This window comes from Adiantum capillus-veneris, chromosome 29 (assembly GCF_014529385.1).
Source record: "Adiantum capillus-veneris isolate H3 chromosome 29, ASM1452938v2, whole genome shotgun sequence".
Taxonomy (NCBI): Eukaryota; Viridiplantae; Streptophyta; class Polypodiopsida; order Polypodiales; family Pteridaceae; genus Adiantum; species Adiantum capillus-veneris.
This window is the reverse complement of record NC_140959.1, coordinates 14,292,282-14,436,460: the sequence shown is the minus strand read 5'-3', so window position 1 is coordinate 14,436,460 and position 144,179 is coordinate 14,292,282. Positions and strand designations below refer to the sequence as shown.

The following is a 144,179-nucleotide window of genomic DNA, read 5'->3' as shown; positions in this document are numbered from 1 at the left end:
CTTGGTGTCAGCTTGTAGCTCTTGCCATTGCTAACATGATGGTGAAGACACCTTTGCAATGTAGCATTTATAGCATGCACAAAGAGTAGAAGAAGATCAGTCACTCTCTCACACCAAACTCACAACACACTTAGTTGAGCTCAAAAGTTGATTAATTCAAAAGTTATCATTAGGGTTACAAAAATCAGCTTTTATACCTCAGCCTTGGAGGTTCTATCTTCGCAGAATCATCTCCTAATTTCTCCCATGGGTTCATCTAATTCTCATATTCAGTATATTACAATATGGAAACTCAATCTAGTCCCAAAAAATAAGTTTATTGAGTTTGACGGAGTAAATAATACAAAGTTGGGCTTTTTAGTGGTTAACAATGTCTTTGGAGCTTCACCGTTGCCACGAAGACTAGCCCACCATTATCAAGAAAATTTTTGAAAGTGCATAGCTACATGATGTAGCTTTGGAGGAATCTGTGAAGCCCTATTCTCCAAAGGTCACATCAAATTGCTGGATAGAGGCCAAAACTTGACAAAATGTCGAGTTAGGCAATAATCGAGGTGACAGGATTCGAACCTATGGCCCTCTATACCCAAAACAGATGCGCTACCAGACTGCACTACACCTCGTGGGCCATCCCCAGTAATGGTTTGTTGGTAGCACCAAAGGTGCCATCATAGGTGAGAAAAGAGATACTCTTTCCTCCCTCTTTGAAATTATTAACTTCCAAGCAGCATAGGATTTGCGATGTCCTCTCCTCTTATATTCTCTAGGAGAATAGCCACTGCTTTTTTCGGAAGAGGAGGAAGGTGATAAATAAGGAGAAGAGGGTGACCTCTTTCTCACCTTTGTCTTCCTTTGTTTCCTCTCTTCCTTTTTAGAGTATGAGGAGAAAGACTATAGGATGATATTTTTCTCTTGGGAGGAATCGAGGATTGTCAAGACCACCATCTTCATGGAGCCACATCTTCAAAGGAATTCAGAGATTCACTTATTTCTCGTTCATTGGATTCTTCCTCGTCTCTTATTGGAGAGAGTCTTCTTTTGGAAGTCTCAACAAGAGGCTTCCTAAGATCTCTCTCTCTCTCTCTCTCTCTCTCTCTCTCTCTCTCTCTCTACTTGGAGAGTAGGGAAATCCCATAAGCGCACAAAGTTGTTGGGTAACTTTGGCTTGTAAGGCATGGCTGCCCATAGCTTGTTACAACCTAGTAAGAAGATATTTCACAAACATTGGGGCATCATCAATAGCACCTTCATGTGAAAAATTGAAGTTGTCAATATATATTCTACTCTCTTTATTATTGTCAGCCATGCTAACTAAACTTTTTTATATGCTACCTTGTGCTTTGGTACCCTCAAAAATCTTAGTTGCTACTCTTCTTTACCTTTGAAAATTAGCTCTCAAGTAGCCACACCCGTGGTTTAGAGACTATTCATTTTTCAAAGAGTAGTGGAGAGGGTCTAGCAATGCTCGGTTAATTATGAATCCTATTGAGCTTGCTAGTAGCTCAGTAATTCTTAAGCCAAATGCAAGCTTGGAAAGACTCCATTATTAAGTCTATAGTTCCCAACGATGTACCCTCAAACTAAGTCCTTTTCAACCAAGATAATAGATCCCTTTCCCACTTACCCTCTTGCAATGAGTATGTCCAACCTTTCATGGACAACTTAAGGACCTCTCTTCTTAAGCAAGAAAAGAGAAACCAATATCTCTGATACTAATGTCATGTAAAATGGCTATAACATTGACTGTAGTGAAAATTGGAATTATAATAGTGAGCATTTCCTTTAAGAGAATTCTTAAATAGCATAAGAAGAGTAATTGATAAAAGGTAGCAAAATGAACATTATACCTAATTAGCTTGGCATGAACAATACTTGTAAAAGAGAGAGAGGAAGGGTTAGAGAAATTGACTTTAGTTGAGGATTGGATTTATGTGGAGCCTGTCCCCCCTCCAAAAGGCTTTTGTATTATAGTTTCCCCCATAAAGAGAGACTTGGTACAATACAAGATTGTGTTCCTTGAAAACTCGTTATTGCAATGAGGATGGTAGACTTCACACACCAAAAGTATGGACTTAATTAACTTTCAAAAGCATTAACATATCCCCGACCTCAATCCCAAGACCTTAAACACCTTCAGAAGTGGAGAGAGCTAGCAGGGTGTGAGGGAAGGGAAGAGGAAGAAGAAGTATCATACGAGAAAGAAATAGACTCCTCACTTGTATTACTCTTGTAGCTTAGCATAGCATAGTAGCATAGCAATGGAGATGAAGAAGATGAAGCATGGCTCTTGGTTGGATTTGCATTCCATAGCCAAGAGTGTTGGTGTAGGCTCTCAATTTCTCAAGCTTGAAGAAGGAGATGAACTCTTGCACTTTCACAAAGTGAGAATGAGAGAAAGTGAGTGTGTGTAAGAGGGAGTATACCAAGCAACATGGGTAGTCTTTGGACAGGTGTCCTCCTTACCCCTTTGAGAGAGAGGGATAGATAATACCTAGATAAATGTTAAATTAAACTAAATGCTCATTGGACCCCTTTTAAGACTAGCCAATAGGATTCAAACACTACATGGGGAGGAACTTGACATGTGTCCTTGTTTCCTCTTGTGGCTTGGGCTTGCCTTGAGTGAGTGTGTGTGTGCTCTCTCATGCCCTAGCTTGTAGGCTCACCCCTCTATTTGTAGGACCATGTTGACTTCAAAATCCTTAAGCCCCTATTCCCATATGCATGGCAAGTACCTCAAGCACCTTAGTCATCAAACACGACAAACACTTCAAGCACCTTAGTCAGCAAGCACGATAAGCATCTCAAGCTTGGGCCGGGTTCCCACCTCAAGCTAAGACCTAGCTTACCTAAGGTCTTAGGTCTAAGGACTTTTAACATACCTTTGGAGGTATTTAATGAAGCTAACCCTAAGGTTTTTTAAGCTCCATTACTTGGCATTTCTCTTTGCTAGACCATCTCCCATTTAGACCCATTGCCTTTGGTCCCGTGTTGAGATAAATCTAAAAGCACATGTCTATATTCTAACTCTTGTTCTTGTTTATTCTCCCACATTAAATGATCAGCTCAATATGAGAAAATACTTTGGGTTGGTTAGATATTAGATTTTATGATACTTTTTGAAGGTGTTGGAACATGTAAAGAACACGTCCTCTCAACTTTCCATGAAAGGAATTGGCTGACAAATCTCATTAGCACAGATTAAGTCCTTGACTTATGTCATTTCTCATCAGTAAGCAACCCCACCATAACTGGTGATCAAGGTTGAAAACCTGGCATAAACATGAAGGGACTAAACATAGTTGCAACACGCTTTGCATCATGGTAAGGAACTCCAAATTAAAGAGATCATCTTTCCAAATGGATTTCTTCTCACTAACGAACGCTCGTAGCATATCCTCTAGCACTAGATTAATACTTGAAAACTACCTATCTTTTGTGGTATTGATATTAAGTTGTTTCTCCCAAAATATTTACAAAAAAAACCTCCCAAAATGACTGGTAATCATGGGTGAGAATGACTCCTGGTGACTAAACTTTATCAAGTTTAGTCAACTTATCTATAAGCACCCATACCAAGCTATGACCTCTTATCGTGATTGGTAGACCCACAATAAATCTCATAGAGACATTGCACCTATAGTGTGAAATGCTTCATAAGCTATCAATTTCATGAATTTGAATGTTGCTTGAAATTTTTCTTTGCTAAACACTAGGGAACATAACATCTAGTTTGTATGCATTTCAAAAAAAATGATATGGACTTGCATTTCTATGACTATAGTTTCCAATTCTTAAGGCAGATGTTATGCTCATAGCACACATGAAATATGAAGGTAAAGAGATCTATGAAAGAAACTAAATACTTTCCATCACAATCAATGCAAAACCATGCTAAAACATTTGACCCATAATAGAATGTGAAACATAAATCACATATAGGTACACACAATATAACATTTTCATTAACAATACATAGCCTTGCTATATGTGTAAACAACCATCCGTCAATGTTGTTCAATAGTACTTGTAACCTTCACAAGTTTTACTAGGTATCCAAAAATATATGGCCACTGAAATTGTTCCCAATATGACGTGCTCAAAATGGTCTAATGCACAAATTTGAACCACACTTAAGGACTTTATCGTGACACACAATCATTAAACATGTGCCAGTGTCAGTCCTAAAGACTCATATTCTCCACATGTGGAATATGTCTCATATAATGATGTTAAGAAAAATGACATCCATCAAATACAAGATGTATGTGTGTGTGGAGGTATTGTAAACACTCAACAACATGAGTGAGAGGGACCCTCATCAACCTTACTACACACTAGCTAAACCAAACTCCATAAGTTCCTAGACCATGTTGCACACCTTGAGACTAACAACACTGATATCAGTGTAAGAACTAGGGAACTAGGCCTTGAGATCCTCCTCCCAACCTCCCTTTATATAGGCGGGCTCCTAGCCCCTTGACCTAGACGGATCCCCTGTCCACACTGCCTAGCCCGACCCTTGGCCGTAGTCCGTGACTAACCTAGTTCTTAGGGTATATGACCCTTGTCCTAACACCTCTATGGAAAGATAGGTGCCAAGAAGCTATATAATATGGATGCAAGGAAACTATTGGAGGCACTTTATGAAGATGAGGACGAGTCTAGTTATGAAGACTATTCCACAGTGTTTGACGAGGACAGTGATAGTACTACCAGCAGTGATAAGGATGTTGATGTTGCATTTCTTTTGTTGGACAAAGAAATCCATGAGTCTGGTTTAGTTGTATTTTCAAATGAAATTGAAGATGAAAGTGAAGGGCCTTATGAAGTGATTGAAGGGCTGATGCGAACCAAGGTTGAATTGTCAAAGAAGTAGAAATTGATGACACAAATGATCAGTGGAGACCTCTCAGCTATGGAGAAGGAGATATATTTGCACATGCTAGCTAGTGTTCCTGATTTATTCATTACTTCATATGAAGAGATTAGAGGGCTCAAAGGAGAAGAGATGCATATAGAGATGAAAGAAGGTGCTAAGCCAGTGCGACAAAGGCTAAGAAGGATGGGTCAAGAGCAAATGGAAGCCTTGTGGGAAGAGGTGGATAAGTGGAAACCAGAGAATGGGTGATTCCAGTAGTAGTCAACCCAAAGAAGGATGGAAAGTGGAGGATTTTGTGTAGATTTTAAACCCTTAAATGCAACCACTAAGAAGAACCCATATCCTCTTCCATCCATTGATCAGACCTTGGATTCAGTGGCAGGTTATGAGAGGTACAGTGTATGTGATGGTTTTTCAAGCTATTTTCAATTGAAGATTGCTCTTAAAGACCGAATAAAGACAACTTTCATTACGCCATGGGGTTGTTATTGCTACACGGTATTTCCATTTGGGTTGTCAAATGGACCATCTTTCTATCAAGAGAGAGCGAATTCGGTATTGGCACCATTCATTGGTAGTTGTGTTAAAGATTTTATGGACGACTTTTGTGTCTATAGCAATAGGGTTGAACACCATGAGAAGTTGAAGATGGTATTGGCTCGATATGATGAATATGGAGGACAAATAAATCCAAACAACTGTCATTTAGCATAGCCAAGGGTGAAGTTATTGCGCCATATGGTGTCAGAAAATGGCATTGAGGCTTCCAGACAAGGTTAAGTCTGTTATTCTTCTTCCATCACCTAAGAGTACAAAGCAATTGGCAACCTTTATACACAAAGTGAAGTACATGGCGTGATTTATCCCATTGTCTTCACAGCTCCTTTATCCATTACAATAAGTGGCAAAGCATGATCCATTTCAATGGGATAACAAGTGTGAAGAAGTGTTTCAAGAGGTGAAAGAGGTGTTAGGGGGGCTATCAGCCATGCAGGCTCTTGATTTTGGGAGCAAGTGTTTTATGTAAATCCATCAGTAGGGGATGATGCCATTGGAGCCATGCTATTGCAAAAGGGAAAGAGCAACCATTATATGAGGCCAGTGTATTTTTCAAGCCAAGTGAAGTTGGGAGCAGAAAGAAAATTGTTGGAAGTAGAGCTAGTGATGGCAAGTGTAAAATTTGCTTGTCGATTTTTTCGTCTTTACTTGCTACCACGACTTTTTGTTTTCTTAACGAGTTACGCCTTTTTCCATAGTTAATTAATGGCACTAACATGTCAAATGTGGTCAAGAGATGGGTAATTGAGATGCTTTTTGTGGAAGAAAGCACAAGAGCTACCCTAGCTGATTTGTTGACTTACAAGGAGAATCCCCTTATTGTTAAGGAAGAGGTGGTGAAAAGGGTAGTTCAAGAAGTGCCATAGATCAGCAATGCACATGTTTTGTTCTTTGATGGCTTATACAGAAAGAGCCATGATGCGGCTTCACGGGGTATAGCACTTTATGATCCAGAGTGGAAGCTAGTATGCAAGAGAGGGTTCAAATTGGATGCGTATAGTAACAATGAGGATGAATATGCTATGTTGGAAGCCGGGTTACACATTTGTTTGAAGCATGGGATTAGAATGTTGAGCATAAAAGGTGATTCCTTGTTAGTTGTGAAGCAAGTGTTGGGTGTGTGGAAGAGCAAGAACACCTCATTGAAGAAAATGTGTTTTAGAATTAAAGTCCTGTTAAAAAAATTTGAAGCATGGAGCTTCAGACACATTGAACGTGCTCTAAATGGAGAGGCACATGAAGCAGCTCAAAGCATGATTGGGGAGCTATTTTTGTTGAGGACCAATTTACCTCTTTATCATGGCTGGGAAAGTTTGGCTCAAGAAGAGGAGTTTTTGCTAACAAGAATCATTCCGAAGAACATTCAAAAGTCTAAGAAGTATGGTTTTGTGCATAGAGCATCCAAGTACAAATTGATTGGTGATGTCTTATACATGAAAGGGGTTGATCTCGTGTTGAGACGTTGTCAGGATTTTTTTGGAGCAAGGGATTGTGCATATGTACATACACATGCATGGTGCATCGAATAAAGGATTGCCCATTTTCTAGAGCCAGGTGGTTATGTGGGGCCCACATGTGTACAGGTAGGACAGCATGTACATAGTGCATCGATTTTCACTATCACCAGTACCAGTATGTTTTTTCTACAATAATGAGGAGTTTATAGCGCGTAAAACTTCTCGAGGAAGCTATCCGCGGGCCGACGACATGAGGTAAGCACGTGCGTCAGATGGCATCGAGTGGCGTCAGGAGGCCGAACGGGGTCAATATTTGCACGTGGATGAATACGGACACAAAGTGGTGTTTTCTTGTGAGAGTTATGCAGAAAGGTCATCATTAGGACCACTTTTTGGGGCCACTTCACGTGGTTGCGAGACGCATTATTGAAAAGAAATGAGTGCCAGGTGTGCGGATGATGCAAAAAAGGTGACAACTATGCACTGCGAGGTCAGTTTTTGGCCTGTTCAGGGTCCGTTTGAGGTCATCTAAAAGGCCAAGGGTGCCCAACTAATAAATCTAAGTGTGGGAACTGAAAAAACTGAGAGAAGACCAGAAAAAACATGGAGAAGAGAGGAGGAACAGCCGCAGATGTGTTTTTTGGGTTTTTGGAGCCTGTTTTGGCCGTAAACTGCTCATCCGAGGTCGGATTTGAGCACTTTGACATTGTAGACTGGGGTTTTGGGCCGTTCCGGACGCGATGGTGCTGTTCATTTTGCCAAATTCTTCACTCTTTTTCTATTGTTTTTCTGTGTAATCTTCTCCGGTGAGTGAAGCTTCTTCTCCAATTTGTGATTGTATCTGGTATCTTTTACCCATATTGTGTGAGTTGTTTGCCCCATTGGTGTTGGCCCAAGCTCAATTGTATCTAAACATCAGAAATTATCCTCTTTTGAGCTGATTTTTTGGGTGTGTGTGTGTGTGTGTGGAGTGGGCAAGTGGATAGTCTCTCTCCTCTCACTCCAGAGGTGTGTTCCCTGTCTCGGCCAGGTGTGTTGTGTAAGCCGAGTGGTGCCCCATAGTGTGTGTGTGTGTGTATCTTCCCAAGAGTGTGTGTCGGGTCGTTATAGAGGCGCTGTGTGTGTTTTCATCCCGCCCACATTCTTTTGGCGCCCCCACGGAGGATCTTCTTCGAGTACCTTCTGCTTCGAGCTTCGAGCTTCGAGCTTCGGGATTGCAGATTACATGTTACAGGTTACAGGTTACAGGGACAGGTACAGGTACAGGTGATTCACACAGGTACAGGTAGCTGGAGTACAGTGATATACTAGCAGTGATGTCACTTGCAGTTGTTGTGGGAATGCATCACTTGGCGCCTATTTGAGCGCATTGTCTGCTGGATTGTACGTTACTTGTGGAAACTGCCATTGTACGCATTTGTGGAGCCATACTTGGTTGTATTTGGCAGTCCCAGCCATTTCTGAGACTTGGTGTGGAAGATAGTCATTTCTGAGACTTGACTATACGTGATTTGCATTAGCCTTCGTGTGAGGGTCGATAGCGTGAGGTTTTTATTGAGCTGGGGGATTCTCAAATGTAGAGATCCTTTCGGTGATACAGGTAGCTGGAGCACCCTTTTTGTGACCTCGCCATAAGCTATGTACTAGTGATTCCTATTTGATGCTCGGGTTCTATTGTTGGCAGTTTATGCATACAGATACAGTCTATATTTTGGGTTCCTACTGCTCTACTTCTGGGGAAACTCTGTCGAAATTTTCCCAAGTTATGATGGCTGGTTTTTTGGTATTTTGAGCCATTTATGCTGTTATGCTGCTGAAATTTTGGCAAAATCAGAGGTTGAGTCAGGTGTGCCTTCTTGGGAGCTTCATGGTTGGCTTTAATGGATGATCAAAATGGCCCTCAGTGCACTCCTTTTCATTTAACTCAAAGAATTCAGATTCATGTTCATGTGTCCAGGAAGATCTTTTTCCAGCAGTGCATAGTCTTTATGTTTGGGCCAAGAAGATTGAGAGAGATCCCGGAATGTCCTTTGCCTGTTGTAATTCCGATGACCAACTATGAAAACTCATTTGATGTGCATGTGTTTGTCCTTATCTAAAGTTGAGCTCCATTGAAGTTTCTGGGGATTGGGTAGTGAAAAGTTTTGGGTTCTTGCACGTGTGTTCGAAGGGGTTCTCAAAGCATCATAATTTGGGTAGCCATGGCTTTCTCTTATCCGGAGTTTCATGGAAGAAGTGATGAAGATGTGGAAGAATTTTTGGCAAAGATGGAGGTTGCCTGCATTAGCAACCAGATTCATGACCCTACGCAAATGTTACGCCTTCTCCAAATTTGTTTGAAGAGTGATGCACGAGTTTGGTCTAAAGCATTTGAAGAGGAGTTGCGTGTGGCTGATCCACCTGTAAGGTTGAGTTGGGACAATCTACGAGCAGGGTTGGAAGTGGAGTTTGTGAAGATAGAAGATCCTGACAAGGTGTGGCAAGAAGTACAGGCTTTGGTGCAGAAGGAAGGTGAGCCAGTAGATGCGTACATACGTAAGTTTTCATTGGCATGGGAGCGAATGTGAAAGGCCTTAGCACCACAGGTACCCCCGCGTGACATGATGAAGAAGGACAGGTTCTTGGCTGGTTTTTGGGAGAATATACGTTGGAGAGTGGAGCTAAAGAAGCCTAGGAGATATGAGGATGCACTAGAGGTAGCAAGGAACAAAGAGTGGAAGCTGAGGAAAATGAGCCAGTTAGGGGTGGAGTCTTTGCCAATGAGGTCTGAATTTCAGCCTATAGAGTCTTTACAAGGGCGCATGTCAGGGGTTCATCATGAACCAGTAGTTCCTGTTACTACTCAGGTTATGCCAGCAATGGTCACTACAGCAGTGCAAGATGATGGGCTAAGGCAAGATATGAGGCAAATGGTAGATTTGATGAAGAATCTCAGCCTAAACATGCTAGGTGAAGTGGGAAATAATCGAGGTCGAGGGAGGTTTGCAAATCAGCAAGGAGGTGAAGAAAGGCCTAGGAATGGTGTTGGACAAAGCAATGGTAGGTTTTGGAGGCAGACGCCCACATGTTATAATTGTGGAGAGTTGGGTCACATCAGCCCGCAATGTGATAAGCCACCAAGGATGGGGGGAGACATGTATCCATTGCCAAGACAGGTGCTAACTAGGTCAAATGATTATGGCATCGAAATTAAGGGAGACGAAGGAACCAGTGGACTGACCCAGGAGGAAAAAGGGAAGACAAAAGTGCTAAGTGTAGTCACCTTGGAGAAGGCATCAAAGCTAGAGGATACATTAGTGATGCCTATTGGGAAGAGGACCACAGAGGAAAAGGAAGGAAGAAGTGCCCCAGGTCCTAGTAAGAAGAAAGGAAAGAGCCATGAAGGTGAGGATGTCAAGGACAAGAGAAAAAGGAGAGCTCGTCGAAAGTTTCATGTTTCAGATTTTCCACTAGGGGATGGGCAATTAAGCTATGACTTGAAGGAGGATCTGACGAGCAGGAAGGCAGATGTTACTTTTGGGCAGCTTATAGAGATGGTGCCTAAGCTAAAGCGACAGTGGAAGAGGATGGTTAACCCAATGGAGAAAGAGCCAGAGAGAGGTTCAGTGAAGGTGTTGGCAATGGATGAGCTACCAGACATTTGTCCAATAATAGATGTGTGGCATAAAAGGAAAAATTTGGGACAAGGTTATGTGGATGGCGGAGCCCAAATATGCGTCATAACACACTCATGCGTTGAGAAGATGGGTCTCATAGTGGCTGGGGTGTCAGGTTTTCGGATCAGATTGGCAAACCATCAAAAAGTAAAATGCTTAGGTGTTGTAAAGAGCTTAGAAGTGGAGGCATATGATGCAAAGGCAGTGGTTGATTTTCATGTGATGCCAGCAGGGTTGGGAGCATATCCTATTATACTGGGCAGACCATGGTTACGTGCAGTGGGAGCTGTTCAAGATTGGCGACATGGTACGATTAGCCTCTATGGAAAGACAGGTACCAAGAAGCTTTATAATATGGACACAAGGAAACGATTAGAGGAGCTTTATGAAGATGAGGATGAGTCTAGTGATGAAGACTCTTCCACGGTGACAGATGAGGACAGTGATAGCACTACCAGCAGTGATAAGGATGCTGATGTTGCATTTCTTTTGATGGACAAAGAAATCCAGGAGTGTGGTTTAGTCGCATTTGCGAAGGAAGTTGAAGATGAAAGTGAAGGGCCTTATGAAGTGATTGAAGGGCTGATGCAAACCAAAGTTGAGTTGTCAAAGAAGCAGGAATTAATGACGCAAATGATTAGTGGAGACCTCTCAGCTATGGAGAAGGATATATTTTTGCATATGCTGGCTAGTTTTCCTGATTTGTTCATTACTTCATATGAAGAGATCAGAGGGTTCAAGGGTGAAGAGATGCATATAGAGCTGAAAGAAGGTGCTAAGCCAGCGCGGCAAAGGCTAAGAAGGATCAAATGGAATCCTTGCGGGTAGAGGTGGACAAGTTATTGAAGGCAGCGATCATAGTTCCAGTGGAGACCACAGAATGGGTGAGTCCAGTTGTAGTCAGTCCAAAGAAGGATGGGAAGTGGAGAATTTGTGTGGATTTTAAACCCTTAAACGTAGCCACTAAGAAGAACCCATATCCTCTTCCATTCATCGATCAGATCTTGGATTCAGTGGCAGGTTATGAGAGGTACAGTGTGTGTGATGGTTTTTCAGGCTATTTTCAATTGAAGATTGCTCTTAAAGACCGCACAAAGACAACTTTTATTACGCCATGGGGCTGCTATTGCTACACAGTATTGCCATTTGGGTTGTCAAATGGACCTTCCTTCTATCAAGAGAGAGCAAATTGGGTGTTGGAACCATTCATTGGTAGTTGTGTTAAAGCTTTTATGGATGACTTCTGTGTTTATAGCAGTAGGGCTGAACACCATAAGAAGCTGCAGATGGTATTGGCTCGATATGATGAATGTGGAGGACAACTAAATCCAAAGAAATGTCATCTAGCACAGCCAAGGGTGAAGTTATTGGGCCACATGGTGTCAGAAAATGGCATTGAGGCTGATCCAGACAAGGTTAAGTCTATTATTCTTCTTCCATCACCTACGAGTACGAAGCAATTGGCAACCTTTATACACAAAGTGAAGTACATGGCAAGGTTTATTCCATTGTCTTCTCAGATTCTTTATCCATTACAACAAGTGGCAAAGCATGATCCATTGCAATGGGATGACAAGTGTGAAGAAGTGTTTCAAGAGGTGAAAGAGGTGTTAGGGGGTTTGTCAGCCATGCAGGCTCCTGATTGGGAGAAAGTTGTTTATGTAAATCCCTCAGTAGGGGATGATGCCATTGGAGCCATGCTATTGCAAAAGGGGAAGGGCAGCCATTATATGAGGCCAGTGTATTGTGCAAGCCGAGTGAAGTTGGTAGCGGAGAGAAAGTTCTCGGAAGTAGAGCTAGTGATGGCCAGTGTAATATTTGCTTGTCGACGATTTCGTCATTACTTGCTACCACGGCCTTTTGTTTTCTTGACGAGTTATGCCTTTCTGCCACAGTTAATTAATGGTATTAACATGTCAAATGTGGTGAAGAAATGGGTAATTGAGCTGCAAGAGTTTGAGTTCTCTTTTCTAGTGGAAGATAGTACAAGGGCTACCCTAGCTGATTTGTTGACCTACAAGGAGAATCCCCTTATTGTTAAGGAAGAGGTGGTGAGAAAGGTAGTTGAAGAAGTTCCACAGATCAGCAATGCACATGTGTTGTTCTTTGATGGTTCATACAGAAAGAGCCACGATGCAGCTTCAGGGGGTATAGCACTTTATGATCCAGAGGGGAAGCTAGTATGCAAGAGAGGGTTCAAATTAGATGCGCATAGTAACAATGAGGCTGAATATGCTACATTGGAAGCCGGATTACACATTTGTTTGAAGCATGGGGTTCCAAGGTTGAGCATAAAAGGTGATGCCTTGTTAGTGGTGAAGCAAGTGCTGGGTGTGTGGAAGAGCAAGAACACCTCATTGAAGGAAATGTGCTTCAGAATTAAAGGCCTGTTAAAAAAGTTCGAAGCATGGAGCATCAGACATATTGAACGTGCTCTAAATGGAGAGGCACATGAAGCAGCTCAAGGCATGATTGGGGAGCTATTTGTGTTGAGGACCACTTTACCTCTTTATCATGGCCGGGAAAGTTTGGCTCAAGAAGAGGAGTTTTTGTTAACAGGAATCATTCCAAAGGAGATTCAGAAGTCTAAAAAGTATGGCTTTGTGCGTAGAGCATACAGGTACAAATTAATTGGTGATTTCTTATACATGAAAGGCGCTGATCTCGTGTTGAGACGCGTAGCTTGGCGGGAGGAGCTTTACAGAGTGTTGGAAGAGAATCATGAAGGCGCATGTGGTGGCCATTTTGCTCTAAAGATCACCTTGCATAAGATTTTGCAAGAGGGGTATGTATGGCTTAGTTTGCACAAGGATATTCACCATTGGTGTAGGTCTTGCAATAGGTGTCAAGCATTTGGGAAGAGAGTGTTGAAGCCAGAGCTACGAAAAACCATTATGGCGTTTGATGTGTTTGAAAAGTGGGGGATTGATGCAATAGGCCCGTTACCTATCACAAGCAGGGGCAAAAGCTATATTTTGACGGCAGTGGACTATCTCTCTAGATGGGCAGAGGCTATAGCAGTAAAACAGATCACTGCAAAGGATGTGGCAAAATTTGTGTATGATGAAATATGTTGCAAGTTTGGGTGCCATTGGAGCTACTTTCAGATAAGGGGCCTGGCTTTCGAGCTAAACTGCTAGATTTTTTATGTGCAAAGATGAAGATTAGGCACCAGCATACCACTCCTTATTACCCACAGTGTAATGGCTTAAATGAAAGATTCAATGGTGAGTTGGTACAAATTCTTTCTAAAGTGACAGAGCACCAAGGAAAGAATTGGGATTTGGAATTGCCTAGTGCATTATGGGCTTACCGTACTTCGGTGAAGACAGGTACAGGGTTTACTCCATTTCATTTGGTGTATGGAAAGGAAGCACTATTGCCTGTGGAGGTAGAGTTGCCTGCGGTCAAGATGTTAGAGAAGTTGCTTGGGTCGCCTAGTGATGCATTCAAAGAGAGGCTCTTGCAGTTACAAGAGGTCTAGTTGGATAGGATGAGCGCATTGGAGCATTATGGGCAGATGCAGGATAAGGCTTTGGCAAAGATAAATGAAAAGGCTAAAAGTAAGGGTATCAAGAAACATGACTTGGTTTTGCGCTACAACAGTAAGCTGGACAACACCTTCCAAAAGAAGTTTCAAATTAAGTGGGAAGGCCCTTTCAAGGTAGTGGAGTGTTTTCCAAATGGCACATATCAGCTGGCTAACCTAGATGGTGTTCTACATAAGTAAAGGGTAAATGGGTTGCGTCTTAAATTGTATCATGCTAGATTGATGATGGTGGAGCAAGATGAGCTGATTGTGGATCAAGCAGTGTTGGTGAGGGATGAGGAGACCTGTGATGCGGCGAGTCTCATATCTCTCTTTGCTGCTGCTGATCATGAATGATCTAGCAGGCTAGGGGATGGGCAAATTATGTCAGGATTTTTTTGGAGCAAGGGATTGCGCATATGTACATACACATGCATGGTGCATCGAATAAAGGATTGCCCATTTTCTAGAGCCAGGTGGTTATGTGGGGCCCACATGTGTACAGGTAGGACAGCATGTACATAGTGCATCGATTTTCACTATCACCAGTACCAGTATGTTCTTTCTACAATAATGAGGAGTTTATAGCGCGTAAAACTTCTCGAGGAAGCTATCCGCGGGCCGACGACATGAGGTAAGCACGTGCGTCAGATGGCATCGAGTGGCGTCAGGAGGCCGAACGGGGTCAATATTTGCACGTGGATGAATACGGACACAAAGTGGTGTTTTCTTGTGAGAGTTATGCAGAAAGTTCATCATTAGGACCACTTTTTGGGACCACTTCACGTGGTTGTGAGACGCATTATTGAAAAGAAATGAGTGCCAGGTGTGCGGATGATGCAAAAAAGGTGACAACTATGTACTGCGAGGTCAGTTTTTGGCCTATTCGGGGTCCGTTTGAGGTCATCTAAAAGGCCAAGGGTGCCCAACTAATAAATCTATGTGTGGGAACTGAAAAAACTGAGAGAAGACCAGAAAAAACGTGGAGAAGAGAGGAGGAACAGCCGCAGGTGTGTTTTTTGGGTTTTTGGAGCCTGTTTTGGCCGTAAACTGCTCATCCGAGGTCGGATTTGAGCACTTTGACATTGTAGATTGGGGTTTTGGGCCGTTCCGGACGCAATGGCGCTGTCCATTTTGCCAAATTCTTCACTCTTTTTCTGTTGTTTTTCTGTGTAATCTTCTCCGGTGAGTGAAGCTTCTTCTCCAATTTGTGATTGTATCTGGTATCTTTTACCCATATTGTGTGAATTGTTTGCCCCATTGGTGTTGGCCCAAGCTCAATTGTATCTAAACATCAGAAATTCTCCTCTTTTGAGCTGAGTTTTTGGGTGTGTGTGGAGTGGGCAAGTGGATAGTCTCTCTCCTCTCACTCCAGAGGTGTGTTCCCTGTCTCGGCCAAGTGTGTTGTGTAAGCCGAGTGGTGCCCCATAGTGTGTGTGTGTGTGTATCTTCCCAAGAGTGTGTGTCGGGTCATTATAGAGGCGCTGTGTGTGTTTTCATCCCGTCCACAACGTGTACCTTGGTGGGAGGAGCTTTATAGAGTGTTGGAAGAGAATCATGAAGGCGCATGTGGCGGACATTTTCCTCTAAAGATCACCTTGCATAAGATCTTGCAAGAGGGGTATGTATGGCCTAGCACAAGGATGTTTACCATTGGTGTAGGTCTTGCAATAGGTGTCAAGCATTTGGGAAGAGAGTGTTGAAGCCAGAGCTACGAAAAACCATTATGGCGTTTGATGTGTTTGAAAAGTGGGGGATTGATGCAATAGGTCCATTACCTATCATAAGCAGGGGCAAAAGCTATATTTTGACTGCACTGGACTATCTCTCTAGATGGGCAGAGGCTATAGCAGTAAAACAAATCACTGCAAAGGATGTGGCAAAATTTTTGTACGATGAAATATGTTGCAAGTTTGGGGTGCCACTAGAGCTACTTTCGGACAAGGGGTCAGGATTTAGAGCTAGACTATTAGACTTTTTATGCGCAAAAATGAAGATTAGGCACCAACATACCACTCCTTATTATCCACAATGTAATGGCCTAAATGAAAGATTCAGTGGTGAGTTGGTAAAAATTCTTTCGAAAGTGATAGAGCACCAAGGAAAGAATTGGGATTTGGAATTGCCTAGTGCATTATGGGCTTACCGTACTTCGGTAAGGACATGTACATGGTTTACTCCATTTCATTTGGTATATGGAAAGGAAGCACTATTGCCTGTGGAGGTAGAGTTGCCTGTAGTCAAGATGTTAGAAAAGTTGCTTGGGTAGTGTAGTGATGCATTCAAAGAGAGGCTCTTATAATTACAACAGGTTCAATTGGATAGGATGAGTGCATTGGAACATTATGGGCAGATGCAAGATAAAGCTTTAGCAAAGATAAATGAAAATGTCAAAAGTAAGGGTATGAAGAAACATGACTTGGTTTTGCGCTACAACAGTAAGATGGACAAGACATTTCAAAAGAAAAGTGGGAAGGCCTTTCAAGGTAGTTGAGTGTTTTGCGAATGGTACATATCAGCATGCTAACTTGGATGGGATTCTACATAAGTCAAGTGTAAATGGATTGAGTCTTAAACTATATCATGCTAGATTAATGATGGCGGAGCAAGATGAGTTGCCTGCAGAACAAGTAATGAATGTGAGGGATGAGGAGACCTGTGACGCGGTGAGTCTCATATCTCTTTTTGATGCTACTGATCATGAATGATCTAGCAGGCTAGGGGATGGGAAAAATATGTTAGGAGTTTTCTGGGAGAAGTGATTGTGCATATGTACATACACATGCATGGTGCATCAAATAAAGAATTACCCATTTTCCAGAGCCAGATGTTTACGTGGGGCCCACATGTGTACATGTAGAACATCGTGTACGTAGTAGTACATCGATTTTCAATGAGGAGCTGGTAGAGTGTAAAACTTCTCAAGGAAGCTATCAGCGCGCCGACGCCATGAGGTAAGCAAGTGCATCAGATGACATCCAGTGGTGTCAGGAGGTCAAATGGGGTCAAGACTTGCACGTGGGTAAGTGAGGACACAACGGGAATGTTTTCTTGTGATGATTATGCAGAAAGTTCATCATGAGAACTGTATTTGGGGGCCAGTTCACGTGATTGCGGGATGCATTATTGAAAAAAGTTGAGTGCCGAATGTAAAAGGGTAACAAAAATGCACTACGTGGCCATTTTTCGGCATGTTCGGGGTGCGTTTGAGGTCAATCAAAAGGCCAAAGGTTTCCGAAGGATAAAGTGAAGTGTGGACACTAAAAAACCTGAGAAAAACCATAAAAGAACATGGACAGAAGAGGAGGAACAGCCGCAACTTAGTTTTTGTTGTTTTTGGAGCCTGTTTTGGCCATAAACTGCTCATCCGAGCTCGGATTTGAGCACTTTGATATTGTAGAGTGGGGTTTTTGGCTGTACCAGAGGCAATGGCACTGACCATTTTGCCAAAATACTCACTTTTTCCTACTTTTTTTGATTGTGTAAGTTTCTCCTGCCCCATTGGTGTTGGCCCAAGCTCAATCGTATCTAAACATAAAAAATTATTCTCCTTTGAGCTGATCTTTTGTGTGTGTGTGTGTGTGTGTGTGTGTTTGATTGAAAAATCCCATCACTTAGAATCATATACTGAGAGAACTTAAAAACTGTTTGCACTTATCATATGGTTACAACAAAAGAAAAGTAGAACTTTCTGATATAAAACTTGTTACAAGATACTTCGATACATAAAAAAAGTAGGAGCCTTAACTGGAACTCCTATCAAATGAAAGCAGGGATGTTTCCCTGCCAACCAACCACAAGTACAATCAATTAGAATTAATTTGCACTAAATGGGTGACAAGTATATCAAGCAATCCCCACTGCTTGTTATCTCTTTCACACCTTGAAGCCCAGCCCTACTCCTAGTTATATGTTATGTTTTCTTTTGCTCGTCTATGTAAGTATGGTCGATTACAGTCTGTGAAAGTTCTTATAGTTTTACAAGGCTTGGAGATGGGGTCTCTAATTGCTAATGGCTTGGTTTTCTTTTTCCCTTTATGTGCTTCCATGAGCTTGTCCTGAATCCTTTGTAGCTTGAATATATCTCGAGTGATGCTCATCCTAGCTATCTGCATGTACCCCTGTTTTTCATCAATGATTATACATATGAGTTTAGCATTCTTAGATACTATACTATGTGTTGCCATAGGGACAGCCCTATCTTTATGGTTTATAAGTAAGCATTCTAATTTATAAGTATATCTGATTTTGTGAACATTTTGGTAGCATTTTATTTGTAAAACCGTTTATTTTTCAAAAAATACCATATTCCAAAAGTGACATCTGTCCTCACAAGAGGTGTCTTATACCCTCAATCAAATTATTGATCCATTTTTTTGCTAGGTATTAATCATAAAGAAAAGTAGATAAGTGAAAACCTTTCATTTTAACATCCTTGCTTACAAAAATTATATCCAAGGCTTTATGTCCCAATTCCTAGAGTTTAGCATTCTTATATACTAGATGTTGCCTTAGGGGCATCTTTCTCTCTATGGCTTAAAAGTAAGCATATACTACTATCTATTTCGTGAAAATTTTGGCAGAATTTTGTTTGTTCCACCCTTCTTTTTTCCAAAAAAAACTGTCTTTACACAATGACACTTGTCTTCATATGAGGTTGTCCTAAACCCTCATTCAAATTATTGATACCTCTTTATGCCAAATAGTACTTAAAAGGAAAACAGACAAGGAAAAAACAAACTTTTGCTTTTAAAAAAAGCATTCAAAAGACAACTGTACTCAAGGCTTTCTGTATCAATTCACCTGGTTGTTACTTGCAGTAGACATCTGTAGCGCTCCTTTTTCCTTTTAATGCTCAAGGTAGTGCACTCCTTGAAACCGTTACCTTCAATTGTCACATAATTTTGTGTACAAATATTAGTCCGACGATACATCCTTTAACTTAGGTATATTATATACTCGGTTTACATGCCAATATGTTGCTTAACTATGCTTATGAATGCCAAACCATATGCACAAGTATGCCAATACAAGAGCATGTACTATCAATGCATTTATTTTGTGCCTATTGCGTACCATTTATATGAATATGGGTCGTCTACATTTGTTCAAAAACTGTAAGTGAGACCTTCTATTGCTATACTATGCATGTATATGTAAGCATAACTTGCCTATGCCCACCCGGATTTCATGAACATAGGTATGTCTCAGTTCTACAGCTTGAAACTTAATATTTAGCTTATGATAACGTACTATCTTACTTTTTTATGTGTGTACCTATATCTGAGTACACCCTTTGTGAGAAATTGTTAATAGATGGTGTTTCAAGATAGAGTAATGCTATGCACTTTAAGAGACAAAAAAATGTTTTTACCCTCTCTGTATTGTATTCAACTGCAGCCTGCGAGTTGCGCTTGTGTGTGGGAGAAGATGATGCCTTGTGCGGCTTGATGGCGTAGCGATTCCGCAAACCCAAGCCTTTCACCTTGTATGCAACACTGTGTGCCGTGACTTGCCGGACAATTGCCTATGGCAATTTTGCTACAATGTGTGTGGTGCTCTGTGTGTAGTATATGTGTATACATGCCAAATGTGCTTTAGTAAGCCTTGCGATGCCCTTGCTTTATAGGGAGCTCCATGCGGTGCCTTAAAGGAATATTTTTTCAACGCCATCTGCAGCGTAGTTTTGCCAGCGCTAGCATTCGGCGCCTCAATTATGCCTATCCCTATTTTTAGCAAGTATGCCTTATGCAAGTTTTTAAGCCTTTATTTTCAAAAAAAACTTATTTTTTTATGTATAATGGCCAATTACCACTTTGATAGTACAGTAGGTAAGAAGCTTTCGCATAAATGAACTGTTACATAGTACTGTTAAATTTGTAGGTGTTTTGGTTGTAAGAAAACCAAGTACTTGAGATTTGGAAGCCACAATGCCAGTGATACCTTGATATACGCATGCGTTACTTACCATAGAGTGCACATTTACAAAATTTTGATAAATTCAAGGATGCTAACATGCATCTGGAGAACAGGTACAAAGTAATTGGCTTGTCTATGCCAGAATAAAACAAAAAAAAAGGGAGGGGCGGGGGGGGGGGGTTGGCTTGAAAATTCCATCATCTCGTCCGTTTTGTATGCATCCGTCTTTCTATCACTCCTCCGCCAATGATGTTGTTGCCTGTGTCATTTTTATTAAAAACCTGTTAGTAAAACTTACGTCTTGTTAATATGTTAGCCCGTGTGTGTTGTGTGGTTGTATGTCCTTAATATCATCAAAAGTTTGTCGCCGTGCATCCTGTGTTTCATGTATTGTGTGCTTTTCTGTGTGTGTGCGCGTGTCGAACGATGTGTTTATACCTTAAATATGCAATCATTGAGTCAAGTATGGCAAACAAGGAGTTGATCTAAAAATTGGGGCATAAACTGCGAACATATACCAAGGGGTTGACCATGTAGGTCTGGGTGTGTGATATCCCAGAATGTTTGTCAGTATGTGTTCCATATGTGTGTGTGTGTGTGTGTGTGTGTGTGTGTGTGTGGCCCTCCCCCAACCCTGAGGAAAAGGTACGCTTGGTGGAGGATAGGACACCAAGTGGACCTAGCCTCTACCAATTCTCTGTTTTAATGTATTGATGGTAAACCTAATGCTTGGAAACTGAGTTCTCTCAATGAAACTGGTAATACATGTAATTATTGTCTCTTTTTTGAAACCATTCTCTACAAACATAGAGACTACTTTATTTAAATCCGTTACCGCATATGATTCTTGGGATGCATTATATAATATGGGAAGAACTTGTGATATGCATACATTATATGCCATCTTTTTTGGTTGATTACTGGTTGCATGAATAAACAAAACATTAGGGCATGGTAATTTGTCTTTTTTCCATGCCGTGCACGTTAAATACTCCCCTTCCATTGATTTGCACAATTGAATGTGTGTGTTTAAATATGTGGTTTGATTTGTCTTGTGTGTGGCTTTAATCCCAATAATGTCCAAAGGGTAAATTGTAAAGGGGTCCTCTTGGGACAGGGGTTTTTTGTGACTTAGACATTGTGAAATAAATGGATTATTAGCAAATAGCAAATCATCCATAACACCACCATGAATATAAAAATGCTTTCATCATATTAAATCTTGTAAGCCGGGATAGCTTCTTTATGTATTCAATTTCATACCAGGCCAAATACAAATTACACCATAATGGTGAACAATTATATCCCATTGGAATACCCTTTTCTTGGTGATAAATATGTTTGCCTAATTTTGTAAAGCAGTTATCAAGAACAAACTCATTGATGTTATGTAAATACTCAAATGTCCATACTACTTCCCTTTTCTTTTTTGGGAGCATAATCCGCTTGCGGTACTTCTTAAACCCAAGATATTTCATACTTTTCATGAGTATAATAATGTTATCTAGTACCCATGCGCGCCTTTGTGAGGGATAGCCTCATAACAAGATGTTATATCAAAGGAATGAATGCTTGTAATATGTTTTGGTAGATTAATCAAAAAATCGTATTGATTATTAATCATCCAATACCCGTTGGTTTGTGTTCTAGAGATCAAATGTAGCTTTTTATGTGTGATTTCGGTGTATTATGCAAATCCTTGTATTAAGCCTTTAAGTATTTTGGTGATTATAGCCGTGGCAGGAGTAAATACACAACTATGCGCATTAGTGACCCATCTGAAATCCATTTTATGGATTTTAAAATTTCCCATAAGATATGGGAGAGAGAACACAAATGGTGTCTCTAACCCAATCTCCTGGGTATACGATCCTATGGCCTGGCAAATTTCCTCCTCTTTTGAAGAAAGAAGACGGAATTCGGGGCTCTCTAGTCTTCTCCTTGCTGCTAATTGAATAATTTATCAAAGTCCGCATATTAATAGATATTGTAAAATATAATTTATTTCATCCATCAGGTCCATGTTTTTGTACTGGGGAGTTTGGTTTTGCCTATAAAAGGGAAATCTTTGGGAAAACATTTCATTAACTGATCCCTGGATATAATTGTAATGCGATTTACTATCCTCACACCCTAGAAGGATACATAAGGTTTTCCATACATTGTTAAGTTCTTTTATTATTGACTTAGGGTTTACTGGTACTAATGGTATGTGATTTAACCCTTTCTTGATAAATTCTTGGAAGGTTTTATGTCTAGCTATGCTAGGTTTAGTGGTGATCACATGTCTTCCAAATGGTTCAAAGTCAACTAAAAAGTTGGAAAACTTTTTATGCGTTAAACAACCACATGGTTGTGATCCATCAATTTCCTGGGCAAACACAGAAGATGGTCTATATAGAGTATGGTTCAAGTTTTGGGTATATCTCCAACCAAAGCAAATCCTCATTTTAGATAGTTCTTTGCTGATGTGAAAATCATTTATCAGTGTTTGAAAAAACTTATGAGGATTAATAAAGTCCATAAATTTGTTACAAAAAAATATATGAACAAATCCTCCATGCATCTTAGCATTGCATTCAAAGTGTAATAATCCATTATTTCTTGTACTAAGTAAATGTACCTAATCTTTAGAATTTGGGTATTCAAGTGCTTTGGGAGTATCTCCATAGTCCTCAGATCCTCTAAATTGCCTTGGCCTCTTGCTTGTTGATGCCATGCTCCTTGGTGTGTGTGTAATCTTCTTTAGCTGCTCCTTGCCTTTGGGTGGTTTGATTAGGGTTTCGATTGTGTTGGAAGCGGGTGTGTTGTGTAGATTTTGAATAAGTGGAGTCCCAGGTGTGTATAGGACCAATCCCTTAGCTGCTTCTAGCATGTGCTCGTGAAACTGATAGTACATGATTACCGCATGCCTTAATTCAGTTGGAAATGAGGCCACCCATGCAATAAAGGAATAGACCTGGGCAGGTCCAGATGAAAATTGAAAAAACTTTGGTAGATTTTGGAATACGTACCTCGAAAGGGCAGTTTCTAAACTCTTTTCAGAGGTAATCCCTTCTCTTCTTCCTCCAGAAGGTCTAGATCAAGAAGGGGATTGATAACCTTTTCTGAGTGTTTGATTTCTATAGGTACGGCAGGAAGGTTATTGATAAAATATAACTTGTTCACAACAGTGGGCAGAGAAGTAAAATAAAAATCAAGATCTGAACTATCTTGTGCATCAATAATGGGAAGCTTAGCTAAGAAGGTATTAAAGGCCTCTAGAAGCTTATCTTTATATTTTCTAGAAAGAATCAATAAGGAGAGCCAGTCATTAATAGAAGATGTGTTTAATATTGATATAGAGTGGGTGTTTATGGATTGTTTCTCAAAATCTAGCAATTTTTTGTGAAATTCTACACCTTTGAAACAAGACAGTATACACTGGGTCCCCACAGAAGCAATAGGAATTCCTTCTTCTATTTCATATCCCAGACGGGTGAGAGATGGAATCCAAAAATCCTGAATAAATCAAGATAAAAATGTTAAACTATCATTTATTTTATATCAATATTAAGTTTTCTCAATATATGATAGTGTTGGACGGGAAGCTACTCACACACCCATGAAGTGCATGCAAACACTACCTAGATCAGCATAATGTCAATCGAGGACACAGATGACACGATAGGCACACGGAGGAAATCTCCTTAGCTTGTCAGGTTGAGACCATCTCCAATGTGTTGAGCGAGCCGGGCGTAGCGAGAGGATGAAGCTCACGCTCACTCTCTTTCTCTCTCACACACAGTAGACGGCAGCGCTCAAACTTGATTATGATAAAGAGTCCTCTTTACAAAATGACCTAGGTACCTTATATACTAAGGCTACCTTAGGTTTAACCAAAAATGGGGTTGAAAAGGCCAAATGGCTTTGTATTTACAATCTGGAAGTGCCATTGCACCCCGGCTTCTGAAACTAGAATAACTACTCATTACAAATGACGTTTATAGCCATAATCCGCAGCATTTCATAACTCGTAAAAGATAAGACTTTGGTACGAAACTTGAGTTATGTTTTGTTGTTGACCCAATGGTCAACATTCCCCCCTTCCACGTTCATGTCGTCCCCGACATGACCTGATTGTCGATGGCAATGTGGTCTTTGCTGTCGTTTTGTTGTTGGAAAGAAAGTCTAGACTATAGCCTTTGCAGTATCTTGTCTTGTTCGTCCAATCCGATGTACATAGTCTTCACATGATTCAGGAAAATCATAATTGATGACGAACTTTATGTCTTTCACATCCACGCTCCGAGCTGCAGCATCTGTTTCTATCATTATAGGTCTACTGCCAGATCTAAATTCAAAAGAACCCAATGTCGTTTAACTTGACTCTTATCATCATGGATAGAGAAAGCTCCATCCATGCTCCAACAAATCTATCAATTCAGAGTATTTGTGATTCTCAGAAACAACTTCTACAATCTGTAGAATTGAGTGATTGGCTTTCTGATCTTGTGAGCCAATGACAACTTTGTAAGGATTTTGTAGAAATTGTATGGCTAAACCCTTAACTTATTTAGGCCAAGTTGCACTCCAATGCAAAGTCTGTCTGTCAGGCCGAATCCAGGACTTAATTATTCTAATTTGAGGTTCAAAACCCTGCCGAGCATTCGATGCGCATTATCAAGGACAAGCTTTTGTGATCCTCTGATTACCCTTATGTCTGCTCTTTGTCATTGGGGACTTCTTTGTTCCTGTGCAATCATGTTGTTAGTGTTGTCTGCAGCTTTGTCATTGTAGGCCACTCTTCGACTCTCCATTGAGGAGAAGTATGCTATGATCTGAAATTGGTGCTCCAATTCATTTGTCAATTGATTTGAGTAGCATTTCCTTATTGTTGATGTAGAAGGAATATGTACAAGAGGATGGTGATAGGTGTTCTAAGATTAGGGTCTAAAACCTGGATGACCAAAGGGAAAAAACCCGGTGGCAAAAAATGACTTTGGTATACGCTCTTATTAGAGTTGAGCAGCTGAACGTGAAGTACATGTTCATGAAAGGTGAGTGCTTGGGTGAAACACGGAAAGAGTGCCTGATGCAAGTGCCAATTATAGGACACTCTATATGCATATGAGAAATTTGTCAATAAAAGCATGCAATGTGAAAGAAGGAGATGATGGGTGTTTCGAGGAATAAATGTAGCACATGTGACATCAAAAGATGTCTCAATAGCTTCCACCCTTCCAAGAAGGGTTTTCAATGTAGAAGTTTCTCCACTCGTATCTCACTGGGCTCAGTACGTGAGTGTCTTTTGGACCTTCTCCTTCACTTCACCAGACTTAAGTATAGTATACTTCGACTCTTTTGCTCACCTATACCAGCATGAGCGACACAACGTAAATATGCTCAACTCTTCCAGCTTGAGCAGTACCTAGAATAGCTAAGACGCTTAGACCACAGAGAATATTACTTGAAGTTTTGGGACTAACACCTCACTCATTTTGTGGCATAGCTGCTCGACTCTGACTTGTATGACTTGTCGGTTGCCTGTTGACACTGCTTTGTGACAAGTTCTTCGGCTGTTGTAGTGGCTGCTGAGACATACTTCGTGAAGTTTCATTGTTTTCCTGTACCTTCTTCTCTTTGTAGTGCTCAGGCCTCTCGTCAGTCTTTTCTTCATGTGGATTATGGATTTTTTTAAAATTTTTTTTTAATAATAAACAAAGAAAATCCTAAAACAACTCAACAAAAGAAAAATCATTCAAATAGAAATCTAAATGCTATGTACACTATACACATGTCCCTAGGGGCTCATATATGGATTTTGTCCCCATACTCCTCTGTAACACTACTATGAGGGCATATACTCTAAATTTTGTCAAAAAATTATCACAATAAAACGCAAAAATTCAATGCATCTCACAAAACATTGCCCTTTAATAGTCATAATGTTAAGTCCGCATTCAGAATGCCTCCCCCTTCCTATTTGGAGTCATCCTTTACGACAGGGTATCGCAAAGGGTATGTGTTGTGCTTGGGCAATTAAAAGTTGTGCCTATGCAGGCCTTGTAATGTAGCCCTATTATGCATACACAGTCAATGCATGGAAAAGATTTATGTTGTGCAAGATGTGGGTATAAGCAATTTGCTTATTGGCATTTGTTGGCGAGGCTTCCTATTCTAAGCAATGTAATGGTCTTTGAAGCTCCTATATCGTTGCTTGATTGAAGCAACTTGCTCTCTTCTAACTGTACTGTAATCGTACGAAGAATTGTAAGAATTCAAGCGGCGATGCGCTGACAGCAATTTTGTTGTTCTTCTTTGGGACCCATTTCTTTGCGATTATTGGTTGTTTTGTTGCTGACTCTCGTTTGGGAACCCATACTTGCCCGTGCTTCGTTTTTGTTTGAAGAGACTTCTTTGGGATCTACCTTTTTGTTGTGTGAGTCAACAATGTTCTTTCCTTCAGCCCTTGTACGCTTGGTTGGTGACGGGATTCAGGCTTTGAAAGTTGATACCGTGGTTGTTTTGGAATCCAAATGAATTCCTGACTTTTTTGTGCTTGAATCAACTTCTTTGGAGCCCAAACCTGAGTTGTGAAAGCTTGCAACTTTGTGATATTCTTACCCGTTCGTGATTTGTCATTAGAGATCTTTGTCTTCTTGATCCATATCTGTTTTTGGCCGATCTGGCTTTTTGGTATCCAGATTTGTCGAGCTTTTTGGCTTTGACTTGTTGTCCTGTTCTGTTGACCTGTCATGGTTGTTGCTGAAGGTGTTGGTGATAGTGATGGCCTGAGTTGATGATAGGGGATGTCGTAAGATTCATCACTATTGCTACTATCCTCAGCAAGGTTGACTTCTTGTACTTTCCCTTGATTTTTTGGCTGGTAGTGGAAAGCTACTGTCTGTTTGCTCGTGGGTGGTAGTTTCTGGGAGGACTTTTCTAGCCAATTGATTAGAGCATTGTTAGCTCGTTGCTCTGGTCGTATTCCTCCTAGCTGAGTCTTTGCATCCTTATTAAGAGCCATGTATGAGGATGCTTGTGGTGGCTGTGTCTTCACCGAGGACTTTGGAATCCACTTTTGATGCACTTTATTTGTGTAGCGATGACATTGATTCCCAGGTCGTTGATCTTCTTGAAGCTCGAAGTGTTCTACAGAGTCATAGAACTCATCGTCTTCTTCATCTTTTGATTCTCCATATTTCTTTGTTTTCTCCTTATGTTGCGAGCGTGTTGATGTTTGGTTCTCTTTGTTTTCCTGGATTACACTCACTTGAAAATAAGGAACGACATCATAGCCATTTTCATCACAAAACTTTGTTGTGGGAGCATCCTCCACGGCGCACACGTCCAGAGTAGCCAAGATGTGTTCCCATCCAAAAGGCTCTAACTCTTCTTCAGGAAATGGTTCTGGGATATAGTCCATATCCTCTATAACCCGCTCTAGGATACATTCCTCGCATTTCAAGCTACCACATTGTGAAGCTCCACACATCCACAGTTCTTTAGGCTTACCTAACCAAGCTGGAGGTTCTGATCCTTCTACTGTGGCGGAACAAACTCCTCAACCGGTGTTCTCGTCACATCCCTATAGCTATGGTCCCTCAAGTTTATCTTTGTTATGGTTTCCATATGTCTCAGGTATATATATGGTCATAACCCCAATCTTGGCCCATTTTCAACTGTCGCATGAATGGTCTTCCCAGGATGATTTCATAGTTGTTCTTCTTGCCAAAGTCGACAACAGCAAAAGTGTGTTCATATTCAATGCCACAAGAATTAACAATCACTTTTTCTAGCAGTCCTAGGGGCTTTTCCTTGTGTCCATCTGCAAGATGCAGGGTCATTCGTGTGGATATCAAGGCCAGTTTTCCCCATTTTTTCCAAACCTCTTTGGTTGCAATGGCCACACCAGCTCCACTGTCAAGGATTGCCATGGTTTTTACACCATTGAATTCCACAGGAAGGGTGGTGTTTCCATCTTCTCCCTCGTAATACTTGCCTACCTTGTTTAATGGCACTGGCCTAGTATTTAGTTGAGGCATTTCAAGCTCTTTGATGCCTTCCTCGATTTGAGTCATTGGGGTTTTTACACCAAATTTCTCTAGACATTTACCCACATTAGCCCACATGTTTGGTCTTATTCTGAGCAACTCGGCTAACATTATTGTACACGTGACTGGGGTAGATAGAATATCTACTAGCCCCTTTGAATCGATGGCCTTGTTGGGAGACAGTCTCTCTGATGGGACTGCAACCACATCTGACTGGTCTCGTACTCTCCCATGTAGGACGGTAGTGTTCTTAGCGAATGGGGTAGACTATCCATAGATTGTATAGATCCTTTGTCGCCCCAATAAGATCTCATGTCTAGATTCATTTGAGATCTAGTCTCAAATTCCTCTATTGGTGGTAGAAACACTCCTCGTTCATCACCAGTCTTGTCTACTCGTCTTCTTAGGTCATCAGCTTCATTGTCCTCTCTAACTTGTTTCCACAATTCGTCAAGACCATCTATCTCTTTACAATCCTCATGTATAGCTTGGTGAAATCCCTCGGAAGAGTTATCCGTGGTATTCAGTACTATCCTTGGTTCTAATGCTGGGTCTTTGAGGTTTGGTCTGTGCTCATGACTAGAATCTGGCTCTTTTAGTTCCTGGTTTGGTGGGATTACTTGTGTAGGCATGACACAGATCACATCCTCAGGTTTTGCAACTGGTGTTTCTAGTAAAGCTTGGGCTGTTTGAATCATTTTCTTGCACATTTCAAACCTTTGCTTTTCTAGTTCCATATAGGGATATGTCATCCACCTGTGTTCTTGGGTTTGGTTGTTTTTGAGCCTCGCATCATAGGCTTTCAAGAGGGCATCTAATGTCTCATTAACCTTCTCTACCAACACAAATCCTCCTGAACTAGCACTTCTCGGTTTCTCATCCGTGGATGGTTCTTCTAGAGGTTTAACCATCTGTGTAAGAGAAGGTGCCTTGTTTTCCTCATGTTGTTTTATCTTCTCCTGAGCTTCGGTAAGCTTCTCAGCTAGGGATTTTTGCTCTCGTTCCCTGTGTGCTTTCATCCTAGTTTTTCTAGCTTTCCAACTATTTCGTTTGCTCTTGGTTTTCTGACTATGTGCGTCTGTCTTTGGTCCTTCATTTGTCTTTGGACTCATGTCACTTTCCGTGTTCTTTGTCTCTGGATTCTCACCAGCTTTCTTTTGAGCTTGTGCTCTCGTAACCACTTGAACTGGTATGACATTTTCATTTTCTGAGCTACTAGGGAGCTGAACAATCCCTGATACATTTGTCGTGATTTTCCTGATTTGGTTTGGTTTTTTCGGGCAATCGAGGATCAAGTGAGTGATGCCACACTCAAGACAATAGGCATTTACTTCAGTGATCTCCGTATGAGGACATTGTTTGACCAAGTGGTTGTCACGACTTTTGTGACAATCTGTCTCTGGTTGAGGAGATTCTTTTAGCATTTCCTCTTGGCTATAAGCAAACTTTGGCCTATATAAGCCGCTATTTGCAATGAATCACAATGTCCTTTCGTCCATTTCATACCTTCTGTCTTTCGACTGAAACCCAGGAGGTGGAGGTTGTACCGGCCTCACCACTCCATGTGTTTCTCTCACATTTTGTTGCTCCGAAGGGTAGTACTCACTTTGGTTGCTATACCACATTGTAGCTGGTACTGGTGTTGGTTTATTTGATGCTTCCATCATTAGCATGTATCTCATGTCCGGCATTCTAGCACCTGGCAGCGGAGGTTGTTGTCCTAAGACAAGTTGTGGCCTTAAAACTCCTACTGGTCCTGGCGCATTCCCCGTAATGTATTTAGGTGGAGTAGGTGCCTCTGGAACAAGTTGTACATACCTCTCCATAGCATTTTCCATGCTATAATAGCACTCTTCCTCCGTATGGTTTGTCCATTTTCTCTCAATTTCACACCACTTCGGCTCTCCCGAATCAGACCTTACAAGAGGAATCAACCTCTTGACCAAGTCGTCGATAAGCTTTTCTTGATCAATAGGTGCCGTTGGCTTGGCAATGGGCTCTTTTATCTGTGAAACACTGTGCTGAGAGGATGTGTCATCTCCTTGACTCTTTAAGTCCTTTTCTTTGTATGCCTCACAGTTATCCACCAGATAAAGAGCTTCTTTGATCAACTCGTTTAGCGTCATCCTCCTTATCATTGCAGATCCCTCTGAAGGCCCTCATCTCTCATTCCCTGGATAAAGATCAGCATCAATCGTGCTTGCGTAGGTAATTCCGCTCTCGGACAGAGCTTAACATATCTCTTGAGCCGTGATGATGCTTTGCGTACTGATTCATTCTCTTTCTGTTTGAATCTATGGATTTGTGAGACCGTGTTGTGAGCAATGCCTTTTGGCGAGAATTCTTCAATAAACTCCTCGAACAGCTCATCTAGGGTCTCAAAATCCCATTTTTCCACAGTGTCGAGCCATGTAGCTGCATCATCTTCTAGAGTCAATCCAAATCCCACAAACTGCGTCGCAAAATCTGAAACTTCCTCTGCTCTAATCACTCTTCTAAAAGCCGTTACGTGATCTCTCGGATCTTTATCTCCAAAGTATTTTCTGTTTACCCATTTCTGGACTTGGGATGGTCTAACTCGTCGATTGTCTACAAGTCTAACCAAAGACTCTCCCAATCTTTCTCTCGTTATCTCTCTTGAAGGGAATCCTGGTGGCTCTCTTCTTGGAATTCCTATAGGAATTCTCGTGTTTGGTGGAGGCATTTATGGTCCTTCATTGACCAAATATCCACCTCTTTCCAGTACAGTCTGTGGATTTGTGCTTTCTACAACTCTGTATTCTCGTCCATACTTGTCGACAACTATAGATCTCCATTGACAGTCGACTCCGTATGTGTAGACATATAAGAGCTTGTAATCCGTTATCTCTTCTAGGTATGGATCTGAGCACCTATAAAGATTGACCTCATTGTCGTCAATGTATCTATATAGTCCTTCACTCTCATGACCAATCATCCAAACTCTCTCAACAAGATGGGTCTTTATCAATTGCAAGTTTGGAAGATCCATTGTGGGAGGATATTCCTCTATCGTCGGGATCTCCAAGCTTGTATAAGCTGCGTTTGAATCTAGGGTAGACATGATTTCTGGGCTTAAGAGCTTTTGCTTGGTTCAAGTAGATTTAGTCTACTGTGTTCAAGTGCTTTGGTAGGGGAAAAGTCGAAACTATGTCCAAAACCGCAACCGTTTCGTCACAATTCTCGCAAATTGTCGCTTTCAGACACCCCTGACTTCCGGATGAATTTTGAGGCCTTAAACGATGTTTTTTTCAAAGTAGAACTATGTTTTTTAAATGATGCTCTAAGATCTATAGAGTCGCTCTTAGGCTACGTTTTGATATAAAAACTTTTCCGATCCGATACCGTTTGTGAAAGTTATGTCCAAAATAGTGAAATGCAATTTAGACTGGTCAAAATGAGTCCAAATTCAATTGTAAAAGAAGATTTGGGATCTCTGTGACACTGTGAACACTTTTGTATGGTCAAAATTACAGTTGGACCCTAAAAATGGCCTAGAGACATCCTACGCGTAGGATGTCTATATGCTCAGAATTTAACAAAATTTGGTCCAGAGACTCCCCTTAAGTCCGGCAACACAATGGTATGCTCATAATTTCATTTGGACCTAAAAATGACCTTGAGACATCCTACGCGTAGGATGTCTTTTTTCTCAGAATGACTTGAAATTTTCACCCTAGCTTCTCCTTGATGTGCTGATCACAGTGGTGTGCTCATAAGTTGGTTTGGAGTCCTAAATCAAGCTGGAGACATCCTACGCATAGGATGTCTTTTTGCTTTGTTTCAGCTCAAACTTGCACTATAGCTTCCCCTTGATGTGCTAAACTCATAGCTATTTTTACTTTTTGATTCTGACACCTATAGGTTGGTCAAATGATCAAGAATCTGTTCCAAAAGCCTGATGTCTGTTCTGATGATTTCCTAAGTCAAATCAACTCCAAATTGGACCAAATTTGTCTAGGAGGCTTGCCTAAGGCTATATGACAGCATGCTATGTCCACATTAGAATTTTGGTTTCAGAATTATGTAGTAGACATCCTACGCGTAGGATGTCTAACTGCTCAGAATTACCCCAAATTTGAACCACAGACTCTCCTTAAGGTGCTGATCACTGTGGTATGCTCATAATTAAGTTTGGAGTGCAAAATCACACATATGACATCTTACACGTAGGATGTCTTTTTGGCCTGTTTGACCCCAGACTTGTCCCATAGCTTCCCCTTGATGTCAGTAACCCAGTGGTATGCTTAGATTTTGGTTTGGATTTTAAAAGTCCCAATTTTTAGCTGTTCTTGCCTTTTTCAGTCAAAAGTGTTAAAGTCCGCTTTGAACCCAATTTTCTCACCCAAATGAGCTGAAAACTCTCACATGCATTCAATATAACATTTAAAACATGCCTTTGGAGTAATCCTATGGCTTGGTCTCAAAAATTATGCCTTGGACACAGTTTGGGTAGGATGTCTGGAAATTCTCGTCTTTTGGCTTTGATCTGTCAAAATTTGGTCAAATTTCCACTTTCCATGTGAAAATAGGCTAAAACCTACCTTCTAAACACACTAGTAATCTCAGATTTTCAAAATTTCCACCAGATCACCCTGTAGACATCCTACGCGTAAGATGTCTACTGCTGATTTTTTGAGACTGAAGTGTCCCTGATGCTTCCTTATGCTCTTAGCAAGTGCAAGTATGCTTCAGAGTTGCAAAAACATGCAAAAATCACTCAATTTAAGCCTTTGCTGAAATTTTACGTTCTCTAACTCCGCCTTTTGGCTTTTGGTCAACAAAAATAGGGAAAAACACCCAAGTCAATATGTTACAAGGGTAAAACCTACCCTCTGAACCCACTGGTGCAGTCAAAATTTTCAAATTTGGTCTCCAGAACCCCCTTCAGACATCCTATGCGTAGGATGTCTATGTTTACAGATTTGCAGGTTTTCTTCACAGAACCCTTGCAAATGCTCCTTTATATGCACAACATCAGTCAGTCATACAAAAATATCCACAAAAGCTTGTTTAATGCATTTTGACCCTCAAAAGCACACTTTTTCGTGATTTCAAATGCAATCAAGCACTTTAGAAAATCATTCAATGCTGAATAGCTCTAGATCAGAATCGGATCACTTACCTAAAGCTACTCCTACAAATCATATGGGGTTTTGCATCTATGAGTAGAAAAACGCTTCACTGCCACACACGGATTAGTAAACGCTTTTATCACCTCACAAATCACTCGACCACTAACAACTACTCTAATCCACAGATCCTAACTAAACCTATCTAGTCGTAGACCCTCGGCAAGACACACGCTTCTTGGCTATCCACTTGATCGTGGAATATCCTCTTCCGGATCCACTTAAGAAAAATGCTTTCTTTAGCCGAAACTAAATCAAGCAACCATCACACGAGTGTTAGTAGGAAACCTACTTAGGTCCTTGTGTCCCCGGCAATGGCGCCAATGTTGGACGGGAAGCTACTCACACACCCATGAAGTGCATGCAAACACTACCTAGATCAACATAATGTCAATCGAGGACACAGATGACACGATAGGCACACGGAGGAAATCTCTTTAGCTTGTCAGGCTGAGACCATCCTACACATACAACACTCTGGAAGGCCAACTAAACCACAATCAAGAACCTCACTGCTCTCAACTACACCACCTAGCCACATACACACATACGGAAGGTAACTCACCTAATCATGCCAGATTCCTATGAAATTTAAGGAACACCATCCCCTCACTAGGATACACCTGTCCCTAAGCTTCTACACCCTCACTCTAAACCCATCTGCGGAAAACGCGTAGGATGACAGAGCCGAATTCTGAAAGTGCTCGAAACTAAAATTTATGAGTACCTATGCATAGCTTATGTCGCCACGATTCTATAGACTACTAGCACACAGAAAACAGAGATCGTTTGATATACTTACGGCCACAAATAGCTCGTAGATGCGTCGGCGTGTGCGCTTCGTCTCGCGTGGAATGTTTGGCGTTGTCGCGTAGCTCTCCTCGAGCCTACCGCAATGGTGCAGTCGGATCTCCAATGTGTTGAGCGAGCCGGGCGTAGCGAGAGGATGAAGCTCACGCTCACTCTCTTTCTCTCTCTCACACAATAGACGGCAGCGCTCAAACTTGATTATGATAAAGAGTCCTCTTTACAAAATGACCTAGGTACCTTATATACTAAGGCTACCTTAGGTTTAACCAAAAATGGGGTTGAAAAGGTCAAATGGCTTTGTATTTACAATCTGGAAGTGCCATTGCACCCCGGCTTCTGAAACTAGAATAACTACTCATTACAAATGACGTTTATAGCCATAATCCGCAGCATTTCATAACTCGTAAAAGATAAGACTTTGGTACGAAACTTGAGTTATGTTGTGTTGTTGACCCAGCGGTCAACACATAGACACCCGACCAAAGGTATCTTGGGAAAATTGTGTGTGTTTGATTGAAAAATCCCATCACTTAGAATCATATACTGAGAGAACTTAAATACTGTTTGCACTTATTATATGGTTACAACAAAGAAAAGTAGAACTTTCTGATATAAAACTTTTTACAAGATACTTCGATACATAAAAAAAGTAGGAGCTTTAAGCCGGAACTCCTATCAGATGAAAGCAGGGATGTTTACCTACCAGCCAACCACAAGTACAATCAATTAGAATTAATTTGCACTAAATGGGGGACATGTATATCAAGCAATCCCCACTACTTGTTATTGCTATCACACCCTGAAGCCCAACCCTACTCCTAGTTATATGTTATGTTTTCTTTTGCTCGTCTATATAAGTATGGTCGATTACGGTCTGTGAAAGTTCTTATAGGTTTAGAAGGCTTGGATATGGGGTCTCTAATTGCTAATGGCTTGGTTTTTTGTTTCCCTTTATGTGTTGCCATGAGCTTGTCCCGAATCCTTTGTAGCTTGAATATATCTCGAGTGATGCTCATCCTAGCTGTCTGCATGTATCCCTGTTTGTCATCAATGATTATACATATGAGTTTAGTATTCTTAGATACTATACTATGTGTTGCCATAGGGGCACCCCTATCTTTATGGTTTATAAGTAAGCATTCTAATCTATAAGTATATCTGATTTTGTGAATATTTTGGAAGCATTTTATTTGTAAAACCGTTTATTTTATAAAAAAACCATATTCTAAAAGTGACATATGTCCTCACAAGAGGTGTCTTATATCCTCAATCAAATCATTGATCCATTTTTTTGCTAGGTATTAATCATAAAGAAAAGTAGATAAGGAAAACACCTTTCGTTTTAACATCCTTGCTTACAAAAAATATATCCAAGGCTTTTTGTACCAATTCCCTGAGTTTAGCATTCTTATATACTAGATGTTGCCTTAGGGGCAGCTTTCTCTCTGTGGTTTAAAAGTAAGCATATACTACTATCTATTTCGTGAAAATTTTGGCAGAATTTTATTTGTTCCACCCTTCTTTTTTCCAAAAAAAAATCGTCTTTACACAATGACACTTGTCTTCATATGAGGTTGTCCTAAACCCTCATTCAAATTATTGATACCTCTTTATGCCAGATAGTACTTAAAAGGAAAACAGATAAGGAAAAAACAAACTTTTGCTTTTAACATAAGCATTCGAAAGACAACTGTACTCAAGGCTTTCTGTATCAATTCACCTAGTTGTTACTTGCAGTAGACATCTGTAGCGCTCCTTTTTCCTTTTAATGCTCAAGGTAGTGCACTCCTTGAAACCAAGACGATGCCTTGTTCAGCTTGATGGCGTAGCGATTTCGCAAACCCAAGCTTTCACCTTGTATGCAACACTGTGTGCCGTTACTTGCCGGACGATTGCCCATGGCAATTTCGCTACAGTGTGTGTGGCGCTCTATGTGTAGTATCTGTGTATACGTGCCGAATGTGCTTTAGTAAGCCTTGCACTGCCCTTGCTTTATAGGGAGCTCCATGCGGTGCCTTAAAGGCGTATTTTTTCAACGCCATCTACAGCGTAGTTTCGCCAGCGTTGGCATTCGACGCCTCAATTATGCCTATCCCTATTTTTAGCAAGTATGCCTTATGCAAGCTGTTAAGCCTTTATTTTCAAAAAAACTTCTTTTTTATGTATAATGGCCAGTTACCACTTTGACACTACAGTAGGTAAGAAGCTTTCGCATAAATGAACTGTTACATAGTACTGTTAAATTTGTAGGTATTCCGGTTGTAAAAAAACTGATTACTTGAGATTTGGAAGCCACATTGCCAGTGGGACCTCGATAAACGCATGTGTTACTTACCATAGAGTGCACATTTACAAAAAATTGATAAATTCAAGGATGCTAACATGCATCTGGAGAACAGGTACAAAGTAATTGGCTTGTCTATGCCAGAATAAAACAAAAAAAAAGGGGGGGGGGGGTGGCTTGAAAAATCCATCATCTCGTCCGTTTTGTATGCATCCGTCTTTCTATCACTCCTGTGCCAATGATGTTGTTGCCTATGTCATTTTTATTAAAAACCTGCTAGTAAAACTTACGTCTTGTTAATATGTTATCCCGTGTGTGTTGTGTGGTTGTATGTCCTTAATATCATCAAGTGTTTCACGCCATGCATCCTGTGTTCCATGTATTGTGTGATTTTGTGTGCGTATGTGTGTGTGTATGCGGAACGATGTGTCGATACCTTAAATATGCAAGCATTGAGTCGAGTATGGCAAACAAGGAGCCGATCTAAAAATTGGGGCATAAACTATCAAACATATACCAAGGGGTTGACCATGTAGGCTTGGGTGTGTGATATCCCAGAATGTTTGTCAATATGTGTTCCATTGATTGTGTGTGTGTGTGTGTGCATGCGTGCGTGCGCATGCGTGTGTGTGTGTGTGTGTGTGTGTGTGTGTGTGTGTGTGTGTGTGTGTGTGTGTGTGTGTGTGTGTGTGTGTGTTGAGCGGGCAAATGGATAGTCTCTCTTCTCTCGCTCCATTGGTGTGTTCCCTGTCTCAGCCAGGTGGGTTGTGTAAGCCAAGTGGTGCCCCATAGTGTGTGTGTGTGTGTGTGTGTGTGTGTGTGTGTGTGTGTGTGTGTGTGTGTGTGTGTGTGTGTCATCCCAAGAGTGTGTATCGAGTGATTATAGAGGCGTTGTGTGTGTTTCCATACCACTCACAGTGTATGATGTCTCAGGAGAATATTGTGTGACCAAAAATGCCAATAGAGCTTCCTTGGGTGTGAAACAACTCTAGGAAAGCCTAAGGACCAAGTTTCACCCAATTTGGATCATTTTTGACCTAGTTAACCTCTTGGATAAGCCGATAGTGAACCAAGCCTACATAGGAGAGATTAACCCACCTACAAGGGTTAGAACTTCAAAGTGAGCCTAGTTTTGGGGTAAAAACATCAAGGAGAGTGCATGGTTCAAGTTTGAGTCAATTCTGAGAGAATAGACATTACATGCTTATGAGCTCACATACCAATTTTAGTGCTCAAACTTAGAATCTACTACTCCATAAGTCTTTGCTGATATCCTAGCATTCCATTTGTCTTATCATATTAGAATTTGGAGCTCATATAAGGGTCTTGTCTTTTTATACATTAATAAGTGAGGAATATTGATTTCACAAAGAATTGCCGAGTCAAATTTTTGTAGAGATAGCCATAACCAAGGAACTTGCAAACTGGTATTCATTTGAAATTGCAAAGAACTCTACGAGATTGAAAAGCTACTTGGAAGCAAACGAGGACAAAGGAACAACTGGAAGGAGACTTCTAAGGTGAGCAGTTGGGGTTGATAGTTGTTCTATAATTAAGAATTTGATGAATTTGAGATCCAGAATCATGTACCATATCCCAATACAGAAAGGGCTTATATAGGAGGAATAGAGGATTCCATGTTTAGGATGGTTGATCACCACAAGATCAGACCCTCTCAAGTCCAAAAATGAATTAACAAGAAATATTCAAGAAATAGAGATCCAAGGGACCACATGGCAACATTTGAGCGTGTTATTAAGGCTAAGGAAGTACTAGATTTTTCCACACAGTTCGTGGGATTTGGGTTAACCCTAGATGAGGATGCCGCAACTTGGTTTGACTCTGTTGAATGTAGAGATTTTGAATCAATGGAGGAGGTATTTGATGAGTTTATTGAATATTTCTTTCAAAGAGGGATAGCTCATCATACAATTTAACAAATCCATAATTTCAAGCAGAAAGAGGGAGAATCCGTTAGAAAGGCCGCCCTAAGGTTCAAACGCTATGTGAAATTCTACCCAATGGAGGAATTGCCAACTCAGTCTCGTGACTCATGCTGATATTTATCCAAGGACTGAGAAATATAGATCTTCATAAGGATTTGCATATGAAGAAGAGTTCAACTCTAAATGAGGCTCTATACCTAAGTAGATAATTGGGCTCTCTACAAGGAAGGCAACTACAGAGACTTAGATGATGATGCATCAGCACAACAAAGCAGATCTTAGTCTATAAAGTCCACACAAAAGAGAGAAGTAACAATGAATCAAGAGAAGCTTTTTGAGGAAGTTCTCAAACGGATAAGCCCGTTTGCTAAGCCACAAGCTAAGCAACCTAGATGGTGTGCCTTTGAGCAAAAAGGGATCAGTAGACTATCACCTAAAAAGCAGACTACACAGCACACTTTGCTATATTCAATTTTTTTTCAAAAGAAGCCTTGTAATTGTGCTAGTAAATATTTTTGAAGTGTAATCTAGCCTATTATTCTCTATTGCCCACTTAGAACCTACGAGCCTTGTAAAGTGGCCAATGGCCGTGGGAAAGGGTCCCAAGTTTTTGAGTCAAAACCCTTAGTTTGAAAGGGAACATCATCATTATCTAAGAGGATTTTTGGACATCAATTGTGAGCTCCAAGTCTGCTACAATTTGTAATCAATCTTTCTCTTTGACTCGAAAACAAAATTTGATTCCGTTTAGTGCATTGTGTTCCTTATCTCTTGCTCTTTAATCATACTATAACCATTCTCAGCATTGTTGTGGTTTGCGACAACCTCTTTATGAGCTAAGTGCATGGATTTGAGTGCTAAAATGGTTATATTTTGATGTTTCAACGTTGGAAGAGTGTTTTTATACTATAGAGGTACCTTTTTTAATAGTTCTGTTACAATTTTTTGCGCATTTCTTGGGGTGGATCGAGATTTTGGTACCTTCCCAGGTGACTACAAGAATTGGTAGGATTGTGTCTTTAGGTGTTGTAATAATCCTCCTTAAGTTTTGTTGATATCCAAACTTATTGGGTGCCAAAAATGCGTGATGACCTAGAGCGATGAAGTTGGACTTAGACTAATTTTCGGACTAGAGAGTGATAGGTTTTCTAAAAGTAGTTAATTGTGTAGTTTTGTAGGTTCACTTCTTGAGACTAACAATCTCAAAGAGTCTCCACACCCCATCCCGAGTCGCTTCCCTAAGTATTGACATATGTTAGTGTCAGATAGCTATGTTGTAGACGTCCGCCACGGTGACACGCTAACATTGGTGCCGCTGCCAGGGAGCATGATCCTTAGGTGTTGAGTGACCTAGTCGTACGAAAAAGATTCCTTTTCAGATATTTTGACAACCATTCCATATACACTTAGGCAATTTAGCAGCTAGACGAGGTTTTAGTGTTGGTAGAGACTGGAGTCGAGGATTGACCAGTTCTACTCTTTAGGAGCAAGGAGAGTTGTGAGTGAGACATAAAAGGTATTTCATTCTTTTTTTTCTCTACGCTTGGTAAGGGATGCTTATTTATCTATTACATTGTTATTTTTGCATTGTTTTATTTATTTCTATTCCTAGATTTGTTTTAGTTCATAGGGGTAGGTTAAATAAAAACTACAACCATCAAATGGGACTGAAAGCATCAGGGTAAAAACTTTACAGAACCATAATTGGGTACAAAAGACCATAACTCTAAAAAAGTAAAAATTTGATGGGGGTCAGAGCATCAAACTTGAATCTAAACCAACAAGACCTTGAAAAAAGGGATAACCAGGCTTGCAAGAAACTATCTGAGTAATTTTTTCTCAATTTTACACACACGAACATGGATTGCGAGCCATGTACCTCTATTACCAATTGACTAAAAATTGTCCCATTTGTTTGATCTTGATTCCAAATACCAAAATTGTGAGTTTGACAGAAATAGACTACTAAAGAATATCTTTAATCCCATCTCGTAGGATTGTATTCCTAGCTTGGTGGCCAACTCTATAGATATAAAATTGTGAGTAGAACCAGGGTCAAAGAGAATAAAAGCATCATGTTCTCTTACCTTTCCCCAAGCATGGCATAGAGGAGATCCTTTGTGGTGAGTTTGGTGAGTCTCCTCCTCTTGGATTTCAACCAAGGAAGCTCTAGGAGGATCTTGGCAGTTGTTCTTTTGGGTACAAGCGCGGTACGCATGCCCTTGTTCGCCGCACTTGAAACACCGGTTATCCTTACGATAACGCTCAAGCTCTTCAGGAGAGAGTTTATTCTTACCTTTGTAAACTCCCTTCTCTTTAGCTTTGTTGGAATTGCCCTTAGGAGACTTTTGGACAATGTCCTTCCCCTTAGGCTCATTGGAACCCTTGTTTTCCGGGGGCTTATTATTTCTTTTTTCCCCCGTTTGGAAATTGATTTGAGAGGCGACCATAGTGTGGTGTATTACCGCCGATATGGTACGTGGTCATTGGGAGTTGGCATACTCCACCATTTCTTCGGTTAAGCCCGCACAAAATTGTTGCTTTTGCTCTCCAAAATCCAACTTTTTGAAGACAGTGGCTTTGAGTTGTAGGTCCCAAAACTTGTCTACATATTTGTGGATAGATTCATTGGGAGAGAGCTTTAAGCTTCGCCCTTCGGTGAGTACTTTGTCTTTGGCATCGGTGGCCAAAAACTGCTTCATAATGGAAGCTCTTAAAGCTTTCCATGTTCGTGGAGCTTCACCGTTGGCTCGTAGGCTAGACCACCATTGTCTGGCGTACTTTTGAAAGTGCATAGCTACATGGCGTAGCTTAGAGGACTCCGTGAATCCCTCATCTCCAAACGCCGCATCGAATTTTTGGATAAAGGCCAAGACTTTGTCCGTAGCACCAAAGGTACCATCATAGGTAAGGAAAGAGATGCTCTTCCCTCCCTCTTTGAATTTCTTCAACTTGGACGACCTCTTCCATGCGGCATAGGATTTCCTATGGCCTCTTCTTTTTTATGGTTCAAAGGTTGCCATCACTTTCTTCAGAAGGTGAAGAATTTGAAGAAGGTGGAGAAGAGGGTGACCTCTTTCTCGCCTTTTTCTTGTCTTGATCTTTGTCGTTTTCACCATAGCTTTCATAAGAGGAAGAGGATGAAGAAGATGGAGAAGAGGGTGTCCTCTTTCTCGCCTTTTTCTTCTCTTGCTTTTTATCATCCCTCTTTGAATTATGGCGTGAAGAAGAGTGTGATGGTCTTCTCCGCTTTGGTGGTGATGGAGAGCGTTTAGCCCGCCACCTTCGTGGAGCCATCTCCGCCGAGGTGGCGGGAGACTCGCTTCTTTCTCGTTCCTTCGGTGGAGGCTCTTGAGTTCTCCTTTGGGAAGGAGATGCATCATCAAGAAGTAAATTCTTGAGCCCTTCATATGGATTCTCTTCTTCTTCATGAATCGGAGAGAAACCTCTTTTGGTAGTCTCACAAGGAGGCTTCCTAGGTGTTCTCTCGTCATGGTGATGAGCTTGGAGAATCCCGTGAGCACGGAGCTGCTGTTGCACTTCACTTTGGAGAGATGGATTGCCCATGGCTTGTTGAAGCCTAGAAACAAGATAATTAACAAGCATTGAAACATCATTAGTAGCTTGCTCATGAGCAAAATCAAAGTTATCAACATTAATTTCACTCTCTTTACTATTGTCAGCCATTCTAACAACTTTTAGGTGTACTTTGGCACTTCAAGCCCTAGTTGCTACTCCTCTTTACCCCTTTAGAAAAAGCACTCAAGCTACTATACCCGCAGCTCGAATACCATTAATTGCAAGGAATACAAGAGAGGGTCTTTCGAAACCAAAACAGCACCGGCTCTTGTCAATCTTCTAATAGCTCAATAGTGGTTAAGCCGTAGGCAAGCCCCGTAGGACTCCACTATTAAGACCATAGCTCTCGACGGTGATGCCCCGTTAACTGCACGAAGACAGGCGCACTGCAAGGATGAAAAATCCCTATTCTACTTACTCACAGGCAATTAATAATACCAACCATTTGTAGCTAGCTTGAGGACCTCCCTTCTTGAGCAAGAAAAGAGAAACCTTGAGATCTGATACCAATGTAACATTTAATGGCCTAAATAACTTATGTGTAGCGGAAATTAGCATGAACATAATGGGCATTTCATTAGAATAGATTCCTAATGAGAATTACAAGAGTGCTTGGGTGGAGAGAGCAACAAAAAGCATAACACCTAGTTAGATGGCATCGACAATACTTTCAAAAGAGAGAGAAATTAAGCTATTGACAATAGTTGAGGACCGGATTTTCATGGAGCCGGTCCCCCCTCCAAAAGGCTTTTTATTATGGTTTCTCCCATCAAGAGAGACATTGTACAATACAATTCTTTGTGTTCCTTCAAGACTAGCTAGTGCAATGAAGATGGAAACTTCGTGCACTAAGCAAAACACTTAACAAACACAACTTGAATTATCCCCGTTCTCAGACCCAAGACCTCACACACCTTCGAAGATGGTGAGAGCTAGCAGGGTATGAGAGTAGATTGAGAGGAAGAAGGAGTATCTTACGAGAAAGATGTACATCTCCTCACATAATCACTCATATGTAGCATAGCTTAGCTTAGTAATTAGCTTCGTAGAGGAGATGAGCATGCATTGAAGCTTGGCTCTTGGTTGGATTTGCATCCACATGCCAAGAGAGTGTTGATGTAGGCTTCTATCTCACAAGCTTGGAGTAGGTGATGAGTTCTCCATTAAAGCTTGGGAAGAGATAGTCTTCTCTTTCTTCACACATGAGCTTGTGTGAGTGTGTGTGTGATAATGCCTTGCAAAAATCAGCCCCCTCTCTCTCTTGGGCAATCCCTCTTGCTAATTTCTCTTGCTGAAGCCTCATTGGCCCTCCCCAAGTCAAGCCAATTACAATTAAGCAGCATAAGTGATAGCCTTCTGACATGTGTCCCCCTTTCCCCTTTTGTGAGAGATTTAGGTAATTAAATAATTAAACTAAACTCTCATTGGACCCCTTTGCCTCCTGGCCAATAGGAATGAGGCAAGCCATGGGGCTCCTGAATGCTCATTGGACCCCTTGGGAGACTGCCCAATAGTCTTCTAGGAGACTTAATTCTCATTGGTTTCTTTTATTAAATGTTTTTAAATTAATTAAACTAGATTTACTCTAGCTTAATTCTCATTGGTCCACTTCAAGGGTCATCCAATAGAAATTGGGCACACCTTGTGGGCATCTGGCCTAGGGAGCTGACATGTGTCCCTCATTCCCTTTGTGTAAAGGGAGCCTCTGTGTGTGTGTGTGTGTGTGTGTGTGTGTGGATTTCTCTCTCATCCCCTACCTTTAGGGCTCGCCCCCTCCCATGTAGGGATGTGCAAAGACTTTTAGGGCACACACAAAGCATCCAATTTTCCCTAGGGTTGACCTTTGGACACAACCTTTGAATTTTGGAACCTTAGCATTTTGGAAGTCTTAATGGGCTGAACCTTAGGGTCTTTTTAGCCCATTGTTGTACATGGCTCTTTTTCATATGGCCCCCCCTTTGGATCCCTATTTTCCCTCCTTTGGATCCCTACTGTGGCCGGTTTGCTAGCTTAACCAATATTCTAGCTTTTTCTCCCCTGGCCTTCCCCACATTAAATGATCATTTTAATATGAGAAAATCATTTAGGAGAATTAGATATTGATTATTATGACAGACCTCATTGTCGTCAATGTATCTATATAGTCCTTCACTCTCATGACCAATCATCCAAACTCTCTCAACAAGATGGATCTTTGTCAATTGCAAGTTTGGAAGATCCACTGTGGGAGGATATTCCTCTATCAACGCGATCTCCAAGCTTGTGTAAGCTACGTTTGAATCTAGGGTAGACATGATTTTTGGGCTTAAGAGCTTTTGCTTGGTTCAAGTAGACTTAGTCCACTGTGTTCAAGTTCTTTGGTTAGGGAAAAGTCGAAACTATGTCCAAAACCACAATCGTTTTCTCACAATTCTCACAAATTGTCGCTTTCAGACACCCCTAACTTGCGGATGAATTTTGAGGCCTCAAACGACGTTTTTTTTCAAAGTTGAACTAAATGGTTGCCGTGGGCATACATTTAGTTCAAGTTTTGCTCTAAGATCTGTAGAGCCGCGCTCTCAGGCTACGTTTCGATATAAAAACTTTTCCGATCCGATACTGTTTGTGAAAGTTATGGCCAAAACAGTGAAATGCAGTTTAGACTAGTCAAAATGAGTCCAAATTCAATTTTAAAAGAAGATTTGGGATTTTTGTGACATTGTGAACACTTCTGTATGGTCAAAAGTACATTTGGACCTAAAAATGGCCTTGAGACATCCTACGCGTAGGATGTCTTTTTGCTCAGAATGACTTGAAATTTTCACCCCAGCTTCTCCTTGATGTGCTGATCACAGTGATGTGCTCATAGGTTGGTTTGGAGTCCTAAATCAAGCTGGAGACATCCTACGCGTAGGATGTCTTTTTGCTCTGTTTCAGCTCAAACTTGCACTGTAGCTTCCCCTTGATGTGCTAAACTCACAGCTATTTTTACTTTTTGATTCTGACACCTATAGGTTGGTCAAATGATCAAGAATCTGTTTCAAAAGCCTGATGTCTGTTCTGATGAATTCCCAAGTCAAATCAACTCCAAATTGGACCAAATTTTCCTCAGAGGCTTATCTAAGGCTATATGACAGCATGGTATGGTCACAGGAGAATTTTGGTCTCAGAATCATGCCTTAGACATCCTACACGTAGGATGTCTAACTGCTCAGAATTGCCCCAAATTTGAACCACAGACTCTCCTTGAGGTGCTGATCACTGTGGTATGCCCAGAATTTTGTTTAGAGTCCAAAATCACACAGAAGACATCCTACGCGTAGGATGTCTTTTTGGCCTGTTTGACCCCAGACTTGTCCCACAGCTTCCCCTTGATGTCAGTAACCCAGTGGTATGCTTAGATTTTGGTTTGGATTTCAAAAGACCCCAAAACTAGCTGTTCTAGCCTTTTTCAGTCAAAAGTGCTAAAGTCTGCTTTGAACTCAATTTTCTCACCCAAATGAGGTGAAACCCCTTTCAGTCACTCAATATATCATTCAAAACATGTTTATGCAGCCATCTTATGGTTTTGGTCTCAAAATTAGGCCTTGGACACAATTTGGGTAGGATGTCTGGCAATTCTCGTCTTTTGGCTTTGATCTGTCAAAATTTGGTCAAATTTCCACTTTCCAGGTGAAAATAGGGTTAAACCTACCTTCTAAACACACTGGTAACCTTAGATTTTCAAAATTTTCCCCAGATCACCCTGTAGACATCCTACGCGTAGGATGTCGATTGCTTATTTTTTCAGACTGAAGTGTCCCTGATGCTTCCTTATGCTCTCAGCAAGTGCAAGTATGCTTCACAATTGCAAAAACATGCAAAAATCGCTCAATTTAAGCCTTTTCTGAAATTTTACGTTTTCTGACTCCGTCTTTGGTCTTTTGGGTATCAAGAGTTGGTCAAAACTCTAGTTTCAATGTATACTTAGGGTAAACCGCCCCTTCTGAACACACTGGTGCAGTCAGAATTTTCAAATTTGGTCTCCAGAACCCCCTTGAGAGATCCTACGTGTAGGATGTCTATGTTTACAGAATTGCAGGTTTTCTTCACAGAACCCTTGCAAATGCTCTTTTATATGCACAGCATCAGTCAGTCATACAAAAATGTCCACAAAAGCTTGTTTAATGCATTTTTACCCTCAAAAGCACACTTTTCCGTGATTTCAAATGCAATCAAGCACTTTAGCAAATAATTCAATGCTGAATAGCTCTAGATCAGAAGCGGATCACTTACCTAAAGCTACTCCTACAAATCATATGGGGTTTTGCATCTATGAGTAGAAAAACGCTTCACTGCCACACACGGACTAGTAAGCGCTTTTATCACCTCACAAATCACTCGACCACCAACAACTACTCTAATCCACATGCTCCATTTTTATGTTTTCAAAAAAAAAACATACAAGTTTGCTTGCATGGGGGAGTTTGCACAGTCCTCCCCAATTTGTATAATACGAGGGAACATGCCTTCCCATGGCAGCGTGCAATTTTCAGTGTGTTCATTAACTGCGTTCGCAGCCCGTTCGCAGTGTCAAAAATGTCAAAAATCATAGAATGATAATGCTTACTCATCGAGCGATTGAATGTCTGTCATCGATGCACCTTGCATCAACGATGTTGGACATCTCCTGCTCTTAACCTGCTCTGCAAGAGGCCTTGTGAGATCCACGGATGTAGCACTCCGTGAGAAGATAAACAAATTCTGCATCTTGAACTGCAATGGAGGATGAAGGAGATAGGCTTGTGACTATTTGGGTGGCGGAACTTTAGGAAGAAGCGAGTCTTTGCATATGGATATGATAGCCCAAAGCCACCTTGCTAGAGCCATGTATCTCATATTCAACAATCAACACACTATGAAGGTGACATTTTGCATAGAAAGCTCATCGGTTTGTCCTTTAATACGAACACCTCATCTGGCATACATATGGATCAAAGCATTTCCTGAAAGTTTCTGCAACAGCCCTTGACTTGCAACCACATCATGAATTCCTTCACCCATTCAAAGATCTTGTCTAAGGCCACAAGCCTTCCAGGTGGAAGCATAGGTGATTGCGATTAGAGACAGAACATCCCTTTGCATCTTGTAAAAAGAGCCCACAGCTTCCTTTCCATGACGAGGTTGACCATATCCTACAATCCACTCAATCCAAGAGATGATAGCCTAGAGAGGATCCCCATCAAAAACTTCTCGTGCTATTGTGACAGCACTACATTTGGCATACATATAGATCAAATCACTGCCAAGCATGGCATCTTGATCCGATAGCCCATGGCTAGCAATCTCATCATGAATTAAGGCCCTCACTTTGCATGTGCTAAAAAAAGCCTAGACCTTGTTGGCCTGGCCATTGTTGAGCATACCCTGGAATCAATGCGTTCCAAAAGATGACATCCTGCACAGGAGCACCACATATGGCATATATATCGAACAAGGCATTGCCAATCATGGCAATTGTTTGCAACAACCCCTTACTAACAATCGACCAAGGCATTGCCAAGCATGGCAATTGTTTGCAACATCCCCTTACTACCAATATCGGAGTGAATTTTTAAGCCCACAACAGCGTGTAGTGTGCCTTCAAGATGCACGCTTATGTGATTGCATCTAGAGAGAGGCCCTTGCTCTACATCCGTTGAAAACAGCTGAGAGCTTTCCGGCCTTGCTCTGTTGCGCGTATCCAGCAATTAATGCACTCCAAGAGATGGCATTCTGGACAGGAAGATCCATAGCCACGTTTTGTGCTTTCTGAAGTGCACCACATTCAACATATGTCTCAACCAAGGCTTTGTCAAGCATGGAAATTTTTTGAAACAACCGTATCTGAAGTGTTGGCGTACATTCCCGCAATCAATGCACTACAGGAGACGGCATTTGGGAGTAGAAGCTCTGCAAGCACGTTTTTTGCTTTCTGAAGTGCAATACATTCAGCATACGTATCGACCAAGGAGCACGACAACTTTTTGAAAAAGCCCTAGCTGAAGTGTCCCACATTTTGCATAGGTATCAACGAAGGCGGTGCCAAGCATGCCATCTTGGTTACAGAGCATCTTGCATCGAGCCACATGCCTGCAAGATGCATACGTAGGTAATAGCATCTGGAGAAAGGCCCTTGCTTCGCACCTGTTCAAAACAACGCATAGCTTCCTGGCCTTGTCGAGCATATCCTGTGGTCAGTGCATTCCAAAAGATGACATCCCACACAAGAGCACCAGATTTGGTGTACATATCAACCAAGGCATTGCCACGCCCGGCAGGTTTCTGCTGCAACCCTTTACTAACAATATCAGAGCAAAATTTTAAGCCCATATTGGCATCTTGCATACACACACATGGCTTGAAGGCGCACACGTTTGTGATTGCTTCTGGAGAGAGGCCCTCGCTTCGGATCCTCTGAAAAGAGCCGAGAGATTTCTGGCCCGACTACTGATGCGCTTATCCCGCAATCAATGCGTTGGGGCAATAAGCTCCTCAAGCTCATTTTGTGCTTTCTAAAGTGTACCACATTCAGCATACATATCGACCAAGGCATTCCCAAGCATGACAAGTTCTATAAACAACCCTTGCTGAAGTGTCCCACATTTTTCATACATATTGACCAAGGCAGTGCCAAGCACGCAATCTCTTTTTGAGAGCAATTTTCATAGATTGAGATGCCTGAAAGATGCACACGTAGGTGACGGCGACTGGACAAAGGCCTTCGCTTTGCACATGCTGAAAACAGTTCAGAGCTTGCTGGCCCGACCGTTGTTGGGCATATCTTGCAATCAGTACGTTCCAAAAGACGTCATCCCACACAGGAGCACCACATCTGGCATACATATCAACCAAGGCATTGCCAAGCATGGAATTTTTTTGCAACAAACCCTTACTAACAATATCAGAGTAAATTTTTAAGCCCAAACTAGCGTCTTGTGTTTTTTCAAGATGCACGCTTACGTGGCTGCATTTGGAGGGAGGCCTTTGCCACTTTGCACCTGCTGAAAACAGTCGAGAGCTTGGTGGATCGGTGGGGTTGTTGGGCATATCCCTCAATCAGTGCATTCTAAGAGATGACATCTCGGACAGGAAGCTTCTCAAGTAGTTTTCTTGCTTTCTCAAGCACATGACAATTGGCATACATATTGCCCAAGACAATGCCAGGCATTGTATCTTGAACTTTTTGAACAACTCTTAACTATAGCGCTCTCATCATGAATTATCTCATCCAAGGGATGCTTTCAAAGTTCTTGCAGGTCTTTGCTTCGAATCTTGTGAAAAGAACCCAAAGCTTCCTTGCCACAGCCATGTTCAGTATACCTTGCAATCAAAGCACTACAAGAGACATCCCAGAAAGGATGCCCATCATGAACTTACGTGATTTGGTGAGGGCATCACATTCGACATACATATCGAGAATACATACTCTCGTCCATGTCAACATCTTGTGGAAGTGTATAGGCCTTCAAGGTGCAAGATGCATCTGGAGACTTGCCTTCGCATCCGGTTGCGTAGACCTTCAAGATGGATGCATAGGTAATTGCATCTGGAGAGAGGACTGAAAACACAATAGAGATTTCTGGCCCATGAGGATTTAGGAGGAGTTGCTTACCCATCAATTGCTAGTACTGCATCATTATTTCTTCCACTAGAGAGAGGTTCTTGGATTAAGGGAGGCGCTGTTTAGCACGCTCTGAGTACGAAAAGCGTGTGACATGGTGTGAGCTATATTAAACGATTAAATGAATCCTGCCGTTTCAAAAGCTCTGCCAAGTGGCTTATGGAGAGGCCAGTTTGAAATTGGCTTGTACGCTAATGAAGTAACCAGAGAGAGAGAGAGAGAGAGAGAGAGAGAGAGAGAGAGAGAGAGAGAGAGAGAGAGGGAGGGAGAGGAGAGCGATGCAAAGCGAGGAATCGCTCCAGATGGAATCGCCCATGCTGTCATCTTTTAGGCATGTTGCACTACGCAAGAAGCTGATAGGGGTAAAAAAATTCATGAGAATATTGTTAGTTAGGGACTCCTGACAAAAGGAGTTGTGCATTCATTGGCCTCTGTCGTCTGCATTGCCAACAACCTATTAGCATTAGCTAAAAAATGTGTTGAACGGTCAGTGCTCATCATGTCGGCAAGCATCTGAAGTACCCTCCAGCTTGATCTGCAGAATATAACCAGGGTTTAAAAGGTATCCGGTACTCTGTAGTGATTATGTCTGGCTTGCTGCTGCAAGGGCGAACTACGCGGAAAAGACTTAATCTCGGCTTGCTCATGGCCCTCGACCCCTACTGCATCGCGTTTCCCTGCGCATCTGAAAATGTCTCTCGCTCTTTAAATTGTTGCTTTTCTAGGAAGTAACCAGATTTTGATTATCGGATGGTTGAGCTTGATGCCACGTGGATGAACGTGGAGCCAGAATTGATACTTTTTTCTCTACGCTAACGAAGTAATCAATTTACTAGAGGGGTGAATTAGACATGCTCAATCACCTTCCTAGAGTAAGTAGATGCAGAATTACCGTATGCATAGGTGAGAGAAAATTCCCTTCCTAGTGGATTAATGACGGATTAATTTCCCTTAATTACTTCCTAATCTATGAGCAGATTGAATCTAATTTAGTTACTCAAACATTGTGTGGTAATAGGATGAAAATGACCAATCCCACATCATTACTAGTGTCGAGAAATTTGCGGTCTTGCCAAGAAAGCACCGGGCTTATGGCTGTGAGAGTTTGTGAGAGAACTCAACAAAAACTATATGAAGGAGTTAAACCATAGATGCCATGAAGACTAGGGTTTGGAAAGAAGTGCAATCAAAGAAGACCCACTCTTTCTCTCTTGCACTCACACACACAAAGAAAGAACACAAAAGAGAATGTCAAAACAACACAAAGATGAAAACATCAAGGCTCTGGTCATATCGTATCATGAGTAATATGAAAGGGTTAATAGATGAGTTAATGGCATTCAATCTTGGCTGACCAAATAGGCTACGAATTGTTCTTTGGAATTGCAATTTTGTGCTTACCATAATATATATATTTTGTCTAGTGATTGGGATTAATTGTGTGTACAAATCCTCTTGGTTCATAGCAAGATAACTACGCTTACGTCAAAAGAAAAGTTATAGTCTATGAGAGGTAGTATGATGGGATCCAATGATAGAAGTATTTCATTGAGCCTTTCTGGGCCAAAGAGAAACACTATACGTTGTTCAAAGTGTATTTTACGGCTAATCCATACGTTAATTCTAATAGATCGTACAGAGTGAAAGCGATAGAAATTATCATCATGTGGGTTATTCATCTAGGATAGTATGTGAGAAATGTAGATATGAGAGAAGTGAAGAGATGAGAAGTTTCCCTCCCAAGCCCTATTCTTGCCCGTAGGCAATAATGATACTGCAGGGAGAGATGTACCTGTAGCAAAGAGAACCTAGAATTTATAGAGAGGATGAATTACTAAGAATGAGAGAGATAGGTTTGGTTAAGGAGACGAGATTAGATATATATACATGCTGGATTAGAGATTAAAAAAAAAACAACAAGAAATCAAGAAAACATCAATGTAGAACACATCTTACTTGACAAACCCTTCGGCACCATTATTGATGGAGAGAGAAGAAGAGTGGAGAAATCCACTTTGATTGATACACCAAGTGCAAGACCTTCTTTGATTAGAGTTGATCTTCCAAGGTTAGCTTGTTGCAAGAATGGCTAGTCTTCTTCTAGGAGAAAGTGTAGGCTTAGGCTTATGTTAATGGCTAAGTACAATAAAGCATTACTACACACTCCCTCATGAATTAAGCTTAGGCTTATGTTAATGGCTAGTCTTCTTCTAGGAAAAAGTGTAGACTTAGGCTTATGTTAATGGCTAAGTACAATTAAGTATTACTACACACTCCCTCATGAATTCCTCTCATCAATGGATTGAATACTTGAGTTCTTTTCAAGGAAAAAGAGTTCCCCTTTTATAGATGAAAAGAATCCCCAAGGGTTTACACAAGAAGAGAAGAGCCAGTGTGAACACAAATTGGAAAAGTTGGAAATGAGTTGTCCCTGCATGATGTGGGCAGACTGGGGTCCAGTATTTTGATCATATCTCCTCAATCGTGGCTCCAAATAGAAAAGTAAAAATATGGGCAGAACTTCAGCTCATTACCTACGACTTCCTTTTTATATGCATTTTCCAATTCGGATTGGAACCTTGTGTAAAAAATTAATCAAAATAGGATTCATTTTTGGCAGCAAAAGTCTTCATGTGGTCCCCTTAGCTTAGACTTTCATTTGATTCAAAGGACACCTCATGCCATATGAAAGCATGACATTGCTCTTTGACAAATTTTTGTAATCATGCCACCTAGTGTCCCACTAGGATCTGATTCCCTCCTAGTAGCTATTTAAAAAGAAATATAAGAAAAATATGAAAAATACATAGAATATATATATATTGAAGTTTACCCTAGATATAGGATCTAGCTAGGGTGTGAGATGATAATGAGATAGTAGAAAGAAATAATCAATGCTTTTTGTCCCAAGTTAAAGAGGCGGAGCTATTGACGCTTTTTCCATAGTATTTTCTGATGGTAAAGTAAGAATAGGTGAGAAAAATAAATAGAGTGAGCTTTTCATTTATAGATTTTTTAATACTTTTGTGCCTTTTCTAATTGAGTGCTTAAACATTTAACATATGAGGGAACTATTGTGCGTTATGGAGTACTTACAAATTGTGTCTAATCTAAACTTTGTTGTGGCTTGCACAATTTATTATAGCAAAACAATAAGCACTTAGAGCCAACATCAAGAGATTCATTTTCCAAGCTAAAGTATCCAAGTTTTTTGAAGTGTTTTCATGTACCTTGTGTTGTCATCTTTGCTTGAATGACTCATTTTATGCATCTATGATGCCTATTGGGAGTGACAGCCAAAGTATGAATGGAAATGTTGAAATTGGCGACATTTTGATCAAATTTAGGCAAAGAAACAATGAAAGTATAAGGTCAGTCCATCATTTGGACAACCAAATTAAAGCCAATGCTCAAGCCCAATGATGTATTACATGTAAGGTCAAGAGATTCTTAATAACATATTGGATATTGAGTTTATTTAAATGTTTCATATTTCTTATATATATTTTGTGGATAAATGTATACCTAAGGCCATCACAAACACGGTTGCATTTCTAGTAGATTTATAGAAAATCATCAAAGCAATACACCATGAACTCAACAACAAAAATATGATGATCACAACCAAGAAATTGTGTCCCCATTTATCTCCACAATAATCATACGACTTACAATAAGCACCAAGAAATATGATATAGGTGGACACTTATGAATTCAGTAAGGTGATGAATCACGAAGGCCTATCGAAACCGGGGGGGGGGGAGTAGATCTTGATGAGTTCCTACAATCACATCTTATTGAGTTATGGGGAGTAGATCTTAATGAGTGCTTACAATCATGAGTTAATGAGTTATGGGAGTAGATCTTAATGAGTGCTTACAGCCACATGTTAGTTATGTTATGTTATACAATAAATTGTATTGTATATTACACACACATAAACAAAATTTCCTTATATGTTCCAAATGGACCAACTTAAACAAGTGAACAGCCAATGTACAATGAAAAGAAAGTAAAATAAAAACAATAACATATAAGAACCCATTGAAAAAATACATCCGAATAATATTTTCATATTTTCATAAGAAAAGGTAGATCTAATAAGCGTAAAAAATAACAAAACAACATCATGAAATGCACCTTAATGATTTTCTTAAATGAAAGGAATATTTTATAAATTAGCATATTAAGGAAAATTTCAATGAGTCAATACTTTACATCATGGGATTATACTCCTGAGAAGGCACTTCTTAATCCCTTGTTCTCTAAGGCCTATTTGAGCGAGCCAAAACCTTTGGGGAGTAGAGAAGAAACACACAATCCCTATGATGTGTTAGTACTTGTATGCAAAGAAAAAAAACAAAGCTATGCCATCGAATCTTTTCTACATACTAATTTTCCTCATGAGGGGAAGTACCATAGACTTTCTTCTCTAGGTATATAGAAAACACAAAAAATTCACCCTCTAGCATAAGGCAATGATGCAATGATGAAACACTACGATCATGCAAAGCCCGACCATTTGTAGCTAGAAAATGTTGGGTATGTGATCATCCTTATTAGTGAAAGTTTCTAGCAACCAACTAGAAGAAAGAACAAGACAAGTTAAGGATAATACATGTATGTGCATTCATGCGTGTGGTATACATGATTGGATATATAGGTTCTATGAAAGTATCTTAAAAAAGTAGAACTTTGCTCCAGTCCTCCTCGAAACAAAGCTCCAACCCCCTGGCTAAAGTTCTTTCCTATATGTGCCACTAACTCTATGATGCAACTCTACAAGGTAGGAAACAATTCCGATGAAAGACACTCTCCAACCTTGCTATTGTAGTGTGCCACACCACAACCCACATGCTTTTGATAAAACATTCCAATTGAAAGGTACACTATGTCTATGAAAACACTTTCTCTCTTGTGCAAGGATGTAACGTCCACCATCACACATGAGCATCCACCATCGAAGGGGATGCAACCCAATCTTGTTAGCATATTTTACCAGCTTACACAAGTGTTATGCAAGATACAAAGTCACTAAAATGTTTTCATCCACTAGACATACATATGTTATCTTTGTAATCCCTCTCATGTATGGTGTGGACAAATGATTTCAGACTAGGATAACATTATCTTCATTTGTGCATGTCATCCACTTTTCTATGCCACTACCATAATTCATATTTGTGATGGAGTAATGTCATCAGTGTCACCAACATGTATTAACAAAGCGTACACCCATCAAGAGATTAATGTATTTTTGGCCTACTGAAGGTTTATCAAACAAAGGTTCTATGACTAAATAGAGAGGATGGTTGTAAATGTACATGTAACCCAAGTAGCAAGCATACGCTTGCATGTTAGATGATTTAAGATTGATGTAGATGGTTCTACTGATCATAGTGTGTCAAAGTCTAGTGTTAGTCCTCCAAACGCAAGAGCCGCATGCATGTAATCATCCTTCTGCACTCTCTTCATGAAGTAATATTTTGGGCAAGCTTGAGGGTCCCTCGTCCTTAACATCCTTATCCTTTTGGGACCCATTGATCGCCCCTCTATGCGTGATGACTTTGTTTAAATTGTGACCAGTGTTCGGGAAAAAAACATATAAATTTTGTTTTCTTGAAATTGCCAGGAGGAAATTTTAGAAACTTAGATGTATTTTTCAAGCTTTTACACTAATTTTCTCTGTTTTGGGATGGAATTTTTCCTTTTCCCCTTGCTCTCAACAGAAATTGAAAAGGACATGATATTAAGTTTAGACACAAATTTCCCAAACACTTTGTGACATACGCTTGCTGAAGCAAAGCCACGCCGCAATCATGATTGGTGGGGAGTTTGAAACAGAGAGAGAGAGAGAGAGAGAGAGAGAGAGAGAGAGAGAGAGCAAACTTTGGAGCCTGAGAGCGGCAAGGGTTAACGTAAAGCTGCGGCAATAACTGATCACCTGTCAGACCCACACACTTCAAGGCAATATGGTGAGGCCACCATCGATAAAGCTGGCAGTGTTGCACCATACTTGCTACAGTCGCCAAACATGTATTGAAGCTCTGCGGCAATATTAGATTATAACATGTATTGAAGCTCAACTGCCATAACATGTATTGAAGCTCAACTGCAATATTAGATTATATCACTTGTTAAGCAAAGCTCTTTATGTGGTGATTGATCGATTCTTGTTGGTTAAAGTTGAACTACTGCATTGGACATTATGAAGCATTGCAGGGAGCCAAGAGACTGCGGGAGGCCGGAGAAGCTGTGTGTGTAGCGGCCTTCTTGCTACAACCAAGAGCCGGCAGCACACGACGCATGAAGATAACCCAAGTTGGCGGCAAGAGCTAGTTGCCTACAAGGGCACCATGGAAACCTTCCTCGTGGCCTGCTCTGCAACGCTTACAACTCCCACCCCTACACTCAGTGACTCTTGCCTGATCTCGGCTTGGGGGAGGCTGCAGCAAGGCTCGCTTCGTAGTTCCTGTCACATATTGTTGCATGCTAGCAAAAGGAGGCAGGGGCATATGAGGCGGCATGAGCTCACTGCCCGTCCGCGCGCGCGCGGACGGCCAGCGAGCTCATGCTACGAGAAAAATTTCATAAGAGCCTTGTCACGCTAACGTCTTGTAGTAGAAGCACATTGAACCACCATGTTCCCACAGCATGCGGTGAAGACACTTCATTAGCAATGGTTACGTTCTAAATCCGCAGTCGCAATGTGCTACCACCTTCCAACGAGGAGCTTGAGCGTCTACACAATGGAAGCACTGCAAAGATCTTGTCATAAGGTGGGCATAAACTCACATGGGGAGAGAAAAGTGCTCTCAACTTAGGCATGATCAGCTTGGATTTTGCAAGAAAATACTATGAATATGCTAAGAACTGCAAAAAAAGTTGTGATTTTGTTTGATGGAAAAAAACGCATGTTGACAAATGAGCATGTAGTCCGTCTACGCGCACGCGGATGGACTACGTACTCATCTTTCAACCTGTCTTTTGGAGTGACACAAACTGCACACAAAAAGGCACAATGGAGGATGAGCATGCAATCCGTCCGCGTGCGCGCAGACAAGCTGCGTGCTCATCTGTCATCAACGTGCATTTTTTCCATCAAATAAAATCACTCTATTTTTTGCAAATTAAACTACATTTTTTTCATATTCGTACTATTTTCATGCAAAATCCAAACAATAAATTCCTTTCATGCACACACTGGTAGAGTTATATACGTGATCACGACCCTAGTATGTTCTTCTAGTGATAGTAAAAAATGCTTTATGTTCCTTGTGCAATTTGAAATGTCGGCATGCAATTAGGGGCACTAAGAAGCATTGGAATGTTTGAAGTGAAGACAGCAATCAAGCAGGTTGCCCGCTTGTCCCACCACAACTTACAGCTGGCCATTCACTCCCACTTGTGTCTTCACTCGAGGGAATCAATGGTGCTACAAAAGGGCAAATTCAACACTATCATTATCGAGGATAAACAATTGCTAGTGAAATTTTTTGTTGACAATTCTCTGCACTTCATAAAAGCCAACTCTTGCAACTACATTAGTCCCTACGTGCAACAACAAAAAATCAATATTGATTTCACTCATTAAAAATGACTAGTTTGACTTTGCCAAATGATCAAGGGGGGTTATTTTAAAATCCAAAGTAGTCAGACACCTCAATGCACCACTAGGGGTGAACATCTCATATAAACAAAAAATTGACTAGGTGAGAACACTGGCAACAAAGGAGTCTCCAAGCTGGCACATTGTAGGACGACAACAACTACTATTGGAAGGATGTGGACTAGATGGTTGTGCAATATATGTGAATCTAATTGAAAGGCTATTTCTTAGAAGAGTTCTGTGGAATTTATAAGATAGATTTTTTAACTCTGCTCATCAAAGTGTGGAGGGTGAATTAGTTAGAACAGAAGTCTCTAAAAAGATAAACAACACTTGGGAGGTAAAATGGCCAAGCTCAATGACAATAATCACTTTGAAGGTGTTGTGGGGGGCTATATATTCCTAGTAGCAATGGGATTCTTGCCAAAGGGATTGGCACACACACTTGCTTTGGGTGCAAAGAAACCTTTTGGAGAATCCCTTGCACATGTTCAAAGACTACATTTCCTTGTAGTGCCAATAATCTAAAAGACATTGGCATGCCACTAGTTTTGATTGTGTATTGTAGATCTAAAAAGGTAAAAGAGTAAAAACATTGAATACATACACAATGGAATGGAACTCAAAGGACAAGAGGAATAGGCTATGATTTATTATCTATTCATACATATGAAAAGAGATGTATATTTATAGGACATGGAAACGTTTAAGCTTTGATTTTGTATTCTTTTTATGTACTATCCTACCTTATAAATTCTCATAATTTTAAAATTTGTATGATGGGGTGGTGTGCCCCTCCTAGCCCTCAAACATGGAATCATAACACACCAACAACAAACAAGAAATGTCAAAAAGATGCTAGAGTATTTGGAACTTATCCACCACAATATAGCTTCGATGGGTTAGTAGCACTCACAACAATTTTTTCATTCAATTGTTTATTTTCACCTCAAGGAAGGAAGAATTTAGGTATTCATTTTCAGTGAGTATCCCTTAAAGTTCCACCACCATGTGTCAATTGCAATGAAGTCCAAGGGCCCCTCCAAAAGAGAATCGATGTGTCTACAACTAGCTAGATAAGGCTTATCCTCATGCTCTTGCTTGTTTGTTTTGTTTACTACATCAACACTTGCACTCAAAAAGTTTTATGTAGATTATAACACAATGCACTTATCATTGGAAGCTTCTTGGAGTGAAAGCCTCTCAAAAAATGTTGCAATAGTAGGTTCTTGATAGGATTCTCGGCAAGTTATCCCCTTGGAGGGGAAGCCTTTAAAAAAAATGTTTTAATGGTGGGTCCTTGATAGGATTCTCACTAACATAGCTAATCAGAATTGTTATAAATGGCCTTTACATGTTGGCTTTAGGATCTTGCAATCAATTCTTATTCCCTACTTTCTATACTTTCTCGTATTGGTTGACTAGTTTGATAGAATGCTTCAAAAATTCACTTATGTCAAAATTTCTTTGGAATACTATGAGGGATGCATCAACAATGGTTGCATGGGATAAATTGACACCACCTTATGCTATGGGAGGATTGAATATTTTGAATATAAAAGCACATGCAATGGCAAGGAGGGCTACTCTCATCAAACATGGTTTGCATACCAATACCAATTGGACTATTTTTTTGGAAAGTGATGGATGATTTAGTCGTTTACTCTCATGGTACTTAGTTGTTGTCTACTTGGGATAAAGTTTTCAATGTTGCACCTATCAAAACTTGTTTTGATGATCAAATATGCTTTTTATGAGGCAATTGAAATTGGGCTTTGACTTCAGGATTCCATGGAAAAGAGTATACATGCTCTGCACATATTGTCAACTCCAATGAGGAAGATAGACTCAAGAACTAGGTGCTTCTATGCACAACTCTCAAGTAGTTTACAATTTTACCAACAAGTACTTAATTTGAACACTAGTGAACTCAGATTCTAATAAATTATGTAATATGGTTGATTCATAATCAATTTATGCTAGTTATTGAAGAGTTTTTTGGTAGATATATGCTAACCTTAATGTTATGAATCTTGTAAAAAAGGCTTCACTACTGGAAAATGTATCATATGTGCTTGGTTGCAGGTTGTTAGACATGTTTTTTGGTAGTATATATTTATTACACAATGGTGGAAATGGGTAGAATTTTAGTGGTAGGATGCTTAGGGTGTAAAGAGCCACAAGGCAATAGAGAGAAAAGACCTTACTTCTCTTCATGTGTAACAAGGTTAAGCCTAACATAAGAATTTAAAAACAAGATGTACAGGAAGTCCCATTCCTTAAGCACAGAAAATTTTGCATACCTTTATCTCTTCTCCTCTACGGCATGTCCTATTGGATTTATTGAATATCAATACCTAAATTTGTTTTGGAGATTCTCCTGATATCATAAAAGGAGAGCATCCTCATGCAACAAGGTGGAAATTTTCTTTGGTCTAATCATTTCAGAAAAGACAATGTTTAGATAGTGTACATGTAAAGCTCAAAACTAGAAAAGATATAAATTTCTTGGAAAAACTCTAAATCAAAAGCTTACAAAAAACACACACTCTACATGTACTAGTTTTAACACATGAAAGCCTCTAGTGCTCAAGGAGTTTCCAAGCTCTATTATAAAGAGTATGGATATACTATTTCTCCTATGCAGGTTTGCGAAGTTTTTGAAGAAAAGTTTCTCTTGAGCAACACCTTTAATTTGCATTAGGAGCGTTTTGTTTAATTTGCATCAGGAGTGTTTTTTTTTTTTTCTTGAGCAACACCTTTAATTTGCATCAGGAGCGGTTTGCATTGCCTTTATTTTTCTTTTCTCAAGCATTGTCTTTAGTATGCAACAACAATGTTTTTGTTGTATAAAGGATTTGTTTGTGTTCAGGACTATTAGAAAATAACCTAAGCTAAGTTACAACTTTTGAAATTCACCTATAAAACCTAAATTTGAAGGCAAAGGATCGTGTAACGGCGGCAAGTACTTGAGTTTCACCTATATCTAAATTCTAAATTTGAAGGCACAAAAACCTACAAAGCCTGTAGAAATTTAGTGCAAAAAACTTCAAATATAAGCAACTCACCTCTAAAACTTCTCATATTCAGATTTTCAAAGTTTGTGATAAAGAGGATTGTACGTGTATTTTGTCATCCAAAGGAGCTAGCTTGATTGGTTTAATACTCAATTTTTGTGACACGGATCATGGGTTTGAGTGCGGTGAGGCAACCCTATACACTCATAAGGTCGTTTGGTTCGATTTGCACGAGATTTGTGTGATTGGAATAGAAAAAAGGATTGTGTATCGGTCAGTGCTTGAAAAAACTTAGGTTTAGTGTAATCCCAACTACAATTTTTAGTTTTACCTCTAAATTATAAATTTGAAGAATAGAAAATATGCAAAGCCTAGAGAAACTTAGTGTAAAAACCTTCAATTTACCTCTAAAGTTTCTCATGTCCAGGAGCATCATTAACAAAGAAGGTGATTTAGAGTAATCCCATATGCAAAATTTTCAAGTTTGTGGTAAAGAGGATTGTGTATCCTCAATAAAACCCAAGTTTAGTGTGATCCCAACTAAAACTTTTTTAAGTTTACCTCTAAATTCTAAATTTAAGGGCAAGAAAAGCTAAAGGTTTGAAGTTTTGTTTGTGGCGCTCGACCATAGTGAGGAAGGGACAACTCACATCGAGGCGAGGTGAGCACACCTTTGTTTGTCTTCATTGTTAACCATGTTCCCACAGTTTAACCATATTCCTACATACGAGAAATTTAAGAGCGACTTTAAAGGTTTTTATACTAAATATATTTCTCTAGGCTTTGTAGGTTTACTCATCTTTAAATTTAGAATTTAAAGGTAGACCTAAAAAAATTTACACTAAATTGATTTCTTTGCTAACCACTCTTTGAGGTATGATAAATATTAGAGGTAAAATGAAAGTTTCTACACTAAATTTCTCTAGGTTTTGTCTCTCTACTGCTATGGGAGCAAGATCTTGGTGGGAGATTTATGTGTGTGTGTGTGTGTGTGTCTCCGCACACGTGTGCAATACTGCTCGGTCTCTCTTTGCCTCTCTCCCTTTCTCTCTATCTCCGTGACTTGGTAACACAAGTGCTCTCGCCATCTCTTTCTCTCTGGAGTACTTCCAACAATGCTTTGAAAAAACCTAGGTTTGGTGTACAATCCCAGATACAAATTTTAGGATTTACAACTAACTTTTAAATTTAAAGGTGAAGAAACCTACAAAATTTTAGAGTTTGTTTTGTAAAACCTTTTGATATATTCATTTTACCTATTTCCCTAATGCTTGTGCGACTCGCCCCAATGTGAGTCAATGTGGTCAGTTTATCTATTGCCCGATGCTTGAAAAAAACCTAGGTTTAATATACAATCCCACATACAAATTTTAAGATTTAACACTAAATTCTTACTTTGAAGGTGAGAAAACCCACAAAATTTAGAGAGTTCTTTTTGTAAAAACCTTTCAATATTGTCAATTTACCTTTTGCCTTGATTCTTGTACAAATCGCCACGATGCAAGTCGATATAGTCACTTTGTCGATATAGTCAATTTATGTATTGTTGCGATACTTGTATGAATCTCCTCGATGCAAATTGTCCCTTCTCAGCTAACGGTTAGCTGTCACAAATCATCGACTATCATGGAACATGGCTTTGAACCTTTGTCTTTGCTACCTGTGGGAGCAAGATCTTGGTGGGAGATTTTTGCCCCTCTCTCTCTCTCTCTCTCTCTCTCTCTCTCTCTCTCTCTCTCCCCTGGTGAGAGCACTACTACTTAGACCCTGTTTGTCTCTTTGCCTCTCTCTAACTTTGTGCAGTGGAAACATAAGTGCTTTTGCCCTCTCTTTCTCTCTTGAATACTTTCAGCAGTGTTTGAAAAAAACCTAAATTTAGTGTAATTCCACTGACAAATTCAGAGATTTACTACTAGGTTTTGAATTTGAAGATGAGAAAACATACAAAATTTAAAGAAATTTAGTGTAAAAACCTTTCAATATAGTGAATTTTCCTTTTGTCCCAATGCTAGTGTGAATCAACCCAATGTGAGTCATCCTTTCTCGGCTTCGGTTGACCACCATGAATGATCAGATGGCGTACTTGAACCTTTCTCTCTTGAATACTTTCAGCAGTGTTTGAAAAAAACCTAAATTTAGTGTAATTCCACTGACAAATTCAGAGATTTACTACTAGGTTTTGAATTTGAAGATGAGGAAACATACAAAATTTAAAGAAATTTAGTGTAAAAACCTTTCAATATAGTGAATTTTCCTTTTGTCCCAATGCTAGTGTGAATCAACCCAATGTGAGTCATCCTTTCTCGGCTTCGATTGACCACCATGAATGATCAGATGGCGTACTTGAACCTTTCTCTCTGCTGCAAGATCTTGGCTCTCTCTCTCTCTCTCTCTCTCTCTCTCTCTCTCTCTCTCTCTCTCCTCTTCCTGGTGAGAGCACTACTATGGTCAGCCTCCCTTTGTCTCTTTGCCTCTCTACCTCTCTCTATCTTTGTGCACTTGCAACACAAAGTTCTCTCACCATCTCTTTCTCACTCGAGTACTTCCAATAGTGCCTGAAAAAACCCTAGGTCTAGTGTAATTCAACCTACAAAAATTCAACATTTACCCTGCTAAATTTGAAATTTGAAGGGGACAAAACCTACAAAACTTACAGAAATTTAGTGTTAAAACCTTTCAATATAGTCAATTCAACTATGGCCCCAATTCTTGTGCTAATCATCCTAGTACCCCGATGGTGCTAAATTTTAAATTTGAAGGTGAGAAAACCTACAAAATTTAGTGTAAAAGCCTTTCAATATAGTCAATCTAACTATTTCCAAGCTGCTTTGATGCTTGTGCTAATCACCCTGAGTTGCAAAACCTACAAAATTTAGAGAAATTTAGTGTTAACACCTTTCAATATAGTCAATTTAACTATGGCCCCAATTCTTGTGCTGTGCTAATCATCCTAGTACCCCGATGGTGCTAAATTTTAAATTTGAAGGTGAGAAAACCTACAAAATTTAGTGTAAAAGCCTTTCAATATAGTCAATCTAACTATTTCCAAGCTGCTTTGATGCTTGTGCTAATCACCCTGAGTTGCCGCTATATTACTCTAAATTTCAACGTGAAAAAACCTACAAAATTCAGTATAACAACCTTAAATATAGGCAATTCAGCTATTTTCTCAATGCTTGTCCTAATCACTCTTGTGGGAGTCATCCCTTTTTGGTTAGCCGCCATGAACCATGGGCTATCATTGAATGCAACTTTGAACCTTTCTCTTTACTGTCTATGTGAGCAAGATTTTGGCGGGAGTTTTTCGCCCCTCTCTCTCTCTCTCTCAGCGAGAGCACTACATCTTAGCCTCTCTTCCTCTCTTTGACTTCATGTACCAGCAACACAAGTGCTCTCGCTCTCTCTTTCTCTCTTGTGTGAAAACCTTTCAATATAGTCAAATTACCTATAAAATTTCTTATATGCAGGTTTTTGAAGTTTTTGGGTAAAATGATTCCAAGCTCTCGCTCTCTATTTCTCTCTTTCTTTCTTGTGTAAAATCCTTCAAAAAATTACCAAAATACCCCTCTAATTTGTCAAAATTCCCAAAATACCCTAACATCTATTTTGGTTAAATTGTTAAAGATTTTCTAATATTTATTCCATTTTGACATTTGAGATCCGTTTTTGAGTGCTTAGCATGTAATTAGGTCTAAAAATAATGAAGCAAATAATCTGCAAAGAATACATAATACTCAAATTCTAGTTTTAGCATTTTGTATTGAAACGCTACAAAAAAAATTGTCTTTGGAGAGAGTTAATCTCACAACCAGGGGAATATTGGAGAATTTGAAGGGCATTTGGGAATTTATGGAAACATGGTATTTTGGGAATTATTGAAATTGGAGGGATATTTTGGGAATTTTCACAAATTAGAGGGGTATTTTGGTAATTTTCCCCAAAAACATTCAATATAGTCAATTTATAGGCCCTTGAGAAAAGAACTTTCGAGCGTCAAAGCCTAGTGTCCCAGTCACTCTCTCTATCGAGTCTCCCCCTCTCTGTTTTTTGTGCGCGAGCAGAGCTATTGATCCCTCTAGGAGTGCATGGTCCAGGGCGTCTCTCTCTCTCTCTCTCTCTCTCTCTCTCTCTCTCTCTCTCACACACACACACACACACACACACACACACACACACACACACACACACAGACGGACACACACACACAGACTAACACACACACATAGCTGACTCTCCATGCATCACTCGAGGCTTGACTCTCCTTGAGCTATGCGCCACTGAGCGTGCAGATTGCAGTCATACATCTCTCTCTCTCTCTCTCAACACACATACACAGACACACACACACACTGTCAGAGTCAGAGGCCTGCAAGAAGTTGATGTGGGGTGAAAAGGCTACACTGTTGCTGAGTCGGAGCAAGACTTCTCTCTCTCTCTCTCTCTCTCTCTCTCTCTCTCTCTCTCTCTCTCTCTCTCTCTCTCTCTCTCTCTCTCTAGACTCTCACACTCATACACATAGATAGTATTCTCACAGTACACACACGACAAAGGAACGAAACACTGAAGACCCTGAGAGGCTTGGAGGATTCAATACGTGGATGGTCTCTCCTTCCTAAAACATTTCAAGCTCCATTATATATGTAATAGAAGGGTTATAAATATAATCAATATGTCCCACTACCATTATCTTTTTTTTTAAACAAGAGCTCCACGACCTTTTCTTTCATTATTTAGAGAGTCTCGTCTTTGTTTTCCATGATTTTTATTCTTCATTCGAGGAGAACCCAAAACATAGTGAATACGAGTATGGCTAACTGCCTTTGGCGGCCTCTCGAAGGCGGTCTCTCTCTCTCTCTCTCTTTCTCTCTCCCTCTTTATCGCATTCACATGAGCTTCTCTCATTTTTGGAATTTAGCCTTCATCTTGTAGACTTTGACACGTGTAAAGGGCACTCCCTCTATCATTCTAGAATACACTATAGATTAACAAGCTCACGCAGCCCACCTCCGACGGGTCTCACTCGCTCTTAACACCTTGGAGCTCCTTGGCCCTACCCAATTTGGGCATATCCCGCAATCAATGCATTCCAATGGATGACATCGTAAAGAGGAAGCTCCTCAAGTACCTTTTTTGCTTTATGAGGCAATGCCAAACACGACGTTTTCTTTCAACAACCACTGACTAACAATATCATCGTGAATCTTTTTGCCATATTGACACCTTAAGTCACACAAACTTGCTCTTTTCCCATCCATTTGACACAAAAATGCATATTGCTTGTGCAGAAGATTCACCTGTGGCACATAAGGAAAATGCCACAAAATGGGTAAAATGCCCACCAAAATGCAATCATGCATGACCAATCAAGAGATGCTAGCGCTATGAACCCAGCCATTCATGCCCAAAGCCTAAAGAGGAGGATATTGCAATGCAACAAATCGTGCTTGCAGAAGACATGGTTGATGGCAACATGGATTGCAATGGAGGAACTACACCTTGGATGGGGAATAGAGGAGGCTGCCGATAGAGTGGCAGACTAAGCACAACCCATAGGTGGATAGGAAAGGTGGCATTTTTGCCATCTACAAACCTCAACCAAATGCAGTCTCACCATTTGATGCAATCCAAAGAGTAAGGGCAACTAGCTGCACTCTTGAAGTCGTCATTGAGGGAAGACTTAGAGATGAAGCCCAACAAAAAGACCGAAGGTGCCAAGTTACTATTGCGGGCAAGCTGGTCAGCTACATATGGTTGATCAGTTGCCGCTAGGTATGCTGTTTCCGCTTGCAAAGGCCGAAGAGTTACCAACTAAGAGACCAAGAATAGACAGTGAGGAGCTCTAACAACCAAGGTGGTGGCAGGGAGTTGTCCCCTACAGAATTCAAGGCGACCTACAATAGCAGGTTAATGAGTTGACAAGGATTCCATCATGGAGCTCGCAATCGGGAACGAAGCTACAACAATCATGAGGTTCATAGAGGAGAAGGAAGCTAGAAGTTGCCCTTTGTGGTGTTGAATGTCTTTCGTGTATAACTAAGAAGAGAGAGAAGGATGTCGATAGTAACGACTTCTTGTGATGTAACCGGATGATTCATCATGTCCTCCTAGAGGCACCAAAGGCTCTTCAACTTCACCTCGCTCGCATGCCGGCCTCCCCCCTCTGATAGTGTGTACTTTGGTGTATGTGTGTGTATGAATGGGTGTGAGTGTAATTGTGTATGTAAGAAAGAGAGTGTCTTTTTTGTAAATAGAGCATGGAAAATGAAGAGTCAAGGACTCAAGAGGTGTAGAGAGAGAAACGAGTTGAGCTTGGCAAGTGCGCAATGTTTGAGAAACAACATTTTTCCAAACATAAAAAATTCCTTTTCTTGAATTTTCCAAGAGGAGTTTATAGAAATTTTGGATTTTTACACTATTTTTCTCTATTTTGGAGCAAAATTCTACCTTTTCCCTTGCTCTCAATGGACGTTTTTGAAATTGAAATGGGCCTCACCTTAATATTGTGTTGTTTTTTATTTCAAATATGCCGATTGAGGGCAAGGGTTAAAGGAGAAATTCCACCCCAAAATAGAGAAAAATAGTGTAAAAATTAAAAAAATAAACTAATTTTTTAACATTTCCTCCTCGCAAATTTTGTGTTTGGAAAAACGGTAGAACTAGAGAGAGAGAGAGAGAGAGAGAGAGAGAGAGAGAGAGAGAGAGAGAGAGACAGAGAGAGAGATGTGCATCGTTGAAGGCTATGAGAGAGGGTACGTGCGATGAGAGAGGTGGACCGGTGGGTGCGTGCAAGAGGGTCCGATGTCCACCAGGTGCAGCCCGACATACTCTGGATGTTGTACATTCTCTCTCTCTCTCTCTCTCTCTCTCTCTCTCTCTCTCTCTCTCTCTCTCTCTCTCTCTCTCTCTCGCTCTCTCTCTCTCACACACACACACACATGGCCTATGCAGAATCCAAATAGTAATCCGACTCTCTCTCTCTCTCTCTCTAAGCCCCCCTCCCCCTCTAATATCTCTTGCCACACCATCGTGAGTTATCTTCCACTGCCACTTGGCCTGCCTGAAAACTGTTGTCCCTTATAGAGTAATATAGATGATGGATTTCTTCGCCACATGCTTTTAAGGTGGAAGCATGGCTTCCCAAAAATAATTAAGAGCTTCCTTGGCTATCTGTTATTGAGTCCATCCATGAAAATGGTTTTTGGAGAGAAACTCTTGAGGTTCGCTCCCATAGCACCCACACTTGAACAATAGCCAAGCTTCATGGCCCTACTTCTTTTGATGAGCATATCATGCAACCAATACAAAGTTCAAGAAATGTTTCACCCTCTTCACCTACTCTACTTTAGTAGCTACAATAAAAATATCCTCCCCTACGAACACTTTAATCGCTTCAAAGATCTCTATTTTGTACCCAACAAATAAGTCACAAATATAGAATGCACCTTTGACCAACATCATAGGCATCGATACTGGTTGGTTGGCAACAATTTCTCATCAACACTGGTTGTGGTGCCCCTTGTCCACCCTTGATCACTTACATCACATAGTCTCATGACAATTGCGCTTTCATCACTTAACACAAAGCTGCCTTCACCACCCCCTCTTGTAGTAGCTAGAGGGCACGTCTGCAACATGCCAACAATCACATGGTGGTCATGGTCTGGATCATTTAGCATTCCATCATTTTCCATGTATGGCTACACTTGCACACATTGCACCTTGTGGAGGTGTCAAGGTTTGCTTATGGGGCTGAAAGAGCAAGCTCCTTCATGTTTGTCTACTCACTTCTCCCTCCCACTGCCTAGACCCAACATTCTTTTTGCAAGCCGATCATAGTGTCATCATCCACTGCAATCACCTCTATTGTTCATTGATGACCAATAGAGGTGATTGATGAGGAGTCATTGATGATTCCTCATACAGCCAACTATTGCAGGCATCAATGCTTCTACATGGCAGGCTCATGTCTCCCTCTCTCTTGGACGCTTGGGTTGGATGTTCATCTTGTAGCTATTCATCTCTTGTCTCCTCAAGTCCTCCCTCACACTGTCCCATGTCGGCTCCCCCCTCTGATCCCTCACACAACGTGCTTGACAAAGGTCAGCCTCTAGTACTTTGTAGTGAGTCACTGTGATGAGTTGTCAGAGAGACCTTCCTTGGGCAAAAAGATTTTTGTAAAGCGAGAGTTGAAAGACATAGGAGTTGTTGAGGCCAAGTTTTAACGCGAAAATTAGGGCAAGAGATACAAGAGGTAACCGAAGTTCATGAATGGGTTTGCTTAAACTCAAAGAGAGAGAGAGAGAGAGAGAGAGAGAGAGAGAGAGAGAGAGAGAGAGAGAGAGAGAGAGAGAGAGAGAGAGAGAGAGAGAGAGAGAGAGAGAGAGAGAGAGAGAGAGAGAGAGAGAGAGAGAGAGAGAGAGTTGTGTCAGGTAGCTCTCGTGACTCAAAGATGTACCGAGGCTACTCAATTACGTGATTGCGATTGCAATTGGCCATGGCATCCATTGTGCCACTTCGCAACTCAAGGCTAGTGTCGCTACCATGGAAACTACCCTGTGTGAGCATGCCTCGGTCAATTGATGGCCCAAGGGGCACTAAGCTAATGATGCCTTAAAAATCAAGATATGCAAGAATGCCAATCACCTTCTCGCCTCAGAAAATTGATGGCCATCCTATTGTGTCAGCGATTTCACATGAGGTGCACATGGCAGCCAATTCTTCCCATGAGCCATGCAAATCAAGTTCCAACCCGAGCATGACATGATTGTGGGATCTTTAGCTTCCCCCTCGTCTCTTCAACTTCCCCCTTCCTTGACGCCGGCCTCCCAAGATGCTCGTCATGAATCCACAACAGCATCTCCCTTCCACTACAAGATACATCGAGCTTTTTCACTCAAACTCTCCTCTTATGCAATGTGGTAGGCTTGAAAAAGGGCTCTTTCTTTAATTACATAGCAAAATAGATAGGTGCAAGAATGCACTCAGTTTGTCCTACCAAGTTTTCATGGGGCCTCAAAACTCTAAGGATTTGAAGCACTTTCATGGGCCCTCAAAACTCTTAAGGATTTGATGCTTTGATTCCAAATCCACATCACAATAAGCACTACAATACTAAGTATCAATAGATGATCATCAGGTAAAAACCCTACTAGTAGATGGATAGCGCAAGAATCATCAAATTAAGGCTCACATAAGCCATACATAGGCACAACAAAATTTGCACAACATGAAACGTAATGACCAGCAAGTACAAATCTCATAAGTAGATGGTGTTCCAAAACACCCGTTTGAGCTTGCTGCTATTCAGCATAGCTCAAGCACTTGTGAACTTGGTGACATCCTTGGCATCCTCATAGATAAAAGCATGTTTTGCAAGCTCTCCATGCAAGGTAAGTTGCATGATAATCTCTATCTCACAGTTGGTGATGTTGGGATTCTTACTGTAGAGTCCGTGCAGGTAATCATTACTTCTTGTGCAAACTTCAATATTGACACTAAAGGAGCCCATGATTGCCATGTCGTTAGAGGAGATACCAATCTCTAGATGCATGTGCTTTATAACCTTGAATAAGTAGATGTAGATTTTGTTGATGAACTCTCTTCTCTTCGCCTTCTTCTTCTTCTTCTTCTTGTCACCTTCCTTGGTTGTGCAAGCTTCTTCTCACCTACAAGCTTCTTCCTTGGACGTTTTTTGCCAGCCATCACATAAACACTTTTCTCTGCCTTGGCAATAGGTGCTATAGAATTTTCCTTGGCTCCACCCAAATCCTTTTGCTCTGCTTGCGCAGCATCCTTTAGTTTTCCTTGGGAATATATTAATGAGATAACTACCTCTCATGGCATCTATTTCCTACGACACCCACCCAGCGAGAGCCATGGTCCATGGAGTGCACCTGCAGCTTGGCATTTTCCATTAGAATGCAGGTATATTGTAGCTCACCTCCCACATGCGAGAGAGAGAGATAGAGAGAGAGAGAGAGAGAGAGAGAGAGAGAGAGAGAGAGAGAGAGGAGCACAGGTAGTTGGGAGCCCAGGCCAAGTGGAGAAGTGGAACCCGAGCATAACATGAAGATTGTCAAGACTCAGTCGTCATTGTTAGCTCATGAAAATGAGATTTTGGCTAGCTAGTTGGGCGGCACAATAATGTGTGTGTGTGTGTGTGTGTGTGTGTGTGTGTGTGTGTGTGTGTGTGTGTGTGTGAGAGAGAGAGAGAGAGAGAGAGAGAGAGAGAGAGAGAGAGAGAGAGAGAGAGAGAGAATCTATGGATCTCAAGGAAACAGTGTTGTAGTCATGCTCAGTACAATAGAGAGATAGAGAGAGGGATGGGAGGGGGGGGGGGGGGGGGGGGGGGGCTATCTCAATGTTGACGTTGCAAGTACATAATTTTTTTCTCTATCTATCTATCTATCTCGCTCTCTGGAGACTGTGTTTGTAGCCTCTCTCTCTCTCTCTCCAATTGTCATTGCCATGGCCTCTCTCTCTACAATCGCCAGATAGAGATAGATAGATAGAGAGAATATCTGCTTGCAACGTCAACACTGAGATAGCCCCCCTCCCCCCCCCCCTCTCTCTCTCTCTCTCTCTCTCTCTCTCTATATATATATATATATATATATATATATATATATATATATATATAGATATATATATATATATATATATATAGATAGATAGATAGATAGATAGATAGATATATATATGTATTGTGAGTACGACTACAGCACTATTTCCTTGAGATCTATAGCCTCTCTCTCTCTCTCTCTCTCTCTCTCTCTCTCTCTCTCTCTCTCTCTCCAACAATGACTGCCATGGCCTCTCTCTCTATCTCTCGTCGCTTTTACTGCCACTGCAACCATTGTATTGCGCGTGGCTACCAATTATTTTCCTGTTCACATTCCCTTGCAAGCCCCTTGCCTATTCGCCTCCCATAAAATCCTATAAGCTCCCGACGTCCAGAGAGTGCCTAAATAGCGACTACTACTGCAAGCTGCTCGCCTCTGGAGTCTCCAAGCTGGTGTGACCTAGCCTGCCTGAAAACTGTTATCCCTTATAGAGTTATATAGATTGGTTAGTCTTTATAAAAAGAAGCTATAATACTATTAAAAAAAGTGAGTAATAATAAGGGGATTTCGGATCGTGTTATCTTCACCTTGCTAAAATGAAACACTTCTAGTGTGATCAAAGCATAGGAAAATGCAGCTAATATCACTAGCACAAAGCGAGACACTATCACCAATAACCTACGGATACTTATTTACCCATTGTTCAAATGCAAGTTTTTGTCTCACTCTATCTTTGGCCCCTTTAGACTACTCCTGCTACATTTAATCTTTTCGCATCTTTCTCTTCTCCTTCTCCCTTTTGCGCGCGTGCGCGCACACACACACACACACAGAGAAAGAGATTACGTAAAAGCACATCACTAAAGAGACATATTTCAAACCAAAAAAAAAATTAGTTTACATTATTGCCAAAAAGGCTCAAGAATATATCTGCATAGCACTTTTAGTCGTGCTATTTTAACATGATCAAGATATTGAGCTAGAGCTCTACAAACTTCTCTTAAATCTATTTTTTGAACCCAGCTCAAGTAAATCTTGTAATGACGAATCAGCCCAAGCTCTTGCTTTAAGAGCATGAGCCTAAGATTGGGAAAAAAATAGGGATCAAGCAACTTGATGTAAATTGTGTCCAACTCTTCATCTATATATGACCCCAACCAATGTAGTTTTTCTCGATCACTTTCCATGCTGATTGCCATCCCCATTTAGCAGGTAACAAAATTTCTTCAAGGGCATCAACAATAAAAAAATTTACACTTGGAAAAATATTCACAATTTTGTGGGCCATTTAATTGGCTGCAAGAAAAGAGGGCAACATTAGTACTCAAAGCTTACAATTATAGAGAGAGAGAGAGAGAGAGAGAGAGAGAGAGAGAGAGAGAGAGAGAGAGATGATCAACATGGCCACTTGTTAAAAGTGCACTTAAAATGTGTAATTGCAATACGAACACTTCAATTACTAATCATCATGCCAAAATAGAGCTGCATTGCCAAAAAGTGTCAAGAGATTCATTAAGTCAAAGTCTTTACAACAACCTCAATGTTTTTGTTTACAACGACTCATATTCTATTGTGTAATTAGACGGCTAAGGATCACTCCAATATATGCCATTGATAAGCTTCACAATTAATTTCAAAACTTCAAACTCTTCATCTGAAATATAAGATTTATGATTGTGATATATCTTTCACAACAACTGAATGTCTCAACCACAAACATTGACATAATAAATATCAACCATATGTAGTTCTTGTAGAACTCTTATCAATTTTATTTCACTCAATATTTGTGACACTTTGCATAGTGAAATGCTTTAAGCGTCCACAATTTCCATACCATCCATCTTCATATGAATGCACCCAATGATGCCACCAACACCATATACCATTTCCTTGACAAATGTACTCTTCCTTAACTATCAAATAGATTAGCATCTTTATATGTATTGGAAGAGTATCCAATACATCATGACCCATTTAACCTACATTAGCAATTAGCAAAGTTTTCTCTCTCTCTCTCTCTCTCTCTCTCTCTCTCTCTCTCTCTCTCTCTCTCACACACACACACACACACACACACACACACACACATTAACCTATGTAGTAGATAAAAACCCACTTCAATAAACCAACAATAAGTTAAAAAAATATGGAATGCATAGACAATGGATCAAAGTGTTCGATCATCTAGAGTTTGAGCCTAGACACTACTTGAAACTCTCAAGATCCAAGGTCCAACACGTCGAACACTGTGACCGAGGCGTTGAGGTGAGTCCTCCAAAGAATAGATTCTAAACATCCATTCATTCACTCCATAGGGACTGTATGAAAAGTTGCAATTGAGAGTCCGTTGCATACCTAAATCTCGTACAATGATTCGTATATCATCTGTATCAAACTCTATGTGATAATAATCTACAGCATTTCTAAAATATCGTGCTTCATATAATGCCAAGACAGAATGTCTGCAATAATATTGAAGCCTGCAATGAAGATAACAACCAATCATTCAGGCATAAAAAGTAACAACACATTTAGCGTCACATGGATTCAAGTTCAAGCTATATGCACTAAAGGATCTCAAAATCCTTGATAATATGAACAATATCCTCAGCAAGTGCATGACCCCTCCACAATGGAGGATCTAGGAAAAAATGTCACATGTGTAAATATACAAAATAAAGACCACAAAGTTCTCATTCATGGTAAAAGTAAGTATCAAAGATTAGATTTTACATACCTCTAATATAAGAAGGCACATCATTGAGGGTGTACGAAACCATGATGTATCATGCCATTCTTTATCTGCTCTAACAACGGAGATTTGGAAGTTTAAGAGCAAAGATGAAATAGAATAAAGAAGACTTTGATGATCATACTATAGAGAATAGAGTCCTTCTTTCTTTTGTTTAAGTAAAGGATTTTAGAGAGAGAGGAATGAATCAATCTAAAAGACTTTGAAATTTCACAACTTCACAAAGATGCTTTGAATATTTTGAATGTAGCAGAAACAATACAAAAGAGTTATTCAAAGTGTAGCCTTCAAGAGACCACGTTAGGGATTCTATAAGTCCAAGGATCTATGTTGTATACATTTTGTAAGATGCGGGGGGTGGTTTCAGCTTGAGTAAATATCCTCAATCGATATGGTATAGTGCGGACTCTAGCAACCCCTACCTGTTGTGCATTGACTGGCCCCTCGTCACTCACAAACCAAATATTAACTTGAATTTGACGATGCTCGTGGTCTGAAGAAAAGGCACCATGGTAGTATCCAAGAATTTCCATGGACATATCTCTACCTAAGTATAGCATTTCATAAACACCTACCATGATAAATCCTTGATGGCAGTGATCTTTGCAAAGGCATCCATGAATTATGTAGAGCAATAAAAGCTTAAAACTACCAATGTACCATATAAAAACTCTTACAATATAATATGACTTGTATCAAATAAGATCACCAAAAACATAGCAGGAACTCTTCCCCTCCATTGCGGTGGATCTTCAACAAAGTAAATCAATGTATAAGACAACCTTTTCAAGAAAAGAATAGGCCAAGTTAATGCACTAAATTAAAAAACAAGATAAATACCTTGAATGAATTTAGTGATGTGACCCACTACATAGGATGCACGGTGTCAAGGATCCATTTGTGGCCAATACTTTGATCTAAGAGATATCAGTAAAATTTAATATCAACTGTGTCTAACTTTAAGTGAGAGCCACAATGTCATTTTGTACTAATTGTTATGAGTTCACTAGTTGTAATACTACTTTGAATACAGTGTTTAAAGTGTAGTAACACTCCGCTTGAGTGTTTTCAGTATTGACAAAAATCCTCATAGTAGTTGCACTTCACACGCGTGACATTGCAACATACAATTGTCCGTGAGAAAAGATCGATGATGCAAGATATAGATTGAGAATTCCCAATGTTGGCCCTTGTGCTTTGTTAATAGTCATCCCAAAAGTAAGCCTGAATGGAAACTGACGATGCTTCATTTGGAATGGAAGCCCCTGATGGTTCCCAATAATAAAGTCAATCCTTGGAATAAAAACTATCTCCAATATTCGATCGTGTAATTATCTCTACCTCAATTACCTCATGATGAAATTGCTTGCACATCAATCTGGTTCCGTTGCATAATCTACGTTGTCAGGATTTTTTTGGAGCAAGGGATTGCGCATATGTACATACACATGCATGGTGCATCGAATAAAGGATTGCCCATTTTCTAGAGCCAGGTGGTTATGTGGGGCCCACATATGTACAAGTAGGACAGCATGTACATAGTGCATCGATTTTCACTATCACCAGTACCAGTATGTTTTTTCTACAATAATGAGGAGTTTATAGCGCGTAAAACTTCTCGAGGAAGCTATCCGCGGGCCGACGACATGAGGTAAGCAGGTGCATCAGATGGCATCGAGTGGCGTCAGGAGGCCGAACGGGGTCAATATTTGCACGTGGATGAATACGGACACAAAGTGGTGTTTTCTTGTGAGAGTTATGCAGAAAGGTCATCATTAGGACCACTTTTTGGGGCCACTTCACGTGGTTGCGAGACACATTATTGAAAAGAAATGAGTGCCACGTATGCAGATGATGCAAAAAAGGTGACAACTATGCACTGCGAGGTCAGTTTTTGGCCTGTTCGGGGTCCGTTTGAGGTCATCTAAAAGGCCAAGGGTGCCCAACTAATAAATCTAAGTGTGGGAACTGAAAAAACTGAGAGAAGACCAGAAAAAACATGGAGAAGAGAGGAGGAACAACCGCAGGTGTGTTTTTTGGGTTTTTGGAGTCTGTTTTGGCCATAAACTGCTCATCCGAGGTCGGATTTGAGCACTTTGACATTGTAGACTGAGGTTTTGGGCCGTTCCGGACGCGATGGCGCTGTCCATTTTGCCAAATTCCTCACTCTTTTTCTGTTGTTTTTCTGTGTAATCTTCTCCGGTGAGTGAAGCTTCTTCTCCAATTTGTGATTGTATCTGGTATCTTTTACCCATATTGTGTGAGCTGTTTGCCCCATTGGTGTTGGCCCAAGCTCAATTGTATCTAAACATCAGAAATTCTCCTCTTTTGAGCTGAGTTTTTGGGTGTGTGTGTGTGTGTGGAGTGGGCAAGTGGATAGTCTCTCTCCTCTCACTCCAGAGGTGTGTTCCCTGTCTCGGCCAGGTGTGTTGTGTAAGCCGAGTGGTGCCCCATAGTGTGTGTGTGTATCTTCCCAAGAGTGTGTGTCGGGTCGTTATAGAGGCGTTGTGTGTGTTTTCATCCCGCCCACATTCTTTTGGCGCCCCCACGGAGGATCTTCTTCGAGTACCTTCTGCTTCGAGCTTCGAGCTTCGAGCTTCGGGATTGCAGATTACAGGTTATAGGTTACAGGTTACAGGGACAGGTACAGGTACAGGTGATTCACACAAGTAGAGGTAGCTGGAGTACAGTGATATACTAGCAGTGATGTCACTTGCAGTTGTTGTGGGAATGCATCACTTGGCGCCTATTTGAGCGCATTGTCTGCTGGATTGTACGTTACTTGTCGAAACTGCCATTGTACGCATTTGTGGAGCCATACTTGGTTGTATTTGGCAGTCCCAGCCATTTCTGAGACTTGGTCTGGAAGATAGTCATTTCTGAGACTTGACAATACACGATTTGCATTAGCCTTCGTGTGAGGGTCGATAGCGTGAGGTTTTTATTAAGCTGGGGGATTCTCAAATGTAGAGATCCTTTCGGTGATACAGGTAGCTGGAGCACCCTTTTTGTGACCTCGCCATAGGCTATGTACTAGTGAGTCCTATTTGATGCTCGGGTTCTATTGTTGGCAGTTTATGCATACAGATACAGTCTATATTTTGGGTTCCTACTGCTCTACTTCTGGGGAAACTCTGTCGAAATTTTCCCAAGTTATGATGGCTGGTTTTTGGTATTTTGAGCCATTTATGCTGTTATGCTGCTGAAATTTTGGCAAACTCAGAGGTTGAGTCAGGTGTGCCTTCTTGGGAGCTTCATGGTTGGCTTTAATGGATGATCAAAATGGCCCTCAGTTCACTCCTTTTCATTTAACTCAAAGAATTCAGATTCATGTTCATGTGTCCAGGAAGATCTTTTTCCAGCAGCGCATAGTCTTTATGTTTGGGCCAAGAAGATTGAGAGAGATCCTGGAATGTCCTTTGCCTGTTGTAATTCCGATGATCAACTATGAAAACTCATTTGGTGTGCATGTGTTTGTCCTTATCTAAAGTTGAGCTCCATTGAAGTTTCTGGGGATTGGGTAGTGAAAAGTTTTGGGTTCTTGCACGTGTGTTCGAAGGGGTTCTCAAAGCATCATAATTTGGGTAGCCATGGCTTTCTCTTATCCGGAGTTTCATGGAAGAAGTGATGAAGATGTGGAAGAATTTTTGGAAAAGATGGAGGTTGCCTGCATTAGCAACCAGATTCATGACCCTACGCAAATGTTACGCCTTCTCCAAATTTGTTTGAAGAGTGATGCATGAGTTTGGTCTAAAGCATTTGAAGAGGAGTTGCGTGTGGCTGATCCACCTGTAAGGTTGAGTTGGGACAATCTACGAGCAGGGTTGGAAGTGGAGTTTGTGAAGATAGAAGATCCTGACAAGGTGTGGCAAGAAGTACAGGCTTTGGTGCAGAAGGAAGGTGAGCCAGTAGATGCGTACATACGTAAGTTTTCATTGGCATGGGAGCGAATGTGCAAGGCCTTAGCACCACAGGTACCCCCGCCTGACATGATGAAGAAGTACAGGTTCTTGGCTGGTCTTTGGGAGAATATACGTTGGAGAGTGGAGCTAAAGAAGCCTAGGAGATATGAGGATGCACTAGAGGTAGCAAGGAACAAAGAGTGGAAGCTGAGGAAAATGAGCCAGTTAGGGGTGGAGTCTTTGCCAATGAGGTCTGAATTTCAGCCTATAGAGTCTTTACAAGGGCGCATGCCAGGGGTTCATCATCAACCAATAGTTCCTGTTACTACTCAGGTTATGCCAGCAGTGGTCACTACAGCAGTGCAAGATGATGGGCTAAGGCAAGATATGAGGCAAATGGTAAATTTGATGAAGAATATCAGCCTAAACATGCTAGGTCAAGTGGGAAATAATCGAGGTCGAGGGAGGTTTGCAAATCAGCAAGGAGGTGAAGAAAGGCCTAGGAATGGTGTTGGACAAAGCAATGGTAGGTTTTGGAGGCAGACGCCCACATGTTATAATTGTGGAGAGTTGGGTCACATCAGCCCACAATGTGATAAGCCACCAAGGATGGGGGGAGACATGTATCCATTGCCAATACAGGTGCTAACTAGGTCAAATGATTATGGCATCGAAATTAAGGGAGACGAAGGAACCAATGGACTGACCCAGGAGGAAAAAGGGAAGACAAAAGTGCTAAGTGTAGTCACCTTGGAGAAGGCATCAAAGCTAGAGGATACATTAGTGATGCCTATTGGGAAGAGGACCACAGAGGAAAAGGAATGAAGAAGTGCCCCAGGTCCTAGTAAGAAGAAAGGAAAGAGCCATGAAGGCGAGGATGTCAAGGCCAAGAGGAAAAGGAGAGCTCGTTGAAAGTTTCATGTTTCAGATTTTCCACTAGGGGATGGGCAATTAAGCTATGACTTGAAGGAGGATCTGACGAGTAGGAAGGCAGATGTTACTTTTGGGCAGCTTATAGAGATGGTGCCTAAGCTAAAGCGACAGTGGAAGAGGATGGTTAACCCAATGGAGAAAGAGCCAGAGAGAGGTTCAGTGAAGGTGTTGGCAATGGATGAGCTACCAGACATTTGTCCAATAGTAGATGTGTGGCATAAAAGGAAAAATTTGGGACAAGGTTATGTGGATGGCGGAGCCCAAATATGCGTCATAACACACTCATGCGTTGAGAAGATGGGTCTCACAGTGGCTGGGGTGTCAGGTTTTCGGATCAGATTGGCAAACCATCAAAAAGTAAAATGCTTAGGTGTTGTAAAGAGCTTAGAAGTGGAGGCATATGATGCAAAGGCAGTGGTTGATTTTCATGTGATGCCAGCAGGGTTGGGAGCATATCCTATTATACTGGGCAGACCATGGTTACGTGCAGTGGGAGCTGTTCAAGATTGGCGACATGGTACGATTAGCCTCTATGCAAAGACAGGTACCAAGAAGCTTTATAATATGGACACAAGGAAACAATTAGAGGAGATTTATGAAGATGAGGATGAGTCTAGTGATGAAGACTCTTCCACGGTGACAGATGAGGACAGTGATAGCACTACCAGCAGTGATGAGGATGCTGATGTTGCATTTCTTTTGATGGACAAAGAAATCCAGGAGTGTGGTTTAGTTGCATTTGCGAAGGAAGTTGAAGATGAAAGTGAAGGGCCTTATGAAGTGATTGAAGGGCTAATGCAAACCAAAGTTGAGTTGTCAAAGAAGCAGGAATTAATGACGCAAATGATCAGTGGAGACCTCTCAGCTATGGAGAAGGATATATATTTGCACATGCTAGCTAGTTTTCCTGATTTGTTCATTACTTCATATGAAGAGATCAGAGGGTTCAAGGGCAAAGAGATGCATATAGAGCTGAAAGAAGGTGCTAAGCCAGTGCGGCAAAGTAAGAAGGATGGGTCAAGAGCAAATGGAAGCCTTGCGGGTAGAGGTGGACAAGTTATTGAAGGCAGGGTTCATAGTTCCAGTGGAGACCACAGAATGGGTGAGTCCAGTTGTAGTCAGTCCAAAGAAGGATGGGAAGTGGAGAATTTGTGTGGATTTTAAACCCTTAAACGCAGCCACTAAGAAGAACTCATATCCTCTTCCATTCATCGATCAGATCTTGGATTCAGTGGTAGGTTATGAGAGGTACAGTGTGTGTGATGGTTTTTCAGGCTATTTTCAATTGAAGATTTCTCTTAAAGACCGCACAAAGACCACTTTTATTATGCCATGGGGCTGCTATTGCTACACAGTATTGCCATTTGGGTTGTCAAATGGACCTTCTTTCTATCAAGAGAGAGCAAATTGGGTGTTGGAACCATTCATTGGTAGTTGTGTTAAAGCTTTTATGGATGACTTCTGTGTCTATAGCAGTAGGGTTGAACACCATGAGAAGCTGCAGATGGTATTGGCTCGATATGATGAATGTGGGGGACAACTAAATCCAAAGAAATGTCATCTAGCACAGCCAAGGGTGAAGTTATTGGGCCATGTGGTGTCAGAAAATGGCATTGAGGCTGATCCAGATAAGGTGAAGTCTATTATTCTTCTTCCATCACCTATGAGTACGAAGCAATTGGCAACCTTTATACACAAAGTGAAGTACATGGCACGGTTTATTCCATTGTCTTCGCAACTTCTTTATCCATTACAGCAAGTGGCAAAGCATGATCCATTGCAATGGGATGACAAGTGTGAAGAAGTGTTTCAAGAGGTGAAAGAGGTGTTAGGGGGGTTGTCAGCCATGCAGGCTCCTGATTGGGAGAAAGTTTTTTATGTAAATCCATTAGTAGGGGATGATGCCATTGGAGCCATGCTATTGCAAAAGGGGAAGGGCAGCCATTATATGAGGCCAGTGTATTGTGCAAGCCGAGTGAAGTTGGTAGCGGAGAGAAAGTTATCGGAAGTAGAGCTAGTGATGGCCAGTGTAATATTTGCTTGTCGACGATTTCGTCATTACTTGCTACCACGGCCTTTTGTTTTCTTGATGAGTTATGCCTTTTTGCCACAGTTAATTAATGGTACTAACATGTCAAATGTGGTGAAGAAATGGGTAATTGAGCTGCAAGAGTTTGAGTTCTCTTTTCTAGTGGAAGATAGTACAAGGGCTACCCTAGCTGATTTGTTGACCTACAAGAAGAATCCCCTTATTGTTAAGGAAGAGGTGGTGAGAAAGGTAGTTGAAGAAGTGCCACAGATCAGCAATGCACATGTGTTGTTCTTTGATGGTTCATACAGAAAGAGCCACGATGCAGCTTCAGGGGGTATAACACTTTATGATCCAGAGTGGAAGCTAGTATGCAAGAGAGGGTTCAAATTGGATGTGCATAGTAACAATGAGGCTGAATATGCTACATTGGAAGCCGGATTACACATTTGTTTGAAGCATGGGGTTCGAAGGTTGAGCATAAAAGGTGATGCCTTGTTAGTGGTGAAGCAAGTGCTGGGTGTGTGGAAGAGCAAGAACACCTCATTGAAGGAAATGTGCTTCAGAATTAAAGGCCTGTTAAAAAAGTTCGAAGCATGGAGCATCAGACATATTGAACGTGCTCTAAATGGAGAGGCACATGAAGCAGCTCAAGGCATGATTGGGGAGCTATTTGTGTTGAGGACCACTTTACCTCTTTATCATGGCCGGGAAAGTTTGGCTCAAGAAGAGGAGTTTTTGCTAACAGGAATCATTCCAAAGGAGATTCAGAAGTCTAAAAAGTATGGCTTTGTGCGTAGAGCATACAGCTAAAAATTAATTGGTGATGTCTAATACATGAAAGGGGCTGATCTCGTGTTGAGACGTGTACCTTGGCGGGAGGAGCTTTACAGAGTGTTGGAAGAGAATCATGAAGGCGCATGTGGTGGCCATTTTGCTCTAAAGATCACCTTGCATAAGATTATGCAAGAGGGGTATGTATGGCCTAGTTTGCACAAGGATATTCACCATTGGTGTAGGTCTTGCAATAGGTGTCAAGCATTTGGGAAGAGAGTGTTGAAGCCAGAGCTACGAAAAACCATTATGGCGTTTGATGTGTTTGAAAAGTGGGGGATTGATGCAATAGGCCCGTTACCTATCACAAGCAGGGGCAAAAGCTATATTTTGAGGGCAGTGGACTATCTCTCTAGATGGGCAGAGGCTATAGCAGTAAAACAGATCACTGCAAAGGATGTGGCAAAATTTGTGTATGATGAAATATGTTGCAAGTTTGGGGTGCCATTGGAGCTACTTTCAGATAAGGGGCCTGGCTTTCGAGCTAAACTGCTAGATTTTTTATGTGCAAAGATGAAGATTAGGCACCAGCATACCACTCCTTATTACCCGCAGTGTAATGGCTTAAATGAAAGATTCAATGGTGAGTTGGTACAAATTCTTTCTAAAGTGACAAAGCACCAAGGAAAGAATTGGGATTTGGAATTGCCTAGTGCATTATGTCCTTACCGTACTTCGGTGAAGACAGGTACAGGGTTTACTCCATTTCATTTGGTGTATGGAAAGGAAGCACTATTGCTTGTGGAGGTAGAGTTGCCTGCGGTCAAGATGTTAGAGAAGTTGCTTGGGTCGCCTCTTTAGATTGAACAAGCGCTTCATAAGAAATACCTTATTGGATGCCGATGGTTTCTCGTAGAAGTCGTCAAGTGACTTCATCAAGTCCTCCGTGGTCTTCATCTCCGAAACATTGAAGGCCACCGTTGACGCCAAGCTTAACCGGATTGTTCCCAGTGCCTTTTGATCAAGGACAATCCATGTTTCATTTGCCATTGTTGCGGGCTTCTTCGCAAGACCGCCTAGTGGCAAATAGAGGTCCTTCTGCTAGAGATAGTCTTCAATCTGCATCTTCCAATGTTGGTAGTTTTTGCTGTTGAACTTCTCAATCTTGAGCTTCCCTTCCTCCGCCATAACTCCCACTCAATTCAAGGAATCCTTTCCTTGAGATAATTTAGCTACGAGCAAACCTTGCTCTGATACCAATTGTTAGAAAATAAGACGTAGCTAAATAGATTTTTGAGTAGATTACTTAATGGAGAGAGATAGATTTCACACACAAGAGATTATAGAGTAGAGAGAGAGAGAGAGAGAGTACACACGATATACGTGGTTCACCCAATGTGGGATACGTCCATGGGAAAGCAGCCACTCAATGGCTTTAGTACTTCAAAACAAGAAGTAGTTTACAAAGGGTTTATACCCTTAATGGAGCTCCCGCCTTGCTTCACTCTCACCACCTCACACTTACCTTGTTGCATCAACTTCACACTCTGAAATGTGTGTAGAAATGGCCTCCTTTTATAGGCCAAAAGGGCTGCCCTCTCTTATGAGAGACAACCATGTGTAGCCGCCCTTGTGCGAATAAGTCCAAATCGGACCCTCCAATCCGCCCATGTGTGTCCGCCCTTGAGAAGACAAGTCCGCTTTTGAATTCGGCCACCGGCCACCGGCCATTGACTTCCGACCACCGGCCACCGGCCATTGAATTCGGCCACCGGCCACCGGCCATTGACTTCTGACCACCGGCCACCGGCCATTGACTACCGGCCAACGGCCAACGGACCGGTTGTTTTCCGACCACTTTTCGGCCGTCGTCCGGCCATAATATTCCGGCGAAAAAAAAAGTCTCGGGGCCTCCGCCCCCGAGGCCTTTAAAGTTGCCCCTAATTCTTGTCCGTGAAAATTTTGGTTTCTGGTGAGTAATTTTCCTTCACGCACGATAGCTTCTCCTCATAATGGGGGCCTTACAAATGTGCCCTTTTACCATAGAAAATTACAAGGGTAAATCAGGCTCCATACTTAACAAAAAATATAATTGTGCAAAGCGTGGAACTTCATTTTGTCCTTCAGCTGGCGCTAAAGAACGAATGTTATGATAAACATAGCCATGAATCTTAAAATTATGTACACCTCTCCCACCATAATAATAATCTCATCAATATGGGCACCAAGAGAAACAAATTAAATACCAATGCATTATTATATCCCCAAATGTTTTATAAGAACTGTCTACTTCTTGTTGTGGTTGAGCTCATCAAATCTTTCAATTCATTTGGTGGCTCATTCAAAGGAAGTAATCGAAATCTTCCTTTAGAGCAGCAATATTTACCCACAAACGTTTGGATAATCGTTCCTTTGTCCTTCCAGGCCTTTGCTCCACATTTGGAGGAAACAAAATCTAAGCTTTCTACGTTGTGCAACACACACGTTTTGGATAGAACTGGTGCCATAGACTTGTGATGTAAAAGGAGAGAAGTTGGATATTCAAAGCGGATGGACAAACAATGCTTTTCTACTTTGGAATAGTTTCCCTCTTCAAGGATAACAATAGGCTCCATAGTCTCTTGATTACATCATAACGCTATGTTCCCAACAACCATGGCTTCAGAGTTTCCTTCATGTACATCATGCATGCTCTGTCTTTCATTGCACTTCAATAAAGTTCCAATAGTACTTTGTAGTGAATGCATTGTTCTCTCTCATGCTATTTGGCGTCGCGCCTTTTGTGATTTATCACATAGTCGGCTACTTCGTCCATGATCAGATGATAATAAGCGTGGTCTAGATACCATCTATGAAATCACGTGCAAATAGATCTCATATAATAAACTTGCTATAATTTTGATCAGTCACTAAAAGGACATTCTTATGCATAATAAAAAATCAATGTAAACTTGAACATCAAATTATATCCTCTAAGCTGAATACATTTGACACATTGCTAGTGACTTGAAATAAAAAAGTATAGTTTGATGAAGATATAACATAGCATTACATATTTCTTCCATTTGTAGGATAAGGTTGTTGAGAAACTTGACGCTGCTTTGGTCGAACTAATCTAGCCAAAGCACTTAATTTATTTGAGGTAGCTCGGATATCTAAAAGTCTTGAACCTTGAACCTTTGTCAAAGCACCCAGCTTGTTGATGATACTTCTCAATCCTGGCACAATTTGTCGTAGAGTATTGTCCTGAATTCGTCCTTTTGATTCGCATTGACTCCGTGAAGCCTCTTTTTGAAGATTCTCATCAATAGATGCCAATATCATTTTTGAGAATCCTCAACTTTAGAAAGCTTCTCTCTCAAGTATGCCTCACTCTCTAATCTCTGCAAGTTTGATGCTTTTGACTCTTCTTGCAATTTCCATAGTATCCCACTTTCAATCTCCAATCCAAAGCATCAAACTTGCAGAGACATTGCTTTGCATTGTCTCCGTCCTATTCCATGAGGCTTTGAGCTCTAGTAGGGTTTCAATAAATTGCTTTTTATAATTCCTCTCAATATTTTGAGTTGCTTTCTTTGCCGCACGCACATTGCGAATAGAAAGAGATGACAATATCTCCTCTTCATTAGCCGATGCACTATTCCTCCTGGCATTTTGAGCTGCTCTCTTTGCTGCACACACATTGCGAATAGGAAGAGATGACAGTATGTCATCTTCACCCATTGATACACTTACCTATTCAAGAAGATATCAAACCATTGGTTGCAATAGCGAGTGGAATGGCACGACTAATCTCCATTTTACTATACACAAAAAACTATAGTGGTTGCAAAGAGAAATGTGACAACCAAAGAGAAAGGTTTGAATGCTTGTAAATTAAAAAATAACCCTCCTAGAATATTCACTTTTTAAGTGCTTGCTATTTTAGAAACAAAAATAAACATCATCTCTATCTAGATGTGAAAAAGAACAAAGGATTGCATGAGAAGTGGAAAACAAACCAAAGTACTCATGAATCACGTTTGTCAGTAGTTAAAAGTTCTTCTCAATACATGATCAACTCCATCTACATTTACATGATAAACTCCATCTACATTTGAAAATGGGAAAAGAGCGTTTAGCGCTAGGATGCTTGAAAATAGACTCCTTATGATTCTCTATTTTATCAGGTCCTACAATGCTCTTTAAAGCATTAATTTTTCTATAAGCTTCAGATATAGAACAACAACCTAACTCAGAATCCAAGTGGAGGACACCTGAGTATCCCAACTTTGCTCGAATTTTCAAAAGGCGTGGGTTGCGAAACCATTGACAGGGATCATTCTGGATTGTGAAAAACACCTGGTGAAAGGGTACCCCATCTCGAGTCATGGAAGTGCGATCGTACATTCTCCAATATTCTTCTATAGTAGCACCCAGAAAGAAACCTTGAACAATGCTTTGAAAGAAGTGAGCTTTCTTCTTTGGAGAGTAGCTGTGAATCATTATATGATCCAATACTATCTCCATGGCTTCCAATCCATGACCAAAACATCTAGCAAATACCCTAGGTGCCATAAAGTTCCTAAGAAAAAAATAAGAGACACTCTAAGTGTAGTTGCTCTAAGACTTTGTCAACAAAACTTGACTTTACAATATGTCTCTTTAGATAAGTGCTCAAAGCAATATAGATTTCTACCTCTCCCTCTCCCTATCCCCCCCCCCCCCCCCCCCCCCCCTCTCTCTCTCTCTCTCTCTCTCTCTCTCTCTCTCTATCCATCCATCTATCTATCAAAAAAAGAAATGCTTTTATTTCTATGATGCTAACATCATCTGCTCCCACAATTATCAAACATGGCATGATGTATAGAATAACCATGTGTTTTATCTTATTGTTAAGAATAAGATGTTGATTATTCAAATGCCCTCTTGAGTATCATGCCTTCATTTCAAAACTCGTTAGAGTTCTTTATGACTAATAGAATAAATGCTAGCATCATGGCACTTACATCTTTGGGATATTTGGAAACTATTCATATGAGAGTGACAAATTGGTTATGTTAATTGTCACTTGAATAGCATAGCTGGATTTGGAGCCCTATCATTAGATAGACCTCTTCCTTATAATGGTAAAGACAAAAATCCCATCTTGGGTTTCTTGAATTACTTCCATCATTTGTAGTAGATTGTATTGTTATCTTGGATATTCGAGTATCCTCTTAATAAGAATATTGAGTTCAAGGCCTCTTGGTTCAGTATCATGCTCTCTTGGGATTGCCTTTTGAGTATCATGCCTTGATTTTCAAGACTACATGAGAATTTCTATTGGAATTGCTCTAGGAATTTACATGAAGCCCGAGATCTTTGAAAACCCTCTCTATGACAATAAAATCTACATCTTTGGATGAAATTGAGGGAGGACTCGAACACCCTAAGTGCTCTTATAAAGTATGCTCTCAGTTCATTTTCATCTCTCTGTCTCTCTATGTGTGTTTGTGTGTGTGTTTTATTTCTATGTGTGTGAGGCCTTATGGTCAATTTGGTGTTTATCTCTCTCTCTCTCTCTCTCTCTCTCTCTCTCTCTCTCTCTCTCTCTCTCTTTGTGTTTTTTTTTGTGGCCATATATACATGGTTATAACGTTGTGGACTCCTATGACTCTGTCTAGCCCCTATTTCTTATCACACTCACATTAAACTCTCCGCGTGTCTCTCTCTCCCTCTTATCTTTTATCATGTCTAGGGTCACATGGACGTACTCTTTTGAGCATATTACCATAACATTTCATTTCATTGTCATCTCTCTCTTTCTCTCTCCCACCAATTATTTTTATTCACTTTGGTCATTTTCTTCTCTCTCTCTCTCTCTCTCTCTCTCTCTCTCTCTCTCTCTCTCTATGTTTGTGTGTGGTTGTGTGGCATGAATGCATGTATGTGTGTAAGTACCCTTTAAATTCATTTCATTTTCATTTCTTTGTCTCTCTATGTGTGTTTGTGTGTGTGTTTTATTTCTATGTGTGTGAGGCCTTATGGTCAATTTTGTGTTCCTCTCTCTCTCTCTCTCTCTCTCTCTCTCTCTCTCTCTCTTTGGTCTCTTTCTCTCTCTCTCGATCGAGCATGGGAGCTACGGAGATTCAGATGACCACAATTACGGAGTGGGGCTACATAGCATCTACAGAGACTACAGCAAAGGATTCGAGCCAACTCTCTCGACATCCAGAGTGCAAATGAGGATGGATTCTAGTAGTAGTAGTATTTGTGTTCTAGTCTTTTAGTACCCAGACATGGTATCGAATTCACAATTTTGTAACAGTTTGGTCTCATAGGTCATTTTGGCCTTTTGAAGACGTTAATATAACATTTAGTTTCATTTCATTTCTTTCTCTCTATCTTCACAATTCTGTAACATTTTGGTCTCATAGGTCATGTTAGCGTTTTGAAGACGTTAATATAACATTTCGTTTCATTTCATTTCTTTCTCTCTATCTTCACAATTTTGTAACAGTTTGGTGCCATAGATCATTTTGGCCTTTTGAAGACGTTAATATCATTTCATTTCTTTCTCTCTATCTTGTATTTTTATGAATGTTTAATTTACCATACTATTAATCTAACAAAACAATTTTTGATCAATTGTCAACTCTCTCTCTCTCTCTCTCTCTCTCTCTCTCTCTATATATATATATATATATATATATATATATATATATATATAAAAATAAACAAATCAAATAATTAAATTGAAATAAAAAGTTAACCAAAATATTCACAATTTTGTAACCGTTTGGTCTCATAGGTCATTTTGGCCTTTTAAAAACGTTAATATAACATTTCAGTTCTTTTCATTACATTAACCTAATTTACCATTACATTAACCTATCTTACCAAAACATTTCGGATCAATTGTCATTTCCCTCTCTCTCTCTCTCTCTCTCTCTCTCTCTCTCTCTCTCTCTCTCTCAATAAACAAATGAAATAATCAACAAATCAAATAATTAAATTGAAATAAATATTAGCCAAAACATTTATCTGGTTGAGCTACCTGGTTGAACTGCTTCACACACACCATGACTCCACTCTCCTTGGCTTGCACACTTGCTGCCTACAATAAAAATATAGATTGTTAGTTACATTCGGACAATGCTTAGTATCCCACTAATTCTGAGTTGCTCATGCATGCAACGGGGACAGAGAGAGAGAGAGAGAGAGAGAGAGAGAGAGAGAGAGAGAGAGAGAGAGAGAGCATTTTGTTGCGATGTCAAGTTCCTGGCAGGGGGACGTGCGCATATGATGATGGGGCAACAGGAGGGGTGGGAGCTCCTACATGTAGCACGAGGAGACAGCAGAAGCCGCCACAGCAGCGAGAGGGTGCGAGAGCGCAGTGTGATAGCGAGAGCAAGAGGTGCGTGAGAGCACCATGCATGCAACGGGAGAGAGAGAGAGAGAGAGAGAGAGAGAGAGAGAGAGAGCGTTTTGTTGTGGTGTCGAGTTCATGGCAGATGGGGGGTGCGCATATAATGATGGGGGCAGCAGGAGGGGTGGGAGATTCTCTAGGCAGCAGGAGGTATGGAACCTTGAAGTGCTTTTATTGTCAACATGTGCATGTTACTCAAAAAACCTATAACTGCCAAGTATACTACATAATGCCAACCGACAAACACTGTTCTCGAGCCATGGTGCACCAAGGCTTCCATGACCATGATGTCAAACTAGGGTCATCCAAAAGTACCATTGCAAGAGTGAAGTCTTTGGTCGATGAGGCCGTTGATGCGCTTGGCATCCAAGCTGGGCCGGGAAAAATCCAAATGGAGCTGGTTAAGGTTATTTCCCAATCTGTCCTTCAACCTTCTTCAGGTGAATGCACGTTGCTTGGACAAGTAGAGTTTTCAGTTCTACTCCAAGAAATATTTTCTCTTGTTAAAAGCCAAAGGTATGGGAAATGCATTTTAAGATGCATTTTAAACTTTAAGTCTTATATATTTCTAAACTTTCATCATGTTCTTCGCAGAATTAAGAATTGGGTGCATAAATTTTGTGGGGAGTCGAGTGCTCGTGGAGAGTAGTCACTGATAATTGACTTAAAGAGACGCTTGACATTTTTGTTTATCCACGGTATGCTTTTTCCAGGTCAATCTAATAAAGAGGAGGATAGATGTTTTGTATTCAAGATGTCAACAACCGGTCCTGGCTCAGGCATAGATCTTGTCAATAGAATGCGAAGAAATGGAAATGGAGATCTAAAAAGAGCGTGGGTTTGCTTTCATCACGTTCGACGGGTAGAAGGATGGACAACCATGGCAGCACACGTTTACGATCCAAGGCAAGTGTTTTTTAATGTTCAATACTAAAACATATTGACACATACTTCAATGTTAACGTGGCTTTGTGTTGTTGTTTAGTTTCCAAGACTTAATGACAATACCATATGTGAGATGAAAGAAGAGGACACTACAGCACAAATGATATTTTGGCAACAAATGATCAGCGTTGGAAAGGGGAAGGGGAAACACACCCAACACACTCCAAGCTTGCCTCTCTATAGCCCATGATAAATTCCGCACCCCTAATCATGCAGATTCACACACACACACTTGCTTTATGCAAACTTTCACTCCACAGCTCGCCTTCGATCTTTCTCGGCTACACACAATCACTTATAAACTCCAAGCATAATTGGTTCGACGACACACAACCATACCTGTTAATGCATAGTACACTCACCAAATCTGCAAACACACACACTAAGCTCTCCCAACCTCTCTCTCCCTCTCTCTCTCCGCGCACACACACAAAACGACATGGAGCCAATGCTACCACGGGTGCTATGCACGAGACAACGAGCAGACGAGAAGATGGTAGCCGAATACAAAATAATTCAACCAAACCGCAAGCTCACTTATGCATAGCAAAAACAGAACTCTGATACAATGATGACTATTGTCAACTACGTGCCTTGGTGCAACCTGTTACCCTTCCTCGGCTATAGGCAATCCGTACTAGCGGCCTTCCCCTACTTCACATCCAACAGCTACAACTCTAGCCTTTGGTGACTTCTCCTTCCTCCACACGCTTGGCGGTACCTCTTGGACACTCACCGTGTAGTCGGCTCTTGGAATGGCCCGTGTCCAAGGCCTTCAATCGCCCTCATGCGTCTTGGCGGCTTCCTCTACTCACGTTGTCTCCTCCTCCTAACCGAGAGGCCAACTCTTTATACGACGGCTCTTTACACCCCCACCCCCCGAACTGCTGCACAGGCCAACCCCTTGGCAACTCACCCCATCCTTTGTCCGACGGGCCCCTACCCTTCTATGGTGCCACCTCTTATGGTGGGTGACAGCCCTGCATGCCCCGAGACACCTCCAACCTGTGCTTTATGGTGCTGGCAGCTCCCTAGGCCGCTTCTTTGTCTGTGGTGGCCCTGGATGGACCCCCCTTGGTCACGGCCCCCTCGCGGCCTCTTCAACTAGCTCCTCCTACTAATGCCACCCCTTGGCGGCGCTTTCTCTGCATATAGGGCACCCCCTACCCGATGGGCTGCAGTCCCCTTTTCCTGCAAGTCGCGGCCCCCCTTGTCCACCATGCAAGTGGAGACATGCTCCTTTTCCACCAGATGGTGCTCTTCAACTCCATGGAGCTTACAGTCGATTCTCAAAACCGCCACCCACATGCTATCAATAGTGTTAAATTTTTTGCTTGATTTCCAGGTTCAACACCATTAATTTTTTGAAAAAATCTCCATTAGGCCTCGTATCACACGCACTCCATGGACCCGATCAATGAACTACCCTTCACGCGTATACTTGACTATCGACGCCAAGAAAATTCAATAGTTCGCCTCAGCATCATCAAAACAAAGCTTCAAGGCTTCATGGCCGTCAATAAACAAGGATCACTCCACAAGAATGTTCCCCGAGTGACGAGATCTTCACCTAGAGAGGCGGTGACCAATATGACCGTTGACTAGCCTGTGCCACCATAACTCGCAATTGGCCGATATGTGCTCTCCGACCAATTGAGTTAGAAAAGAATCTTTGACCTGCTAAACGTCACATATGACATACATATCTCAATGGCACTGGTGTAAATCTGCATCTCCTACCCGCCGAAGCATTCTCCGATCGCCCTACCTGATGATTTGAGCATTCATGCTCAACCATAGCATTATTTAGGTATCAGAAAATGGGTCAAATGGAAATCCTTGAGCTTTCCCAAGCGCAATGTAGGCCCCTCCTAGGTCAAACTGATGGTTTTGAGCATTACCACCTATCTGTAAAACATATACAAACCATCCCCGCTTTCCACCTGTAAATCTATAAGCCAACCATGCATGTAGCTGTCCACACCATAAACCTTGAACAACCTGGATCCACAAGCCTTCCTGTTACACAAAATGAGTGTTTACCAACCTCCGAAACATCTTCACCATACATCATTATGCTCTTACCTGCTAGAGGGCTCTCTATAACATAATCTGCATCCAAAGAGCTTTTCAAACGGTGCAAAACTGCTTGTAAAGCAACCTTCAAAATTATGTCTATCAACAACATGGCACCAACCTTCAACACCCTATCATCTTGAAGCAAAAGAGAGGGTTGTCCAACCCCCTAGTCCACACAAGGCATCTCTATACCTATCTCATGTTGCTCTATGACCACCTCATCTACATGCATAATATCGTAAATATCATACCTTGAGGAAGCGGAGTATGTCTCCCATGTGCTATCTCCATCGAAAGAGCTACCGCCACTTGACTTGCGCTCCCCCCCTGTCTCAGAATATGGAATCTCGTCCATCACTACCGCTTTAACCTTATCAACAAATATCACTTGTCAACCATGAGCGCACTCCCCAAGAATTTGACCATCCATAGTTGAATCTGCCAACAAATTTCCTTGGCTTGGAACCATCAGCACCTCTTCAACCACTGGATCTTCCTTGTCTGGCATCCGAGGCATAGGAGTAACCCCGTCTCTCTATAACCATAATATCTTCGGCTCTTCTTGCATATGCAGACCCTCTAGCCTCAGCTGTGCTTTTATCTCCTTCGCTTCAACTAGCTTTGACACTATCGGATTGGACCATCCTTGCCTCACTTGACATTTCTTCAAGAGCTTCTTTGCGCCACCTTTTGCAAAGACCACTGCCTCCGCATATGACACGGTCCATCGGCTTCAAGTTGAAGTGCAAATGAACAGAAGTATAGATTGTTGTGTGTTTTCATTTGCAATAGATGTTAAGAGAACAAACCATGAAAAGCAACAAATATAATGAATGCTAATTTAAAATAAACCAGTAGATTTTCAATGTAATTTGTCAAAAGACGGACACCATTTCCCTTGTTGTAAACTGATACAAATCTCAATCTCAAAACAAATGATACTAGCCACCTACTCAGTAGGCTTCCCACATGGGATATAAGGCACACATATGAAATGGATTGTTCTCTAAATAACAAATAATGGTATTCTCATAATAAACAACCATGGATCAGTCTATGCATGTTTCTCTCGACGGTTGTAGAAAATGTTCTCTATCTAGATAACATTACAGTAGTTTTTAAAATGTCATCATTACAATAAAAATCCACGGTAGCAAGCAACATTTTTTACAGAAGAGGTTCCAAAGGAACCTCAATAATCTTCATTCCGAACTTACCCTAGAATAGTGCAACAAGCAACGGCAACCCCTAGCATTCTATGATTGTTGGCTAGGCTAGGAAGCAAGGAAGATGTCTCTTGATGTTATACTGAATAGCCTGTGAAAACACCACCACAGGCTTGATATTCAACATATCAATCTCTCATTATTGTTGGTATCATCATGAGAAAATATTGAGTCTAAGAAAGTAAGAAACTGCAACATGCAAGTACAATACACTTCCTAGCTCGTCAAATATGAAATCGATGTACCCAAAAAGATTGCATTGTTGCTACTAGTATAAAAGGAAATGATAGTACCACATTGAATATAGACTAGGAAACTACCATTGTCTCTCCCTTAGTGGGTAGTGTAGTCATATCCACATGTGTACTTTGTTGCTTCTAAGCTTCAATCAAGGTGCGATCTTTCTGTCTTAGACTGCAATGTGCATAGATTCACATTATGAGTCTCTAGAGAAATGTTGTAACTCATGACTCGTAAACAATAGCCAAAACGTGACGATTGAATAAAGAGACCGCGAGGCTAAGAGTCCGAGAGAGGGAGTGGATGGCTACTTGACTACAAGAAAGGACCCTTCTTTGTTGTTGTGGATGTACTATTACCCCAATGCCCACAATCTCTCTCTCTCTCTCTTTCTCTCTCTCTCTCTCTCTCTCTCTCTCTCTCTAGACAACCCACACATCCACTCTGCTACAAGCTCCAGTTGTTCCTCCAAGTCTCATAAAGCCCTCCCCCCCATCCACGATCCACCTTTCCCTACCAACTTGTAGGAGATTTTCATTGAGCGTATAAGGCTCCCTTATAATAGTCAATAAACAAACATTTATTCATTTAAATAGACTTATACATATCAGAAAGTGATAAGGAGTTTTGACCCTTAAAATATCTTTAAAATATCTTTGATAAGACTCTGCTCTCTTCCTTCTTTTAATCTTTTGGTGTGCCTTAGAAACTACAAGTGATGACAAGCTCATGCTTCTTGCTTCCAATTGTTATTATTTGACATGAGAGATATCTTTCATCTTTAAAATATCTTTGATAAGACTCTGCTCTCTTCCTTCTTTTAATCTTTTGGTATGCCTTAGAAACTACAAGTGATGACAAGCTCATGCTTCTTGCTTCCAATTGTTATTATTTGACAGGAGAGATAACGAAAGGCCCTGGGGATGCAAAGACACACAAGGTGTGTGTGTGTGTGTGTGTGTGTGTGTGTGTGTGTGTGTGTGTGTGAGAGAGAGAGAGAGAGAGAGAGAGAGAGAGAGAGAGAGAGAGAGACTTTGTGCGTATGAGGGAAGAGATGGGCATTGATGATTGATGATGAAGACTCGTTCCCCTCCCTCTTTTGGAGTTTCCAACATGGCCCGCAATAAAGCCAAGTTATGAGACTTGGACAAATTAAAAGACATTAACAATTAGTAACAATTAATATGTTTAAAAAATAAAGGAAATTTTTTCATGTCCATGATGATGAGGGGAATGCCCATTGTCTAGTGCCAGGTTTGAAGCTTCATTTTGTTTGGGCCCTTGTCTATTCGTATGCTTATATTTTCACAAGTAAACTACCCTTAATTTCATTATAGCTAGTATGTGCTAATGATTCAAAGACAATTTTTTGAATTGGAATCTCACGAGATACTCCTCTTTGTGATGAAATGGGATAGGCAAAGAAGGGGCAAGTGTCATGAGAGGTAGGGCAAGCAGCTAGGTGCAGGGGACGGATGGTGCTGAGTGCAAGAGAAGTGCCAAGGCTGATGTTGCACCGAGGCAAGGGATGAGAAAATGTTTTTTTAATATGTAATTAATCACAACAGTTGCAGCGAACTACATCCATGCATGCAGCTCAGGGCGAAGATTTTGCTCACAGACAGAAGGCCATGAGCTCAATCGATGGGCCTTTGTATGTCTATTTTAATGCTAAGTCACAAGATAATGACAACTACAAATGGAATCTGTGGAAGATTCTAGCTAATACTAATGGAAATGAGCCAATATATATAAGTGCTATCATGTAAGAGCAAATAAACCTTATACTTTGTGCAATCATGAGTCTTCCTTTTCTCTTCCTCCAACTCCTCTAGAAATCAAAGAGTTTTGAACAGTTTCTCTTTAGAGAGTTTAATAACATCTAAGTTTCAGATTAATTGGAATGATTTTTAGTTTCAATTGATAACATGTCCAAGCTTCTTCCTAAACCAACTAGTTTGGAGGGTCATCTTGATGTGAACCGGCTAGATTTGGAGGATTTTGGTGTAAAAACCAGTAAAATTATGACAAAGTGGTACAGTGCGTGTAAAGCTTAAAATGTAGAATCGATGGTCGAGGAGGGAAAGGAGCCTACCTCATTGCGAAAGACTACAGGGTCCCCTTGCTCAGCGTGCTCAATTGCAGCTCTATATTGTTGAGGAAGAAGGCCATGGCCTCTGTATGTCTATTTTTAATGCTAAACCGCAAGAGTAATGACAGCTATAAATGGAATTCTTGGTTCAAGATTCTAGCTAATAGTAATGGAAACGAGCCAATATATATAAGCACTATCATGCAAGAGCAAATACTCCTTATACTTTGTGCAATCATGAGTCTTACTTTTCTCTTCCCCAACTCCTCTAGAAATCAAAGAGTTTTGAACAGTTTCTCTTTAAAGAGTTTAATAACATCTAAGTTTCAGATTAATTGCAATGATTTTTAGTTTCAATTGATGGCTTTTTTAACATGTCCAAGCTTCTTCCTAAACCAACTAGTTTGGAGGGTCATCTTGATGGAAACCGGCTAAATTTCGAGGATTTTGGTGTAAAAACCAGTAAAATTATGACAAAGTGGTACAGTGCGTGTAAAGCTTAGAATGTAGAATCGATGGTCGAGGAGGGAAAGGAGCCTACCTCATTGCAAAAGACTACAGGGTCCCCTTGCTCAACGTGCTCAATTGCAGCTTTATATTGTTGAGGAAGAAGGCCATGGCCTCTTTTGTAAGGCTACATCATCTCTTTTGCAGTATGTCTCTTGCAGCATCATTTCTTTGTCAGAGGGCACAAGAGAAAAGAATAAAAACAAACCCCCCACACACGTTTCTACCATTAACCTTCATTGCAATCACACAAGGTAGTGACACTTCCAAAAAAATCCTTACCAAAAACTTGCTTGCCTTCACGCTGATTGGCTCCTGCGCAAGATGGGCGAGGGTGGGCAGCCCAGACCCCTTGAACACCAAACCCATCAGCGCAACCGTTGACCTAGCTTCTAGCTCACCAAGCAAATGGGTATCCAGATGCGTTTGATAGAGGCCTAAGTGATCCATCTCGAGGTCCACTTCCATATTGGTTGCTAGTGAGCGAGCTATGAATTGAAGATTTGGCAGCCATCCTCACGACCCTTCGTTCTCTCTCCCTCTCTCGCTCTCTCCAACCTTCTTGAATCCCGACTCAGGATGGGGACTGCGCAACAGCCTTGCAAGGCAGGCTTGTGAACGTCCACTACAGGCTTTGGTCTAAGTGCTCACTATCCAGGGGATGCTCTCTCTCTCTCTCTCTCTCTCTCTCTCTCTCTCTCTCTCTCTCTCTCTCTCTCTCTCTCTCTCTCTCTCTCTCTCTCTCTCTCTCTCTCTCTTTCTCTTTTTTTTTCTTGAGCATAAGTATGAGCTCCTTAGGAAAGCATAATCGCACAATTACAATAGCATCATGGTGGCAGATTCTTGAGGCCAGCAGTCAACCAAGTTTTGCCAGCACATCATGGTAGCATCATGGTGGCAGATTCTTGAGGCTAGCACTCAACTAAGTTTTGCCAACACATCATTCAACGATGATACAGTCGTCGTGCAGTACTTGTTTGCATTGGGGACACTCTTACTTCTGGCTACGTAATCAAGATTGTTAATCTCATCAAAGAGCTTGTCCACAAGGGGCTTCAAAGCCTTCTTCATTGCTTTGCTTTTCGAGGCAATCACAGTGTTGATGTCGAAGCGAAGGTAGGATGCCTTGAGGCGCGTCATTTTGCACATATGGCCATGCCTTCTTGTCAATCAGAGGGCCTGCAAGTAGAACCTCTCCTTCAGTGGAAGGTCAGTGTCTCGGGCTTGATCGGCATTATTGGTACTAGGCATGCCATCAGAGGGAGGAGGGGGACCTTCCACCTTGATGCTGGTAGCAACAACGAGAGCCTCCTTGGCAAAGATGGCAGCAGGGGTGGCGGTTGCGAGAAGAAAGAGGAGGGCGCGGCGGGAGCACTAATCGGCGGGTTGTGAAGAGCTGCTGGCGCTGATGGGTAGCATAGCGGGCTTGAAGGAGGGTGCCGTAGAGGTGGAGACCTTGGCGGTGGAGTTCAAGGCAAGAGTGGTGGACGACACAATGCCGGCCATGGCTACTATTGTGCTTGCTATCTCCCCCCCTCTTATCTTAGGCTATTGCGATCACTCTCCTCCTCCTTCTTCTTCTCCTCTTCTCTCTCTCTCTCTCTCTCTCTCTCTCTCTCTCTCTCTCTCTCTCTCTCTCTCTCTCTCTCTCTCTCTCTATAGATTCACCCAAGGAATGGGCATTCAACAATTTACTCCTGAGTCCTGGCTTTAGCTCTAGCCTCTCAGGCTCCAGCTCAGTCTTTATCTCTTCCTTTCCTTGGAAATTGGAAATGAGCAGCACCCCATCCATTCACTCTTTAATGAATTGGAAAGTTTGGGCTTTTGGAAATTGGAACTCAGTTACTGGTGCCTAGGGAACAAGTGACAAAGTCACAAGGCCTGCCAAGTTTAAGGTAAACACCAAATGAGCCTGTACAATTGATCTCTATTCAATAGAACTTGCAGTGTTTGGGAAAAGTCATTTTTCCAAACATACAAAATTTCTTTCCTTAAATTTGTCAAGAGGAGATTTTAGAACATTAGGTTTTTTCTTGGATTTTTACACTATTTTTCTCTATTTTGAGGTGGAATTTCTCCTTTTCCCCTTACCCTTAACCGGCATTTTTGAAATTGAAAACGGCACAATATTAAGCTGACACACATTTTTCCCGAACATTGAATAGAAGAGCAAGTATATTAGCCAAGTACAACAGCCATAACTGATCTCTATTAGTATGGGTATTCAAGTATGTCGTATGTGTAGTCAATTTTGGAAGTGGTTTATTAATGGGTATCTAAGCAGATGCCACCAAATGGAAAAGGGGAAGGCTTCATGGAGATAGCGGGGAGCCAGCCAAGTGGACGAAGGGAGAAGAAGACACGTGGGCATGAGCCAGGTAGGGAGCGGGTGTCCCGATTGCAGATAGGAGTCTCAGACGATTCTATCTCTCTCTCCTTCCTTTCGGAGCACGCAGGGAATCTCTCTCTCTCTCTCTCTCTCTCTCTCTCTCTCTCTCTCTCCATTTGTTCCCCTTGCGACAATTGCAGGTAAGGACCGCAAGAGTTGGGAGTGAAATGAGGCTGTCTGTGGCACGTGATACAGGCAATAAAAGGAGCTCTCGCTCGCGTTCGACGCAGGCCCCATCATGTCGCACCTCTGCCAAGGTTGCCTAGCCCCCCCCCGCCCCCCAACGTGCTTTAGTACCCTCCTCTTCGACTGCTTGCACGCCAGCCTCCCCACCGCCCCCTCCTTCCCTCGTCTCTTCCTCCATCTCAGATCGCTCGTGTGTGGCACGGGCCTAAGATAAAGCTCTATCATTTTGTAATGTAAGCCCATATCACACCAAGGCAATGGACATAGCTAACCTAGCAAAGCTTGGGCAGCACCTAGAAAAGGTGTGCTTAGCTTTTTTATCCTTTGTCACAGAAAGCACGAACGAGTGTGTGTATCAAATAGGAGTTGATTACAATGATGGTTGTAAAGATGGTATCATGGGTGCAGGAGAAGCTCTTGATCATGCCATTGGTGTTGCTATTGAGTTTGCATACAAAGAAGAGAAGAGTGACTTGGATGATGTACAAGAAGACTACAATAAATAAAATGAGGGTGCATATGTGGAGGCAAAGGCTATGCAGATGGTGGTATTGATGATGATGATGTTGAAAAGGCTAATGAGGGTCTGAATGTCCAAGATATTGATTCTTAGTGGCTACATAGAAGAAGATTACTCAAGTTTATGGTAGCATCGACCCCAACAAATCTAGAAGCTTGTTGAACAAGTCTTAAAGATGTTAGCTAAGGGAGAGGACATGGACATACCATATTTCCTCATTGGTATAGCTATCTTAGTTTGCTAATGGAGTAAATTAACTCTTTGAAATACCAAGAACAACACCCTCATGTGAAAGATTCTTTAATTGGCTTGTTAGGGCATGTGTCTTATGGCATAAGCACTTAATATCCCTCCCCCCCGGGGGTAGGTCCCCCCCTCCCTTATGCATACGTTACGAGCATGAAATAATGGGGGGGCTACCCCTATTGTATACGCTTATGTTTAACTTCTAAAACCCCCCCTCTTGTACACTCACGTGACACCATACATAAATCCATAGTGAATCCCCCGGGGGGCACCACTGATGGAAAGGGGAAGGGAGAACACACCCAACACACTCCAAGCTTGCCTCTCTATAGCCCAGGACAAATTCCGCACCCCTAACTGCGTAGATTCACACACACACACACACTCGCTTTCACCTTCGAGCTTTCTCGGCTACACACAATCACTTATAAACTCCAAGCATAATTGGTTCGACAACACACAACCATACCTGCTAATGCATAGTACACTCACCAAATCTGCAAACACACACACTACGCTCTCCCAACCTCTCTCTCCCTCTCTCTCTCTCTCTGCACATACACACACACACACAAAAAGACCCGGAGCAAATGCTACCACAGGCGCTATGCACGAGACGACGAGCAGACAAGAAGATGGTAGCCGAATACAAAATAATTCAACCAAACCACAAGCTCACTTATGCATAGCAAAAAAAGAACTCTGATACAATGATGACTATTGTCAATTGCGTGCCTTGGTGCAACCTGGTACCCTTCCTCGGCTATTGGCAACCCGTAGAGGCGGCCTTCCACTGCTTCACATCCGACGGCTACAACTCTGGCCTTTGGTGACTTCTCCTTCCTCCACACGCTTAGCGGCACCTCTCAGCCACTCACCATGTAGTCGGCTCTTGGAACCACCCGTGTCCAAGGCCTTCAACTGCCCTCATACCTCTTGGCGGCTTCCTCTACTTACGATGTCTCCTCCTAACCGAGAGGCCAACTCTTCATACAGCGGCTCTTTACACCCCCCCGACTGCTGCACAGGCCGACCCCTTGGCAACTCACCCCATCCTTTGTCCAACGGGCCCCTGCCCCTCCTGTGGTGCCACCTCTTACAATGACTGACGGCCCTACATGCTCCGAGACTCCTCGTGCCGGTGCTCTACGGTGTTGGCAGCTCCCTAGGCCGCTTCTTTTGTCCGTGGCGGCCTTGGATGGACCCCCCTTGGTCACGTCCCCCTCGCGGCCTCTTCAACTGGTTCCTCCTACTGCCACCCCTTGGTGGCGCATTCTCTGCATATAGGGCACTCCCCTACCCGACGGGTTGTAGTCCCCTTTTCCTGCAGGTCGAGGCCCCCCTTGTCCACCATGCAACTGGAGACCTGCTCCTTTTCCACCAGATGGCGCTCTTCAACTCCATGCAGATTGCAGTCGATTCTCAAAACCTCCACCCACCTGCTATCAATAGCGTTAAATTTTTGCCTTGATTTTCAGGTTCAAGTCCATTATTTTTTTGAAAAAATCTCCATTAGACCTTGTATCACACGCACTGCATGGACCCAATCAACGAACTACCCTTCATGCGTATACTTGACCACCAATGCCAAGAAAATTCAATTAGTTCACCTTAGCATCATCAAAACAAAGCTTCGAGGCTTCATGGCCGTCAATAAACATGGATCGCTCCACAAGAATGGTCCCCGGGTGACAAGATCTTCGCCTAGAGAGGTGGTGACCGATATGATCGTTGACTAGCCTGTGCCACCATAGCTTGCAATTTGCCGATATGTGCTCTCCGACCAATTGAGTTAGAAAAGAATCTTTGACCTGCTAAACGTCACAAATGGCATACATATCTCAATGGCACTGGCTCAAATCTGCATTTGGTACCTGCCGAAGCATTCTCCGATCCCCCTGTCTAATGTCATGCACCTGCTGCTGCTGGCAGTTTCCATGGTCCGACACACCTTGGGTGCACCAAGGTGCTAGAGCGCAATGGGGTACCCCCGCTAGATTTTGTTGGCTTTATGGCAGATGAAGCCCAAGCAAACTAGAATGAACACAATTTTCAATGGAGGTCCGGATATGGTGATGAAAGGTAGGGAGAGATCTTTCCTTTTCCATTGGGAACAAAGTCTAGGGATCCACACCACAAAATATGTGCTCAATGCATTTCAAGATGAGCACAAACGACTGTGTTGAATGTGGTGGTGTGCACAAAGCAGTGAAGATGAAGAGGCCTAATATCGGTTCATTCGAGCTTGGTGGGCAACAAGAAAGGTGGCAGATGGGAATCTAGGCCCAATGGAGTGTTGGTTGAGTTGGTGGCATGTGAGGTACCCTCATTGGAAGAAGGGAATTGTTGGTGTAAGTTTTCAGATATATTCTAGAATAGTTTCTAGGATGTCCATTTAATTAAACCCTTCATGAAATCAATGAAATAATTTTTTTTCTTGTTTTTTAGGCTCTAGATGACTACTGCATCGAGGTCATCCCTCGAACAAATCTCTCAGAGTCACGTCACACATCATGGCTAGCAGGTGAAGGTCACAAGCCTAAAATTTCTTTGTACGATGCAACAGACTCGGATATTGGGAACACTCTTCTTCAACAATCCAAAAGAATGGCATATACAGAGGGTAAGTATATAGGAAGCTAACCAAGCATAGCAAGATGAAAGACAAGGCAGCTTCACGACAATTTCACACACCTACTCCATCACAGACTAGCCATGTTGTGAATGATGCAATTGGAGGAACTGGTCTTCCAAAGGTGCCCGAGTTTTTTGGAGACAAGGTTACAAGGACACGGCGATGCAAGACATTCAGTAATGTTATAGGCGAGGAGGCAAATAGTTCACACAGGCCAGAGTATGTCACTCAAAATTTTGCTCAACAAAGAAAGGCTCGGAAGTTGTGATTTGGAGATGCATCACAGGTAACCGAAGATCACTCTATGGACGAGGAAAATGTTGGGGTGACAATTAGGGCCATCGAGGTTGACATAAATGACACCATGTGGGCCGTGCAAACCGGGGTCTAAGTTCACTTGCCAAGGAAAAATCAAAGGAGGAAAGTGCAAGAAAAAATTGAATTTATGCGCAGAGGGAACAACGGCACCAAGTTTTTTGGGGAAACACAATTGGGAGGGGCACAACAATGAGACATGCGTATGGTTTTGTAGTGACGATGTCAAACATGTGTGGGATGTATGTCCATATATTGTGATGCGGCCTTCAAGACCTCCACTTGAGTGGCCAGTGGCACAAGGCACGAACTTACCAGCACTAGAAGTAAAGTCTTTGTAGCTAGCGGGGTTTCATATCGCAACAGAAACTATGGAAGTGCAAGGGCAAAGATGTGCAGGCAGGTACAAAACAGGTGTTTTTGAAGAGGCATCAAAAAGGATCGATAGTGTTCTAGGACTAGAAATGGTCATCAAACAAGTGGAAATGGTAAAGATCAGTAAGCATGAAGTCTTCATTGCGGAAACACCAAACTCAAAGTTACGTGGTGAGAAATATCAAGTCACAATAGCCAGGAATCCTAGTTGTACTTGCAGAGACTTCCAAAGGAGGCTAGGGGAAGGAATGACCTATGTGGTTTGCAAACACTTGTATTATATCTACTTGAGAGTGTTTGGAATGGACATAAATCACAACATGTTCATTCATCAGTTTAGTCTAGTCTGGCTGATAACAAGCTCAAAACTTTACTAAGTGCAAAAAGGCTGTTGTAATAATCTAGCATGTTTTGGGCTATCACATTTACCTTTGAATTGTGCAAATGATGATATTGTTTTGAGTTTTCCACAAAGTGAATTCTCTCATTGTTGTCTTTTGATATGCAATTAAGGAAGAGAGAGAGAGAGAGAGAGAGAGAGAGAGAGAGAGAGAGAGAGAGAGCAAGCAAGGGAGAGAGACATGGAGAGAAAGAGAGAGTGTGTGTGGGGGGAGGGGGGAGAGAGAGACAGAGAGGATGAGAGAGAGAGAGAGAGAGAGAGAGAGAGAGAGAGGAGGTCCTTGAGTAGCCCATTGGAGGGAAGAGTGGGAGGAGAACCGACGGCAATGAGCGGTGGTGGTAGGAGGAGGAGTGGCAGATGGTGGTAGTGAGCTAACACCACCAACCACCGGTGGTGGGCTAGGGTGTTGGTGGTCATGGGTGGTAAGGGGGGACAATGGGAGGTAGAGGTGGTGGGGGGGGGAAAAAAAAAAAAGCTCGCTCCATTGAGCTCGCTCCATAATCACCCCCCATCCACAACCTCTCTCTCTCTCAGCCGTGCAACAGCAACAACCTCACCCCGCCCTCATACCTGGTTACCCTGGCCACCATCGCTGCAGCCCATGCGGTGCGGTCCGCGACTCTCTCTCTCTCTCAGCCGTGAACGGGAGGAGGATACCTTGCTAGCCTACCGACATGCTCTGTGCACTGTCGCTCTCTCTTCTTCTTCTTCTTCTTCTTCTTCTTCTTCTTCTTTTCTCTCTCTCTCTCTCTCTCTCTCTCTCTTTTGTACTTCCCGAAGCCGGTCTGAGGGCGGGGTCCTACTGCTGCAAGGCTTTTGAATTTTGACCGTCACCAAGCAGAGCTAGCACCAAGCGTGTACTAGAAAGCCTTGCAAAGCCGCCGTGTACTTGAAAGTCTGGCAGAGCCGCCGTGTGCTCTTTCTTTCCAACGCACTTTTTGTTTGTCTCAAGCCTTGAGCTTGCAGTAGAAGACACTTTCCCATATAGAATATACTTATACTTATACTTATAGATTAATTGGTTAGTCTTTATAAAGGGAAGCTATAACACTTTTAAAAAAAGTGAGTTTGTGCCTCCAATTCTCGAAAAGTAATCTATTGATGTAGAAAAGTGAGTATTAATAAGAGGATTCCGCTCCACATTAGGTAAGCTAGTGGAAAAGGGAATGAAAAGATTTGGCCCCTAAGGCCCGTGTCACACTGGGGCACTCAAGGGCTGGCCATGCCAAGGTGGCAGCCAACCATTCGCTGCAGCAAAAAGGTTTCTTGGTCTTGCGAGCGTGTCAAAGGGACAGCTTCAACCCCTCGGCCAACTTTTAAGCCCGGAGGCCATCTGCAAAAAGCATGGCGGGACTGCACGCCGTTGGTGTTCGCTGCCACAGTCATAGTCTACTTTTCGTTGCCGCCCTTCAAAACTAGAAACTCTAACCGTCTTGGCTGAAAAACGTTGACCATCTAGGGCTGAAAACGTTGATGGAAAGCTGAAGAAAATGCTGGCTGATCTGGGCTGGAAACGCCACGAAGATGAGGCTGCAAATGCTGGCTATCTTCTGTTGAAAACGCTAGCTATCTTCTGCTTCTTCTTCTGGTAATCCTGGCACCCAATGGGCTACCTATATAGGTGTTGGAAACTGGGACGAGCAGTCATCAGAGAGACCCCACGACCAAGACCTAAACCGGCTAAAAATCACTTAAAATAACAAGTGTCAAATTAAGAGGCGTTTTTCATATAGCACATGACGAAGTGCTAAAATGTTGTCTTGTGCAAGAGAAGGTATGCAACTAGGACCGACTTGGACATGCACATCCACCTAGAGGCTCACAAAGTGCCAAGCTCAGTCCTAGGCTAATGACTCATGCTAAACTATAGCACAAGCATGTCCATGTAGCGCAAGTGAAGTGCGCACATGAGACTCTCTCTCTCTCTCTCTCTCTCTCTCTCTCTCTCTCTCTCTCTCTCTCTCTCACACACACACACACACACACACACACACACACACACACATACACACACACACAGGTTGGCCCGTCGAAATGCGCACATCATGGACGATTCGGCATGCCTAGAGTTTGCAGCAAGAGGCATGGATGTATGTAGATCGGCAAGGAAGCCCCGCATACTCTGTCAGCTCTCCACGAATCCGTTAACGAGGAACCCTACGCCTTTCATAGTCCCGACAATGCATCGGACACATTAGCCAATGAAACAGAGGAGGGTTTGTAGAGTATGGGCAACTCGGAAGACGATGCCCTCATGTTGGACCTTCCCCTTCTTGACTATATCAACAACATTCTCATGGATGAGACTATGGACGAACGCATCTTGGTGCCATAGGATTGTGTGGCCTACTAATCCATCATTGATAGCCTCTACAACATCATTGGTGAGAGTTCCACACTTGCCGTGTACTCATCTAGAGGCGAAAAGGTCAACATCAATGACATGGTATTAGCGCTAATGAATGAAGACGCTACCAGCTTGGACGTAGTCTCGTTCACGTCCAGACATATCCATCCCTACCCAAGCAAGCCCTCCACACCCATGCTTTCTTCATCTAGCACTTCTTTTCTTATTGATATGTTGCTTGCCCCACAGATCCATCGTCCAATAGTGGGATCGTAAACGGGCATGACACCGTGCTAAACATTCTTGGTGGTGAGCTTCCGACGAACAAGCCCCATCATTATAGATCAGATCCCTCAACTCCAACCTCACATACCCAAGTTGAACCTTCTAATAGACATGTTTCCTTTGTGAAGAACAGGGATCTTGATATGGAAGGAGACTATGAGATGCTCTATCTAAACAAAACTCAAACACCAACTTGTGAAAGAGTCATCAATGCCAAGTTGAAAGAGCTAGCAGGGAAGCAAATTAATGGCCTTGCGGAGAACAAACCACACACCGGTCGCAATGGTAGTGTGCGTAGAAAAGGCAAGAAGGGCCATGCGGAGGCAGTGCCGACGAAAACGGACATGATGAGCAGAAACTTCGACTTCAAGGAGCTCCTAGTGAACTGCGCATGAGGGTATTTGAGACGCTTCAACCACTCAGGATAAATGGGGCATCTGCCAATGCCAGTGGGCTCCATCGCGTCACACATTATTTCTATGAGGCTCTTGAGGCCCGCATACATGGGATAGGGAGCCATGCTTACTCTGATGTGGCTTACAACAACCGCCCTTCAGTAGCTGTGTTTCTCAAAGCGTTCAAAAAAGCTTTCGGATTCATACCAATATTTAAGTTTTCCCACTATTATGCTAAATCAAAGCATTCTTAAGGCAGCAAAGGGTGCGGCACGCCTCCACATTATCGACTAAGGTATCTTTTATGGGCTCTAATGGCCATGCCTTATCAATGCTCTCACAGACCACAAGGAGGGACTGCCCACACATGTAATTACTGGCCTTAATTTCCACAACCAGGCATAGTTGAAACAATACTTTCAACACTTAAAAGCATCACAAAACAAAAATGCTTCAAGCCTTGAATCTCGTGAGCAGGTAATTTAAAAGCATTATAAGAGGAAGAGCTCCATACTTTCAACACTTGAAAGCAAAACAAAAAATGCTTCAAGCGTTGAATCTCGTGAGCAGGAAATTAACAATACCAATGAGTCAACTTATGAAACAATTTATCTTCAGGTTTGATGGAAATAAGCTTACCTTCAGACTAAAGCCAATATTGCTCAGCGCGCCAAGATCAAGCCAACGGAAGCAGGGCGGACGTTCATGCTCGAGCCATGCTAGTGCAGGTCTGCATATATTGATATAAGTAGTCGATCAATATACAGCTCTGCAGCCCGACAAGGCAGACACAGCTGGCGAAGGGAAACGACTACTAACCTGGTGGGGCGCGAGCTCGTCTACTGTCCGTCCTTTGCGCGCGGGTGCAACGTTGGCCTCGAGCTCGAATCGAAGCGCGCAGGCGTTCTGTTTTCTTGCAGGAGAAAGGGGCGCCAATTTTTTTCGCCACGATTCAAGAAGAGTCCTTCTAGGACGTTCATATTATTTGTCCGTCCACCCTATGCAGAATTGGAGGCCCTAATAATTTTCCCCAGATAGACGATAGCATTGTCCCAGCTAGTTTTCCTAGATTCCTTGCCTTTCCCTATGTCCTCTGTATTTCCTAGTTGCCCCTGGAAAACCATGGTGCTCACGTCTAGCTAAAACACACAATTTCCTAGATGCAGTGTGCTTTCAATCTAGGAAATGGGTTGAAAGTCCCTTGTGGGGCATGGACATGGACATGGACATGGCTAAATAGCGCATATTCAGATCTCGCTGATGAAGAGGCAAGTGAAGAAGCCATGCCCCTCTTCTACTGCTTCCCCCCTCTTCTATTGCCTCTTCTGCAGCTGCTACTCATAATTAGCTCGCTCTCTCGTCATGTGTATGGCACCCCCATTGTTTGGCACCTTAATCAGAGCTTCTCCATCCAGGCCTCCTCCCCTGCCTTTCCCCTTCCCCAGCCCAGCTCCCTAATCTTCCCCTTCTACCCCGAAGTCCAACAAATCAGCAACTCTTCCGACGCCCTCAATGCCTCCGTATTCGCCTGCCCGTGCTTCTTCCAACCTTCTACCTCAACAAGTGACCTGTCCCCAAGCTCCCTTTCCTCCACCATCTTTGCTCTCTGCATGACTGGAGTTGCCCCTTATCAAGGCTCCAACTCTTCCCTTGATGGATACCCTGCCATCATTTGGAGAGCCAATCGGCTTTCGCCCGCGCATGGAGAGACAGTCTCTCTTGCTCTCCAGGAGGATGGGGACCTGGTTCTACGCGGCTTCAGCGACGATGGTGTCAAAATGGTGGCATGGAGATCCAACACATCTGGAATGGGAGTTACAAGAATGCAGCTCTCTCAGCAGCCCCCCAATCTTATACTCTATGATGCAGACAATGTAACTGTATGGCAGAGCTCGGATTACCCCCCCGATACACTCACATATGGACAGACCCTTTCGGAGGGCATGAAGCTGGTAAGCTACGGATCGTCAGGCTCCGAGTACAACCTTGAGATTAATACCACTTCATACCAGCTTACTCTGTTCTTCAAGAAGCATGCTCTATCTCAGGCAATACCTTACTGGATTTGGCAGTTCAATGATTCACGCTATGTGTTCCCCAGGCCCAGTGGGGGATCATGCGGTCCGCATGTCTTTACTTGCAATGCGCCTATGAGCCCTTCTAAAGCAAAATTTGCTGCATTTATCAACTCGGAGGGTTTCTCCCTTGGGGACCCCTCTGATGGAGGTGATTACACAGCAATCCAAGGCCTCACTTACTCTCTTTTACAACAAGATCTGCAATCAACCATACTTCAACTTGATGTTTATGGGAGCTTGAGACTACTCTCAATCAAGAGGACTTGGTCGCTCTTAGCGGACCTCTTCTCAGCTGAAGATGCATGCTCGCTGCCGCAAATTTGCGGGACATATGGTGTCTGTGTTGGCGCCAGTAAGCAATGCAAATGCCCAAATCCAGATCCTGTTTTGTCCACTTCGACTGCCTCTCCTCAGGTTTCCTCCTTTATACCCTCAGATCCAAACGATCCATCAAAAGGATGCACATTAGCCTCGCCATTGCCAGCATGCACTAATTATACAACAGCTGTCACAAATGCAGAGTACAACTCATCTGCAGGGGACCAACAGGTGCAGATGCAGTTAGTTGAAGGAATGGATTACTTCTCCACTCTGCAAGGTTCTGTCAATGTCATCGCCAATGTTTCAAGCGATGACAATTGCTCCACTTTATGTCTCCATAGCTGCTCGTGCGTGGCTGCATTCTGGCGTGCAGAGCTGCATCGGTGTTCCCACATCGCAGAGCAACAGTTGGGAAGCTTTCGAGGGGGCATGAACTCCACCATATACAAAGCATTTCTCAAAGTAACCACTCTACCATCCCCTGTTGTTCCACCCGCCGGAGTTGCGCCGTCTCCTACTCCCCTTGGCAATGCAAGAAAGGTTGCTGTAGGTGTTGGTGTCAGCATAGCTACCTTCTTCATTATGAGCATCTTGCTTTTCTTTTTGTGGCGCCATAAGCACCGTAACAGAAGCGGTAAGTTTGATGCGTTTGTCTCAGTAAATGACGGTGTATTGGGCAATACAGCCATGTTGAAGCTACCTCCGAGGTACTCTTACAATGAGCTCCATGCAGCCACAAAAGGCTTCTCACATCTGCTTGGAAAAGGTGGATTTGGTTCTGTGTATGCTGGAGTTTTAGCGGATGGCACGACCAAAGTAGCCGTTAAGAAATTAGAAGGCATGAAGCAAGGTGAAAAAGAATTCAAAACAGAACTGGCAATAATGGGTGGAATTCATCACTACAATCTGCTGCAATTGATGGGGTATTGTGCAGAAGGGTCAGACCAAAGGCTCTTGGTGTACAAGTACATGGAAAACGGATCTCTAGATCAATGGCTTTTTGCATCATCAAGTGCTAGAGTCTCATCTTTCTCCAATGATGAAGCAGGTGAGCAATCAATGACAAGGTTGAAATGGGGGGTGCGATATGCAATTGCGGTAGATGTAGCAAAAGGGCTTGCGTATTTGCATGAAGGGTGCGAAAAACGCATCATTCACCTTGATATCAAGCCCCAAAACATACTGCTGGATGATGGGTTTGTTGCAAAAGTTGCAGATTTTGGGCTGTCCAGGGGTATGGAGAGAGAGGAATCCCATGTGGTGACTACAATGAGGGGAACCCCTGGATACCTTGCACCAGAGTGGATGAGAGATGGAACCATTGATGTGAAATGTGATGTTTTCAGCTTTGGGATGCTGCTTATGGAGATTGTGAGTGGCCGGAAGAATGTTGACACGAGCAGGAGTGAAGCACCGTTCTATCCAGAGTGGGCATACTCACTCCTGGTATCAGACAAGCTTGGTGAAGGCAATGGCCTTTCCAAGGCTATGGTCAGCAATACAAAACATGGCTCCAACATTGTTGAGGACTTGACGGATGCAAAGCTGGAGAATGAGCAGGATCGATCGCAGGTGCTCCGTCTAATCACGAGTGCATTCTTGTGTGTGCTAGAGAGGCCAGAATGGAGACCTTCAATGAGCTTGGTTGTGCAAATGCTGGAAGGGCAGATACCCTTGGCCAACATAGACTTGTTGTCACTACACCAAGGCCTCCTCTTTGTCTTGGGATCACACAACAGCTCTTCTAGTGGTTCTCCCGGATATAACAGTCAAGCAGTGGCTCTGCGTCGCGAATTCCAAGAGCAGCTTGAGAGCATTCTTGCTCTTTCCAGATCCTCATGTCCAGCTACATCATTCACTGGTGAAGAATGCAGCCAAGTGAGTGCCAGATAATAGTTTCTTTTCACTGGTTCTTTTTGGTCTACTTTGACAGGTTTCATGAGAAGAATTGTGTCTATAGAGTCATTGGGCTACACAATCTTTTGCTCAGATTTTTGTGTATATAAAATTGAAAATTATTTTTTCTTTGATGTTGATTATTTCTTTGGTGATCTTATGGAAAATTGGGGTCCTTGAAGGGGGATCTATGGCTCTAATTGGGTGTGTGAACTACTTCCGTAACTTGTGGTTCATGGTGCTAACAATTAGGTCTCCCCAACCTCGGAAAATTAAAAAGCCTTTCGAAACATCAAAAGGAAATAACTGAAGGGTGAGTTTAGGAATTGAAAAGACCCATGGAAGTGGAAAGGCAAAAGACTTTTTTTGTTTATGTAAAGAGAGATAGTCAGATTGCACATTACTACATTTTGTGTTTTTCTTTGCTTAATTTTCTTTTAGCGTTTTCATCTCTTTAGGAGAAGAAGAAGAGAATTTTAATGTCGTAGGAAACCATCCCAAGAGACCTTAAAGATCTATCCAATGAGGACTCTAGTTGAATTCAAGACCTCTTATTCAAGAGGGAACCATTCTACCACACTATGTAAGTAGTGAATATATTTATTTTGAAGTAAAAAATAGGTAGCCTCAATTTTGTTTTTGGGTCTTATTAGTTGGTATCTCTAGAGATGCTCTATTCTTTTCAAAGCAAAAGTGAACAGAAGAAGGAACTTGGACACGAGCTCTAGCACATCTAGCCGCCTAGCCACTTTCCAGCCATTAGAAGATTCCATGGAATATTAGCTAGCCGCCCGGCAATTTTGAGCACAACTACTTCGGCCGGTTGATGGCCAGCCTCGTCACTATATGGCATGGCTCTAGGTGAGAGGGGATCTAGGGCCCAAATTTGGGGGCGCGAGGCGGCTTTAATCTCTGTCGTCGGATCACGCAATGAGCTAGGGGTGAACTAGGGGTGACCTAAGGTGAACTAAGGGTAAACTAGGGGTGCCTAAACTAGAGTATGATCATGTGCCATGCCAACATGGACAACGATGCGCGTTAGCGTGGTGGTAGGGCATTCGTGTGGCAACCGAGACGTCCCAGGTTCAACCCACACCTCGCGAGGCGAGTGAACTAGGGGGGTGAACTAGGAGTGAACTCGGGGCGCCATTTTGCCCTGAGTTCACCCCTAGTTCATTGCGTGATCCGACGGCCGAGATCAAAGCCGCCTCGCGTCCCCAAATTTGAGCCCTAGATCCCCCTGCGAGAGCCGTGCCATATAGTGACGAGGGATGGCCAGCCCTTTTTTTTAGCAACGAGCTTGCTGATTGGTTGGGAGGGATGGCTTTGCTATTGCCAGGAGAGATGGGGTGTGGGCTACGACAGCCAGCCAGCCACTTGCCGGCCAAAAAGAGCATACGACACGTAATACCTCGCCCCTGCTCGATTCCTGGTCGGCGGCACCAGTTGTGCTCGTGCTAATTAGAAGAGAGAGCGGCAGATTTTTTGATGTCGGCACTGGTCCTGGAGGGGAGCTCTCGGGTGTCTTGCGCTGGTGTTGATGCGAGGTTCGGTTGGTGCAGCACCATCTCCCTCTCTGTCCGTCTCATTTCTCTACGCAGGGGAGGCCGCTCTCTCTCTCTCTCTCTCTCTCTCTCTCTCTCTCTCTCTCACACACACACACACACACACACACACATACCAAGGTCGAGTGGAGCGCAGGTGAGACTGGTTGCAAGGAGAAGGCGAAGACCAGAGAGAGAGAAGGATGATGGTTGTTGAATTCAAGGCTGAATTGGATGCAACTTTCAAGATGAAAGACTTGGGAATTTGCATCATTACTCCCACGAACGAGTTCGAGTATGCAGCAGAGCAGAGCAGACCAGCTCCAGAGGGGCGCACAGACGAGGGTAGCCATTGACTACCAACAACCGCTTGGGGTTGTGGGGAGAGCTCTTTCGGGACGCTTTTCTGATTTCGTGGTCTCTTTTTTGAAGGGAGAGGCAGGGAATTGAAGGGGTGGGGGGATAGCCAGTGTAGTGCAGAATCTCAGGGCTAGAAAAATACATTTTTCCTAACCAAAGAAAATAAGGGCAAACTTGAAATTCTATCGGTTTTTAGGTCAAAATTTGAAGCTTTTGCCAGTATTTACACTATAACTTGTGTAAAATTGCCGGTTTTTTTAAAGGCAAGCTCAAAATCTAACCGGGATTTTATGATTTTAGCCGGTTAAAATAGAGTGCACGGGAGGGCGTGACGGTATTTAGATTCCACTTAATGAGAGCACATGGATTGAGCAGTATGCAGAGTAGTAGTAGTGAACCGATGCTCGTTGAGGTCGAGGGATGGAGATGGACACGAGAAGGCGAGGTGGTGGAGGAATGGCTATGTGCAAGCGATTGAGGGTGCAGACGTTGCATCAGAATGAGGGATAGAGAGACTTTTACTTTTGAAATTGTTAAACCGATCTTGCAGTTTAATTAATTCATGGTGCTAACAAGTAGGTGCTCCGAATTCATTTTAGTTAAAGATTTATTTGAAAGTGAAGGATGAAAGATTGATAACCTTAGTAGGCAGCCAAAACAACTTTTTCACAAACCATTAATTAATTAGTTTGGGGGGGGGGGGGGGAGAAAGGAAAAGGGAAGGGTGGGGGAAAAAAAGCTAAAGGAGAAAGGGGGGGTGGGGGTAGGGGTAGGGGAGGTTGGGAGGGGGGGGGTATTTGTTTTTTTTAGTGCTTAAGGGAGCCCTAAGGGCAGCCAAGGCAAATAGCCTAGTGGTTTAGGTTGAGTTTCATAGTGTGTACGTGATGAGTTCAAATGCTACTCATTAAGGTTGGTTTTAAATGGTGATGTGCATGGACATGCTAATTGGAGATGCTAAAGGGTCTTGGGGAGATTTTATGTAATGAAAAACAAAAGTAGTAGAGCCAGGAAGGAGCCAAAACGTTGTTTTCACAAACCTATTAATTAATTAGTTTTGTGGGGGGGGGGAGAAAGGAAAAGGGAAGGGTGGGGAAAAGAAAGGTAAAGGAGAAAGGGTACGGGGCTAGGGGGGGAGGGGGGGGGGGGATTTTTTTTTTAATGCTTAAGGGGAAACCATAGGGCAGCACAGGGGTATAGCCTAGTGGTTAAGCTTGAGTCTTTGTTCTCCTACGTGTTGAGGTCAAATCATGTCCATTAGCAATGGTTTTAAATCGTAGGTTGATTGGAGATGTTGAAGCATATTGAGGAGATTCTGTGTAATGGAAAGAGAAAGTAGAGCCAATAGCGAACCAATAGCTCATGTCACCAACAACTAACATTTGTAGGAAATGTGAGATCTTGTCTTGAATTAGAATTACTTCAAGCATAGCTAGAGCCAAGATCCCCTTTGAACGGATAGGTTCTTGTGCCATTAATGCTGAAGATTAGTGATTTGGTCGTTGTTATCTCTCATATGCTTTAATTGTCCTATGCCTTGACAACATGTGCAATGCATTGTTGAATGCATATGCGTCTTCAATGCATGTAACGCCCTCAGACGCGGGGGGGATTTTTGGTGAGATAATGAGAGCCACATAGACAAGGAATGCGAAAGACATTTTGCCTTGCTATCTAGTACCCCAAACTTGGCATACAATTGGAACACCATGTTTCCCTCCTTCAAGGATTCCTTGAGAATCGTTTGATATGTTTGAGTGACCATTCCGTGTCGCCAACAAATAAGTCTTGTCCTCCATTATTAAAGATGCAATGTGGTTCCACACAAGGCCCCATGAGAATGATTTGGTACCTCTCAATGGCTCTCCAAAAGTGTGTTGATGCCATTGGTCTTGATTGCCCGTGCCCAACCATATGTCAAGGTGGCGCATGAATATTTGGACACTATGACACGCTCGAACATACACATATAAGTCTATGCCATTTTACTGCAAGTGGGCTATTGTAAGCCCCTTGACATCTCAATCAGAACTCTATATATATAAATAATGAGAATGAATACATGTGGAAGCCTTCTACAAGCCCGGAGAGTCCACTATGTAAAAATTGTGTATAGCAGGTGCGAACAAGAGGTATTTAAATAATCCCTTACATGTATATTTCCAAATACTATATGTACCCCTTATGTATGCATTTTTGTAAAAAAACTAGCCCTTATGTATGAAAATTTTCACTTTCTCAATAAAAAACCCTTTATGTAAGTATATTTTTTTTGTAAATGTACCTAATTATAAATCCCTTATTTTGCCTCATCCAACTTTAGAGGACTTGTGTTCCTTGACCACTCATGTAACGTACGTCACTCTTACAGGTGATATTCCATCTTACAAAGTCGCAACCAAACTGGTGGTATGCTATAGAGGTAGCCTTACGTAGTGCACGGATGTTTGAGGGCTATAATTTGTCAATCACTTTGGCATCCATGGAGGAGATCGAAGAGAAAAACAAACAACAAGCAACGAATGTAGTGCCAGATGAGTCCGAAACTACTTCTAAAAGAGGGATGTATGCAGAGGACCTCCTAGATGAAACATAGGATATTTGCTTAGATGGAGAGATCCGTATAGACATAGGGAATTAAGCTAAGTTATGCGAGGATGAGAGAGAGACCCCTTACAGTCATAGACATTGTATCTGAACAATTTTGCTCCCTTTTGTCATAGACATTCTATTTGGGCAGTTTTAGCCCCTCTTGTATCTATACTAAAGGTGTGAAACTTAAAATGTGAATCAAATTGTAACTGGTTTGGATTTCGTTCTGCATTAATATTAACATATTTTAAAATTGTTATCATTACAGTTTTTAACTTTAAATTGTGAGTCAAATTGTTATCATTAAAATGTTTTAACTTTAAATGCGTGTTTTTAAAGTACGTATGGATCTAGATGGGTTTTATGCCACGAAGTAAACATTCCACCTCAATATTTTCTACTCCATGAATTAAAAGATACAGTCGTCTTAGTATGCTGCCTAACGAGTTTTTTGTAGCAAATCATGAAGAGCGCTTTAATGAAGACTTAATGAGGGTGTGGGTTGCGCGAGTATTGCAAGAACAAGTGCTCTGAAGTGCAAAAACTTGAAATCAATAAAGCATGGGTAGAGCAGGCGAGCTTGGCTGACTAAAGAAGATTCGATTCGAAGATTGCAAAGTGAGAAGCGCACGAGAATCCCAACAAGTGGAAGTAACAAAAGGAGATGCTCAAAGCACGAGTAGGGATAGGGAGCTCGTAACACTTGGAGAGCAATAGATGGGCGTCATTTGAGGCCGACTTTTGTAAGTATTATTGTATTGATCTCTAGGTTTAGTAGTTTTGGGTATTTGTAATCTTAAATTTGAACATAATGTTTTCTTTGTATGTCCTAAATAGTGGTTGATGAGATTGGACGTGACTCCACACCGTACGAGCGTGAGTATACAAACAAAAAGGGTTTAAAGGTCCTTATGGACGTTTTGAGCTCTCGACTTAGCTTGGTAATTACTTAACGTTAAACTTTGAAATTCATTGTATTTTAATAATAAGCTGTTAGATTATCTATCTTTGTATGTTCATACTTTAGAAATTCTTATTGTTTTTTTTTACAAAATCCGATAGATATATCGTTGGGTCACGATGAGATGTCGAATTAGTCGACGTCAGACTAGCCCTAGCTAGCACTAGTCTTACTTAGATGATGTGTATATATCAATTCTATAAATGATTCAAAACATGTAATTTAGTTCTATAGTTTCAATAATGGCATTAATTGTATTGTAATTCGTACATTTTGATCCAACTTAACAATCAATCAATGTGTTCGAGTTTTTTTCCCTATGATTTGTTCATTATGCTATTCTTTTTTCAATTATATGCTTTTGTCAATTCACTTTTGTCAATTTTGCATCTCATTTTTTGTTGTAATTGCTCAATATGGTTGATTGGGTGGCAGGACATTGTGTGTCCTACTACCGAAAGTCTTTATCATCAGGTGTCGCTAATCAGTGTCACTATTTTGAGATCTACGTCGCTATATTGGGTACCTGCATAGTTTCTATAGGCGTCTTGATATCCGTCGCTATATAGAGACGCTTATAAAGATGCTTGTACCGACATACATAGCGACAGTTTTATTATGACTCTCATAGTGACGTTGGATATAAAAGTATCCCCATGTATTTTGTTGCTAAGGCCGTCACAAGCCTTAAGCACATCTTTCAGTGAAATATGATTACTTTTGGAAAACCATGATGAGAAAAAATAGTTGTTAGAAAGAGAAATGCATCTTGAAGTACATTGAGAGTTTTCTTGCATAGAATGAATATGCTTGCTTACTAAAATGATCAATAATAGTTGAAATCATATCATGCTTGTGAGTAGTGAGATAAAATCAATAACAAAGTCCATAGAAATGTATTCTTACAAGGTCTTGCAAGAATGGGGAGAGGGTGTAGAAGACCTAATTTTTTACATGTTGCTGCTTTAATCTTTTGGCAAATTAAACAAGATAAAACATACTATTTAATATCACTTTTCATAGCAGGCCTATAAAAATCATGACATAAATTATGAAAAATAGCAGCAAATCCTCTATGTTTAGCATAAGGTAGTTTATGCAATTCTTCCTTGAGTAAATCAGGGAATAATATTGTTTGAAGTTAAGATTTTATTTTTGTATGGTGTATTGAAGAAATGGGTGCATTGAGTTGTCAAGCATCTTGTTTTAAAATCATCATTTTGTGCATAAGAATCAGACACAAAATCAAATGAAATACTTGTAATAATTGATACATTATTAAGAGAGGGTCTTTAAATCAAAGCATCAACCATGACGTTTTCTTTACCAAGTTGGATTGAATGTTGGGCTGAAAATTTTGAATAAAAGCATCCCTCTTGATATGCCTATCATCTATTAGGGATTGAGATAATAAGCAACTAATACCTTGTTAATCATTTTTTATCATTAAGTTAACACCCTATTTATCAATAAGCCTCAACAGGTTCTACCTACAACAACTACAGAGGCTCAAAGAATCATGGACAGTAGCCAGTAGTGAGAGGGAGAGTGAGGCAGGGGCAGGAGAGAAAAAAAGAGTGTTGACTATCTGGCAGCCGGCATAGTTTGAAAATTATGTCTTTTTAGGCATAGTAACACAATTGTGCATTTTTAATCATAGTAATGATGGAAAGTTCTCTGCTTTTAGAGATGGTGTGGTGATGCAAGTGGGAAATAAGCCTTGCATGACCATAGCCTAAACTTTTAGAAAGAAGGCCGCCTATAATTTTAAATACTATTCCAAGATACCTCAACACAAGCTTCCGACCATGGTAAGGTTCATAGACATCAATCGCATACCCATTTCTCTTTGTATATACAATAGTTATAGCTTACAACAAACAAAATGGCGGATTTAGGGTTTAGTGCAAAGATTGAAAAGGTCCACATAAGGAAATTTTTGGGTATCATTTTGTCAAGGGTTGTTTTGGTCGTCTTAACTCACTATACCAATTGACTTGAAGACTTCAAAAAACCACTCACAAGGACCTCTGCCGTATGCAAGAATAATTGGTCACGATGCACTTTAACCAACATCATGTCAATGATCCCACATTGACTGTTGTGACGCAAATAGTATTTTCAGTTTGGCTTGGCAATTTACAAAGCTCAAAAAATACCTAGGTTTAGTGTATTCTGAACTTCAAAATTTGACATTTACCTTCAAAAAATAAATTGGAAAGGTGGAAAAAACCTCTAAATTGTGGCAAAACCTCTTATTTCACTTTCAAAGGTTTACCAAGTTTTCCAGAAAATAATTAAGCAAACCATGATGAGAGTAAGTGAGATTGTTTTGAAAAAATCCTATTTTTAGAGTATTATAGAAGTTCTAAAGAGCTCCATCTACTTGCATCTCTCTCTCTCTCTCTCTCTCTCTCTCTCTCTCTCTCTCTCTCTCTCTCTCTCAAACTCTCTCGAGTCTGCACAACCGTGGAAATCGGACCTTGCAAAGCTACATAAGAACTCTCTACATTCGGTTGGAATTGTGAGGACGATGGAATTATGCTAAGTCTGCCATTGTTTTCTCTCTTGAGGGAGCCCGTGTTAGGGAGATATTTCTAGTTGGGGATTGACGTTGGCATAGTATAGAGAGGCATGCAGTCGGGAGGGAGGGGAGAGGGTAGGGTGCAAGTATGGAGGCACGCCAAGGTGAAATAGCTGGGGTGGGGGATGCATCTTTAGTGCTAATGAACATTTATTTTGGTTGAGCTTGTAGGTATTAAAAATGGGGTCAATGACAAAGCATCCAAAGAATCATCTGCTCTTTGTAGCAATGCGTGCTGGCATGCAATCATGGAGGCAGTTACCCCCTATAGCAATGCACGTTGTTGTGCGATAGTGGAGGCAGGTGCTTCGAGGGAGGAGGCACCTGGAAGGCATCAATGAATCCGAGTATCCACAACGATGGAAAGGTAGCCTCTTTGGACTTCATGAGCTCCTTGGCTTCGTTTGATTCTAGTAGCTCTCTTACACACTCTTTGTTCTCATCAGTGGTAAGCAGTGTTGACACCTTTATCACACTACACTACAACCCTACTTACTTTTGATAGAGCCAATGATCAATTCCATCCCCTCCCTCACCTCTATAGGGATCATTGTCATAAAATGGGTCTTGGATGGAACACAATCATCACTACATTGGAAAAGGAGCATACTCATAACAATCTAGAGCAAACATCTCAATATGCTTCACCTTCATGGACCCAAATAAACAATAGCTCCAGACAAAAAACAAGCTGAAGCATACACATGCAAGACAATAACAATATAACCCCATTGTAGCATTTAGTATTTTTTTGGTGCCATGTCCACCACAAGAACACGATTATTGAAGATACTAACTGATAAAGCGGGTTTGGTGAAGAGACCAATCAAGCTCCTACAAACAAGCTTGGGATACTCTAGATGTTCTTTATGCAAGTCGCAACGAGGCAAAAATTGCATTGTTGTGTAAAGAGCTGAAGTTGAAGATTATGCAAGAGGAAGACGACATGGACACTTGGGTTCTAGTATCCATAGGCACCTCCTTTCTATAGGTGAAGCTAATTATGACAGTTCACTTAGGCAAACTATTGTCGATGCATTGCCAGACTCTTACTAGACTTTTGCTAGTACTTGGAGACTTATAACCCAAGGAACCCTCACGATGTCAAGTTTCATGCATTATGCACATTGCAATTATTGCATTCAATCTTAGCTACAAAAGATTATTAGCACTAGTTTAATACCAAAAGAGGACACTTAATGTCCTTTTATAAAAAAAATGAAATTAAATACTACTTGCATTAGACGTTGTGTTTAAGAAAATATAACCTTGCATTTTAGAAGCTACCACGATCAAGAACTATACTCATCAAGTTGACCCTCATAAGACTATGACTGATTCTTTAAAGAAATTGACTTTATAAGCTTAAGAAAAAATGATGTAAAAAATTTTATGTGACTTTTCCACAATTGTGCAATTGATAATCAAAAGTTTCATGTGCCAAAAAATTCACTTGAGAGTATGTAAAGGGTTTGATATGTCCATGTCAAGCATATCATTGTATACAAAGAAAAATATGTTCTTGATATATTTGTGAGTTTTCGATAGTGATACATTGCTTACCCTTTCCATTGAGGAGTCAAGGTGACAATAGAAGGCTTTGGTATGCAACAATTATTGGATCATTTCAAATATTAAAACCTGTACAAGAGAAAACTTTGATATTTTAGTTCTTGAGGAATAAGTATTCAAAACCTCAAAAAATATCAAACTTCCTTTGTTCTATCATCCAGTCATTATGAATAGGCTTTGACTGAGTAAATTTTGTTGCAAGTGACTGTAGTGGCATTCCTGCCACTAGGATTGAGCAACTACTTATTTTGTCTCTATTATCTTTAAAAGATTGCTCACAAAATAGAAAGTGCACTAAATATTATGATTTTGTTCATGAATTGAATGCATGCCGATGTGTGGTCTTGGAGGTAGGTGCTACATGGGAGGAGGAGGAGGCAACTACGATGGGGGAGGAGGCATCTGCAGGCAGGGAAGGAGACAATTGTGGTGCATAGACATCATAGGAGTGCGCAGGGAGGGACAGGGCGGAGAAATGCAAAGATTGGCCTTTAAATTCTAAGAGTCCAAAGAGGAGTGAACGCCAGCATGGCATGTGCTCATAGGTGTGCCCAATTTTCTTTTAAATTCTTCATTAGCAAAGTATAGGCACATGCAACACACACACACACACATACACAAAGCAAGCGAGAGAGAGAGAGAGAGAGAGAGAGAGAGAGAGAGAGAGAGAGAGAGAAGGTAGAACGCTCACATTTGGGAGAAAGAGAGCGAGGGAAGAGTGAGGAGAAGATGGATTTGGAGTAGATAGGGAAGGAGTTTGTGGATCACTATTACTCCATCTTTGACACCAACATGTCATATTCTTTGACAAAAACACCACATTAGGAAAAATAAGAACCCTCTAGCACCCTTTGGTATTATGGTTAATTAGAGGCCAACCAGTAGGAGGAGGGTGGTGGATACACTCTACGCCCCCCCGGGGGGGGGGGGCACTTGGAACCTCCAAGTTTTTCTCTTTTTTTTTTAAAGCCCCAAAAATTTGAAAATTTGAAAATTTCTCAAAATTCAAATCTTATCTTCTTTAAACCCCCTTAAATCTATTCTATGGTCATAAAAACGTTTTTCGACCTCCAAAAGTCAAAACGAGCACCAAAAAAACGCCTACAATCTAAAAATAATAAAAAACTATTGAAACATCATTTTCTACTCTCCAAATCTCTCCCAAACTATCCCGTACTTGAGAAGTGATTTTCTCTCTCTAGAACCGATGTTCCAAGCCCTCCTTGGTAGCACCCATCACACTCACCCTCTACTCCAACACTATCTTTCTAATGTCACCTCCATTGCAGTTGCAAGGAAGCTCTTCTCTCTTCCCCCTCCCACCTCCCATTGCGACACCAAGCAAGGGTCATCTACCCTCTCCTATCTCCATTGCGGAACCAACCATGCTCCTTTCCCTCTCTTCCACTCCCACATCAAGCAAGGGTCATCCACCCTCTCCTATCTCCATTGCGGAACCAACCATGCTCCTCCCCCTCTCTTCCACTCCCACTTCCCATCAACACACCAAGAAAACTCATTCTCTTTTTTCCACTTGCATTGTAGCAATAAGCAAGGTCCTCTTCCTCCTCCTCCTAATTTCCTTTACTCACCTATGGCAAGCTCTACTCCACAAAGGCGACCAAAGGATGAGGTCACTGGACTTGCATGCCACAACACAAGAGTATAGATGGTGAATGGGTGCCACAAAATTTCACCAAAGATGCTTGGGTATACATGCACCCATCTGCTATTGGCCCTCACCGTGTTTGAAATCGTGCAAACTTGGATCATCATTGGAAAGGAAAGCCCCTTGGCTTCAATAATCACAAGGACAAGGGGACCGTAGACATTGTGCAACATGTTTTTTCAATGTCAAGCATGCAATTGCAACAACCCGCTCGATTTCGAGTACATTGTAAGCAAATGTTTTGACAATATAAATGTAGGTGTGAAGTCACAGTGGAATGTTTTTGTTTTTATGGCTTTATAATTATGTTTTGGCTCGCTTTTGCAGTCATATTTCCATCTACATCGATGGAGGAGTAGTCACTTCATAGCTTCTCCGACACATTCAATGCTATACATGCAGATATTGGAGAAACAATTTTTGCACTTTGCCGAGCTGCCAAATTGGTTCGAAGAAGAATTTTCTTATATTTACACTCCTATATTGTACCTACTACAATGCAAGATTATGAGAAGCTTGGGTATCTTCCTTATTAAGTTTGGAGTGGCCACAACCAGATTTATGGTCGATAGCATCTTTCAAGCAAAAGATGGTATTAGATGCCCAAAACTCCTTGAAATATTCTAAAGCTTCAAGGTCTTTGGGCTTGAGTTTGTGTTTTCTTGTTCATTGTTTTGTGTATATCTTTAAAGAGTCTGCAATTGCGGAGACAACCACAATGCTTGCATGTAAAGATGAGGATTTAGGGAGGCCTTTAGAAGAGAACTCGGGTTTTGTGGAGGGCGTGCATAATGGACATAGGTACGATTGTAAAGTTGGAGCATCAAGTATAAGAATGCACTATTTAAAATCACGCACATGCTTGTATGTACGGTTTCACTACGATCCTTGGATGTGAAATCTTGGAGTGTGGACTCCCTTGCAGTGTATAGATCTATCGCAAGGTTTGACATTATAGTGAAGATACCCAATGATTGCAGAGTTGGTAAGAGATTGGAAGACAAAATGAAGGTCCAAGATGATTGGGGCATGGATGGAACTATGCTATCACTGTTATAGCCTTGAAAATGTGAGAGTTTCAATAACAGTGATAGCATAGTTCCATCCATGCCCCAATCATCTTGGAAAGAGAATGGAAAACAAAACAAAGGTCCAAGATGCTATCCCTCTATAATCAATTTTCTTACTTTGAATATAATTTTTCATTCAAAAATAGTTGTCTTATGTATAATTTATTTTAGTACCATTTTTACGTATTATTTGAATCCACGCATCACAATGAGACAAAAGTCCATTTTTATAGCGTGATTTGATTGTCCCATTTCAAAAAGACATTTTATTCAACTTTTTTTGGAAAAAATATCTAATTTTAAAAGGGCCATTATTATAAAAGGAGGGTTTGATAACTCATTCTCACTTTTCACTTCTGCAACCCTTGAGCTCTTCCACTTTCTATTGACACTCCGAACCAGATATAGATGCATACATAGCCTCTGCTTCTGTGCCCATATCCACCCCTTTGTCACACCTCACCCTCTTTCTTGACGACACCAACTACAAGGGAAAGTTGGATCTTCACACCTTTTTCACTCATCGCCCCGACCTTGATGCCATGGTGCCGCACTCGAGGGATAGGGAAAGAATGGATGCATGGACACTTAAATTTCAGCTAGATTTGAGCTTTTCTGGGGTAGTGGGGTGCACACAAGGCGAAAAAAATCAAAAAGGGGGGTGGAAACGAGGGTGCACAAAACAGCCAAACAAGGATCCCTATTTGGCTATTTTATACACCCTTGTGGACACCCCCCTTTTTGCTTTTCTTTGGCATTGTGTGCATCCTAGGACCCGAGAAAAGCTCAAATCCGGCTGAAATTTTAGTGTCAACACATTACTTCACCCCCTCCCCCCTGACATTGCTAGAGCCAAAGCTAAATGGGTGCATGAATACTTGAATTCAAGCACAATACATGCTTTTCTAGTGTCATGGAGTACACACAAAGCTTTTTTTTTTTTCAAAAAGGCGGATTGGCCACAAGGGCGCACAGAATAGCCAAACACGAATATGTTCTGCGTGACCTTGTGGTCCACCCCCCTTTTTTATTTTTTTGGGCTTGTGTCCTCTAGGACACTAGAAAAGAATGCACTGTGCTTGAATTCAAGTGATCATGCATAAATACACCCCCATTCCCCCGACACTAGTGGACCCAAAGGTTGTACATTAGACAGACATCATTTAACTTAAAAACATTATGAAGCAAAAAAACTTAAATGATTTGGACATAGAAGATACAAAACTTTGAATACTTTAATCACATAAACACAAAAAATTTGGATACACAAGTAGGGTAGGAAATACAAAAAAGATAAGTTTTAATTCGGCTAATGCTCAAAGTCTTGCCTCAATCGATATGCAAGTTGCATTTCCTTTGGTTGTATAGTCACTCTCTTTGCATGTATGGCACCGAGGTTGGTATCCTCTAACAAAAAATTGACGTGGGCGCCTCTACAGCTTCTTGAATCACCTCCAGTGCCATTGCTTGCATTTTTTATTGATTTCCATAGCTTTGGAGAACCTCCTTCACCATGCGAGCAAAGGGGGCTCCTCGAATGAGAAACTCGATTGTCTTCTGGTAGTGGGTGATGCTTGGGATTCTTTAAAAACTTAGATTTGTGATGATTTACATGCTTCACCACGCCGCTGGTGTTTGCACCTCCTCTTGTTCCTGATCGGCCTCCTCTCCTATTGCCTCCCGATCTTGTGTTGTAGGGAGATCTCCTTGCCCACGGGGTAGTGTCTTCCATGCCACTAGCACCTGGTGTGTGTGGTATCTCAGCACGCTACCATGGTGGCTTTGTCTTTGACTCACTATCTGTATGCACCACTTAAGCTCGAGACCCTTCTGCTTGCGTTTGTTGGTGTGGTGGCTATTTCCTTTTACTTGCGGATGATGATTCCTTCTTCTTCTTGCCATTGTTTGATGCATTGCTTGAATCTTCGACGTGGTGTCTAGTGTACTTGCTGCTAATGCAATCATTTGCTCCTATGCCTATGGCTCATAGCCTCCAATGAGCCCTCTCCCTGATTACCTTTCCCAAAGCTTGAGGAGTGTCAAGAATGTCCAGGTGTTCGTAGGAGTTTTCTTGTGTTTTTAAGCCATGCTGGCTTCTTGCAACCTTGGAGAGTGTTTTTGTTAGCAGGGGGATGCTCTTTGGGGGTTTGTTTTGGTGACCGCCATGGGGTACGATGTGAGCTCACCTATGGAGAAAAACCAAGTGACAAGTGAGTGGATCTTATATTTCTAAGGTTCCGTTTTAGAAGGGCCCTTTCACACTATAATTTTATCTAAAAATCTATTATTTTTTTAAATGATGTCCCCAGACTTTAATAAAAAATAATGTATAGAAGAGAAGCTATTAACACTAAATCTACCTCAACGCTTGTCGGACCCTACATTGGCGTGGAGTAGTTATTGTCACTGAAGTGACCTCGACCCTTGCCGGTTGACCCTTGCCAGACCCTATATGTTGGTGCCATGTTGCATGCTTGGGAGATCCTTGTGACATTCACCACTTGTTGTGCTCTTGACAACTCAATTTTCACACTCCCCTTGCAATCTTGGATTGTCTCACATGCTCCATGGTGAGCTTACCAGCAAATGTCATGCAAAAGAACTAGTTGAACATCTCTTCCAAATAATTAGATGTACCACACCGCCACCATGTTGAGTATTTTTAAAGTACACCCCCCTAGCTTGATAATGGGACTTCTCCATGCCCCGAGTGCGAAAAATCTAAAGCGAACCATATTTGTGCATAAAAATTGCTCCATGCACAAATAAGATATGTTATTCACACAAGTAAATGATGAAAATTATGAAATGAAAACAATCTTTTATAATACTTTAACTATTGACATGGATTACCATGTAATGTGTGATGTTATTCTCATCCCAAGCAAGGGTAAAGACGTTGGTGGAATCCGCCAACACCACTTGAAATGATTGGTGTTGCTTCTGTGTTGTGCTAGTAAGACCCATAAGCTTGACCATTCTATCAAAAGTTTCCAAAACTTGCTTGCGCTTGTTTGAAAGCTTTCCATTTGAGTCATTGTCAGTAGTGGCCTTGTAAAATTCCTTCCATAGCTCCCAAAGCCTTCTTTGCAAGTGTTGGCCAGGAGAATGATTGCTTCAACAATTCCAATTTTCTCACACATATACCTGTCAACCTCTCACAATCTCTCTCAAAACCCAAGTACACACACCTAAACTACGGCACCACACGCACATATACACACATAGTATATACTTGATAGTGAATGATTGTAAGAAAAGATAATTTAGACAAGATTAGAGAGTAGACAACATAACATAGCATAAGAGAGGAGAGAGAGGAATCTTGAAAATCAATAGCCTAAAGATTGTAGCCCCAAACTCCACAAAACCTCTTGTGGAGTTTGGTTATTTGAAGTTTGGTATTAAATATTTGTTATTACTTATTGGTGACAAAAATTGGAGGCCCCTCTTTACACTTAGTTCCACTTTAGTCTTTGTGTGGTGGCTATCACTTATTGCATGAATAGGGTGAGTTCTCACTAATTACTTATAAGCGATCCATAGTGGCTTATTGAAAAAATAAACTATAACACTATGCAAATGAAAATGGCCGAGAATAATTTATTGCCGATGTCTTCTCCTCAAGTTCCACTCTACACAACATCAAATCATTGTTAGTAAACATAGAAAGATAGCACAATAATTAACCATTACATCCCAGCTATCTCAATTTTAGTTAACTACATACAATAGAAGGGTGCCCAATCTTGTAGCATCCCAACTATCTCAATTTTAGTTAACTACATACACTAGGAGGGTGCCCAGTCTCGTAGCATCTAGCTCTATGGTGCTTATTAGCATGCTTAGTTTAAAGTTGTTATAAATGCTTAATAGCAAAGTGAAAATTTTGCAAAATAGCATGAAACTTTTTGCAATAAAAGTAGAAGCAGTAGGCACAATGTTAGGAAGTTTTGAATTAGAAGTATTAAGAGAGTGACTATACACAATCTCAATTGGAGATTTACCTGTAGCAGAGTGAGTTGTATTGCTATAAGAAAACTATTAAATATGCAAGTATTCATCTCATTTCTTGGGTTGAGAAGACATGTAAGCTTTCAATAAATCAATAATAGTGCGACTATTGATTTCTATTTTACCATTAGACTCAAAAAGCACTACAAAATTTGGAATCTCTATCAGATATGATTACTTTTGGCAAACCATGATAAGAAAAAACAACTTTTAAGAATAAAAGTGCATCTTAATGTGTAGTGAGAACTTTCTTGCATGGAATGAAATATGCTTTCTTAGAAAAATAATCAATCACAATCAAAATTATATCATGCTTGTGAGCAGTGAGTGGGAAACTAATAATAATTTCCATAGAAATATGTTCCCAAGGTCTTTCAGAAGTGGGAAGAGGGTGCAAAAGACCTAATTTCTTACTTGTTGCTACTTCAATCTTTTGGCAAATCAAAAAAGTTGAAACATACTGCTTAACATCACTTTTGTAGTGGGCTAATAAAAACACGACGTAAATTTTGGAAAGTAGCAGCAAAACCTCTATGTCCAGCATAAGGTGGTTGATGTAATTTTGCAATGAGTTAAACATGGAATGGTTTTGTGACACACAATTTCTCTTTGAAGTAAAGGAAATTTTTTTGTATGGTGTATTCAAGAAATGTGTGCACTAAATTTTCAAGCATATGCAACCAAGTGGTTTTAAAGTCATCGTCTTGTGCATAAGTAACAGACATAGTATTGATAAAAGGAAGTACCCGTAATAATAGATAGATTATTAAGATGGGGTCTTCAACTCAAAGCATCAGTCACAACATTTTCTTTACCAGGTTGGTACTAAATGTTGGGTTGAACACTTTGAATAAAAGAAGCCCACTTAATATGCCTATTGTCTATTAGGGATTGAGATAATAAGTACCTTGATTCTTCCTGATTCTTTTTAATTATCAAATCAGCACCCATTAGATAGTGTTCTCAAATTTTCAAAGCATGCACTACAGCAGTCAATTCTTTATCATACGTAATAAATTTAGATTCATATGGTTTAAATTCATGACGTTCAAATGCAAGTGGATGTTTATCTTGCATAAGAACTACACCGATACCTTTTCCACTAGCATCAGTGACTACCACAAAGACTGGTCAATCAAAATTAGGTAGTTGTAACACAGGTACATTAGTCAAATCCTTCTTGAGTACAGTGAATGAGATTTCTTTTAGGTGAATCCATACATATGGGGTGTTTTTCTTTAGCAAGAGAGTCTAATAATGAGATTTGTAAGCAAAATTACGAACAAACTTCTTGTAATAATTACATAGACCAATGAAAAAACATAGCTCATGTAGATTTTTGGGTCTAGGCTAGGATTTTACAGCTTTAATTTTCTTGGGATCTACATGTATTCTCTTTCCTGATAGAATATGTCCCAAATGCTTAATTTTAGATTGGAAAAATGAACTCTTTTCTAGATTCAAGTATAGGTGGTTTTGTAAAAAATGGTCAAATACACGTGTTAAATGCTCCTTATATTCTTGCTGAGATTTACTAAACACAAGAATATCATCAAAAAATACAATTAAAAACTCTTGATGGTTAATGAAAATTTGGATCATCATATGAGTGAAAGTAGCTGGTGCATTTGTCAAGACAAATTGAATGACAAGAAATTCATAGTGTCTTGTTTGTGTTGTTCTAAATGTAGTTTTATAAACATCTTCTTTAAACATTTTAACTTAATGATACCTTGATTTAAGGTCAATTTTGTTGAAAATTTTTTCCTCTTTCAATTTGTCCAGTAGATCATCCACTCTAGGAATAGGAAATCTATTCTTAATGGTGATCTTATTTAGAGCCTTGTAGTCAATACACATATTTAAGATTCCATTTTTTTCTTAACAAGAAGTACTGGAGCTCCATATGGTGAACTACTAGGTCTAATAAGTCCCCAATCAAGTAAATTTGTGATACAATTTTGTATTTCCCTATGTGTGGTTGGGTTTACACGATAGGGTGCTCTACAAGGTGGTTCACTACTTGGAATAATATCAATTTTATGGTCTTCAGGGTGTGATGGTGGTATCACAGGAGGCAAATCATGCATGAAACAATGTTTAAATTATGAAAGAAATTCATCGTGTGAAGAGTCTTGAGGAGTTTTAGTTTGAGCAAAGAGTTGGTTTACAAGCACTAGATATGTTTTTCCTTGCTTTTGAATTGCTCATTTGGCTTGAGCGTAAGATAGTAGTGGGAATTTTTTATGTTCCAAGATTGCTTGAATGGAATAGATTTTTCTTTCATGGGTGAGAGTTAAAGTGCATGTTTTGTAATTGATTTTAAATTCATGTTGAAAAGGCATTACCAAAATCATATCAATATCATGCAGTGGTGCAACTATAAATGTACATGTATGAGAAAATTCACCAATGAAAATTTCAACAGTGACTTGAGTTTTATAGATGAAACGTTGATTATTAAAGACAATTTTTACTTTGTAAGGTGAAGAGAGTTATGAAAGAGAAAGTTGTTGTGCCAACCACGTAGAGATTAAATCATGGCTACTACCATCATCTAAGAGAATTATGATAGCTTCACCTTTAACTATGCCTTTCACTTTGAGTAGAGTGTGTGGAAATATATGAATACTTGGAGAAGGATTTCCATTGGCATCATACTCAGGATCATGGCCCTCACCATAACTGACCTCAACATCATTGTCATTCGGATTAGCATCTTCGATGAGGTCAATTTGTGCATCATTTGGGCGGTTTTTGTTGAATGGTCTGTGGTTGTGGTTGTGTGCGACTCCATTAGGTTAACCATTCTCCTAGCAAGGTTGTTTGTCCACTTATTTACATAGTGACCAAATCAAAAATATTTGAAACATTTGACCTTTTTATTACTATTGGAAGATTGATTGGGGTGTTGATTATTGGAAGGATTTTGGTTGCCCCTCTGCTACATGTAGTTGTTGTTGTTGTTGCAATGAGGTTGAGAGGATCTAGCAAAGTTTTCAAATTTGCAATATAAAATAATGAGAAAATAAAGAAAATAAATGGAATAATTTATACCTAGCTATAAAAGCGATGATGACATCCACTTTGAAAATGTCATACCAAGGCACGATTGAAAACGATGAGCAATTGAGTGGGTTGTTTGCAAGAAACTAAATTTTGTCTGGCATCCAAACTCCCTTGTTCCCAATGGCAATGGAAATTGACAAAGAATTTTGTATTCACAATATATTTCGAATGATAAGGCTAGGTTGTGTTACTTTAAAGAAAATCTAATTTGGAACTTTATGAGAAATGTCGTTCAAGGAGATCCTCGAGATCAATGGAAATTGTGGAGTTTTATGAGTTTTTGACGATCCGAAGTAGAAGGGATTTAAATGAAGCTTTTACAGGTACATTCTGGCAAAGATTTTTGAAGTTGTCCGGCCAAGAATAATGTTTTACTTCTTGACCTGGGTGGCCATAGTATTGTGGGTGGCTTCTTGAACTAGGTGGCGAAAATATTATGGGAAGCCAAGAGTTGTTGATGATATGTAGCCAAGGATTTTTGAATAAGGGGTGGTCAAAATAAATGAAGCGTGGGAAGTTGAAAGAATTTCTCATCTTTGCTTCTTGAGCTGAGAAACCCACTAAGAAATAGAGTCAAGAGGGGGTGACATACCTCTTAAGTTAGTTGGTTTCGTACAATGGGCGGCCGGCCAACTAAATATTTTCTTTTCCAATATTGTTGAACAAAAGGTGAAGTGTATGGCACGCAGTGAGTAAAGTGGAGAACGATAGCACGCTTGGATTCTTGGGGAGCTAATGGGATGTATGAGGTGATTCAAACCTCGAGCATGAAGGCAAAGGTTCTCCCAAGGATAGGGGACCCATTTTGATGTCAATTCCGCAAGGTTTGGTAGAAATCTATGGTGATTCTCTCATGCATGCAAGAGAGGACTCTCACGGTAGTCCTTGTCGGACCATCAAGTTGCCTCATTGTGATATTCCCTTAGTGCTTTGGATACAAGGTGTCGCAACATCAACTTCAATTGGGGAATATCGATGCTACCCAAAAAAATTATGGCGTGGTAGATTGTTGTCGGCTTCACCTCAAGCCATCTTCTTAGTTATTCCTTCTTCTAATCTTGAGATACGCCTTCATAATTCCCCCATAAGATTGCTTAATCCGGAGCCAATTATTTCTAGAACTTTATCATTGCACTTCAATGCCCAATTTTTGATCATCGCTTCTTCAAAATATTTATAACCTCTTACTTCTTCAGTTCTCACCCTTTTGCCTTCACAATTCACAAGATTTAGCCATTAAATTGAAACTTAAAGTTAAACACACCAAATCTCGATTGTCGATAAGCGGAATTAATGTGTCATTTTGATGATTAATAGCCGATTACCCTTGATTTGCAAAATTGATGCTACAGATTTGTAAATTGCTCCTTAAAATTGGAAATCAATTGTTGATTCTTACCACTATTGGGAGGATATCCGAGAGAAAGGTTGCTTCAACAATTCCACTTTGCTTACACACATACCTGTCAATCTCTCACCATCTCTCCCAAAACCCAAGTATACACACCTAGACTAGGACACCACACACATAGTATAGACTTGATAGTGAAAGATTGTAAGGGAAGATGATGTAGACAAGATTAGAGAGTACCCATCATAACATAGCATAGCATAAGAGGATCTTGGAAATCAATGGCCTAAAGATTGTAGCTCCAAATTCACGGCACCTCTTATGGAGTTTGGTATTTAATATTTATTATTGCTTATTGGTGCCGAAAATTTGAGGCCCCTTTTTACACTTAGTTCCACTTTAGTCTTTGTGTGGTGGCTACCACTTATTGCATGAACCTTTACAGAGTGAGTTTTCACTAATTATTTACAAGCAAGCCATAATTTCTTATTCGAAAAATAAACTATAACACTGTGAATGAAAATGGCTGAGAATAATCTATTGCCGACGCCTTCTCAACTCCCAAAGTTCCAATCTATAGAGCATCAAAGTATTGTTGTTAAAAATAGAAAGACAACACAATAATTATCCATTACATGCCAGCTATTCCAATTGTAGTTAACCGCATACAACAAGAGGGTGCCCAATCTTGTAATAGAAAGGTTGACCTTATGCGAAACGAGAAACATGTCCGCCATGATGCCACGCTCCCGTAGGGGATCCTTTAGGAGTTGAAAAATAGCCTTGTAGGATTTAGTGCCGATCCCAGCTTCATCAAAATCTTGTTGCACATCATCTTCACTAACCACATTTGCTAATTTGTGCATAAACTCATTGGTGACTGCATCACTAATGTGCTTCCCCCTCGGTTAATGTACGATATAAATCACATCATGGGTATTGAGACTACTAGTGAGAAGGTTGATGTGATCATCTTGGCTTGTTTAGCAAAGTGTGAAGTAAAAGAGTCCCTTGCAAGTGAAGAACAAGTCACCTTGTGGCTGTTACTCATCGTTTGCATGCTCCACCCGTCTGTGTAACTATTTCAATGGATAAAAATGTGCGCTTGCATTCTCTTGCACCAAGGGTGTTTCTTTCAAATGTGTGATGGTGTTGCCAAGCTTCATAATGTAGGCATCCTTTTCTTGAATTTGTTGTTGGAGAGTTGCAACCTCCCTCTTGAGAGAGACAATTCTTTCTTGTTAGGCCAATGTGTTGAGTTGAAGATCTTAACATTGGTGCATCCGCAAATACAAAGAATAACTTGTACACCTAGAAAACCGCTTTCAATAACCTAACAAGCCTTCTTATTCCCTCCCAATAAATTGAAGAAATATTGAAAGGTTATTAAATGATGGATGAAAGCGGCCTATAATTATACGGGTACAAATGGCCATCCACCTAATGTCAACATTAGTCTCACCAGTGGTGCGACGTTCTTGTGATGATCTTTGATCACCCACACATGCGGCCTTTGGTGCAAACTCTGTGAGCAAGTGAATGTGTACGCTTGTGGTGTATGGAGTACTTGGTGGTGGAGGAACACAATTGGTGATTTTGTTGAGGACCATGACAGCTGATCTGTGATCTAGTAAAGGATGAAAAGAGGGAGGGAGGGAGATGAAAGGGGAGGATGGGATAGGGGAGGAGGAGGAGATAAGGGAACACGGAGGGAGGAGGAGGAGAGAACAAATATTTTTATTTTATTTTTTTTGGGGGGGGGAGGGATTTTAAGTAAAAAATAAGTGAAAATGAATATTTTGAAAAAAGAATCAAATTTTGGTCCTTAGTTGTGCATGTTTTATGACGTGGCCACACCTCCTTTACTCCCTTCACTTTCAAAAATCTAGAGAGAGAAAAGGACTTCGTAAGTCCACATCCTACATGTGTCTAAAAAAAGACTAGAAAAGCCTATTCAAAACTAGCTTCTTGAATGTCCTTGTCCCCTTAGCTCTACACAACATTAGCCTTAATCCCAAAACGTTAGGCTTCCTTACAAGGTCCATGCAAATTCCATATTTTTTTCTAATGAAGGAGGCACAAGAGATGGAGCATGGATATTCATGGTGGTCAGCTTCTACTATATAGGGCAAGCTTGGCAAGGGCTACAGTAGGTGCAAGTGAGTTGAGATAAGCAAGTGGTGGTTCTACGAGAGGCTGATAGAGTGGCTACAGGAGAAGATGACACAATACCTACGAGTGATAACAATGATGCATCTATGGCAAGAAAGAAGCTGCCAAGCCTGAGGAGTTCATCCGTGCTAAGAAGCCAGTTTCATCAACTAAGTATACATTAGAGAAGCAATCAATTGGCTTGAGAAATAAATTGAGATGTTGTCTTGATGTCTATTTGGCTATCGACCTAGTCCCCTTCATTAGTGGATTCTTCCTTGAAATTCTACCCCTCTGTCTCCTTCACCCCCTTCAATGGCTCTTGCCTTATTTTCATGGCCACCAAGAAGGTCTCTACCTGGTACTCCTTTGGCGAGAAGTCATGGCTTCTTGGGGTTAGGGGAGGTGGCAACCTTGTCAATCTTGAATGACTTGACAAATTGCTTCCCGGTGAATATGGCTTTGATCCCCTCTAGCATGGAAAGGATATAGCTACCAGTGGTGGTGGGAATCTTTGTGGGGCAAGCATGGGGTGGAGTCCCCTGGTTCCAAGCTGGATCTCAACCTATAGTAGTTTTTGCAATGTCTTTTGGAACCCTAGTGGGTACTCAACTATTGTTGATGCGATGGATTCAGATCAAGAGATGGGGTGACTCCTTTGAAATTGGTTCCCAACGTGTTGAGTGGGCTACCCCTAGTCTCACCTATCAAAAAAAATTTGAATGCCATAGGTCTCCAAGGATACTATGGTGGCAAGTTCTTTGACCCTCTTGCATTTGCTGGTGAATTGAAGAATGACAAGTATATTCCTAACTACTATAAGTTGGAGAGGTTACAACTCAAAGAGATCAAGAATGCCTACCTTGCCATGGTCTGTATGCTTGCCTTACCACAGAGCACAACATGGGTCCATTCCATTTAGATCTTTTCTTGCTTGCTTAAAAAATCTCGCTTGGGCTATGATAAGACTCGAGAGGAAGAAACTCTCTTCTTACGGTTAGTCTTACGGTTAGTGTTAGTTGGCTAATGAGAATGGAGTTGATGTCCACCTTTCTTTTTCTCCGCATAAGGTGACAAATAATGGATTTTGACAATGAATCTGTCTCAAACATATCTACTTGCAACACCAATTTACAGTGCTAACCCATATATATACTTACGCTTTAATTTCATATGGCTAGCATGTTTGATAGCTTGAAATTGAATGAGACAATTCCAAAAATGCTCAATGTAAGCGTGTACGTCTTCATTTCTACCTTGGCAGATTAAATCCCACTGGAAACATGCTTTATCTTTGTACTTCGTGGGTAAAAAATGGGGTAGAAACAGCTTTTTGATGACTGCATGCCACGTGTGAGGTCTTCTACCATGTTGTTTAGTGGCATTCCACCATAGTGGAGTGCTACTAGTGAGGTGATTTGATGCACATTTGATCATGTCATACTCAAGAAAGTCTTCATCATGAAAGTAGTCGTTTAGTTGACTAACCCATGCTAGCATCTTTAGTACCGTCAAAATCCTTGAATATGAAAGATTTTCTTCCAATTTTGTTTTGCTTTGGACAGGTGCAATTCAGTGCGTGCAATGTGCAATAGCTTTTCTTCTATCTCTTGCCTTCGCATGCATTCATATACAAGCAATTGTTGCAACTTTGCAAGCTATTCAATAATAGAGGGTGGTTCTGGCAGATGGGCCATGATGGCGTGATTTTTCTTTTTCTCTTTTTGTGGGTGTGTGTGTGTGTGTGTGTATAGTTCATTTGTAAGTGGTTATTTATATATGGATATAATCATGTGCAAAATAATAAATAAATAAAGGGAAAAAAATTTCACTCAATTGTATGCTCGTTGATGACGTCTTGTCCAGAAATGCAACATGAGGGTAAGTTGAAATCGGGCATTCAGTTGAGTAGACTTGCGTGCGAGAAATTTGAAAGTTTTCACTTTTGAGCTCCCTGTCTCAGTAAATGAAACCAAAAAAATCATGGCAAACTTGGTCAATGTTGGATAGCAAACCCTTGGAGTCAAAAGTTGTCCAGATCAAAATAATTACAACCACTTTTGAGATTCAAGTTTGTCAATTGAGCTAATGGGCACCGCTTCAAGTGGATATATATATATATATATATATATGGAAACTCAAGTAAGAATCTGTCACGAAATTTAATTAAAGGTTATATGTGTGATTCACTAAAATTGAATGGCAAGTTTTTGAGGTAGATAGTAATAGTGGGTTAAAGCTAGGCACCTTGTGAGAGAGTTTGCTCAAGGATAAATTGGGGGTGAATTTCCCCTTAGGTTTAGTTTTTAAGGGAAGAGTGCCCACTAAATGGTCGACATGAGGTGGCCAATTAAAGTCACCCTTTTTTTTGTTAAAATATGTGGAAGAAAAATTGAATGGCAGTGAGGCGCTCTACTCTTGTGGGAGACAGCGCCAAAAGTTGCGGGGGAGATGGCAACTTGCAAAGGCCTCATCAGCCCGCGAGCATGAAGAGAGGTGTTCCAATGCCATGGAAACCAGATTACCACCAATTCTTATGGCTTTTATTATGGTCGATTGAAAGAGAAAATCCTTTGTAAGCTTGGATTCCCACCGCTTTTGAGAGCTAATTCGCAAGGAAGATAGAAAGCGAGATGGTAAAATTGATATCTCTATCTATCCAATTACTCCCTTGTGGTGTAATCCTTGCTTAGGGTTGATTTTAAATTCAAAATTCATTGGTATAGATCTAACCCTTGTTGCTCCAAGGTCTTCGGCTAGAGTGGTGATGCCTTATTTGTTAAACACTTCTCTTTCTTCTTCTTCCTAAACCAAGACCTGCCTTCTTGAGCTCCTTCAACAAGTGTTTCCTCTTATTGTACTTATGTATGCCACTTCAACCCTTTCAAAATTTTCTCCTTTAAAGCGTTTCAATGCCAAAAAAATTAATTACCCTTTGTAAATCTCTTGCTTCTTTGATTCTCGCCCTTTCACCTTCACAATCCACAAGTTAGTCGTTGATTTGAGTTAATGGCTTGACATACCACTTTTCAAATCGATAAGCATAATTTGGTGGTTGGTTTAATTATTGATCATCGATTAAGCTTTGATTTGCAAACTTGATGCTCCAAATTCAAAACTTGATCCTTAAAATTTGAAATGCGTTGCCAATTACCTAGAACTAGAAGCTCTTGTACCATGTTGCAAGAATTTCTAGGAGCCAATTACCTAGAACTAGAAGCTCTTGTACAATTGCCAGGAGAATTTCTAGGAGAACGGAAGCTAGACTCTCTTCATTTTTTCTCACACACATGACCATCAACCTCTCACCATCTCTCCCGAAGCCCAAGTATACACACCTAGATTAGGACACCGTACACACAAACACACACATAGAATAGACTTGATAGTGAAATTGCATGTCATGTGGGCTCATAGCCCCTTGCCTAGGCTCTGCTAAGGACCCTTGTTCTCATATGTCCCTTAGTGGATTCATACAGAGTCTTGCACATGATGAATTTTTGCTCAAAGGAAGATCATGTTGAAATTCGCGAGGCAATAACTAGAACAAAATTTCCTTGGGGGGGGGGAGGGGGAAGGGTCACTATGTATAAATTATGTATATCATGTGCGTTCAAGGACTAATTCTTAAACTCTTTATCTATGAATTTTTTATAAGTAAAATACACCCTTTTTTTATTCAATCTCTAAATTTTTTCCCTAGTTCCATTGTACGGTACCCTTTTGAATGTAAAAATATGAAAAAAAATAAAATTTAATAACCCCTTCTGTTACACTCACATGATAGCCACATAATTATTAGTGCCCCCCCCCCCCCCCCCCCCCCCCTCCTTCCGAGATGTTTTTTGTGCCCACCATGACCAATTTATCTCCATTGTTGAGAACATTACAAAAAAGATGCATGATATTCTTACAAAGTGTAAGTCTATGTGGCTCTAGATAGGAGTCGTGCACCCATAAATAGACATTCCAAAAAGTAGGTTTACAAAGACTATGGTTTACAAAGACTATGCTTTTCTTGGAAGGGGTCCACATGGAAGTACTACCATTCTTTCTAAAATAGATGCAAGCCGTGGACATGCCACAAAAAATAAGTCACTAAAAGTATAGAACAAGATTTAAAAATTGATAAACCTTCTTTTGGATGGATTTTTGTGGTGTCATTCTCGTGAGGAGGGATATCAAATGTGACCATAACCTTATCAAAATTCCAAAGCATGTTGTAGAACATATATACAACATTAACTTGTTGTGAAAATTGTAAAGAAAGAAAGAGAAGGAGAGAGCTTGAGCTTTTGCAAGCATGCATGCACACAGACACTTAAAATCAAGAGAGCACACAGTGGAGATGGAGGCACAAAATTGTATCTTTTTCTTCACTACTCAAAATGATGATAAAGTCTACCAAAAATAAGTGAGAAATACAATATAATAAAAATTACGTGCAATGGTCAATGAGAAACCATTAGTGAGTGAGCTAGCATGATAAGTGACCATCATTCTTGGTAGGTAGACCAAGTTATTGGGGTAAAGTTGGTGTGTCTCTTATCCTGGTTGGACACAAAAGAGGCATCCAAATATCCAACACTTGTACACACCTTATTCTTTACTAGATAGAAGAATAACGAGCTCTCTCCCATTTATTATGGTGAGTTGCTCCAAGCATATCTTTTATTTTCTCTCTCTCTCTCTCTCTCTCTCTCTCTCTCTCTCTCTCTCAAGTGTAATCCATTAAAGAGAGGGAAGAGCAACACAAAGAAATAAAGACCTCTTGGGTGTGGTCCCATAGGCCTTGATGTGGGTGCTTTTGAGGATAGTTTTATGGGAAGAGACATCCTCTTCTACTCTGAGACACATCAGGCCCCTGGAAAGTCTATGCCTCACATTAGTGGATACACATGGGAGATAGCCTATAGATAGGAGACACAATCAAATCATAGAGGGCGAGGCTCAGGAGGAGTGCAGTGTTATTCAGGGAGGAGTTGCAGCCATTGATACATATAGCTCGCAGGGATGAGCAAGCCAGGTACATGTGGGTGAGATTGAGAGCAAAGACAGGCAGATATCTTTACATTTCTATTTGCTACTTTCCCCCGAGTACGTCAGTGTATGCACCACCCAGAGGACAGTCCCCCTTTTCTATGTTGGATAATGACATATGGGAGTTCTCTAGAGATGGTGACATCATCATTCTAGGAGACTTCAATGCTAGGATTGCCCATCATCATACAATTTTTTATGATACCATAGAGGAGATGCTGAGAGAGATAGATATTGCAGAGATGGGTCTATCCAGACTATCACAGGATGGGGAGCATATTGAGTATGGATGACACATGATAGACATGGGGAATGCACATGGATTGGTCATCTTGAATGGCCTACAGAGATTTCCCATTGGGGGGGTTTTACATGCTTTCCACATAGACATAGAGCCAGCACAATGGATAATGTCATGACACAACCGAGTCTCATCTCTAGTATCCAAGATCTCATGGTTGGGGGACCCAAACCTGTTGGTGTGACAGTGGATCATGCTCTTGTGTCGTTGACCATCTCTTTCCCATTTAGTGTAGCACACAAGCCACAGGCAGTAGCCCCTACTCACTACACCTTCACACGGGAGACGGACTCTTTATACATAGATGGGATCTACAGACTCCTATGTACAAAAGAGCCAGGGCAACCTCTAGAGGAGATTACTACTATACTGACACAGAAATTACATGATGTAGCAGTAGAGGCATACCCACACACCTAGCCTGAGTAGAGACGTCGTTCTAGGAGCATGCCCCAAAACAGCTGGTATGATGAGGAATGCTGCGAGACTAGAGCTAGACTTCAGAGGGAGGTGCTTTTGGGGGACATCACTCATAGATAGTCATAGATTGACTTTCGACGCCTAGTGCAACAGAAGAAGAGGGCATTTTTGGCTCGCCTAGAGGAGGATCTATACTAGCTATTCTTGAGTCAAGACTCATGTGAGGATGTTGGATCATGGAATCACAAGATGCAACTTGGATCACTACATCTACATGAAGAATTTGGGAGATGGGAAGTTCATCATCCTAATGTTGTATGTTGATGGCATGCTGATTGCAAGTGCTAACATGCAGGACATCAAAGACCTAAAAGAGGAGCTGTTTAAATCTTTTTCAATGAAAGATTTAGGTGTTGCAAAGAGGATACTTGGTATGAAGATATCAAGGGAAAGGACAAAGAAGACAATAAAACTATCACAAGAGGATTACATCAAGAAGGTACTAGAAAGGTTTGCAATGCAAAATGGAAAAACGGTTTCTACACCTTTGGCTGGTCACTTTAGAATAACCAAGGATATGTGTCCAAAGACACAGACATTGCACATGCAATGGGAGTTGTAAGTAGGTTCATGGACAACCCAGGTAAAGAACACTGGTAAGCTATGAAGTGGATACTTAGGTATCTGAAAGAGGCAACAACAAATGCTTTGCATTTTGGAGGAACTGATATTTTTCTTCAAGGGTATGATGATGCAGATATGGCAGGTGACAAAGATACTCGAAGGAGCACTACTGGCTATGTCTTCATGGTTGGAGGCATAGCAGTAAGCTAGGATTCAAAGCTACAGAAAGTGGTCTCACTTTCTACCACGGAATCAGAGTATGTAGCAATGACGGAGGCAAGCAAAGAAATTATGTGGCTTCACAAATTCTTAGAAGAGCTTAAATTCAAACAAGACAATTGTGTCTTGTACAGTGATAGCCAAACCGCTATCTATCTTGCAAAGAACTCAGCCTTTCATTCAAGGACAAAGCACATTGAGGTGAGATATCACTTATACGCATTCAAGGACAAAGCACATTGAGGTGAGATATCACTTATACGCATTCAAGGACAAAGCACATTGCGGTCAGATATCACTTTATACGCGCTCTTTTGGGAGAGAGACAGCTAAAGCTAGGAAAAGTGCATACAAGTGAAAATCCTACAGACATGTTTACAAAGGTGGTCAGCAAGGAGAAGTTGAGCTTTTGCTCATCTTTAATTGGCATTCAAGGATAAGAAGCCAGGATGAAAGCAGTCACAGGTTTGGTTTGGAGATCAGTCTCCAAATGGGAAATTGTTAAGTATGGAGCCTGATTTACCCCTTGTAATTTTTTGCGTTAAAAAAGCACATTTGTAAGGCCCCCATTATGATGAGAAGACATCGTGCGTGAAGAAAAATAACTCACCGAAAAATAAAATCACTCGCCAAAAATTAAAATTTTCACGGCCAGTCTTTCGTCGAAATATTATGGCTGGACGGCAATCGAAAAGTGGTCGAAAAATGACCGGTCAGTTGGCTGTTTGGCCGGTGGCCGGTGGCCGGTGGCGGAATTCAAAAGCGGACTTGTCTTTTCAAGGGCGACCACACATGGGCAGATTAGAGGGTCCGATTTGGACTTATCTACACAAGGGCGGCTACACACGGCTGCCTCTCATGAGAGAGGGCAGCCCTTTTGGCCTATAAAAGGAGGCCATTCCTACAGACATCTCACAAAGCGAAGTTGATGCAACAAGGTGGGTGTGAGGTGGTTAGAGTGAAGCAAGGTGGGAGCTCCAAAAGGGTATAATCCCTTTGTAACCTACTTCTTGTTTTGAAGTACTAAAGCCATTGAGTGGCTTCTTTCTCATGTACGTAGCCCACATTGGGTGAACCACGTATATCGTGTGTACTCTCTCTCTCTCTCTCTCTCTCTCTCTCTCTCTCTCTCTCTCTCTCTCTCTCTCTCTCTACCCTATAATCTCTTGTGTGAGAAAATTCTCTCTCTCCATTAAGTAATCTACTCAATTATCTACTTAGCTACGTCATATTTTCTAACACAAACATTTTGAGAATATCAAGCAATCAATGCACTTCAAGAGATAGGTGAAAGCTTAGTTGATTGCATGTGGTGAAAGGAATTCACTTTGCATATTTTGAAAAGAGCACTAAGCTTTTCGCCACATCCATGTTGGGCATATCGTGCAATCACCACACTCCAAGAGAGGACACCTTGAAAAGGAAGCTCTTTGAGAACTTTTCATAATTTTGTGAGGATGCCTCAATGGGCATACATGTCAAGTAAAACATGTCTCTACAATAGCACTAAGCTTTTTGCCCACAGTCATGTTGGGCATAACCACGCTCCAAGAGAGGAAATCTTGAAAAGTAATATCTTTGAGAGCTTTTCATGCTTTCATTAGGAAAATATTGAGCTCATTTTTGGGCCTTTTAAGGGTGCCACACCATCAAAGCTGCAAAAAGAAAGCAACTTGGTAAACCTCTCTAAATATTGTTGAGAACTCCATGATATGACCTATCATTGTAAAACTCTTGAAAATTGGATTCTAAAGACCCAAGATAAAAAAAGTTTGGATGAATTCTATGAAAGTTATGCCATTTTTTTCAATCAGCTAATTTTTGTTATCGTTACGGTAATGTGAAATCACCTTTTTCTAGATCTATATGAAGAAAATGCCCGATACATGCATGTTATATATCAATAGATAGCATTTGAAGAACAGATTCTAAATATCCAACCTCCAACAAATTTGGACCTTATTTGCAAAAACATTTACCGGTCCCCACTTTTTGAAACATGTGTCACATCTGCAATTTCTTACAAGGCCTAAAAATGAGCTCAGAATTTTCCTAATGTGTGAGGATGCCTCAATGGGCATACATGTCAATCAAAACATATCTCTACAATGGCTATTGACAAGAAATTTCATCAACAAAACATGTCTCTACAATAGCTACTGCAACCATGTCCATGTCTTGCAGGCCACAAGTCCTTAAAGACCCATGAATAGGAGAAAGGCCTTGTGACTTAGCATCTACTGAAAATAGCCCTAATATTCCATGCCACAACCATATTTGATATAACATGCAATCACCGTGCTCCAAGAGAGGACATTCTAGGGAAGAATCTCTTCACAAGAACTATTGGTGCTTTCTTGAGGTTTTTGTAATGGTCATATATGTCGATCAAAACACCATCAATCAAGAGATGTTTCTCCAGTAGCCCCTGACTAGAAATCTCATGGCTAGAGTTTACTCACCCATGCCAAACTCTTGTGCAATTCCATAGGGCCTTCAAGGTGCATGCATATTTGATTGCATCTAGAAAAAGGCCTTTGCTTCACATCTATTGAAAATGGATATGTGCTTCATAGACATGTCGGGCATATCATGAAATCAATGCACTTCAAGAGAAAGATGTATTGATAGGTGATTGCATCCATGTAAAGGTGTTCAATTTGCATTTATTAGAAAGATCCTTGAGATTTCTTTCCATAGCCATGTTGAGCATACTCTATAATCATTGCTTAGACCATTAGTTTTTCAAGAAGTTTTTGTGCTTTTGTAAGGATACAACCTTTGGAATACATTTCAACTAAAGCATGACCAAGCAAGACGTGTTTTGGAAACATCCCCTAACCAACAATCTCATTGCCAAAATTCTCTCACCATTATTCATGTCTCATGCATTGCCACAAGGCCTTTAAGGTGCATGTTACTAGGGCATTGATGCCTCAGTAACAATTCAGTATTTACTTGTAGAGACAGTAACTAAGGTTGTAGCTTTGAACCTTAAGGGTGTTTTTATACCAATGGTTGATGTTTTAAGTGGGTTAGTTTTACGCGAGCAGTTAGTTCTTGATGCTATCTTGCAGTTGGGAAGTTGGTCTTTCTCTTATGCATCCATATTGTTCTCGGTATTGTAAGTGGTTGTGTGGATGATGATTATGCAGTAATACAGTACCTTCTCTTTGTTTCCATGATGTTATTCAATACTCTCGTATGCAGTAGATGAATGTAATATGTAGTATTACTGTGTACCAGTATTGAAAATTCTATTAGGGTGGTTAGCCCCTAACACTTTGGCAATCCTTCTGGCTTTGGCCATGATGATGAAGAGAAACAAACTGGGCAAAGGAGAGACTTTGGGGTAGTTTGCAAGTTCTAGACTGTTGAAATTCTTGTTTAGATTCCTACTCGTTTTTGTTGTGGTGCAAAAAAGGCACAACCTAGAAGAAAAATGTGTTCAAAATTCTCTTCGTTTTCAAGTTTTTGTTAATTTTCAGATCCTTGACAACATGTAGATAGCAGTTTGGAATCTACAGTTGCTGTTTGCAGTCTGCAGTTTGCAGTTTGCATTTCAACTGTTTACATATTGCAGATTATAGCATTTCAGTTTACAGAATTTGGTTTGAGGTATTTCAATTTGCAATGCAGTTTAAGCAGTTTCACTGTTTGAAGAGGTACAAATGCTCTCTATTCTTTTCATGTGTGATTAATGACAAAGAAGAAGACAAAATGTGCAATATGTCAAAAGTATGAGCACCGCACAAAGGAATGCCCTAAAAGGAAGATGTATGTGTCAAATATCGTATGCATAAATTGTGCAAAAAGTTTGTCAGATCTTTTCGAGATGCATCAGGTCATGAGGAATTGTGTGATGCACAAGAGGATTTTGATGATTTTTCTAATTTTCGTGACAAGGCGGAAGATTGGTATGAAGGTCGTGAAAGAAAAAGAAGAAAGTCGTGCTCTAGTATACGCAGGATACAAATGTTACAAGAAGCAATTGAAGTCTTGACAGAGAAGTATAAAGATCAGTTTCAAGAGGAAGACAAAAGTGATGATGAGTGGGGAGTTATAACACCAATGTTCCCCTTGGTTGGGAAAAATCAGGTACAATCATGTTTAACTTCTCCAAATGCACTTGCTATAGGTCCCAAATCAATGAAAGAAGTCCAAGCACAAAGCCAACCTGAAGAAGTCAAGAAGGTGATGTTGGAAAGGGGAGAAGAAAAGAAGCATCCTAAGAGCCAAAGAAGCCAAAAGGAGCACTTAGTATCCCAAAACCACACTCCAAATAGACTCAAGGGTTTGCAGGATTATGAAGAACTTGAATCAACAATAGAGAGGTATTTGCAATTAGGTCAAGACATTGAAGACAAAAGTGGGCTTAAAAGTATGCAAGGTCCTGAAGAAGACATGCAGATTCTAGTAGAAGATATGCAAATTTCAAAGGACATGGAAGGTTCTGAAGGCATGCTTGTTCCTAAAAATTTGCAGGAAATTGAACTTATGAAAGACGAGATTATTGTTCATTCACTAAAGACTTTACTTTTGCAGGAGACTAAGAGAAAGCTTGAGAATGGGTTATTCAAACATGGAGATGTTTAAGTTCAATGGAAGCTAGATGGAGTCCAAAAGATTTTTGTGGAAGAAGGAGGAAGCCAGGAGGAGCTCATGAGCCAAAGGAGCCAAGAGGATTGCCAGCTATCCCCAAACCTCACATCAAAGAGACTTGTATCTTTGCAAGAAGAGAGCAAGAGATACCCAAAAGAAGAGTT

General features: G+C 41.2%; 3 protein-coding genes, 1 long non-coding RNA gene, 1 other non-coding gene and 3 pseudogenes across 5 annotated transcripts; 3 read left to right on the top strand and 5 right to left on the bottom strand.

The window, feature by feature from the left end:
• Window positions 1–549: 549 nt before the first annotated feature.
• Window positions 550–623, bottom strand: TRNAP-UGG (transfer RNA proline (anticodon UGG)). The gene has a single exon. It is a non-coding gene; the product is annotated as a tRNA-Pro (tRNA).
• A 68,743-nt stretch (window positions 624–69,366) lies between these two features.
• Window positions 69,367–69,967, bottom strand: LOC147418800 (histone H2B.3-like). Its single transcript, XM_086505437.1, has 3 exons — window positions 69,917–69,967; window positions 69,690–69,845; window positions 69,367–69,615 (listed from the first exon to the last, which is right to left on the bottom strand). The coding sequence occupies exons 1-3, from the start codon at window positions 69,965–69,967 to the stop codon at window positions 69,367–69,369; spliced, it is 456 nt and encodes a 151-aa protein (XP_086361563.1).
• Window positions 69,968–72,207: 2,240 nt separating this feature from the next.
• Window positions 72,208–106,537, bottom strand: LOC147418796 (uncharacterized). Its single transcript, XR_015187081.1, has 4 exons — window positions 106,400–106,537; window positions 106,220–106,310; window positions 88,027–88,086; window positions 72,208–72,597 (listed from the first exon to the last, which is right to left on the bottom strand). It is a non-coding gene; the product is annotated as an uncharacterized LOC147418796 (long non-coding RNA).
• LOC147418799 (uncharacterized) lies at window positions 88,243–91,531 on the bottom strand. Its single transcript, XM_086505248.1, is given in 4 exon segments — window positions 88,243–88,304; window positions 88,357–88,450; window positions 91,153–91,378; window positions 91,380–91,531. Coding segments are annotated over 4 exon segments (534 nt in total).
• On the bottom strand, window positions 96,378–97,279 carry LOC147418798 (oxygen-evolving enhancer protein 3-1, chloroplastic pseudogene; annotated as a pseudogene).
• On the top strand, window positions 101,486–105,580 carry LOC147418797 (uncharacterized; annotated as a pseudogene).
• A 203-nt stretch (window positions 106,538–106,740) lies between the features above and the next one.
• On the top strand, window positions 106,741–115,558 carry LOC147418795 (G-type lectin S-receptor-like serine/threonine-protein kinase SD2-5). The gene is made up of 3 exons (XM_086505241.1): window positions 106,741–109,857; window positions 114,148–115,111; window positions 115,206–115,558. Exons 1-2 carry the CDS (start codon window positions 106,741–106,743, stop codon window positions 114,370–114,372), a joined length of 3,342 nt encoding a protein of 1,113 aa, XP_086361367.1. The 3' UTR covers window positions 114,373–115,111; window positions 115,206–115,558.
• A 16,011-nt stretch (window positions 115,559–131,569) lies between these two features.
• On the top strand, window positions 131,570–133,731 carry LOC147418794 (chlorophyll a-b binding protein CP24 10A, chloroplastic pseudogene; annotated as a pseudogene).
• Window positions 133,732–144,179: the final 10,448 nt, after the last annotated feature.

Coding starts and splice junctions, on each gene's coding strand:
- LOC147418800 (XM_086505437.1), bottom strand. CDS start 69,967: ATGGAAAATGCCAAGCTGCAGGTGCACTCCATGGACCATGGCTCTCGC. Junction 69,846..69,916: donor TGGACCATGGCTCTCGCTGG/GTGGGTGTCGTA, acceptor GGAAAACTAAAG/GATGCTGCGCAAGCAGAGCA. Junction 69,616..69,689: donor AGCTTGCACAACCAAGGAAG/GTGACAAGAAGA, acceptor TACTTATTCAAG/GTTATAAAGCACATGCATCT.
- LOC147418795 (XM_086505241.1), top strand. CDS start 106,741: ATGCAGTGTGCTTTCAATCTAGGAAATGGGTTGAAAGTCCCTTGTGGG. Junction 109,858..114,147: donor CTGGTGAAGAATGCAGCCAA/GTGAGTGCCAGA, acceptor TCACTCTTACAG/GTGATATTCCATCTTACAAA.